This window comes from Schistocerca gregaria, chromosome 4 (assembly GCF_023897955.1).
Source record: "Schistocerca gregaria isolate iqSchGreg1 chromosome 4, iqSchGreg1.2, whole genome shotgun sequence".
Taxonomy (NCBI): Eukaryota; Metazoa; Arthropoda; class Insecta; order Orthoptera; family Acrididae; genus Schistocerca; species Schistocerca gregaria.
This window is the reverse complement of record NC_064923.1, coordinates 745,600,911-745,745,089: the sequence shown is the minus strand read 5'-3', so window position 1 is coordinate 745,745,089 and position 144,179 is coordinate 745,600,911. Positions and strand designations below refer to the sequence as shown.

The 144,179-nt window shown below is 41.4% G+C and overlaps 2 long non-coding RNA genes across 3 annotated transcripts; both read left to right on the top strand.

Annotated features, from left to right (window-relative positions):
* The first annotated feature begins 25,087 nt into the window (after positions 1-25,087).
* Positions 25,088-76,399, top strand: LOC126267449 (uncharacterized). Of its 2 annotated transcripts, XR_007549006.1 has the most exons (6): positions 25,088-25,490; positions 25,633-25,803; positions 50,835-50,992; positions 53,343-53,543; positions 56,888-57,037; positions 76,288-76,399. It is a non-coding gene; the product is annotated as an uncharacterized LOC126267449 (long non-coding RNA). The 2 variants fall into 2 exon arrangements; XR_007549005.1 differs by having other exon boundaries at positions 25,088-25,803.
* On the top strand, positions 62,263-63,224 carry LOC126267450 (uncharacterized). The gene is made up of 2 exons (XR_007549007.1): positions 62,263-62,412; positions 62,927-63,224. It is a non-coding gene; the product is annotated as an uncharacterized LOC126267450 (long non-coding RNA).
* Positions 76,400-144,179: the final 67,780 nt, after the last annotated feature.

Below are 144,179 nucleotides of genomic sequence, written 5' to 3'. Positions count from 1 at the left end.
CATGTCTGGAATATGATGTTATGACCTACATTTTCACACGAGCCTTTAGCCAGCAATCTTATGCACTGACGCACCTTAGAGTTTCAGATGGCAAAAAATTCCTCAAAATGACGTTTGCAAGCTGTTTTGCTTCCATGCCACAACGTATACAATAGTGTATTCGTGCTAATGGGCATCACACCTGATACTTATGTGATGCTGGACGTCTGCTCGGAAGGGAATACAAATTCCATAACGTAATATTCGTTATTTGATGAAAGCTTCACGAAGTTTGATAAATATCGGGCTTGTGCTTCATGGTGTACGAAGGTCGCCCAGAAAGTAATGCACCACGTTTCTCTCTCTCTCTCTCTCTCTCTCTCTCTCTCTCTCTCTTTCTTCTTCTTCCTCTCTGTCTCTCTCTCTCTGTTTTTTTTTCCTACGACAACGATGATAGGAACGCGAAACTTTAGATATGTATTATTTTAAGCTTCCCAGAAAACGCGCGTAAATTATCTGTTACCTCTGACAGATATCGTAGCTGCAGCAGTGTTTCAAAATTGCGTCTGCAAATGATGTACGCTACATGCAGCGTGTCGCCATCGAATTTCTCACTGTGGAGAAAAAAAACTGTTGGGAACATTTACTAATGTTTGTGTGCAGTTTATGGAGCATCTACAGTCGACAGAAGTACGGTTAGTCGTTGGGCAAAGAGGATGACGCCATTACGGGAAGGCGTTTCGGCAGAGCTCCAAAATCTGCAGCTTGCGGGGAAGCTGACAAGATGCAGCTAGGTAACGTGCTGATTTGTGATACCGAGAGGCGGCATCGTTAAGTCTGAAGCATATGTGAACACATTAACCAAACTCAAGAAGCGCTTCCAACGACTTCGGCATCATAACAACACACTGTACGGCTGATCCCGAGGGAGGTTCGAGTCCTCCCTCGGGCATGGGTGCGTGTGTGTTTGTTTGTCCTTAGGATAATTTAGGTTAAGTAGTGTGTGAGCTTAGGGACTGATGACCTTAGCAGTTAAGTCCCATAAGATTTCACACACACACACACACGCACATAAAAACACAGGGGATTCTTTGATTCGGCATGATAATGCTCGACCTCACACAAGGTTTAGGACTCTGCGACACATCACTAAACAGGATTTGACAGTGCTTTGAGGATGACGTAAAGATGATTAACTCCCTGAAGAAATGGCTTCGTAACCAGAACATGAAGTGGTACCGACAGGGTATACACGACCTTCTGTCTCTCTGGAGGAAGGCCATAGAACTGGAAGGAGATCACGTGAAAAAATAGAGAGTGTAGGAGAAGCATCATTCTTTCTAGTGTGCATGTTTCGTTTTGTTCAATAAATAATTGTTGGAAAAAAAGTGGCGCTTTACTTTCTATGCGACCTTCGTAGTTTTTCCTGTTTACGTCAGCGTAAGTCATCGTATCCGTTGCGATTTTCGCATAGCAATGTGGGGCGGTGATTGGTATACTGCATTTGGTCCGAATGGGGCTCGAATCCATAATCCTAGTTTAGATTTTCCGAGGTCTGCCTAAATGGATGAAAGCGAATGCTGTGGTGGTTGCGTTGTGAAGGACACCACCAATTTCCTGTTCGGTGCTTGCCTATTCCGATCTTGAGATTGGTCTTTAGTGAGAGCGCTTCCTTTCTTTTGAATGGCGTTACACACCAGTGTCTTTGCAGGCGGAGATCTCCTACCGCCAGCAGACGACCTTTGCCCTGGCCCACAGCCAGAAAGCACTCCCTAGATAAGCCGCGATACTCCCAGCGGGCACATTCGTATTATCTGTCCCGCCTTGGTATAATTATCTTTCTGTAAACGAATGACCGAGACAGCTTGGCGCTAAGACCCAAGAGTCGCCTACGAGAAGACGTGAGAGTAGAGACAGCGAAATAGTACCGATAGGCGCACAAAACGAGAACTGATAGTCGTTTCTTGACAATGATACGAGGGCGTGCTAAAACGTAATGCTTCCTAATTTTTTATGTGAAAACTCTTCAAGCTTTTTAAATAAAACAAACCTCATTAACATTCTACATTTTATTCTTTTTGTCCCTAAATTTATTTTTCCACATAGTCGCTCTGGCGACGACGAACTCATTCTCCCAACGACAGACCAGTTAGCTGATACCGTCACTGTAGAATGTTTGACTTTGTTAACAGAACCACAACCTCACCTCTGCTTGTACCGCTTCATCGTCATCAAAGTAAAGCCCTCGAAGGTGTTCTTTAACTTTTGGAAACAGATGAAAATCTAATGGTGCCAAGCCGGGAATCTGTGGCGGATGATCGATGGCAGCAAACCCGAGGCATCGGATTGTTGCAGGTGTCGCTGCGCTCGTATGTGGTCTGGCATTGTCATGCTGAAGGAAAGGGGGCTGTATGTGTGGACGAATTGTTCTGCGGTTAGAAATTCGGTTTCAACTCGCTGTTTTCCCCGCACCCACATAGTTAAGGTTACACATCGTCATGTCCAAGCCACATTTTGAAGTTCTCTACCAGCAAAGGGCTGCATATATGTAGACATGAGGAATAAAGATGAAGAACGTTAGTAATAATAACGTTCGTTTTATTTAAATATTAAGAAATTTGGATATAAAAATTTCGGAGGGATTACTTTCCAGCACTCTTTTCTAAAACTGTGAAAGAAGTTTCGCTTGCGACACAAAAAAAAAAAAAAATATAGAATCGGAGGCATCACTTTTCGGCATGCCCTTTTTGAAAGACGTTTCGCTCGGACATCTCCCCCCCCCCCCCCCCTAAAAAAAGCACTGGCTTGTTTCTAAAGCTATCCCTATCGCCATATTTGTTACAAATTCAAAATATGTCAAAGCTTAACGGATCTAAGCCCCACAGATTTCGAGTTGTATGACAACGAAGGACGTTATTTTACATGAATATCCAGAAAAGCTATAGTTAACATGAATTTCACAGTAAGATTTTAATGAAGAAATGATTGATTTTGACTAATTATATTCGTTTTGCAGAAGAGGACACTGAAAAAATTTATAGTAACCTGGAAAGTGATTTTGACAAGGACGATAAATTCGTAAGTCCCAAAGTGATTGAAAACTTTAACGTTTTTTCTGTTTAAATAGATTGTATTTTTCGAACTTTATCCTACTTTCCTTTCGTGAAATTTATGTAAAAAAATCTTTCACTTCAATGGTCTTGAGTAAGCTCTCAATTCATCATATCACTATTTTAGCGTTGTAGTTCATTCATTGGCTTGCAACACAGGCTTTCATAGGCCTCAATAGGATCTTGTAATGATTTTTGAGTATCAAAAAATTGTATCATTAGTAAGATGCTAGACTGAATTAGTCTGACATCAGTTTCTATTGCATCTAGGTGTTATGTTTTATCATATCCAACTGTTTTCTGACGTGATGTTTTGTTAAAGATCAGTAAAATAAATACAGTTCCATAGCGGTCTCAAAATGAAATATAATCGTATTTTCTTCTGAAAAATGATTTTTTCTGATTAATTGATTCAAATCTGCAAGAAAAACAGATTTTCATAAGGTTTGTTATGATTTTTTTGTTTCATTTTTATTTTTTCAATTTGTACCCATGTTTGTGCTACGCTACAGGCGCCTGAAAAACTTATTTTTTGTATCTTAAATCGATCATTAAACTCCAATCCAAAAATCAGGTGTGTTGCTGCTATACATTTCCGTAAAATTTCTTGACATGTTTGAAAATGCCATCAGATCAGGATTTCCTTTTTTCCGAAAAGACTTGTTTACGCTCATCCTACCACTTGATTGGTAACTGTTAGTCTTTTGGTTGCTCTGGTATAACTTCCCATTTGTCTACTTTGTGTCTGAAGGTCTCTCTTTCTAGAACGTTGGCTGGTCTTATGTTTGCTTATTTAGGTCCTATCGAATTTCATCTAGCCAAGGCGTGGAATTCTTAAGTGGGATTACATAATCTATTACCCTCTTCGTCTATCGATTTTCTGGTAGTTGGCTGAGATTGGCAACGAACTTCATTCGACTATTCCTAATATCCATTTAGATTGTTGTGGTTGGCAGGAGAGCCAACACCGTGTTACTAGAGGAGGCCGAAAGGCACGCGATTTGGCTCACGCAGGCTGGCGTGAGGTCTGGAACAGGACAAGGAAATTAGAATTTAGAAAAAGGGACGTAACTGGTGGAATACTTAACTTTAATCCATTAATGACGAACGTCGCTCTTGATGGTACATATTTCACAATATCAATAGTAACTGATAATGGTGCCTTGCTAGGTCGTAGCAAATGACGTAGCTGAAGGCTATGCTAAACTATCTTCTCGGCAAATGAGAACGTAAGTAGGCAGTGAACCATCGCTAGCAAAGTCGGCTGTACAACTGGGGCGAGTGCTAGGAAGTCTCTCTAGACCTGCCGTGTGGCGGCGCTCGGTCTCCAATCACTGATAGTGGCGACACGCGGGTCCGACGTATACTACCGGACCGCGGCCGATTAATGGCTACCACCTAGCAAGTGTGGTGTCTGGCGGCGAAAATCGGCGTACGGTTGTGGCATAAGGCTTCTGCCCGCCTTGAGGAGGGCCCCATGTTGACGTATGCGACGAGGTGGGGAGCCTAACAACAGGCGAGGCTATGCCACCCGCACCCTGCCATTCGGACCGCGGGGAGCTAGGAAACGCCTGAAAACCTGCTCTAGGGTGCTCGCCAACATGCAGTGTATGCGCCCGTAGAGAGACAGGAGGGGCCGAAGGGTCGACCTCCATCGGGCCGGGGCACCCGACGGGCGAAGACGACATATGGTCCGGAGCGGGCAAGAGTTCCATGTCGGAGGACAACTGGTCACGGGAAGCGATCGGCGGCGCGTGACCCAGGGAGGCGCCCGGCGGTTGCAGCGACGCGTCCACTGCGGGCGTCGCTGGCGGGAGAACAGGCGGCGGCGGCGGCGGCGGCGGCGGCGCGTCGCCATGGGGTAAAATGGAAGGCAGCGTCGGTAACACCTGGGGCTGAGGCGAGCCAGTAGATGGGTCCCCGGGGCGCTGACCGGGCAGCACCGTCGCTGAAAGCAGACGGCGAGCGGCAGATACCTTGCGACGACAGAGGCGCAGCTGATTGAGATGCCGACGCACCTCACCAGAGGCCCCCAAAACCAGATACATAGCGCGGCCGAGGCAGCGAAGAATGCGCCCTTCGAGCCAACGCCGTGAACCTCGATAGTGGCGATAGTAGACAACGTCGCCTGGAGCAAAAGCAGATGTCTGCCGCTGCACAGGAACCTGATGCGGCGGATGTAGCAAAGACATCAAGATTCGATGATGACGACCGTGGAGCAACTCAGCCGGCGAGCGACCATCTCGGGGCTGAGAGCGATACGAGGACAAAAAGAGCAATAACGCGTCCTCCCGAGAATGCGACTCTTTCAACTTCAACATTTGTGACTTGAAAGTCCTGACCAATCGTTCAGCGGCACCGTTTGACTGTGGCGAAAACGGCGCGGAAGTCAGATGTTGAATACCATTGGCCTTGCAGAATGACTGAAATTCTGCGGACATGAATTGTGGACCATTGCCGGAAACAATAGTTTGTGGAAGACCTTCAATGCAAAAGATAGCGGAAAGCGCTTGGATCATAGCAAATGACGTAGCTGAAGGCTATGCTTAAATATCTTCTCGGCAAATGAGAACGTAAGTAGATAGTGAACCATCGCTAGCAAAGTCGGCTGTACAACTGGGGCGAGTGCTAGGAAGTCTCTCTAGACCTGCCGTGTGGCGGCGCTCGGTCTGCAATCACTGATAGTGGCGACACGCGGGTCCGATTTAAAGGCTACCACCTAGCAAGTGTGTCTGGCGGTGACACCACATCGATGTTTGAAAACTTTTCTATTCTTTTAATTGATAGTATCCTCTAGCCGTCTTGGGTATGCCCTCCTCTTATAATTTTCCTGATGATTTATCTCTCTTAATTTTTTTCATGTCCTCAAGTTGTTGTTTTCTGTTAAGGGTAAGTGTTTCACTTGCTGGTTTTATGACAGTATTGTAGTGTCGAATATTGGCCCTGTTTGACATTGATTTTTTGTTGTAGAAGTTTTGAGTTAACCCTAATCCTTTTTCAATGTTTTGGAGACGACTTTGCTGTGAGATTTTTTCAATACCTTTCGGTTCGACGAATTCACCAAGGTATTTGAAGTATGAGACCTTGTTTTCATGTATGCCGTTTATGTTTATGAACAAAAGAATTCAGTTTTCTCAAATGAAATTTGTAAACCTACTTTTTCTCCACATTCTTTGAGTATTTCCAGCTGTTTAGCTGCAGTCTGCTTAGCCTCTGTTAGTATCGCCAGGTACTCCGCAAATGCAAGACATGGTAAGTAGAGGTTGTTTCTGGCAACGCCCAGTCGGATTGGCTTCCAAATTCCACGTTTCTTGAGTTCTTTCTCCCATTATTCCATAACTTCGTCTAGAACTACGTTGAACAGAGAGGAGAGAGTCCATCACCTTGTCTCACACCTGTTTGAATGTCGAAGGGTTCTAAGATCTCCCCATAAATCTTGCTTTAAATTTCGTGCCAATTAGTGTTTGATTTATGATTTCTCGTGTTTTGGTATCTAATCCCCTCTCTTATAAAATTTGGAATAGTGAGGACCTGTCTATTGAATCGTATACTTTTTTTTGAAATCTAAAAATGTGCGTACTACAGGTTCTTGTTTGAGAGCTCGCATTTTCAGCATGTTTTTGATGTTGAAAATTTGCTCCGGACATGATCTTTGCAGTCCGTTTCCTGCTTGATATTCTGCTGCTTTAGGTTGTAATTGCTGTTGTGTTCTATTCAAGAGAGAAGTTGGTAGAATTTTGTAGGTGACTGGAAATAGAGAGATCCCCCTACACTTGTTTACATCTTATTTATTACCTTTTTTATGTAGTGGATAAATCAGAGCAATCTTCCAGTCATCCGGGATTTTTTCCAGATGTTTTGGATTATTTGAGTAATTTCTCTGACTGAACTTGGGCCTAAATACTTCAGAGTTCTGCTACAATTCCGTCCTCCCCTGATGCTTTATTGCTTTTATGCTTCTTGATGTGTGCATACTTTCTTCTTGTGTTGGTGGTGACGAGTTCTGTGCTGAGACTTCTGGCTGCACTTTCGGAAATCTCTCTTTGGGTTCTGGACAATTTAAAAGCTGTGTATAATAGGTGGCTAGTAAATAGCAATTTTCTTTATTTGTCAGGGCGAATTTGCCATCTCGTTTTCAAAAGCAAAGGTTTTGTGGTGAGTACCTTTTGATCTGGTTTGCGAAGCTCTTATAAAAATCGCGAGTATTGTAGTCTCTGAAGTTTTCTTAGATTGACTGCAGTTACTCACTGACAATTTTCGTTTAATTTGTCTTAAAACCTCGGAAGTCTGTTTGCGCATATCGAAAAATTGCTTCTGTGTTTTTTTCTGATTTACTGCAATTGTAATTTTGAAATGCCTTTCTTCTTTCTTCTAGTGCGTTCTCGCTTTCTTGATTCCACCAAGGGTGTTTTGATTTTTTGTGAAGAGGGATCAGATCTTTTGCTGTTTTGATAATTTTAGTTTGAAATTTGTCCTAATCTTCTGCCTGTTCTTCTTTCCACTTTTTAGTGATTTTTGAGGCTTTGATTTTGTGTAGATCAAATTTTGGGATCAGCGGTGTTTTTCTTTTCAATTTCCTCTTGTGTGAGAATTTCGTTTTCATTCTGGTTAAATAATGATCTGAATTGATATTTGCACCTCTATGTACTTGCACATCGTGAATTTCTTTTTGATAGTCATGTGATATTGTTGCATTATCAATCTGAAATTTTTCCAAATGATGGATGGGCGATCGCCACCTTTTTCGGTTTTGAGACTTTTCCGACGTGAGGGTGACTCAATTTTTATGTTTTTTTTTGGCATAATTCAATGAGTCGTGTGCCATTTCTGTTGGTATATTTGTGTGCTGGATAGTTTCCTACTGTATTCTTGTATCTGTGTTCTCTGCCAGTTTATGCTTTGAAGTCATTGAGTAGATTTTTCACATTGTCTTTTAGAATTTTGTCCATCTCTGTTTCAAGATTTTCCCAGAATCTTTCTGTTTCTTCCCGGTTCCCGTCAGAACACCGAAGTTAAGCGCTGTCGGGAGTGGCCGGCACTTGGATGGGTGACCATCCGGGCCGCCATGTGCTGTTGCCATTTTTCGGGGTGCACTCAGCCTCGTGATGCCAATTGAGGAGCTACTCGACCGAATAGTAGCGGCTCCGGTCAAAGAAAACCATCGTAACGACCGGGAGAGCGGTGTGCTGACCACACGCCCCTCCTATCCGTATCCTAAGCTGAGGATGACGCGGCAGTCGGATGGTCGCGATGGGCCACTTGTGGCCTGACGACGGAGTGCTTTTTCCGTTTCAGGCCTTTTTTTTAGTATCACCTTTTGTTGGTGCAAGTACATTAATAAAGTTATAGTTTTTGTTTGTGTGTCTGATTCTTGGGGTCATTAGTCGATAGTTGATGGGTTTCACATCTATTACTGAGTCCAACACTTTTTGTCTACAATAAAGGCCGTTCCAAATAGTGCTGCTCCTTTGCCAATTTTCTTGTTTGTTCCACTTCTGAAGATTCTGTAATTATTGTAGTCTATCTTTTATTTATCTGTATACCGTGTTTCTTGCGAGGTGAGAATTTGAATTTTCTACTTCGTGAGTTCTGTTGTGAAATTGTGTAGTTTTCCTGCTTGAATAAGTGCCTGAATATTGAAATTGCCCACATATGCATATGTTTTTCGTGGAAGTTTACCAGAACACTCCGACTTGCTCTCTCGTATATGTGCAAGCTCCCCAGAATCCGAATGCTTAGTTGCCACTTTGGAGTAGGTGGGTTGTCCACCTGGGGTAATTTTGTCATTACTTGTACGAGTCATGTTCGCTTTTTACCAATCGTCTAGCTTTGCTAGTTGTGTAGAACCAGGGACTGTGAGTTCCTGGAGCATGTTTACAGCCGTACCTCCTGGTGAACAGACGCCGACCATACTGCTGACTTGCTCCAAGACAGACACAGCATGGAATCTGGTTGTCATTTTGGTCCGCAGGTGGTATTTTATTTCCCTCCTACCAGTCATATCTACCGAGCATTCCCCTATCCGTCACCTGGGGACGTGCCAGATCGGGGTTGACAAACCCCACATTGCATATATGGAGCAAAATGTTTTTGGTTTAGCCTGAACCAGCTGCCATTCGTTTAGCTATTCGAACATCTGTGATACTGTAGACATGTTACGGTTTATTGCGCAAGGTTTGAACAACGAACCTGAACTGGAGCCACAGATAAATTGCGCGAATCTATTAATTTTTTTCCAAAAGATTTTAATCGGGCTGAAATTAATGCTCATCCAGTAGCAACATCTGCATAAGCACCGACGGGTTTTACGTGCAAAAACATGCAAAAAAGCACTTTTTCTGGGAGGGTTTTGAAGCGCACCACTTCTGTACTTTAACCTTGAACGAATCGGTTCAAACTTCGCACGAAGGTTAGATAAATGGATAAAGTCAAAACGAAATTAGTACATCCAATAATCGTCGTCCTTTGTCGAGAAGTAGGCTTTAAAGTCGAGGTAAAAGCAGCACGTAAAATTCGTTCTTAAGTGATTTGAATGCACGGAAATTGTTTAATGTGAATCAGATAAATAAACAATTCATTATTACGATGCAGTAGAAAACTTTCTTTCAAAAACGTAACATTTTTCCGATTTTACATGTAAAAAAAACACGTTTTTCAAAAATGGCTCTGAGCACTGTGGGACTTAACATCTCAGGTCTTCAGTCCCCCAGAACTTAGAACTACTTAAACTTAAGTAACCTAAGGACATCACACACATCCATGCCTGAGGCAGGATTCGAAACTGCGACCATAGTGGTCGGACTGAAGGTCCTAGAACCGCTCGGCCACCGGCGGCCGGCAATTTTTTCGTGAGTTCTTTTAAGCGCACCACAAGTATCACATTGTGCGAATCCGGAAGTAGACAAATACGTGTAGTTAATGGTTGTCCTGTTGTTTTGTGAAAACTTTACCCGTGGTTCGAAAGACAATAAAGAAAACCCAGTACCGAATCAGTCGTTGCCCGAGTCAACAATAATCTACATCGGTTGCCAAGCTGTGGCGGCCTAATGTGAAAATTATGCACAGTAAAAGTTGGGAACCATAATGAAAAATACTCCTATAACAGTAAAAAAAATGGCGAATATGTTCTAGGCAGAGTTAGGGACGTAAAAGAAGGGAACTATCTTTCCAATTTATCTTACAGGTTCAAAGACATTTTAATCAAAACATCTTGATATATTCGCGCTTTTTTATTAGTTAACTCACCTTTCTCAGGGTAGCGAGCTCTCTTAGATGCAAGATACTAGCACACCTGAATCTTTGTAAGCTAAAGTACCTTATCCCGTGCCCAAAATCCAGAGAATTTGCCAGCCGTAATAAACATGACATGATGGCATGTGTCGTGTTATACGACATGACATCATATATCATGTTACTTTACTTGACACAATGTATTCTTTATATTACATGACATGGGTACTAATACTAACAAATAAAAAAGCGCGAACGTTTCAAGATGTTTTCATTTATATGTCTGTGAAACTGCCAGATATGCCGAAAAGCTTGTTCTTTTTTCACATCTGTAACTCTGCTCAGGACATATTCGCCTTTTTTGCGATGTAATAGAAACAATTTTCATTCTGGTATGAGAGTGTTAATGTAAAATCGCATGGACAACATCCGGTGTTTTCTCATATTAACCGAACAATACTAAGGGACCTGGTACTGGAAATAATGACCATACGTTATGTTGTTGTTGTTGTTGTGGTCTTCAGTCCTGAGACTGGTTTGATGCAGCTCTCCATGCTACTCTATCCTGTGCAAGCCTCTTCATCTCCCAGTGCCCACTGCAGCCTACATCCTTCTGAATGTGCTTAGTGTATTCATCTCTTGGCCTCCCTCTACGATTTTTACCCTCCATGCTGCCCTCCAAAACTAAATTGGTGATTTCTTGATGCCTCAGAACATGTCCTACCAACCAATCCCTTCTTCTAGTCAAGTTGGGCCACAAACTCCTCTTCTCCCCAATTCTATTCAATACCTCCTCATTAGTTATGTGATCTACCCATCTAATCTTCAGCATTCTTCTGAAACACCACATTTCGAAAACTTCTACCCTTTTCTTGTCTAAACTATTTAACGTCCACGTTTCACTTCCATACATGGCTACACTCCATTACTCCGTTATGTAAACTAATCAAAACTCGCATTAATTTTGATTACTGCTGTTTACAAGTGATTGTAAAACAAATACTTCGTAAACTGAACTTACGTATGACAATCTCAGAACTTCATGATAGTACGAGTCGCCTTGCAGTTGTTTGACTGAGCCAATATTTGAACAGGAAGGTTTTCTGTTGACTGAAAAAAGGTGAGGGGACGAATATTTAGAACGTTGACAAATAAGTATGACGCTTTTTTACATAGCCTGTTGCTGATCTGCTTGTCGCGTACTACGTGAAATTGGCGTAGTAAACTGCTATACGCCTAAAACATGTGTAAAATGAGAAAGGAATCGATATTCTGACTCGCTAGCAACCTCTGCGGATGAAACATCGCGCTGAGTCCGGTGTGACTCATATTTTTAAAGGACTGGGCCTCAAATCCAACCATCGTGATATACACGTTCTATGACTTCGGTAAATCGTGTCTGGTGAATGCAGGAATGGTTCCTTCGAGAATCCTTCTGGCAAGGTCTCCTCTCATCTTCCTCCTTCTCCGATGATATCGATGCAGGCAGTAAATTAAAATTTAACCTTAGTTCTTCCCTTCAAATAACGGAACTGCCGTTCGGATATTAAAAAAGGAAGCTGTTTGACGCTATAGAGTGCAAAGCTATTTTTTCGTTTCTGCTGTCTTGAATATCAGAATATGTCGACTGCCGCCCCCCCCCCCCCCCCCACAATAAGAGTATATTTCAATGGTAATATCTAAACAATAATCTGCTGTAAATATTACCAGTTAATACTGGTTAGGTACCCATGCGACAGCATGCGCTGCCTAATATGTTCGAAAACGTCTCGCATAAAAACGGGATTCTTCCGGGGCTCATACCTTGGGTCCTATTGGTGATGGAAAAGTAGGGTCGAGTGTTTTGTGTAGCCTTTGGGCTAGGGACCATTGGCATACCCAACAGAAGGATCGTCTTAATGTCACTGTCCTACAGTACAGCGTCAGATTTTGAATGTTGCACACTTTCTCCCGCTCAGGCAAATGGAGCAAATCTTTTTTTTTTAATTAATGTGGTCTGCTATAGGCCTTAGGGGCATATGGAGACACAGATAGTTCACGGGCAGTTCATTAGAAAATCTCAAAAAAGAATTTTTACCATTTTTTCGTACCAAAACCGCGACACTGATTCCAAGATGGATATGCACAGCTAATGACTGAAATTTTACGATATATTCCTAAAATTACAATCTCAAGTAGTTGAAATTTTTTTTGATATTTTTATCCGTTTCCGAGATACAAAGGTACAAAGTTAGTGTACTTGCACACATAAAATACGCATGTAAAATCAGGAGTGAGGCGAAAGCGTAGTCTATACAGTGACATAGCACGTAGAAATAAACTGTAAAGTGTCTGTTAGCATGAGAAGGGATCCGGGAACGCCATGTTATATTACTTAATCACATGCAAAGTTTTGTGCACCTAAAATCCCGCCTGTGGTGTAAAATTAGTTTTGGGTTATTTCAATTTCACATATGTAACCTGTCAAAATCTTATTGACCCATAAAGTTCCTTTCATATGAGTGACACGGCCTGGTGTGGCAGGGAAAAGAAGAGGCCCGCATCTCGTGGTCGTGCGGTAGCGTTCTCGCTTCCCACACCCGGGTTCCCGGGTTCGATTCCCGGCGTGGTCAGGAATTTTCTCTGCCTCGTGATGGCTGGGTGTTGTCTGATGTCCTTAGGTTACTTAGGTTTAAGTAGTTCTAAGTTGTAGGGGACTGATGACCTAAGATGTTAAGTCCTATAGTGCTCAGAGCCATTTGAACCTTTTTTTTTTTTTAAAAAAAAAGAAGGGACTCACTTGAAACATGCATCTGACGGAGCACAAAAACAGCAAGTATGCTCCTGTTCAAAAAAATTCTGAAAAATGGGCTACCATCGACCCCATTGTACCTTCCCCAGCACTTCTAAAAGTTTTCCCAAACATTTTGGTCTGTGAACATACTCACGCTTTCTTATATTCAGAGAGAAGACAGTGGCGAAGGAAAAGAGACAGAAAAGTGGTAAAGTAGAAGATAGTAGACAGAAACACGGTATAGAAAGAGCAAAGGAGACAATGGCAATGTGAGAGAAAGAGAGAGACGCAGTCGCAGCGGAACATATTTGACAGGGGACAGAACAACGCTAGGAAAAGAGTGTAGGGGGCAGTGCCAGTGAGAAAGGAATAAAGAGAAGGAGAAACTGGAAGTGGTTGAGAGCCAGCGATAATGAGACACCGAGTTTATGACAATGAAAAAGAGGAGTAGAGAAATAGTGACAGTTGGCAGCACTGGCGCAGATAGCACACTCTTGAATATTGAGCTCGTGAAGATAAGTATTAATACTACACCAAAACTAAGCTAATTAAAGTCTGTTTTACATTATCTGGGCAATGGGCTTGCTGCAGTAGAAACACCGGTTCGCGCGAGATCACCGAAGTTAAGCGCTGTTGGGCGTCGCCGGCACTTGGATGGGTGACCATCCAACTGCCATGCGCTGTTGCTATTTTTCGGGATGCACTCAGCCTTGTGATGCCAGTTGAGGAGCTACTCGACCGAATAGTAGCGGCTTCAATCAGTAATACCATCACAACGACCGGAAGAGCGATGTGCTGACCCCACGCCCCTCCTGGTCCCGGTAAGCCACTCACTGTGTGAAGACGGAGTGCTTTTACATTATAAATTGAAGATTTCACTCGTTTCAATTATTTCTCGAAAAAACAAAACATAACCCAAGGGCCGGTTTCCTACGACAGACGTAGGTTTACATACAAATTGAAGACATTTCTTCAAGTATTAAGTGAAGAATTTAGGTGGTTTTCACTACACATATATTTAGTAGTGCCGCATCTACTCGGGGAATTAAAGGTTTGAAGTTAAGTCTTTCATTTCCTTCAAGAACTCATGAAGTACATATCGAGCGTATACGATATTAGTCCTAATTTTTCGGGTATACAAGTTTTGATTTTTAACGTTGATTTAGCTGGTTTACGTTACTATATTAATAGTGTACACGTATATTAGTGTTCCACATAACTTTAGTTACTCTTGTGATATGTAGTTAATAGAATGATACTGTTTTTGCATAGATAAATTTTGTAAAAATATTGTAAACAACAATGAACGAGAAGTGTTGAAGCTGCCGTAGGAAAGTCAGTTCTGGGCTACTGCGCATGGTTACATTGGGGTGAATGTAGTGGCATGGAAATCGGGGAAGTAAATGGGTCTCTTCCATGCTATTGCAGGTTATGTTCAAGGGATAGGAAAATAGCGGAACAGGAGTGAAAAATTAGAGCCCTTGAGGCTGAACTGGATAGTGCGAGGGAGGAACTGATGAGGTTAAGGGGGAGAAGGGTGAAGACAGGTGAAAGTGGTAGCAAGGAACATGGACCACAGAAAGAGAACAGTATGACAGTTTCATCATTGGCACAAACAATAGATTTGCCATGCTACCTCAGTCACCTAAGGAAGAAGCTCAAGTAGATGTAAGAGTAGTCAGCACTCAACAACTTTCACTAGGAAAACAACAGTTGCAAAAAAAGTAGAAAGTAGGAGGAAAGTTCTGTTGTTATGTAGTAGCCATGGAAGAGGTGTGGGCCTGGTCTCGCAGGAAAAATTAGGTGACAGGTACCAGGTCACAAGTATTTTCAAGCCCAGTGCATGTCTTAGCCAACTGATAGAGGATGTTGGATCATTGTGCAAGGGTTTTACAAAGCAGAATCGTGTTGTGGTAGTGGGTGGAGCGGGAAACATTATTAATAGGGATCAGAGTTGCAATATTGAGTGTGACCTAGTAAAAATAGCATCTGCAACGAACCACACAAATGTTTGCTTAGTTTCTGCTTTCATTCGGTATGATCGGCCCCAATTGGACAGCTCTGTCAGGAGGGTCAATTTGGAGCTAGATAAGCTGCTTCGGACAGCTACTTTGTCAAACATAGATTTGCTTCTTATTGATGGTATTGGTAGGTGGGACTTCACAAGACATGGCCTGCATCTCGATAGGAAAGGTAAGGGTAAATTGGCTGGGATGATAGCAAAATCGTTAAGGGAGGCATTGAAACTCATAGGAGTGCTTTTTTAGGCTACGATCATCCTACATTGGGAGGCACTGTGCATTTTGTCTGAGATTAGCACATCTGATAATAAAATTAAAATAATTTGGAATATCGTTAAAGGGAAATAGGGCAACCAAGAGCACAGGAAGACTATTTCTGTCAAACACAATGAAAAGTTTGTTAGCAAGAAATCGGAAGTAGAAAAAAGTTTTAATAATTATTCTTAAGTGTTGTAGAGAAAATAGAATCAAGATATTCATTAGAAAATGCAAGGCAGTGTATGGAAGAGACAGGACCTACGCAATTTCATAAAAATTGAAATTCAAACCACCTCTCCTACTGAAATTAGTAAAATAATAAATTCACTCAAAAGTAAAAGCCCTCATGGAATTGATGGCATTTCCAACAGTGTACTAAAAGCTTGTTCCCAACAAACAAGTAGGATTCACAGCCACATATGTAGTAGCTCACAGAAACAGGGCATTTTTGCAGATAGACTGAAATATGCTATTGTTAAACCATTGCATAAAAAAGGGGATAGATCTGATGCTAACAACTACAGCCAAATCTCACTTCTGACAGCTTTAACCAAAATTCTTGAAGAAGTAATGTATTCAAGAGTAGCATCACATATTTGTAAAAATAAAAATGTCAGTTTGGTTTTCAGAAAGGCTTTGCAACATAAAATGCTATATATGCTTTCACTGATCAAATATTAAATGCACTGAATAACTGAACATCACCCATTTGGATATATTGTGATCTCTCAAAGGCTTTTGATTTGCGTGAGTCGTGAAATTCTTCTAGGTAATCTTAAGTATTATGGTACGAGTGGGAAATGTGCAAATGGTTTAATTCATACTTAACTGGAAGAATGCAGAAGGTTGAAATTAACAGTACTGATAGTCTGCAAAAACCAGCAAAGTCCTCTAACTGGGGAGGTGTCAAGAATGGTGTCCCACAGGGTTCAGTCTTGGGTCCCGTATTGCTCTTAATATATATTAACGACTGGCCACTCTATATTCATGAAGATGCAAAGCTAGTTAGTTTTGCTGATGATACAAGTATAGTAATCACACCCAACAAGCAAGAATCAGCTGAGTAAATTGCAAATAATGTAGTTCAGAAAATTATTAAGTAGTTCTCTGCAAATGGACTCTCACTAAATTTTGAGAAAACACAATTTATACAATTCTGTACAGTAAATGTCATAACACCATTGATTAACTGTGAACAGAAGTCTGTTGCTAAGGCGGAATACTCCAAATTTCTGGGTGTGTGTTTGATGAGGAATTGAATTGGAAGAAACACATCGATGATTGCTGAAACAGTTAGGTTCAGTTGCTTATGCTGTTACGGTTATTGAATTTTTTGGTGATAAACATATCAGTAAATTAGCCTACTATACCTGTTTTCATTCACTGCTTTCATATGGCATCATATTTTGGGGCAATTCGTCTCTAACAGAGAAAGTATTCATTGCACAAAAGCGTGCGATCGAAATAATAGTTGGAGCCCACCCAAGATCGCGTTCTAAACATTTATTTAAGCAACTTGGGATATTCACAGTACCTTCGCAATACATATATTCACTTATGAAATTTGTCATTAATAACCCATACCAATTAAAAACTAACAGCGAAGTGCATAGCTACAACACTAGAAGAAAGGATCATCTTCACTATTTTGGGTTAAATCTCACTTTGGCGCAGAAAGGGGTGAAATATGCTTCCACAAAAATCTTTGGTCATTTGTCAAATAGTACCAAAAGTCTGCCAGATAGTCAACCAACATTTAAAAGCAAATTAAAAGAATTTCTGAATGACAACTCCTTCTACTCAATAGATCAATTCGTAGGTGTGAAGTAGTAACTGTAATATATATATATATATTGTGTAAAGAAAACTTATGTTACAACTGACACATTCTACATCATTACGAAATGTCGTATTTACGATCTATGGAACACGGATTAATGTACGTACGTATGTACGAGAAGAGACAGCAGCAGTGGGAAGAAATAAATGAGATAGTAGCAGTAAGAGAGAGCAATAGGGAGGCAGTGACAGTGAGAGAAGACACTACTAGTAGGACAGAGGGAAGGAGACAGGGACAGTTAGAGAGAGAATATAATGCAATGATACAATTACAAAGTGTTTGACAGAATGAATAAGTATGTGATTGAGGATGGCCATGTGGAAGTGGGTGGATAATTGCGACTTACAGCGATGGACCAGTGGGTGTGAGCGAGTTACAGTTAGGGGTGCTTGTGGGAGTGAGATGTCAGTTGCTTGGTAAAAAGAGCACGAATATATTCGTAACCCCAATTTTTTGGTAAAATTTTTAAAGCTACTGAGGAAGGTAAAATGAGGTAGCTGGTACTCCACTTTTCCGCCAGAGTCTTTTAAAGAGGAGCGTATTCGCTCTTTTCGTGCTCCGACAGAAGCATTTTGCCGCTTGCTACAAATACCTGTTTAACTAATAACACAGTTCTACCGCAGAATCTTAAATATACACACCAACATTTTATAGTCTTATTCTTCTTATCTTCATCCTTGCCTCTTCCCGTTCCTCTACGAGGCTGGCAGTTGTTATACGGGTTTTGACAATGTCAGTAACCGTTGGTAGCTGATGCCCTTCCTAACATCACCAATCACACCCTCTCCCTACCCCTGGACGGAATCTCTGTACCCCCATCTGTCTGCGTCTAGAGAAATCTTACGTTCAGAGGTGAAAATGTTTTCTGAATGATTGTCTAACGTGTATCTTAGGCGGTACGAGGGTACCAGCCCGCTATTTGCCTAAGTGGATTTCAGAAACTTCCTGGAAACCACACCGAAGCTGACCAGGTCACCAGCCCTCGTCTTTAATCCATGCATCGACTATGCAGGCTGGTAATTTCATATTCTTGTTAGAGTCATAACGTCGGGCTGCACTTTTGCCGATATCTGCTAAATTGCGTGCTTATATTTTAGGAGAAGTAAGACGAAAGTATTCACACCATTGTTTAATGTACGATTATTCATTCCTTAAAGGCTGAACGGTTCTAGTTGGCAACTGAAAATGCTACAGTGCCTGTTTAAGTATAGTGATTGGTTTTTACCTTGCGTTCCAGTTGAGCTAGTCCACTAAAGCCGTAAGTTTCCAGAGGATTTCGAGTAGTTTTCCACAGTGATCCCCGGCTAGCGGCGCATGCGCGTATCAGTTCCTGTGGCTACCCCTCTACTCCCTGCCAGTGTAGCGCCTGGCGTTCCATCGTCAGTTGGCCGGCGCGGCTTGCGGGCAGCGTGCAGGGGCTCCCGCAGGCGCCGTGCAGCTGCAGCAACCGTCTTTTGTTTTTTTTGCAACGCGTGACACAGTGCAACGAGTACGGGAAATACTGCATCGTTTAAGGACACAAGTTCCACTTCTGTGCGTGCTTCAGTATAGTTAACTACCCAGCTCTGGCAGTGAAAGTTATTGTTAGCTAAATTCTGCGAGTTCAATAAGTAACTACCTGCTACGGAGTGGACTCTTCATAATGCTTATAAACACAAGATTTCTATACCAAGCCGCTTACAAAGTCCTCTCTTGTATGCATTCCACATATATATATATATATATATATATATATATATATATATATATATATATATATTTGTTGTTGTGGTCTTCAGTCCTGAGACTGGTTTGATGCAGCTCTCCATGCTACTCTATCCTGTGCAAGCTTCTTCATCTCCCATATATATATATATATATATATATATATATATATATATATATATATATATATATATATATATATATCAGAATACCCTGTTTCAAGTCGAAAATAAGGAGCCCCCGTGCGGTTCTAGGTGCTACAGTCTGGAGCCGAGCGACCGATACGGTCGCAGGTTCGAATCCTGCCTCGGGCATGGATGTGTGTGATGTCCTTAGATTAGTTAGGTTTAATTAGTTCTAAGTTCTAGGCGACTGATGACCTCAGAAGTTAAGTCGCATAGTGCTCGGAGCCATTTGAACCATTTTAACGAGCCCCATTAACAATCTCTGGAAGCATATTACATTAATTGTCGACGATCGTTCATTTTCCCTTATGTAACTCACGGTTTCGAGTTAATACCTAATTTTACTGTAGTCTGTTAAAATATTGGTAAAGAATTAATCGTTTGGGCTGACGTAACGAGTTTTAAAGCAAACAATATTAATTTAATCTTTCTGTAAATCTTTTCTTGGAAAGCCAAAAGCACAGTTTGATTCCGTAGACTCATTCAAAACTTAGTAACGTGTAATATAACGGTGAAACTACTATAAATGTAAATTAAAACTATAAGCTGCTTCGTATTTTTTCCAATACAGCTTGAAGGATGAAGAGGACGTAGTTAATTATTTCATACGGATTTATTTAAATGATTTTTTCATCTAATTTTTCCGAGTGAAAATTTATTCTCTCCAATTTGTTGATGTTCAGAGCATTAGAATACGGAAATGAAATATGTAATTCGTGATCTATATAGCAGCCACGAAGAACACTGTATGTCATGGTAGATTTCCACTTTTAGAAGTTCGTTTTTCCCAGTGATAAAGTAGAACGTTAGAAATATTTGCTAATCATATTATTTGAAGAGTTGCCTGCGTCTCATTGCTAGTGTAAGGCTAGAAGAACTAGGTCAGTGGAGCACACCTCATTGCATAAAGCAAATAACTCCCACTGGCAGGCGTAATTTATTGCTTTCACGAATCTCTCTCTCTCTCTCTCTCTCTCTCTCTCTCTCTCTCTCTCTCTCTGTCTCTCTCTCTCTGTTTCCGACTTGACGTCTGTGCGTGGAAACGGATAAAAATGACGCAACTGTTAACCATGACGACGAGAAGCCTTATCTGGTGATCTAACAGAGGACTGTCATCCACAGAAACTTCAGTGCACTGCGCTGTTACGAAACAGTATTGGGACGTACCTTCTTATAAATGGAAGCCACCCAGAGTGTGATTTTCATATTGAATTATGAAGCTTTCTGTTGTGGCCACAGTTACTACTGATGACTAAAAGTATACATACTTGATAAAAATTGTTCTATGTATCCATGTTGAAATCCGGTTCTAAAAGAACAACACTAAGCACAGTTGAAGCAAGACTGCTCACGTTCTAACACTTACCTGCGTACTGCTCACCAGAACTATTGCCGTGAGTCGATTCTGAAATGTTGTACTCTTTGTAAATGTCTGTTTAGGGCTCTCAGAATGAATTTGATCTCTTACAAACGTCAGATGTACCACAAGAATTAAGTGTCTTCAACAATGTATTTACTTTTGATGCTGAGCAAGTAAAAAATTTTCACATTCGAGATACCAGGTATTATGGCACACACGTTTTTTTTGTTTTTTTTTACATTTATACTTTCTGTCTGATAGGTGCATATTGAAAACCATAGATTATATTGAATCCAAGCTGGAACACACGCAATGACACTACTAAGCGAAGGGTGAAAGACGTAAGAGAAAACATTATTTGAAAGTTACAGTGCTTGGTTCTGAACGATAAAATGTCTCAATTCCCTGTTCGTCAACATTTTGAAATTAACGTGGGAATCATTTTTTGCATTAATAACAAATTTACAGTAACCAAATACCCAACATTTCGTTCCTAAAGAATTCGTCTGAGTTTGATAATAAAAAAATATTACACTGACCACGAAAAGTAGTTTGCTACTCCGCTATCTTCCTGATACAGCTATTATTTGTTGCTTGAATTTTAATTTCCACAGAATTACATGACTGCTTATGTGGAAACTGAATATGAATTATTATTATCTAGTAACAATTAAGAAAAATCATCATAACTGAAAAACGCAATTGTATGATACAGGATTAAACTGTGACCTCGGTGATACTGGCTGGCATCAAGTGTGCTATTTAGTTAGGACTGGTGTGAGTTCGGAATCTCAAAGTATGTTGTATCCATTGTCGTCATAATTACACCAGTTTGTGCAGCCTAGTTGGTTATTCACAATCCTTACGTTATGCAGCCCATAACAGAGATAATTCACAGACCTCTATTGCCAACTCCTCATTGTTACTTATGATTAAAAATAAAAATTAATATTTCCGTGTACTGTGCGTTTTACGCGTACTCTCCGGGTTTTTGCGATAGAAGTTATAGTTCATATAGGTGCTGAAACTACGTTTAGTAATATCGTGAAGACAACAGCTTTTAACTATTTCACTTGTTACTAACAACAGAAGCCTCCAGCCACTCAAGATAGTGCGAGGGCAGTGATTTCTTTAGATGTACAAGTGTTACAGGCTGTATCTTATTAGTTATCTTTATGCTAGGGACAGTATTTGTGTGTGTGTAACTATGACATGGAACGTGTCAGTTCACTTAAAAGAGTACAAGTTTACTCTCTGATTATACTCGTATATTCAAGTGGTAGGCATTCAAACAAGCTGTTTGGCTGATATGCTTTAAATTTACACTAAAATCGGCCTAGATTTAAAATTACTGCCTAAAACATGCACAAACACTACTGAAGAATTGCTGTATTGAGTAGTAAGAATTGGCAAGAGCAAAAATTGTTTTCAGTTATTTTAAAATAGGGTTTTCTTATATCAGACTTGCACTTCACTGGGAAGGAGGCAGCACATTTTTGTAACTGCACGTATTACGAGGTGACTGTTAGAATCTGTGGTCCCTCAAATAATCGTCAGAAACGGAACTGAAAATCTGTGTCATGTACTAAGGCTCTATGTTTACAATGACTGAAGTGAAGAATTTCCCCATAAGTTATTCTGAATAACATTAATGAATGGAAATATTCCCATCATTGTAGCTTTTATAATTTAACTGGAAAAAGTTACATTTAGTTAGTGAGAGGTAAGTTAGGAGATGAGGAAAAAACTTTTTAAATATCACATGAAAATTTGTTATTAGATGTACGGAATGATTGAAACTCGGTAATCTATTTAATCTATTTTAGAATACACTAACAATCATGCGTTAGGCGCTGAAAACGTTGCCATGCTGTATATGCCTGAGGTGATGTCGATACAAGGCAGTAGCTAATTTTATATAAGGAAGAAGAAATACTTGATTAAAGGGAACAAGGTAGTGGAAGCTTGTATTAGTGAACCTGAAAAATAATTATGTCTCGCAGAGGGCTGAATTTCCATTCAAATCTAAGTTTGGAAACATAGTGTATAAGTCAAACCGATTACGTACCCAAGTGACACCTAATACGATTATGTGAATCATATTTCATCTTGCTTGCAACAACTTGAAGAAATACGTACGTCAGAGGCTCGTTGATGATTTTACAACGGTCTGCTTACGTTCATTACTCAAACAAGGAGATGGCTGCTTCTTCATATTCTGTTCTGCTAATGTTGCTCGCCACGGACGAATAATGGTCAAGGGTTGTGAGGAAATTTTAGGTAACCAAGTGAATATACAGTAAAGAGTATCGTTCTGTAATGGTGAAGTCGCCTTCCAACAGTTTGCACTCCGAGGTAGTTTGATGAATATGAGGGAACAAAGCATTTACAGTCACAATGAATGAAACATTCCGGCGTTCGTCGTATTCAGAGTAACTATTGAAAATATAAATCACAGAGGCCGTTGCGTCCCGAATAATTGAGTCTGAAGTGCTGGGCCCTTCAGCAGCAGGTGGGTTACCGATGCAGTCGGATATCAAAAAGAAAATTAAGTATCTCACAAACCTACCTTCTTCCGTTTGTGTTGTTGAGAGATAGCTCACTGCCTTACAGAAAACACAGGTTCGATCTCCGATGGATGATGTAGAATAAGATCCAATTTCCTTGTGTAGATAGCTGAAGAAGACCATGAAGGATGACAAGTGTATCCCCGTTATAGAGCAAACATTAACCACCCGGATAGTGCTTTTCTGATCACATTGCATACCCCTCTTGCCCACTTGGCGGCACAGGATGAAGCTGAATTTTGTCGGAAGGCGAAAGGCCAATGACCTATGAAGATAACAGGGCCACTGAATTCTGGTTTCTAGCTTCTACATACCTTTCTAGATTTCCTTCTCTGACCATCACGCTGTGGACGGGGCATTAACCCTAACCTTTTCAGTCTTCACACTCACGTTTGAGTGACCTGGAGTCATTGGAGTGCACAGAACTAGTTTCACATGACTCTGTCGGCATAGATACTTCAGCAACAGTAAAAAAGGATGATTACGGTTTAACGTTCCATCGACTACAGCGGCTAAGAATGGGGTGAAAGCTCACATTGGGAAGGAACTCATCCACGTATTCTCAAAGAAACCATCGTGTTAAATTGTTTAGGGAAAACACAGAGGAATAAAATAAGGGGGACATTCGGCGGTTTGAAACCAACTCTTGTGATTACAATAAGTTAAACTCTGTAACTGTGATTGAGCAAGGTCGTTGGATTCCTTCAATAGCTGTAACAGTAGGCTCTATCTTTGGTTCCAGTGTCTCAGTGTGTGTGTGTGTTTCTTTGTGTACGTGTGTGTGGACGGATATTTGTTGAGAACTGGACGCTGTCGATGCTCCCAGAGATAGATGAAGCTTTTTCTAGGAACGATGCGTCAGACACCGATATCAATGACCGCTATAGAGGAAGCTGGTCCTGCAGTCTATCGCTTCTGTCTTCCCACCACTATGCTCGAGATACTTGTTTGCCAGACGAATCCGGTTCATCGCTCTCCCGCGATGCTGACGTCGCCCGTGCCTCAGTTCCTCGTTCACTCCGCTCCGTACGCCACTGCCCGCCATGAGCGACCAAAGCGCCTGGTAACAATACAAACAGCACGTGCCGCACGTGACTCAGAGCACTGACCTCCACCTCTGTTATCTGCAAGTCAAGTTTTAAAAGCAAAAACAAGTAAACAGAAATCTGGTGATTGCTTCAAAATGCGTTAGTAGTAAAATTGAGAGCAGAAAATTGCACTTGAGATCGACATTCATTTGAACAACTGTCATTATTTAGCCTTTTCGGCAAGCGAATTCCAGATAATTATGAAACCATAGCATTGACATCCAGGTCAGTGGAACAGGCTGCGAACTACTTACGGTAGTGGGGTACATATATCTTTTGTCTTATCCCTTGACTGTGTTACTGTTAGTCGTTTGCATCGCTTGTTAGTCCGATATGCAAAATTTGAGATTTAGCAGATTTTAGTCAAGGGTAATTATTAAACTGCATCATACACACACACACGCACGCACGCACACACACACACACACACACACACACACACACACACACACACACACACACACAGTCACTGGTCATACCGGACTCGAGAGTCCATTACCGCAGCAACGTATTTTAGCCATCTGTCCCTGTCTTGGGCTATTTCCTTCCATTCACCTTCAATACCTACGCTCCTCAAATCAGCCTTCACATTGTCCTCCCATCTACGCCTCGGTTTTTTCACAGGACGTTTTCCCTCTAAGTGTCCTACCAGCACTCTGCGCGCTGCCCTCCCCTCTTCCATTCGAGCTACGTGACCCGCCCATCGCAGCCAACGTGATTTCATAATACTTCCCCTCAAGACCACGTGATTTCTACAGTGGGGAATCGAAAAATTACCCCAGCGTTGGCAGGATATTGTAAATAGTGAAGGAAAATAAGTTGTTGATAACTAATGCCTCTGTTATGTCTATCTAAAAATGGCTCTGAGCACTATGGGACTCAACTGCTGTGGTCATTAGTCCCCTAGAACTTAGAACTACTTAAACCTAACTAACCTAAGGACATCACACACATCCATGCCCGAGGCAGGATTCGAACCTGCGACCGAAGCAGTCGCACGGTTCCGGACTGCGCGCCTAGAACCGCGAGACCACCGCGGCCGGCTATGTCTATCTGTTGTGTTTATTAAACTTATGGAGAAAGGCTACGAACTTATATACCAACCCAGTAAAGATAAAATACGTCTTAAATATAATGGAGTTAACGAGAAAAACTGCTTTTCCAAAGGAATGGTACGAAGACAGCTCCAAAAACACATCTGTTAGAGGAGAGAAGTTCACTGGTTTTTACCTTACGAACAAATGCTGCAAAGAGGAAAATATTTGGCCGACCGCGTTGGCCGAGCGGTTTTAGGCGCTACAGTCTGGAACAGCGCGACCGCTAAGGTCGCAGGTTCGAATCCTGCCTCGGGAATGGATGTGTGTGACGTCCTTAGGTTAGTTAGGTTTAAATAGTTATACGTTCTAGGGTACTTATGACCTCAGAAGCTGAGTCCCTTAGTTCTCAGAGCCATTTGAACCATCGTACTGGTCTGAGGCATCGTCTTGATGTGAACAAACATATTTTTCTTCCGTTAGTTTGGCAACCGGATGTAGATTAAGAAAGTACTCTACCACAATCTATACCGTCTTCCATACTGATGTTGCAAAATGTTCAACACGTATTGTTTTCTCGAAAATTTATTCCAGATAATGGTGTTTGTGAAGCCATAGATTTTCTTGTAAGATTCTGAACTTACAATACATTAGGTCAGTACTGTCTGAATTATTATAAATCAGTTAAGTTTAGATTTACGTAAAAAATATTTAACCAGTAACTTTTTAACTTCTGTAAAGTTCAAATTCCTTCATTTTTTAACACTCATTGTCCCTGTAAAGTGTTTGATTTTAGGACAGTTAAACAACTAATTAAGAGTTAAGTCGTTTCTGAAAGTATTTGTATCGAGTGTAGCCATGTATGGAAGTGAAACATGGAAGATAAATAGTTTTGACAAGAAGTGAATAGAAGCTTCTGAAATGTAGTGCTGCAGAAGAATTCTGAAGATTAGGTGGGTAGATCACATAACTAATGAAGATATATTGAATAGAATTGGGGAGGAGAGGAGTTTGTGGCATAAATTGACAAGAAGAAGGGACCGGTTGGTAGGAAATGTTCTGAGGCATCAAGGGATCATAAATTTAGCATTGGAGGGCAGCGTGGAGGGTAAAAATCGTAGAGGGAGACCAAGAGACGAATACAGTAAGCAGATTCAGGAGGATGTAGGTTGCAGTAAGTACTGGGAGATGAAGAACCTTGCACAGGATAGAGTAGCATGGAGAACTGCATCAAACCAGTCTCAGGACTGAAAACAACAACAACAACATGAGTACATTCATAACATGCTTTTTAGTGCCAATCTGAGAACATTTCATCTTTTCCCGAAGCCCTTAAAACTGAACACTTTTTCTTGTGTTACAAAATGAGTATTTGTTTCGCCTGTCATGTTAGAAAAAACTATGTAAATAATAATACTCCACTATACAATACATAAAATGACTTATTTACTGAGAGGAACTTATTTCGTTAATAACGTTAGTGCCATTGTTGTTGTTGTGGTCTTCTGTCCTGAGACTGGTTTGATGAAGCTCTCCATGCTACCCTATCCTGTGCAAGCCTCTTCATCTCCCAGTACTTACTGCAACCTACATCTAATTTTCAGCATTCTTCTGTAGCACCACATTTCGAAAGCTTCTATTCTCTTCTTGTCCAAACTATGTATCGCCCAAGTTTCACTTCCATACATGGCTACACTCCATACAAATACTTTCATAAACGACTTCCTGGCATTTAAATCTATACTCGATGTTAACAAATTTCTGCTCTTCAGAAACGTTTTCCTTGCCATTGCCAGTCTGCATTTTATATCCTCTCTACTTCGACCATCATCAGTTATTTTACTCCCAAAATAGCGAAACTCCTTTATCACTTTAAGTGTCTCATTTTGTAATCTAATTCCCTCAGCATCAGCTGACTTAATTCGACTACATTCCATTATCCTCATTTTGCTTTTGTTGATGTTCTCGTTATATCCTCCTTTTAAAGCACTGTCTATTCCGTTCAACTGCTCTTCCAAGTCCTTTGCTGTATCTGACAGAATTACAATGTCATAGGCAAACCTTAAAGTTTTTATTTCTTCTCCATGGATTTTAATACTTATACCGAATTTTGTCTTTTGTTTCCTTTAGAGCTTGCTCAATATGCAGATTGAATAACATCGGGGACAGGCTACAACCCTGTCTCACTCCCTTCCCAAACACTGCTTCCCTTTCGTGTCCCACGACTCTTATAACTGCCATCTGGTATGTGAACAAATTGTAAACAGCCTTTCGCTTCCTGTATTTTACCCCTGCAACCTTAAGAATTTGAAAGAGAGTATTCCAGTCAACATTGTCAAAAGCTTTTTCTAAGTCTACAAATGCTAGAAACGTAGGTTTGCCTTTCTTTAATCTATTTTCTAAGATAAGTCGTAGGGTCAGTATTTCCATTCGTCTGTAAATAATTCGCGTTAGTATTTTGCAGCTGTGACTTATTAAACTGATAGTTCGGTAATTTTCACATCTGTCAACACCTGCTTTCTTTGGGATTGGAATTATTATATTGTTCTTGATGTCTGAGGGTATTTCGCCTGCTTCATACATCTTGCTCACCAGATGGTAGAGTTTTGTCAGGATTGGCTCTCCAAGGCCGTCAGTAGTTCTACTCCTGGGGCCTTGTTTCGACTCAGATCTTTCAGTGCTCTGTCAAACTCTTCACGCAGTATCGTATATCCCATTTCGTCTTCATCTACATCCTCTTCCATTTCCATAATATTGTCCTCAGATACATCGCCCTTGTATAGATCCTCTATATACTCCTTCCACCTTTCTGCTTTCCCTTCTTTCCTTAGAACTGGGTTTCCATCATTCTCCAAAGGTCTCTTTAATTTTCCTGTAGGCAGTATCTATCTTAGCCCTAGTGAGATAAGCCTCTACATCTATATCTCTGTCTACATTTATACTCCGCAAGCCACCCAACGGTGTGTGGCGGAGGGCACTTTACGTGCCACTGTCATCACCTCTCTTTCCTGTTCCATTTGCATATGGTTAGCGAGAAGAACGACTGCCGGAAAGCCTCCATGCGCGCTCTGATCTCTCTAATTTTACATTCGTGACCTCCTCGGGAGGTGTAAGTAGGGAGAAACAATATATTCGATACCTCATCCAGAAACGCACCCTCTCGAAATCTGGCGAGCAAGCTTCACCACGATGCAGAGCGCCTGTCTTATTGACCACAATCTATTGGTTATGAACTGTAGATTAAAACTGAAGAAACTGCAAAAAGGTGGGATTTAAGGAGGTGGGACCTGGATAAACTGACTAAACCAGAGGATGTACAGAGTTTCAGTTTCCTGTCTCCTAACATTTGTCCTCTAGCCATCCCTGCTTAGCCATTTTGCACTTCCTGTCTCTCTCATTTTTTAGACGTTTGTATTCTTTTTTGCCAGCTTCATCTACTGCATTTTTATACACTCCTGAAAATGGAAAAAGAACACATTGACACCAGTGTGTCAGACCCACCATACTTGCTCCGGACACTGCGAGAGGGCTGTACAAGCAATGATCACACGCACGGCACAGCGGACACACCAGGAACCACGGTGTTGGACGTCGAATGGCGCTAGCTGCGCAGCATTTCTGCACCGCCGCCGTCAGTGTCAGCCAGTTTGCCGTGGCATACGCAGCTCCATCGCAGTCTTTAACACTGGTAGCATGCCGCGACAGCGTGGACGTGAACCGTATGTGCAGTTGACGGACTTTAAATGAGGGCGTATAGTGGGCATGCGGGAGGCCGCGTGGACGTACCGCCGAATTGTGAGGTCTCCACAGTACATCGATTTTGTCGCCAGTGGTCGGCGGAAGGTGCACGTGCCCGTCGACCTGGGACCGGACCGCAGCGACGCACGGATGCACGCCAAGACCGTAGGATCCTACGCAGTGCCGTAGGGGACCGCACCGCCACTTCCCAGCAAATTAGGGACACTGTTGCTCCTGGGGTATCGGCGAGGACCATTCGCAACCGTCTCCATGAAGCTGGGCTACGGTCCCGCACACCGTTAGGCCGTCTTCCGCTCACGTCCCAACATCGTGCAGCCCGCATCCAGTGGTGTCGCGACAGGCGTGAATGGAGGGACGAATGGAGACGTGTCGTCTTCAACATTGAGAGTCGCTTCTGCCTTGGTGCCAATGATGGTCGTATGCGTGTTTGGCGCCGTGCCGGTGAGCGCCACAATCAGGACTGCATACGACCGAGGCACACAGTGCCAACACCCGGCATCATGGTGTGGGGAGCGATCTCCTACACTGGCCGTACACCTCTGGTGATCGTCGAGGGGACACTGAATAGCGCACGGTACATCCAAACCGTCATCGAACCCATCGTTCTTCCATTCCTAGACCGGCAAGAGAACTTGCTGTTCCAACAGTACAATGCACGTCCGCATGTATCCCGTGCCACCCAACGTGCTCTAGAAGGTGTAAGTCAACTACCCTGACCAGCAAGATCTCCGGATTTGTCCCCCATTGAGCATGTTTGGGACTGGATGAAGCGTCGTCTCACGTGGTCTGCACGTCCAACACGAACGCTGGTCCAACTGAGGCGCCAGGTGGAAATGTCATGGCAAGCCGTTCCACAGGACTACATCCAGCATCTCTACCATGGTCTCCATGGGAGAATAGCAGTCTGCATTGCTGCGAAAGGTGGATATACACTGTACTAGTGCCGACATTGTGCATGCTCTGTTGCCTGTGTCTATGTGCCTGTGGTTCTGTCAGTGTGATCATGTGATGTATCTGATCCCAGGAATGTGTTAATAAAGTTCCCCCTTCCTGGGACAATGAATTCACGGTGTTCTTATTTCAATTTCCAGGGGTATATTTTCTCCTTTCATCAATTAAATTCTATATTTCTTCTGTTATCCAAGGATATCTACCAGACCTTGTCTTTTTACCTACTTGATCCTCTGCTGCCTTCACTACTTCATCCCTCAGAGCTTCCCATTCTTCTGCTACTGTATTTCTTTCCCCCATTCCTGTCAATTGTTCCCTTATGCTCTCCCTGAATCTCTGAACAGCCTCTGGTTCTTTCAGTTTATCCAGGTCCCACCTCCTTAAATTGCCACCTTTTTGCAGTTTCTTCAGTTTTAATCTACAGTTCATAACCAATAGATCGTGGTCAGAGCCCACATCTGCCCCTGGAAATGTCTTACAATTTAAAACCTGGTTCCTAAATCTCTGTCTTACCATTATATAATCTATCTGATACCTTCTAGTATCTCCAGGATTCTTCCATGTATATAACCTTCTTTTATGATTCTTGAACCAAGTGTTAATGATGGTTAAGTTATGCTCTGTGCAAAATTCTACCAGACGGCTTCCTCTTTCATTTCTCTCCCCCAATCCATATTCACCCACTATGTTTCCTTCTCTCCCTTTTCCTACTGTCGAATTCCAGTCACCCATGACTATTAAATATTCGTCTCCCTTCACTACCTGAATAATGTCTTTTATCTCATCATACATTTCATCAATTTCTTCATCATCTGCACATCTAGTTGGCATATAAACTTGTACTACTGTAGTAGGCATGGGCTTCGTGTCTATCTTGGCCACAATAATGCGTTCACTATGCTGTTTGTAGTAGCTTACCCGCTCTCCTATTTCTTTATTCATTATTAAACCTACTCCTGCATTCCCCTATTTGATTTTGTATTTATAACCCTGTATTCACCTGACCAAAACTCTTGTTCCTCCTGCCACCGAACTTCACTAATTCCCACTATATCTAACTTTAACCTATCCATTTCCCTTTTTAAATTTTCTAACCTACCTGCCCGATTAAGGGATCTGACATTCCACGCTCCGATCCGTAGAACGCCAGTTTTCTTTCTCCTGATAACGACGTCCTCCTGACTATTCCCCGCGCGGAGATCCAAATGGGGGACTATTTTACCTCCGGAATATTTTACCCAAGAGGACGCCATCATCATTTAACCATACAGTAAAGCTGCATGCCCTCGGGAAAATTACGGCTGTAGTTTCCCCTTGCTTTCAGCCGTTCGTAGTACCAGCACAGCAAGGCCGTTTTGGTTAGTGTTGCAAGGCCAGATCAGTCAATCATCCAGATTGTTGCCCCTGCAACTGTTGAAAAGGCTGCTGCCCCTCTTCAGGAACCACACGTTTGTCTGGCCTCTGAAAAGATACCCCTCCGTTGTGGTTGAACCTACGGTACGGCCATCTGTATCGCTGAGGCACGCAAGCCTCCCCACCAGCGGCAAGGTCCATGGTTCATGGGGGTAGGTACTCATATTACGAAGTATTTTTCATGTAGACTGACTTGTATTTTTCAGAGGACAGACTTCATCCTAGAGTGAAGTTTCCAGAGGTCTGCGAAGTACTTATGTTAGTCAAAACTAAAGATCCATCTAGAGGCCATGTCGGTCCATTCTGTACAGTTGCAATAACGTCTTCACATTGAACTCAAAACTTTGACTAGCCATAAAAAGAGGATGTGAGCAAAAACAGAAGTCAGACGCAACCAGATCACGCGTGAAAAGAGGGATCCCAACAATTTATATTTCTGATTGATTAATTTTCTTATTGACTAAGCGTCTATGTGAATAGGTGGAATATGATTGAGAAATATTGTTTTCTTTTTTTGTAATTCAGGCCTAGACAGACGTTTGTTTCGTCAACTTGATCCAGAGTGTTTGTGTGGTATTCGCCAGTTATTTATTTGTTTTCCCTATTCAAAGTACGCGACAGGAAAGTCCCACTTCTGCATCAAAAGAGATTACCTCCCCTGCAAATGAAATCGAATCGCGGTTTTTATACAGGTTCACGAATTTCCAATCACTGCTTTGATTGCCGTTTCGTATCTCTCAGGTGATTGTTTCACGATTCCGACGCAGTAACAAGATCAGTTGGATTCGCTTTAATACGCTCCATGCATTGCTAAAAAAATTGTTTTTGCGTTTAATTTCGTTCAGCAGTCTCTGTAGCCAATAGCTATTTTGCACAAATCTTCGTCATGGGTAAATTGTCCGAGCAAGTCCGCAGCTCATGGCCTCGCGGTAGCGGTCTCGCTTCCCGCGCGCGGGGACCCGATTTCGATCCCCAGCGGGGTCGGGGATTTTCTCTACCTCGTGATGACTGAGTGTTGTGTGTTCTTCATCATCACTGACTCGCAAGTCGCCGAAGTGGCGCCAGCTAAAAAGGACTTGCAATACGGCGGCCGAACTTCCCCGCATGGAGCCTCCCGGCCAACAATGCCACACGATAATTCCATTTCATTTTTTGTACGTACAAAAGTGTTATACTTCTTTCTGATTGGCCTATGGCTCCACTTATTAAATATTACTAAATCGCTAATATTCCATTATCATACGCTGAGATGGCAAAAGTCATGGAATACCTCCTAATATCATGTCGGATCTCCTTTTGCGCGGCGTAATGCAGCATGTATTGAGGATTAACGGGTCGTTGTAACCCCTGCAGAAATGCTGAGGCATGCTGCCTCAATATCTGGCCCTAATTGTGGAAGTGTTGCCGGTGCAGGATTTTTGCACCAACTGACCTTTCGATTATGTCCCATAAATGATCGATGGCACTAATGTCGGGCGATCTGGGTGGCCAAACCATTCGCTCGAATTGTACAGAATGTTCTTCCGAACAATTGAGAATAGTTGTCGCCCAGTGAAATGATGCATTGTCATCCATAAAAATTCTGTCTTGGTTGGGAACATTAAGTTCGTGAATAGCTGCAAATGGCCTCTAAGTAGCCGAACATAACCATTTCCAGTTAATGATCGGTTCAATTGAACCAGAGGACTCAGTCCATTCCCATTTTAAACACAGCCACCATCATCATGTAGCCATCACCAGCTTATACAGTGCCTTGGTATCAACCGAGTCCATGGCTTCGTGGGGTCTGCGCCACCCCTTGAACCCTCCCATCTGCACTAACCAACTGAAATCTGGACTCATCTGATCAGGCCGCGGTTTCCCCGTCATCTGTGGTCCAATCTATGTGATCACGAGCCCACGAGAGGCGCTGCAGGCGATGTTGTGCTGTTAGCAAAGGCATTCGCTTTTTACGTCTGCTGCCATAGCCCGTTAACGCCAAATTTCGCCGCACTGACTTAGTGGATACGATCGTCGTACGTCCCATATCGATTTCAGCAGTCGTTTCACGCATTGTCGCTTGTCTATTAACACAAAAAACTCTACGAAAGCGGCGCTGCTCTCGGTCGTTAAGTGAAGGCCATCGGCCACTGCGTTGACCGTGGTGAGAGGTAATGCCTGAAATTTGGTATTTTCAGCTCACTTGTGACACTGTGAATCTAGGAGTACCGAATTACCTAGGAATTTCCCCCAGTGGAATATCCCATGCGTCTAGCTCCAGCTATCAGTCTGCATTCAAAGTCTATTATTCCCGTCGTGCGACCATAATCACGTTGTAAACATTTTCGTATGAAGCACCTGAGTACAGATGAGAGCTCCGCCAAAGCATTGCGCTTTCATGCCTTGTGTACGAGACACTACCGCCATCTCTATACGTGCATATCGCTTTATCGCTTTCCCATGACTTTTGTCACCTCAGTGTATTCTAGCTTTCTTGACGTTTTGTTAAGTGGTTTTCAGACGTGCATCTTCCAAATCATCTTCTAGAGGAGTACGAGCATATTTGAAAGCTTTTCTTAACCAATCAAAATGAAAGGACAGGGTTTTTAACAAACCTTCGCCAGAATCCGGTAACTGTGCGGTTGTATGAAACAATTAGGAACGACTCTGACAAGCATCCTCTGTGATCACATGAATCCATTCATATCCATTGCCCATTCCGACGAACTTGGGCAATTCAAGCAGGACAATGCGACACCCCACACGTCCAGAATTACTACAGAGTGACTCCAAGAACACTCTTCTGAGTTTAAACACTTCCACTGGCCACCAAACGCCCCAGACATGAACATTATTGAGCATATCTGGGATGCCTTGCAACGCCGTTCAGTAGAGATCAGCACCCCTTGTACTCTTACGGATATATAGGGCAGCCCTGGAGGATTCATGGTGTCAGTTCTCTGCAGTACTGCTTCAGACGTTAATCGTGCCCATGCCAAATCGTGTTGCGACAGTTCTGCATGCAGGCGTGGGCCCAACACGATATTACGCAGGTGTGCCAGTTTCTTTGGATCTTCAGTGTAAATATCTTGTTGTTATATGATGGTTTAGTATAGAGGTCCATTTATACGTGTGTGTAATTCTGCAAGATTGTAATTAAATATATATTTCAGCAGGTCATCTGAAGATGAGCAAAGCCCGAAACGCGTAATGAATAAAAAAACAGTCATTTTAAAGCAATTTCTGTTCTTGTGATTATAATGGTCACATGTCTCTACGACATTCAGTCACGTCTACGTCCCTGAATTAAGACACAGAAAATCCACTGAACGTGAAACTTACATGAAGTTCCCTGTATTGTTACCTGTACGTGGATACCTGTTCCTGTGTATTTTAAAAGTCCTCATAAATCGATAATCACTTGTACTCTTGTGACATAAGAGTTTGCAGTTGCAGCTTATTAAGTATTTTGCAGTTAAATGCTGAGTGAAACTTCAATATTTTACTTATTTATTTTTCCATTCAAGCCGTTCGCAAGGTCGTACGGAAACGTAAAGTATTTATCGTAACAGTCGTTTGTATAAATGTTAATCTGTTTGGAAATTACAGAAAGGTTGAGTAACGCCAATATTTCCGATTTGCTGTATGACAAATATCAAACATACTTGTTTTCAGCGCTCTAGCTTTCTGGACAGGAGTGAAGTAAGAGGCGATAAATACTGTAGAACGATGAATCAGGTGTGCCTGGCGATACAGCCTTGTTTAGTTTAGGCTGAAGAAATCTTCCTGTCAGTGTGCTTACACCACACTGGGTGCGGACGTGTCTATTGACTAGAAGCAAAGATGGCCATCGGAAATCGTGAGTGAATTGCCGATTGTGTCCCTCATTTTCATGTTATCCCACATTCTTTCTTAGTAGAAGATATGATGGAACAGCCAATAAACAATAATTCCATTCAGGCCAAGTAGCTAAATACTTAACATACAGTGACTTAGTACATTATGCATTTAGCCACACGTCCATTTTAATCTTCTAACAAGAAGCCTACAGATGAAATTAGCAATGCAACCTTATTATAAAAGCAATACTTTGTAAACTTAATAACACAGTTGTTCAACTGGCCAAACAATCTGTTTCTCAGCGCTGGTAGTTATTCTTTTATACGTTTCGTTAAAATAACGTAGTGATGTGCGTTGAGAACCTGGAATGTGCAGTCATTTACTGTATAGGTTATATGATTGCCCATTTGGTTATCAAGCAACTAAGTATGATAATTCTCAAATATTTCTAATGTTCTAATACTGCCACACCACTGTAAGACTATTATATTACAGTTAAAAAATCTAACTATGTATTTGGCAGAGCAACATACTGCTCTTTTTTGTCAATAAATAGAAAAAGGAGGAAACTAAGTTAGTCAGAAGATGACTGTGGTACTGCTATATTTAATCACTTCAGCTTTAGATTTCTGGATTTAAATGAGACGTAGGTTATCAAAGGATCTTCTGTTATTTTTGATTCGAAAATGAACAATGAGAAAAGAAGATTGGTATCAGTGCATCAGATGCTACAAAGCACAAGCCCCCTGCTGAAGTCAGCTTCACGAACCATTTGACCTATTATCAGCATCATCTTAATAGATCACCAGTTTGAAGAAAGTCAGAACATGTAAAGAATATAGGGTTGTAAGCGTTCCGGGAACGATTTGTCGTGAAAACTCACGACTACTTCGCCGTTCGCAGTAGTTCTCCTTGCAACTGGAAATACCAAATGGCTCATTCGAAAAGCTACCAGTGATCATCATTTTATGATGTTTTGTCTCGTGTTCAGGACCCAATGGCAAAAGCTGCTAAAATGTAAATTATGAAACTATCTGCATGTATCTGAACGTCTTCTGCCAGAAAGCAAAATAAAGTGAACAAGTTCATTACAAACTATGGTCCTTTAGTTGCGAGCTCGCCGTACATACATTGTAGGCGGTAAATAATCATCATAAAGTGGTAGCATTAATATATTTTGTGTTCAGTTGTTTTGATTTTCATTTTGTAAAAAATTGCGAAATGATGCTTCGGTTTCCTCCACCTCTCAAGTTCCACGAAACTCTTATGTGTACGCCCCCTTCCACCCAGACTCACCGCTTGCTCTGACCCTTAGTACGCCTAGGTCATATATGTAGTTATGTCCCCAGATACAGTTCTAATCTAGGATTCTTCATGATATTGAGTTAATCTACACAAATTATAAAAAAGTGTGACTGTATATATGTTCCACATCTCCTCCTCAGCCACTGTCACTGCACCGACTTCAAGCAAACTTGGTACACGCATTATTCACCACCTGGAAAGAATAAATATGTGAGTAAGAACTACCAATCTATCAAAGGGGTGGGGGTGAAAAAATATTATAGCCCACGACGTGAGGACACCAATCTTTACGAAACATTTTCTCACTGAAACCCCCATAAAATAATTAAAGGAATAAAGTTTTTGCCTACTGCATTTTCTCTGCTTGTGCAGTAAAACTGCCACTTGAAGCATGACATTTTAATTTATTACTTCTTTATTGATTACTCTATTCACAACACATTTCACAGACAGCAGGTGTACATACCACTGGGTGCATATGCGAAATTACGTCACTACATACCACATAGTTCACGAGAAACCGCTCGGTCTAAGGCGTCTTGCCACGGAACGCGCAGCTCCTTCCGTCGGATGTTCGAGTCCTCTCTCAGGCATGGGTTTGTGTGTGTTGCCCTTAGTGTAAGATAGGTTAAGTAGTGTGTAAGCTTAGGGACCGATGGCGTCAGCAGTTTGGTCCAATAGTACTTACCACCAGGGCGAAACTCGCTAGACATACAAAAATATGTGTGAAATATGTTAAATGTGTGTGAAATGTATTTGACATCTGTGTATACAAACAAAGCCACAGGTAAAAAGCACATCCAAAATCCCTGGAATAATTTCAATTAAATTCGGCACACATGCTAGATACAATCTGGAAATAGATAGTATGAGGATAAAAACAACCAGCCTCCTACTGGGGAAAGTCTCGTAACATGGACAGAGAAGTGTGGACGAGATGGGCAGACAACGAGAGGGAACGAGGAGACTGGCGCAGATAAGAGGAGGAGGAGATGGACAGGGATAGGGGAGAGGGAATCGGAGAGGGGAGAGGAGAAAGTGGACAAAGAAAGGAAAGACGAAGAGGTGAAAATGGAAAGGGGAGTAGAGAATGGACAACGACAGGGGGAGGAGGTAATGGACAAAGAAAGGGGTGGAGGCGATGGAATTAGAGGAGGAAGGATGAGGAAATTAGAGGGGGAAGGAGGAGGATATAAACTGAGGGGAAAGGAGCAGAAGGACAGAGGAGGGAGGAGCAGATTGACAGAGAGAGGGTGAAGAGGAGATGGTGTGGGGAGAGCAGGAGGTGGACAGGTAGAGTAGGTGGTGGAGATAGAGAAAGCTGTGGAGGTGATGGACAGGGGTAGGGGGATATGGACAAGGAGAGCAGGGAGGATATGTAATTCACAGTTTAATATGAACAATTTTGTTGGTGAAATGAGTGCTGGGACTGTACGATCTATGTAGGAATCAAAGACGCTATCTCTTACAGAGAGATATGAACAATACTATCATGTCTGATTTATATATAATTTTTGTTGTTATCTGGAATGTTAATTATTCTGTCTATTGTTTTTCGGACTATTGTTATCGTTAAGATTATCTTGAAACTGCTACAGCTATATAGATATATTGTATTGTCTAAGAAGAAATGAAAGACTCATTATAGATGAGACTCGAAATTAATTCTTCTTCTACAATTACATTCTCAAAAATATCTAGAGATCCGGATGTCTGTATTGGTGTGCATATGGAGAAACGCTGGAGACTTGGCGAATGAACCTGGAATCACATGCGATTCTTTACAGACTCAAGAACTCGCAATTGAATAGCGTTAATAGCGCTTTACCAAGGTTTCATCACTCAACATATTACGCAGACCACGAGTTTAGTTAACAGTACAACATTTCAAACCCAACAATAGAAACCAAAATCTTGTCCAAATAATATTCTGACACAACATAGAACACCACAACAAATATTTTATAACAGTGGGCGACCATGATGGGAGATGACTTGAGTCTCCACAGAAACATGAACATTGTAGGGAATTGAATTTTACAATTATTGTACATATTAGTGTTAAAAGGAACTAATATTGTACTTCTTCTTTAAGTATGGTTGCTTGAGTATATTGACGGAGAGTTGTACATAATAGAAGGCTGAAGATCAAGAAATTATAACAGCAGTCTACTATACAGCATCTACGAATAGGAGGTGTACACTTTCATCTCTATCTCTGCCGACTTCTCTATGGGTATTGTAGGGAAAAATTAGTGGTAGACAGGCGCTTTAATTTTAATAGATTTGACGTAGGTAGTACGACAGTTTATTTGTGTCAACTATCTATGTGACACTATCACTATGTAAGAAATATTAGATTTGTTCTGTCGTGCTTGTTACGTAACAGGCAAACACGGTTTTGCTGCATAGTATTGTTGAGGACCCAATTTTTTATTAACTTAAGCAATATAAATTGTGTCACAAGATTTGTGTAACATGGTTAGAACAAGACAGAAAGCTAAAATTTCAGAACACAACGTACAGAATGTTCCACAGGCGGATGTGCAAGAGGGTGCTGATCTGATTACGTTACTGTTAGCGCGTATTGAACAAATGTCAAAAGAATTAAAAACAAAGTAAAGAACAGGATTGCAGAGTGGTCACCCGGCGCTAAAAACCGAATTTCAAACACAATTTCAAAACTGTCATACTGAATTAAAAACCGAATTGTAGGCAACTAAATCTGCATTGCAGTGTATGGAAGAGACAGGACCTACGCAATTTCATAAAAATTGAAATTCAAACCACCTCTCCTACTGAAATTAGTAAAATAATAAATTCACTCAAAAGTAAAAGCTCACATGGAATTGATGACATTTCCAACAGAGTACTAAAAGCTTGTTCCCAACAAATAAGTAGGATTCTCAGCCGCATATGGAGTAGCTCACTGAAGCAGGGAATTTTTCCAGATAGACTGAAATGTGCTCTTGTTAAACCATTGCATAAAAAAGGAGATCGATCTGATGCTAACAACTAGCGCCAAATCTCAGTTCTGACAGCTTTATCCAAAATTCTTGAAAAAGTAATGTATTCAAGAGTATCATCACATATTTGTAAAAAAGAAGTACTAACAAAATGTCAGTTTGGATTTCAGAAAGGTTTTTCAACAGAAAATGCTATTTATGCTTTCACTGATCAAATATTAAGTGCAACGAATAACCGAACACCACCCATTGCGATATTTTGTGATCTCAAAAGGCTTTTGATTGTGTGAATCATGAAATTTTTTCTACATAAGCTTAAGTATTGTGGTATGAGTGGGACAGTGCACAAATGGTTTAATTCATACTTAATTGGAAGAATGCAGAAGATTGAAATTAACAGTACAGACTCTCCCAAATCTGGTTTTCGTAGAAAAATTGGAACACGTGAGGCAATACTGACCCTACGACTTATGTTAGAAGCTAGATTAAGAAAAGGCAAAGTTACGTTTCTACCATTTGTAGACTTATAGAAAGCTTTTGATAATGTTGACTGGAATACTCTCTTTCAAATTATGAAAGTGGCAGCGGTAAAATACAGGGAGCGAAAGGCTATTTGCAATTTGTACACAAACCAGGTGGCAGTTTTAAGAGTCGAAGGATGTGAAAGGGAAGCAGTGTTTGGGAAGGGAGTGATACAGGGTTGTAGCCTGTCCCCGATGTTATTCAATCTGTATATTGAGCAAGCTCTAAAGGAAACAAAAGACAAAATTCGGTATAAGTATTAAAATCCATGGAGAAGAAATAAAAACTTTAAGGTTCGCCTATGACATTGTAATTCTGTCAGATACAGCAAAGGACTTGGAAGAGCAGTTGAACGGAATGGACAGTGCTTTAAAAGGAGGATATAACGAGAACATCAACAAAAGCAAAATGAGGATAATGGAATGTAGTCGAATTAAGTCAGCTGATGATGAGGGAATTAGATTACAAAATGAGACACTTAAAGTGATAAAGGAGTTTCGCTATTTTGGGAGCAAAATAACTGATGATGGTCGAAGTAGAGAGGATATAAAATGCAGACTGGCAATGGCAAGGAAAGCGTTTCTGAAGAGCAGAAATTTGTTAACATCGAGTATAGATTTAAATGCCAGGAAGTCGTTTATGAAAGTATTTGTATGGAGTGTAGCCATGAATGGAAGTGAAACATGGACGTTAAATAGTTTGGATAAGAAGAGAATAGAAGCTTTCGAAATGTGGTGTTGTAGAAGAATGCTGAAGATTAGATGGGTAGATCACATAACTAATGAGGAGGTATTGAATAGAATTGGGGAGAAGAGGAGTTTGTGGCACAGCTTGACTAGAAGAAGGGATCGGTCGGTAGGACATGTTCTGAGGCATCAAGGGATCCCCAATTCAGTATTGGAGGGTAAAAATCGTAGATGGAGACCAAGAGATGAATACACTAATCAGATTCAGATGGATGTAGGTTGTAGTAGGTACTGGGAGATGAAGCAGCTTGCACAGAATGGAGTAGCATGGAGAGCTGCATCAAACCAGTCTCAGGACTGAAGACCACAACAACAATTACGCCCCTTAAGGTAATAGCATTCAGAGTTGGAAACGAAAGCCAGCGTGAACTTGGTGTTTCTGCCAGGGAACCTCATCTAAGATGTGGAGAGCCACTGCCTGCGGCTATTGAGCGTGCAAGGTGCAGTAATCTGCAAGTTTTGGCTCATATCGGTATTAATGACGTCTGTAGTTTGGGTTCTGAGGCCATCCTCAGTGCTTATCAACAGCAGGCAGAAATGATGAAGACAGCTGGGCTCACGTGCAGGGTGCAACCAGAGCCGACAATTTTCAGCTTCGTTTCTGGAATTGATTGGGATTCTTTGGCTTGGAGTGAGTGGAGGGTGTCAACCAAAACCTCTGTCGATTCTGCGATGGTCTTGGCTGACCTGTGTTAAGGTGTGAAGAATTGTAGGACTCCACTTGATTGATCAGTGGTGCACTAAATATAGGTTGCAACTACTCAGGTGGCAGAGTGGTTGTGGAGACCATGTGGGGATTTTTTTATGCTAAGCAGTAGTTCGAGAGCCTTTTACGAACGCTCGCCAGTCGATATGCAAAGGGCAAAATCAGATCGCGTACAAGGTAGAGACACTTCGACTGTCAAACTTTTAACATTCAAATGACAGGGATTAGTGATCATGATGTCATCTTAGTAACGACGGTTACTAAAGTTAATAAATCCGTCAAGAACGCAAGGAGAGTATTCGTGCTAGAAACAGCAGATAAGCAGTTGTTAGCGTCCCACTTTGACAATGAAAGGAAATCATTTAGTTCCAATGCGACAGTTGTAGAGGAATTATGGGGAAATTTTAAACTGATAGCTAATAGTGCTCTGGAGACATCTGTGCGAAGTAGGTCAATTAAAGACGGAAAAGACCCTCCGTTGTCTAACAGTCAAATTCGGAAAGTGATGATGAAACAGAGATTCTTCCATTCTCTGGTTCGAAAACGAACGCTCAAATGTCGACCGGCAAAAATTAGTAGAAGTTCATGCATCTGTAGGAAGGGCAATGGACGAAGCCTACAACAACTTCCACCGTCATACCTTAACGAAAGATCTTGCGGAGACATGAGAAAATTCTGGTCAACGTGAAACCGTTAAGCGGGTCGAAGTCTTTTTACAAACACACCGTCGTCTGGTCGTCGCACAGACGCATGCTTGGGGACATAGAAATAAGCATAAGTAGCGTATAGAAGCAACTAAAAGCTTTGAAAACAAATAAGTCGCCAGGTCCAGATGAAATCTCATTTTGTGTTTATAGTGAGCACTCTGCGGTATTGGACCCTTACTTAGCTTGTATTTATCGTGAATCCCTGGCCCAGCGCAAGATCCCAAGAGACTGGAATAAAGCTCAGGTGACTCCTGTATATTAGAAATGTTAAAATACGGACTCGCAAAATTACAGACCAATATCGGTTTTCTACCGAATTCTTGAACACATTTTGAGTTCCAACATAATAAATTTCCTTGAGACGGAAATGCTTCTATCTACAAATCAACACGGATTTAGAAAGCATCACTCGTGCGAAACTCAGCTCTTTCTTTTCTCACATTGTATCCCAGAAACCATGTATAGAGGGCAGCACATACATTCCGTATACCTAGATTTCCGGAAAGCGTTTGACACAGTGACTCACGGCACACTGTTGACGAAGGTCCGAGCATACAGGTTCCCAGATATGTGAGTGGCTGTAAGACTTTTTTAAGTAGTAGAGCCGAGTATGTTACTCTCCATGGCGAGTGGTCCACCAGTGGCAAGGAGTACCTCAAGGAATTGTGATAGGACCACTGTTATTCTCTATATACATAAATGAACTGGCAGACATAGTGGACAGCAATCTGCTGCTGTTTGGTGATGACGCTGCAGAGCAGTGGTCTCCAAACTACGGCCCGCGGGCCGATGCCGGCACGCGAGGGCTGGTAAATCAGCCCGCGTTAGCTGGCCGGACATCCCCGGCATCCGGCCCGTCAAATACTTGAGGTGGGACCTATAATGCCAACAATTGAGTTTCGAGGCCTATCGCGACCGATACACTGCGACATTGTCGGAGCTCTACGTTTACAAAGCGGAAGGTCATGGTTAAACTTGTGGCTATCCACAACAAACAGGCAGACCATTCTCCGTATGATAGTGAAAAAAAAGAACGGTTAACAGACTAGTTTGGCGAAAACGTTAAAGTAAAAAAATTCTTTGCATTTTATTCTACTCACGAGTCTGGTGCAAGTCTTTCAAATGGACGCCACTTCGGCGACTAGCTTTAGTAATCAATCATTATGGAAGATGCTTCTTAAGGGAGGTTGCACTTTCTTTTGATTACGTTGTAAAATACACAAAGCAAGTAAATGGTATAAAATATTTTTATTTAAAGGCAATTTAAAGAAAATACAATACATGGTGTACATAATGATATTGGATATTTTAGCTGTTACTGATGTATAAGAATAATTGTAATTAATTTATGTCTTGAAATCTCACAGTGTTAGAGTATTCACGTAAAGAAACTTAACATCTTAGTGATAATTAGTGAATTTTATGTAGCTTAACTTTCCTTTCATAATTACCCCCAGTTGTGGATCAAGTTTACTGGTACAGATAATCATCAGCGGCTTCAAATGCTATAATCACTTAATTTTGATCTGTAAATACTTTTTGCATGTTTCATTTTGGAGAAAGTCTTTTCACACAAATAAGTAGTGCCAAAAACGGAAAAAAAGCCACGGACAAACTTATGTAAATCTGGAAACTGTGTGGACAGAAGACACATAAAATTCCAGTAATGTTGACTTTGAATGTTTTCTTTAAAAAAAAAAACCGCTACTTTGCAGATCAATAATTTCAAACTGAAGTTCTGTGGGTAACGCTTCTATATAGACGTGAGAGGGATTTTGAAATATCTTGATATCGTTTGAATTTGCATCGATATCTGAAAAACGTGATTCAAAATTAATTTTTAAAGCGCCCAAAGCTTCAGTTGCGAAAGGTACAGGAGACGGAATCTCGGTTTTCTGACTGAATGTTCGGCATGTATTACAATGCGTGAAGCATACTTTGTTCAACTGAGATTGAAACAAAGCAATCTTTTGTCGAGAGGACTTAACATGTGTGTACAAATCAGGCAGAAGCTGGTTTTCACCTTACAGTTTTAAATTAAGGTCATTCATATGTTTAGTTAAGTCTGTATAAAATGCTAGCTTCCTTAACAACTCACCGTTACGTAACTCAGCCAGAGGGCGATTCCTTTCGTTAAAGAAATTTCAATTACTGTTCGGATTAAAAAAAAAAAAAAAAAAAAAAAAAAAACGGTGTCAGAGCTTTACCGCAGCTAAGCCAGCGCACTGCAGTATAATATGGCAAGTCGCTTTCCTCAATATCTTCAAGAAACTCGCGGAACTTGCGATGACTGAGGGCATGGGATCTGATATAATTAACAACTGAAATAAGTGGCTTTATAATTTCTGACATATCTAAGTTTTTTCCACACAAAGACTGTTGGTGAATACTACAATGGACTACTCGTGGTTTTCAGCCACCGTCAATTTCTACAGCCTTAGAAAGGAGAGGAACAACGCCTTTATTTTTCCCCACACATGTTTTTGCCACCATCAGTTGTAATACATTTTAGTTTCTTCGACTGAAGATTGTTTTTCTGAACTGCCCTTTCAACTCCTTTAAAAATATCTTCGCCAGAGGTCGTCCCGTGAATACTGTGAACATCAAGGAGCTCTTCATACACTTTATAATTTTTGTCAATCCCTCGAATGAAAAGTAGTGCTTGAGCAGTATCTGATACATGTGTTGACTCATCCGCGGCCAAGGAGAACCAGTTTCAGTTTTTGTCACACAGTTGTGCTGATATATTTTGTGCAATGTCATCTATTCTTCGAGTCACAGTGTTTGCCGACAAACTCACGTTTTTAAATAAATTAACTTTTTCTGGACACATTTCTTCTGCTGTTGCAATAATGTTCTTAATTAATTCACCGTCGGCAAATGGCTTACACTGTTTCGCTACTAAATGAGCCACACGAAAACTAGCACGAGCTGCTGCATGTTGTTCAGCATTTACTTTCTTAAACAGCGAATGCTGGGTTTTCAGCTGGGGTTTCAGAGACTCATACATTTCTAATCGTTCGCGTCATGTAAACTTCGAGTAATTCTGAGAGTGCTTAGTCTCATAATGACGTTTTATATTGTATTTTTTGAATACTGATATTGCTTCATTGCAAATAATACGCACTGGTTTGTTGTTTGACTCCACCACGAAATATTTACATCCCCACTGCTCTTTAAAAATTCTACATTCACTGTCAACCTTTCGTTTCTTTTCCATATTTGTACAGAACTACGCAAAATATTGTAACCTGAAAATAAAATTGTGCTATTTAATACTAATAAAACTAGGGAGTAGTCTGCCTAAACAAAATTCAATGAATTTACAATTACACTGCAGTTTCACTAAAAATACAGTGAAAAAAGCTATACGTATTTTGATTTTCAGATTTTCCTTGTCTCCTCGAATTCAAACTGAAGTGTCCCACACTTCGTTGTCTCACCTACTAGTACACACTAAAAAACACTCGTGAGACACTCGCAACATAGACACTACCACGAAACAGAACTATCAAATATATGCTCTGGCGCTGCTACTCGCTACAAGACTACAGAACTAAACTTATTGTTGCGCCGCTTGAAATTACAATGCGTTGACATAGTCTACCTCTGTTTCGTCTTGCAGTAATAGTGTTGCTAAAATTCGCCAGAATTTCGGTCAGGTACGTCCACCAATCAAAATTATGTAGTTAAATAAAAATCGTAGTTCATTTCAGTGCTAGCTATTCCCACAACCTTAGATTTTTGGGATTTCATCTTTCCTTTAGCCTTACATTAAGGTAATCAAGGAGTACTATGGTGTTTTAATCCCACTATGTAGATCTTGGCCCTTATGACTTCGTGGAAAAGTCAATGTGGCCCGTGGACTAAAAAGTTTGTAGAGCCCTACTGTAGTGCATAGGAAGGTGTCGTGACTGAGTGACTGTAGAAGACTACAAGATCAGTTAGCAGAATTTCTAGTTGGTGCGGTAATGGCAGCTTGCTGTAAATGTAGAAAAATGTAAGTTATTGCAGATGAGTAGGAAAAACAATTCTGTAACTTTCGAATACAGCTTTAGTAATATGCTGCTTGACACAGTTAAATAGCTAGGCGTAATGCTGCATAGCAATATGAAATGGAATGGGCATGTCACATTGATAGTCAGGAAGGCAAATGCTCAGCTTCATTTTGAGACAAGAATTTTGGAAAAGTGTAGCTCATATATAAAGGAGATGGTGTATAGAACACTATTGCAACCCATTCTTGAGTACTGCTTGAGTGTTTGGAATCCCCACCAGGTCAGACAAAATGAAGACATTGAAGGAGTTCAGAGGTGGGCTGCTAGGTTTGTTGCCAGTAGGTTCGATTAATATGCAGGTGTTATAGAAATGCTTTGTGAACTGAAATGGCACTCCCCAGACTGAAGACAATGCATTTCATGAGGCACTAATGTTGAATGTTAGGGAACTCACATTTGAAGCTGACTGCAGGTATATTATATTGCTACCAACATATATTTCACATAAGAACCAGAAAGATAAGATGAGAGAAATTAGACTTTGATGGATGCTTATAAACAGTTGTTTTTCCCTTGCTCTATTTGCAAGTGGAACGGGAAAGGGAATGACTGCGGAGTACATATGTAGATGTAGATGTACTATTCTTCAGTGGGCTTGTTTGCTGAAATTTAATTTTTGTTGAACTCAGCTGTTGAGATGTACAATTTCACTCTATAACATACGTGCTTTGTAGATGGTGCAAATACACAATGCCCTAAAATCAAACTTTGTCAGCTATCAACTTTCAGATGGCAATGTCTCAATGATTATTTTCAGTGATTTTTGTAACACTTCAAATCTGATACTAACTCTCTTGAATGAACAATCTCAACAGTCTCCAATAACAATTGGCATGCAGAAAAAAAAACCACAGACAAAAGATAAAAATACACAAAACATAAAATTCAGAAAATTCTGCAATTCCATATGTTACATTTTGCAGAGAATTATTACAAAAGTTTCCAAAAATAGATAAATGTCTGTAATAAATTTTATGCACCCAGTATTAGGAGAAATCAGAATGGGAATAAAAAGCCATAAAATTAAAACTCAGCGGGCCCAATGTGAATGACAGTGTAGGAGTTGACAGGACATGTCAGTGGCATACATCTTTCAGTAACAATTTTAATAAATCAGTTATTCAGTTCAAATCTCATCACATAGTATTTTCACGGCAAAGACTTGTGCCTTTATTGAAGAAAGATAATATCTATGAAACATGAACTTATGACCCAGTTTCTCTTTTGCTATTATCCCCAAAGGCAACCAAAGTATTTATAAAAGATGTGTTAATGAATTTTCTGGTAAATTTAATATTCTAAGTGAAGCATAGTTTGATTTCTGAATTGTCTTTGTGGAGTTCACCAAAGTTGTACACAGTACACTTGATAAGAGTAGCTGTATTATAGGCATATACCTGTTGTTGTTGTGGTCTTCAGTCAAGAGACTGGTTTGTTACAGCTCTCCATGCTACTCGCCACCACCCCCCCCCCCCCCTCTCCCCCATGCTGCCCTCCAATACTAAATTGGTGATCCCTTGATGCCTCAGAAAATGTCCTACCAACCGATCCCTTCTTATAGTCAACTTGTGCGACAAATATCTCTTCCTCCCAATTCTATTCAAAACCACCTCATTAGTTACGTGATCTACCCATATAATCATCAGCATTCTTCTGTAGCATCACATTTCAAAATCTTCTATTCTTTCCTTTCCAAATCATTTATCATCCGTGTTTCACTTCCATGCATGGCCACACTCCATATAAATACTTTCAGAAACGACTTCCTGACACTTAAATCTATATTGGATGTTAACAAATCTCTCTCCTTCAGAAAGGCTTTCTCTACTTCGACCATCACCAGCTATTTTGCTTCCCAAATAGCAAAACTCATTTCCTACTTTAAGCGTCTCATTTCCTAACCTAATTCCCTCAGCATCACCTGACTTAATTTGACTACATTCCATTATCCTCCTTTCGCTTTTGTTGATGTTCATCTTAAATCCTCCTTTCAAGACACCATCCATTCCATTCAACTGCTCTTCCAAGTCCTTTGCTGTCTCTGACAGAATTACAATGTTATCGGCAAACCTCAAAGTTTTTATATCTTCTGCATGGATTTTTATACTTACTCCAAATTTTTCTTTTGTTTCCTTTACTGCTTGCTCAATATACAGGTTTAATAACATTGGGGAGTGGCTAAAACCCTGTCTCATTCCCTTCCCAACCACTGCGTCCCTTTCATATTCCTCGACTCTTATAACTGCCATCTGGCTTCTGTACAAATTGCAAATAGCTTTTCGCTCTCTGTGTTTTACCCCTGCCACCTTCAGAATTTGAAAGAGAGTATTCCAGTCAACATTATCAAAAGTTTTCTCTAATTCTACAAATGCGAGAAATGTAGGTTTGCCTTTCCTTAATACATCTTCTAAGGTAAGTCGTTGGGTCAGTATTGCCTCACGTCTTCCAATATTTCTACAGAATCCATACTGTTCATCTGTAAAGAATTTGCATTAGTATTTTGCAGCCGTGACTTATTAAACTGATAGTTCGGTAATTTTCATATTTGTCAACACCTGCTTTCTTTGGGATTGGAATTATATTATATTCTCCTTTAAGTCTAACGCTATTTAGCCTGTCTTATACATCTTGCTCACCAGATGGTAGAGTTTTATCAGGGCTGATTCTCCAAAGGCTGTCAGTAGTTCCAATAAAATGTTGTCTATGTCCGGGGCCTTGTTTCAACTTACGTGCTCTGTCAAACTCTTCACACAGTATCATATCCCCCATTTCATCTGCATCCTCTTCCATTTCCATAATATTGTCCTCAAGTACACCACTCTTGTATAGATCCTCTGTATACTCCTTCCACCTTTCTGCTTTCCCTTCCTTGCTTATAACTGTGTTTCCACCTGAGCTCTTGATATTCATACAAGTAGTTCTCTTTTCTACAAATGTCTCTTTAATTTTCCTGTAGGCAGAATCTATCTTACCCCTAGTGAGATATACCTCTGCATCTTTACATTTGTCCTCTACCCATAGCTGCTTAGCCATTTTGCACTTCCTGTCCATCTCATTTTTGAGATGTTTGTATTACTTTTTGCTTGCTTCATTTGCTGCATTTTTATATTTTCTCTTTTCATCAGTTAAATCCAATATTTCTCCTGTTACCCAATGATTTCTATTAGCCCTTGTCTTTTTACGTACTTGAGCCTCTGCTGCCTTCACTATTTCATCCCTCAAAGCTACAGTTCTTCTTCTACTGTATTTCTTTCCTCCATTTCTGTCAATTGTTCCCTATGCCCTTGCTGAAACTCCCTACAACCTCTGGTTCTGTCAGTTTATCCAGGTCCCATCTCCTTAAATTCCCACCTTTTTGCAGTTTCTTCAGTTTTAATCTACAGTTCATAACCAATAGGTTGTGGACAGAGTTCACATATGCCCCTGGAAATGTCTTACAATTTAAAACCTGGTTCCTAAATCTCAGTCTTATACTTACACCTGCTCAAAATAAAGCAAGTTCACTACAAAATTATTTTGATGATATTAAATGTTACAAAAAACACTGAAACTAGGTAGTTATGGCACAAATATCACAATCACTGACAAAATATCAGGCTCCTGACTGAGAGGTCACATGAAAGCACCAGTGACTTTTGCAAATGGAATAAAGTGTAATTAAGCATAAACACAAAGTTATGTGGTATTGAGCCACAGATAGGCAAAACAAAAAGATTCACACAATTATAGCTTTCAGCTATTAAGGCCTTTCTCAACAATGGACACACACACAAATACACACACACTCACGCAAATGCAACTCGCACACATGACTGCCAGAGGATAAATTTGTGAATTAAATAACAACTACCATATTTTTATACATGAGAACTGACTGCCAGCTAAAGTGAGCACACAAAAATTATATCTTAGATAATTTCATCACAGTACTATACTATTAGAGCTCTATTTTTAATGTATGACAGCCAGTGTTACACTCAGTTCATAATTATCATTTAATAATCATTGTATACCTTTGACACATTATTGATTGTAACTAGAACATTGCTGTGCATGTACAATCTAAAATGTGAAGAAACAGTGCAAAACTATTTTTTCATATTAAAATTTACCTTGTGCAAGTTGTGTATGAGCAAAGAAACATGACATAATAGGGACTAATTGAATGAGGCAGTGAAACCGTTAAGACACTTACTTCATATTCGGGAGGATGGAGTACCCACCCTTTGTGTTTCTGGTTTTCCTTGGTTTCCCTAAATCATTTCAGGCATAGCCTGGCATGGTTTATAGTCCTTCATCAGGGCCTGTCCTGTCCTCATAATCCACACTTCAGTATTCTGTGTATATCTACATTTTGTGCTATTTATTTTCACCCTACTGTCATGATTCTTCTCATATCATTGTGAAATGATCCTCTAGGAAATTAATTGAGACAGCTGAAGAAATGCAGCTTAGCTGTCTCAATTAATTTACTAGAGGATCATTTGACAATGATATGAGAATAATCTCTAGTAAGTTAATTGAGACAGAGTAGTTGATTTTTATTGCTTTGTCTCTTACAAGTAATTCATTTTTTGTCTGTCTAGGGCTACTTCACATAACGTTTACATGACTGTTAGAGAACCTATAGTTCCAGAGAAGGAAATCTGGAAACAATGCTATATCAAATGCAATCTCACTCCAGACGAGAAGGTACTTGTAAGAACACTATATGAACATGTTTTCTGCTTTAGAGTACTGGAACCTAAATCAAGCTACATAATAAGGCTGAATAGTCTAGATCTGTAGAGTAGAAGATGTGGAATGAAACAATCACAACATCTATAAACTCCGCCTTATCATTTAGACTGGACAATGGAGCAGTTGAATTTTCTGCAGCAGTATCACTATGGTACGTCTACCGTATTATACAATGTATTCATATTTATGTAATATACACTTATCTCCTTTTGTATTATGTTGACTGAGTCCAACTGACTATGCAGACAATTAAATCTTCTTTTTGCTCAACCATGTTTCTGTACATTTGGGTCATCATCAGTGAGTTATGTTCTTACTGAAGTCTTAGTATTGAGAAACACTGATTATTCTACCTGTCCTCTTAGGTGTCTTCCTCTCTTGCAGGGTGAGGCACAAAAACATGGTACATGGTTTTTAGTGAAAAGCATCGTTAAACCACTAAACTTCAAAAACTCAATGTTATGTACACATAATTTAAGCACAACCAATAGGTACTGTTTGAGCATATATAACCAGGGGATTATTAACTCTTTGTGTAATTGACTAGAGGACAAATAGATGTGTCAACCTCGGGGCTTGTGCCATACATCTTGTGGAATGGCAAAAGTAACATACTGTGAACAATAAATTTCATACACTTGTTTCCTGAAGAAATGATTGGATACCAGTAGGTAGAAATATACTTCTTAAATTCTACACCCTAACTGTGAAAAAAAAAAAAAATGTTAACTGAAAGCAGCATAGTCTTTTTTACGATCATCTTCAGATTAAAAAATTGTCTTTCATGCAAGAAAAGTCAACCAATCACTGATTACATAATGTATGCATGCAAACAATATGTTAGATGTGATAGGTCATGTCCTTCATAAAGTGAGTGACAGTTGCTCCATGTATTTTTATTTATTTATTTGCCTATCTGATGTGTTACAATTGATACAGGTTGTATATTTAAACATAGGCCTAGACATGTTGAGTGGACAATAACCATAACTTGTAGCCTCTTCCAATAAATAATATGTACTATCATATCAGACCTTTGTTTTTGGATAGATAAAAAAATCTCCTTACCAAGGGACAGTAGGAGAACACACATATGCAAAGGTATTACAATTTTCAAGCTTTTGAAGTCAGTGCCACGTTCTTCTTCTGGCAGAATGATTGAAGGGAAAGGAAGAGAGATGAATTAAAAGGACTGGTTAGGTTTAGGGAATGGGGTAGAGTTTGGGAAAGTCACCCGGAACCCCAGGTAATGGGAGACACTGTCTTCGCTTCCCATTCAATGAGTCCCCCCCTGACCTGGGGTTCCGGGTGACTTTTTTAGACTCCACCCCATTTACTAAATCTCACCAGTCCTTTTTATTCACCCCTCTTCCTTCCCTTCAACCACTCTGCCAGAAAAAGGAGTCACTGGCTTAGAAACCTTGCGGACTGTTGCCTTTTTATATGTGTGTTGTACTGCTGCCATTTGGTGAGTAGATTTTATATCTATTCAATTATTTGTATTTTCAAAAACCGATTATTTTTTGTTGATATATGAAAACTTTGTTTTTACATGTATAAAAATGACACTTATCAAGTAAATGCAAAAACTAAAACTCTCATAATACATTTACAGATAATAATAATAATGTCATGTGACTAAGGCCTCCCGTCAGGTAGATCGTACGTCGGGTGCAAGTCTTTCGATTTGACGCCACTTTGGTGACTTGCGCATGGATAGGGATGAAATGATGATGATTAGGACAACACAACACCCAGTCCCTGAGCAGAAAAAATCTTCGACCCAGCCGGGAATCAAATGCGGATTGACATTCTGTCACACTGACCACTCAGTTACCGGGGCGGACAATTTACAGATTGTATAAGTGGTTCTGGAATTAGTTCAGCTCCACCATTCTCTGAGATGGCCCTACTTTCAAATAGTGCTACTAGTGCTCCTGGTGTGTTTGAGTGAGGAATGATGAGAAGGCAGTCTGTATGGCAGCATTTCTGATTAAAAATCTTCAATCCTTAAAACTATACCGATTTTACAAAGAGAGCATAATAGATTTTTTAATTTGTTTTCAAACTTTCAGGTGTTTGTAATTTGAGTTCACTCTGGTGGCAGCTTGGAAGAGACTTTTGTACCGTACTGGTATTACAGAATACTGCTTTGATTCCTAAACAAAGAGCCATGGCATACATGCAAGTTCCTCTTGTCTCACAGTTCCAGAAAATAGATTTTTACTATTAACTAAAAATATAATTGAGGAGAAGATTAACACAAAGACAATGTAAGGATTCTAAAATTTGGAAAGACTCTATGAAGAGATGGAGCTGCCATTCACTTGATCTGCATTCTCACATAGATCATTTTATACAAAAAACATATAATAACAGAAATTCTTCTACAGAATAGCAGTTATCAAGAAGAAGCTTGTTTAGTTTGTTTTCAAATTCCTCATTGCTGTTTGTTAGATATTTTATATCACTGGGTAACTGATCAAAAACTTTTGTTACAGCATTGTACAACCCTCTTTGTGCTGAAGGCAACATTAATGTCGAGTGATTTGCCCTTCTGGTATTGTCATTATGTACATCATTATTCATTTTGAACTGTAATGGATTATTTATGACAAACTTCATGATGGAATAAATATACTGTGAAGCAGTACTGGTAATCAGAATATCCAACTCCTTAAGCAGACGTCTATAAGTTGATTGTAAGTACTACATATTATTCTTACACCACGTTTTTTTTGGCAATGAAGACTTTCTTTCTTAAAGATGAGTTACCCCTGAAAATTATTCCGTATGACATCACTGAATGAAAATATGCAAAGTATGTCAACTTCAGTACTGATTAGTCTCTCCACATGGTTTACAATGACACTAAGTGCAAATGTGACTAAACTAGGTTGTTTTGGGAGTTACAAAATGTGCTTTTTTCCAGTTTAAAATCTAATCAGTATGGACACCTAAGAATTTTGAAGTTTCCATTCTATTGATAACTTCCCCACCATGTTACATTTGCCATTAGTATAGCATCCCTAGAAATGCAGAAGTGAGTATGTTATGTCTTTTTAAAATTGAGGGTGAGGCTGCTCACAGGAAATCAGTCAATGACATTTTTAAGAACGTTGTTTATCACTTCCTCTGTTTGTGTGTGTGTGCTTGGACTGATTAAAATACTAGTGTCAACTGCAAAAGTAACTACTTCTGCTTGTTGTATAGTACGTGGAAAATTGTTTACAAATATGAGGAACTATAGTAGACCTCAGACTGAGGCTTGGGGAACTCCATACATGATTTCAGCTCAGGCAGAATGATGTCCACAGATTATATTGTATGAATTACTAAGTATAACTTTCTGCATTTTTTGGTTAGATATGACATTATCCATTGGCTGGCTATACAATCAATCCCAGAAACCCTCAATTTATCAAGGAGAATACTGTAATTAATGCAGTCAGGTACCTTAGATAGGTTGCAGAAAATGCTTGTAAAATTATGTGAGTCAACACACAAATAGCATTCTCAATAGAGCAACTCTTCTGAGATCCAAACTGTGATTTGCTAAGGTAAGATACTATTCTAGAATACATCACCTTCTCAAAAATTTTGGGAAATGATGTTGGCAGTGAAACAGCTTGGTAGTTATTGGCATCCCTCTTATCACCTATCTTAAAGAAGGGTTTAACAATGATATATTTTGGGTTCTCTGGAAAAATGCGTTGAGTTAGTGATGCATTACATATTTCAGGTAAGACTGGATTTATTACATGGAAACAAAATTTTAGTACACTATTGGAAACAACATCAAAAACAGGGGAGCTTTCAATTTTGAGATAATGTATATTTATCTAAATTTCAGAAGGAGAAGTTGGTGACACTTTCATTTGACTGAATTTTGTGAGAGTTACTTTTCCAACATACTGCTGTAATTTTTCTTTGGAACTGTTTGTCACTGTACTTTCTGCTACATTTAAGACGCGATTATTAAACAGATCTGTTAACTGTAACTCATCATGTATAGCCCTTCCATTCAGTTCAGTAGTAATGTTATTCTGTTCTGTGCATGGTTGTCGTGTGTCGCATTTCACTACATTCCATATAGCCTTACGTCTGTTGTCAGAATTACAGATTCCTGACATTATGTGCATCTTCCCTTGATTTTTAATAACCTTTCTTAGTAGTTTTGAGTATTTTTGTAGTACGCTATTATTGCAGGATCTACTTGTTCTTGCCAACAGATACATTTCCCTTTTCCTTTCACAAGGTACTTTAATCCCTTGAATGATCCATGGATTTTACATGGTTGTTTAACGTCCTTTTTGATTAGCTTATGCAGAAAGCTATTTCGAAGTAATGATATGACTTTATCGTGCGATAGATTAAATTTTATATTAGCAGCTGGTTAATTATTAATTTCATGGCAGTCACCTCTTGTAATCTGTTCTTAAAAAGATTTGTCCTGGAGTCATTATTTATTCTGATTTCCACTGAGAAGTATCCACACTGTAAGATACTATGTTCTTTATCCTAACTAACTATGCATCATAATGAGAGATAGTATTTGTCTTACTGGGTTAACTGTTGTTTTCTTGTTTTGAGTTTCAACAAAGAACACATTATCAATTATTGTCCTACTGTCTTTTTCCATCCATGTTGGAAAGTTGATTACTGAGATCAAATTGAAGTATACAAATACGGTTTCTGAATCATTTTTCTTATCAGAATGCTTTAGAAAATTTGCACTGACCTCATTACAGACTATTAACTGCTTACTGCTGTCTGGCAGATAATAAGGAATCCAGGTTCCCCATAAACACTTCAAAATTTCCCAGTTGGGAACTAAATACAATTACAATTAAAAGTGAACTGTTTTTCAGTATTATTTCATCCGAATGCACTTCTATGTGCTGATCACTAAAAACTCTACTTGTTTCAATGATTTTGTGCTTGTATTTTGTCTTAATATACTGGGTGACCATTATAGAACTATACGAAAAGAAACATAAATTATTTAAAAACTACAGTGTGCACACATTTTATTCAAAATGTAAACACCACCACAGATATTCAAATTTAGATTATGATATGTTTGATATGCCTGTCAGCATTGGTTATGATGTGTCTTAGACAAATAGTGAAATTCTGCATGTCCCACTGAGGTGTTGGAACATTGATGATGTTGATGACCTCCTGACTGGCTGTTTCCAGCTCAGTAATGCCAGTAATGCCAGTAACCCCACAAAAAGGAGACACATGTGCCCAGAAATTATGACAGCCAACTGAGGCCCATGCCAGTGGCCTCTGGATAACCCAGAGCGAGAATGCAGTCCCAAGAGTGCTGCTCCATGACATCAAACGCTCTCCTTGTTTGATGGCGTCAAGCTCCATCTTGCGTGAACCACACCTCGTCAAAAACAGGGTCACTTTGGATAATGGGGATGAAATTGTCTTCGAAAACCATCATCTACCATTCAGTAGTCACTCTGCCATCAAGCAATATCACACCAATTATTCCATGACCGGACATTGCACACCACACAGTCCTGTTGTGGGTGAAGAGACTTTTCGATCATGAAATGCCAATTCTCAGAGTCCCAGACGTAGTGGAGAGTGGGGCAAGATGGGATGGACGGCAACATGGGTTTTTCTGTAAGTGCTGCCATGGCAGATGTCGCAACCCAGCAGCGAATAGTTGAACTAGTAGGCTGTTGCTACACGAGTGCCTGACAGTGCTGGCAGCCGTTTTGAGCAAACCATTCAGATTGTTTACATAAAAACATGTTTTCATCTGTGCTGATGTAATTTTTTATCATTTTCAGATGTGAAAAGGTCAGAGAAGTAATTGTTTCCAGTACTCTTAAGTATTATCACTTTTTAGCAATAAATTAATGCATGCAATAGCTAATCAAACATATCCTTTGTGCTATAATATTAATCTAACCTAAAAATGGTCCCTGGGGACAAGATGGGGTACATAGTGGGAGGCAAGATGGGGTGCCCCACATGATGTAACACAAAGTGCAAGAAATCTAATTATATTTTTTATTTCCAGAAAATGATTCAGAGATATAAAAGGAAAACAGAGGGGTTCATGGAGTGAAGAAGCTATGAAAAATGCTGTCACTGAAGTAGTCAATGGCCAAATGGGTTATTATCAAGCAGCAATGACATTTCAGGTGCCTCAAACAACCTTGAACGTAAGGTAAAAAATTCAAATCAGAATCTAATGAAGTGGAAAAAAGTAAATCTTTTGTTGTAAAGAATCAACTGGGACCTTACAAAAGTGTATTTAGCCCTGAAGAAGAACAAAAATTAGTTATTTATATAAAGAATATGTAAAGCCACTTGTTTGGTTTGTCTATTAATGATGTAAAGTGGCTGTTACACCAGTTAGTTGTGAGAAATAAGAAGCAGCATAATTTTAACCAGATTAAAGAATCATCCGGAAAGGACTGGCTTAAGGGATTTTTGCAAAGAAACCCAGGTTTATCATTTAGGAAACCTGAGCAAACCTCCACAGCTAGAGTGATGGCTTTTAACATTTGGTTTATTAGGGGGACTATATGACCAGCACAAATTTACAGCAAATCGAATTTATAATTCCAATGAAAATGGGATTTCTACTGTTTCAAAGAACAATTCCAAGATATTGGTATAAAAAGGGAAAAAATAAGTAGGCTTGTTATCATCTGCCGAAAGAGGGAAAACTGTCTCTGTTGAATTTTGCATGAATGCAGCTGGAGGTTTTATTGTTCACCTGGAATGTGGGCAGAATGTCATGTCTCTGGTTGGATGCCAAAAGACATTTTGCGAAAATTTTCTAAATCAACCAAAGAGAAACCCATTTGCAGAGCCTGAATATAATTGATACAGCAAGGGATAATGGTGTGGTCATAATCTATTTTCCACCCCCATTGTACCCACAGGCTTCATCCTCTAGATGGTTCATTCTCTCAGCACGTACTGTGATCAAGAGCCAACCAGCTGGCTAAGATCAAATCCTGGTAAATTTGGTACAATGTTTCAGATTGTAGAGATTTTGGTAAAACTTTTCTCTGAGCTGCAACCATGCTGACTGCCATAAACGGTTGAAAAAAAAAAAAAAAAAAAAAAAAAACAGTGTCAACCAAGCCAGTCCTAAAGAACAGATGCACTTGCTGTACACCTAAGCCCTGGGTGCTCATTTTGGAATGATAATAACCCCAATTAGCACACTCCAAACAAGCAGGCTTCTGAGAACAACACCAATCAATCAAGGTCATTTGCTGTTTCACCTGAACAACTTGTCTTGATCCCTCATGTTGCAAAGAAAAACACCTGAAAAACAGCACAAAAATGGAAAAAGGGTTGTTGTTACTAGCTCCCCTTACAAAAGAGAACTTCTAGAGAGTGAAAGTGAAGTTAAGCCTGGCAGAAAGAAGGAACAAGAAGAAAAGAGTGCACCTGAGAAGAATGTTAAAAAATCCCTCTTTGTTTGTAAAGGAAAAAGTGGGAAAAATAGCAAACCAATGACAAGCTTGTCAAACAAGATTTAAAAAAAGGGGGAAATGAAGAAGAAAGTACATCAGAAGAAGATGACACTACATTCTTGTATTGTGGCTAATTCTGCTCACAGTCAACAGAAGGATGAGTGTCATGCAGCTCTTGTAAAAAGTGGGCTCACTGTTCATGTGCGGGAGAAGAGGACGAGGATGACGAGGTACATCATGACTGTGAATTTTGCTTACAGAAAGAAACTGACAACTTAATAATAATAAACTAAACCTACTACCGATTAAAGTAAAAATTATTGACAACTTTATCCTCCATTATCAAGAATTATTTCAGGTAGGCCTATTGAAATTAATATTTTGAGGAACTAATACAATTTTTTTATCATACCGTGTTTTAGCTATTGAAGTTAATGTTACAATTACTTTTTTCAGTTAGTAGCCCATTTATATAATTTCTTTGTAATACAATGCTTAAAAGATGATTTGAATTTAGTTATTGGAGTTATCTTTAGTAATTAAAGTTAATGTTTAAAGCTAATATTTTAAAGTTAATAGTTACTGAACTTTAACAACATATAATGCTTACTTAATGCATTTTCATTAGATATTAAAATAAATCTTTTATAAATTTGTAAACCTGTGTGTTTTGCCTTATACAGTATTGAGGTAACCCATCTTGACCCCACCTGCGTACCCGATCTTGCCCTCACTATAGGGCAAGATGGGGTACTTGGTAAACCTTGAAAAAAATATTTTTTTATAGTAAATACTAACATTTTTTGGTCCTAACTTTTTTATAAACTCTAATAAATACTGACGTTTAAGGTGGAATATCTGGTATTTTTATTGAGCATTTTAAAGCCTACAAAAAATTGTTAAGTGCTTAAGTACCCTGTCTTTCCCCACTCTCCCCTGCCAATTTTGCTTATTGATAAACCTATCCAAATGAATGTAGGCTTCGTTGCTAAACCAAACCATATCCACATCATAGTTCCGTTCATCAGTTCTGTGTTGGCAATATACAACTGCTATTCCATGGTCCTGTGGCTTAATGGCTGATAGATTTGAATTTTATATGGGAAGAGATGCAGGTGTTCATCAAAAATTTGTTGCAGTGTCTCTCAGTTGATTCCCACCTGTTTTTTTTTTATTTATTTATTTTATTTATTTGGTCCTGTTCATTACATATTATACAGCCAGTGTACAAGTAATGTAGGACAAGTCAATTGATGCAATTACAGTAGTATATTAACATTTATATATCATATTGCACAGACATTGGTTCTTTTTACAAGAACAATTACTTGCATGCAGTATTAAAGCCTGCATTATGCCAAAACAGTTTAAGTGATTGTTTGAAACACTAGAATAAGTGACTGCATATTTTTATGCTACTGACATATATAAGGAAGTAAATTTTCTTCATGGTCATGGTTTGAATGGATACAAGTTTTAGCTGCATTCCTTAAGAAGAGGTTTAAGTGTATGCTCAAGAGAGTGGGATAGATGGGAGTTCACATTTTCTCATAACGAAACAGATAAATTTACATTTTATCACCACAATTTCAGTTAAACTACAAGTAACAGCATCACACTTTATCTTTAACGGAGTGCTTTTCTTAGGCAGTTTCCCCCACTCTTGTCCATAATAACTCTAAGTGATCATTCATTTTATAGAAAGATTGTTCAATGAGATATAATTTTAGTTTCCTTTTGAAAACCTGTACATTATTTATTTCCTTTTTTATATTGATGGGGAGCTTATTGAAGACCTTTATACCTGACTCAGTAACTCCCCTATGTACTTTAGTGAGAGATGCAAAGCCTCGATGAAACTTTTTCACCTGTCTTGTGTCATGGTTGTGGATGTCACAATTTTTCTGAAACAGTTCTCTGTTGTTGGCTACAAATAACATCAGTGAGTATATATACTAATATATACTGATGGTAAGTATCCTGAGAGTTTTTAAGAGACCTGTGCAAGATGTCCCATTAGGGACCCCACATATTAGCCTCACTGCTCGTTTTTGTATTCTGAAGACTTTTTCAACACCTGCAGCATTTCCCAGGAAGATTATGCCATAGGAGAGAACAGAATGGAAATATGCAAAGTATGACAACAACATTATCTCTCTGTCTACTAACTGATGGAGTGCTCTTAGTGCAAAGCATGATGAGCTAAGTTTCTTGACCAGCTGATCAATTTGTTCTTTCCATCTTAGGTGACTGTCTATCTGGATATCTAGGAATTTTGTATGTGTGGTTTCATTAATTTTGTGATTGTTAACATGTATTTCAGGAGCTTTAATTTTTTTATTTTTTGTCAGAAACTGTATCATATTGGTTTTTGAAATATTTAAGGTTAGGCTATTTGCAGTGAACCATTTGTGTACTTGAGTAGAGACTGTCAAGGCTGTATCCTGTATTGTTGAGTTGGGTTCTTTTACGAGGATACTTGTATCATCTGCAAACATTACTGTTTTTCTCTGTTGTTAATTGTGATTGGTAGATTATAAATGTACACTCCTGGAACTTGAAATAAGAACACTGTGAATTCATTGTCCCAGGAAGGGGAAACTTTATTGACACATTCCTGGGGTCAGATACATCACATGATCACACTGACAGAACCACAGGCACATAGACACAGGCAACAGAGCATGCACAATGTCGGCACTGGTACAGTGTATATCCACCTTTGGCAGCAATGCAGGCTGCTATTCTCCCATGGAGATGATCATAGAGATGCTGGATGTAGTCCTGTGGAACGGCTTGCCATGCCATTTCCACCTGGCGCCTCAGTTGGACTAGCGTTCGTGCTGGACGTGCAGACCGCGTGAGACGACGCTTCATCCAGTCCCAAACATGCTCAATGGGGGACAGATCCAGAAATCTTGCTGCCCAGGGTAGTGTAGTTCAATAGTTTCTGTGGGAGCCTGTTTATTATGGTTCACTGTGTTTCCAGCTACAGAGAGAAAAATTTGTTGAAATCTGAGGCTGCAGCTTTGTGTTTATTATTGTCAGGTTTTATGTTCCTATTTGTCTCACTTTTTATGATGTGCCATATGGTTTTTATTTTATTGTTTGAATTGCTAATTCTTTGTGCATAGTGCAACTGTTTGGCCTTCTTGATTACACTTGTTAGTCTTTTACAGCAGCTTGTATGATTAATTTGCTGGGGCTGGTTTAAAAGACAGCAGGTGTCTTCTCAATGTTTTCAGGCACTTTCAGTCTTTTTGGACAACCAACATTACCAACACTGTCATCACAAACATCACCTGTTCTCTCAAACTTGCAAATAAAATTCTAGATTGTTAAGACACTTGGACCAGCTGTCTTCAGCTGAAACTCAGTCGCAAACTTACTTTAACCCACAGCTGGGCTGCTATTGCTTGCATAGCGAACTTTCACAAGTGCTATATGCTCAGGCATGCTGTACCATGACATTTTGATGTGCAAATTGCCAACAACAGCAAGAACCGTGCACATGCACATACTAATTCCCATCATGACCCACAGCAACAGTGCAGTTTGAATGCCCTTAAGCAAACTGCTCAGAAGTTATGATGATTAATTTCATGTAGTTCAATAATTGTTACCCTGTATGTAACAACTCCTTCTTTTCCCATATTAGTTGTGCATGAATAAGTTAATAGAGTGTAATCTTTTATATATAACTTATTACCTTATCTAACTTATCTAGCCAAGTGGTTATATAGTGCTCATATGGGCACAGGTTAGTTAACTTCAGTTGACAGTTTTTGTTCTTCTAGTCAGTAACAAATTAATTCAAGCCATTTCATTTAGTGTACAACAATTATCACTTATTTTTGTACTTGCAGCTCAGTTTTATACAATAAATACTGAATGGTAGTATTTTTTGTGAGATGAAGATTTAATTAAACTACTTGTATCTGCTGGTAACTGTTTTCATCCTTGTGCAGCTATAATTTACTATGACTGTAGTAATGCTTGAACCTTGTGGTCCTCATGTTTCATATTTGCTCGTGTTGACTTGGGTTTGACTGGAAGGAGCCAAATTGGTCAACCATTAGAGATGACTGGGTTAGCTTAACTTTCACAGGTGAGTGGCATTGCTGCATGTTATCAGAAAATGTTCTCTGAGTCTTTCACTGATTACAAAGATAGGTTAATGTTGATGCTATGAAATCAACAAAAGACTTGAGAAACCTAACATAATCATCGTTACAGCCAACTACATCACTCTTCAGTGATATGATGACTTCTGTAGCAATCTTGGAGGTGCGTTTTCCAAACTAGTGTCTTTTATTATTATGTAGAATTTCTGTCAGAATATATATAATGCATCTGCATTTGGTTGTTTATTTGTCAATCCAGTATTTGATGATAGTATTAAGAGATAATTACTAATCTGATGGGCACCATTTTGTGTCTCAACATTTTTGTCGCAATTGCTACCTCAGAGATCAATTTAATTTGTTATAATACTACAGATTACCTTTATTTTATGTGTTTATTTTTGTATATAACAGATTTGTTTACAGTGATGTTCATGTGAGGGGTTGTGAGAACCTAATAACTGCTGATTTATTTCTTTTTTTAAAACTCATTCGCAGGTTTAGACAGAGCAGATATAGAGAACTGGCTGTGTATGACCGCATTAATTCATCTAATATAATACAAGATCTCATGGATATAAAACCTCCTACTATCATACTTCTGTGTCTGTCATAGACTTTCATAAAATGTTGGTGATAAAAACTGAACAGTATGATATCAGAGAACTGAAAAATGGAAGGATTGCATAGTTTGTGACCAATTGCTGGCAAAGGTCAATATGATATACATACATAAAAGCAACTCAATTCAGTACTGTAACTGAAATTTTATCTGAAAGTAAAACAGTGAAGCAGAGTGTGCCTCAATGCTTGGTACTGGGACCTCTGCTGTCCCTCTTGTATATCAAAGCTTGGGCCAGAATGTAGATTCTCATAAATCATCAACTGTACTCCTCAAAGAAAACAATACAACAGCAGCACAGAATGCTATGAGTGTAGCTGCTGAACAATTTGACAACTAGGATATAAACAACACATTAACTGTCAGTGCTAAAATGAATATTTTCATGAAATTCCACAATACACAAAACACAAATTTCTCCCAGACAAATGAAACTATGTGATTCCAGAGACCTTTTCAAATCTCAAATATCTGTGATGTACATAAGCAGTAAAATTTTCATATGTCACTTCATTATGCATATACACATCCTCTCAGCCCCTTGTAACAATTAAGGAGCAACCAGTGAAAACTAACAATGAATTTAAATTTCTGGATCTGTAGGTACAATGTAATCTACAATGGAGTAAACATTTTGATCAAGTCAACAATAAAAGAAGAACTGGCTGCATTTCCCTGAGTGCTGTGAGCATGTACTTGTCAGAAAATGGTAAAAAGCTCATACTATGCACTCATAAGATTTGTAAGATGTGCTGTAATGTTCTGGGGTAATTCTTTGCACTTAGGACTTTCAAGATACAAAAGAGAGCCATGAGCATCGCTAATGCAAGCAAAACTAGACTCTCAGACTTTCAGAAAGCTGGAGCTCCTAACACTACTTTTCTTATATATTCTCAAGATGGTAAGACAAAGATGATGTAACTTACCAAACGAAAGCCTTGTTATGTTGATAGGGACACTAACAAACACAAACACACACAAACAAAATTCAAGCTTTCACAACCCGTGGTTGCTTCATCAGGAAAGAAGGAAGGAGAGCGAAAGACGAAAGGTTGTGGGTTTTAAGGGTGAGGGTAAGGAGTCATTCCAATTCTGGGAATGGAAAGACTTACCTTAGGGTAAGACTTACCTTAGAAACAGGTATACACTCGCACACACACACACACACACACACACACACACACACACACACACACACACACACACACACACACACACACATATATATCCATCTGCACATACACAGACACAAGCAAACATATGTAAAGGCAAAGAGTTTGGGCAGAGATGTCAGTCGAGGTGGAAGTACAGAGGCAAAGATGATGTTGAATGACAGGTGAGGTATGAGTGGCAGCAACTTGAAATTAGTGGAGGTTCAGGCCTGGTGGATAATGGGAAGAAAGGATATATTGAAGGGCAAGATCCCATCTCTGGAATTCTGATAGGTTGGTGTCAGTGGGAGGTATCCAGATAATCCAGACACTGTAACACTGTGCCAAGATGTGCTGCCATGCACCAAGGGATTTTTAGCCAGAGCATGATCCTCATTACCAACAAACACTGTCTGCCTGTGTCCATTCATGTGAATGGACAGTTTGTTGCTGGTCATTCCCACATAGAAAGCTTCATAGTGTTGGCAGGTCAGTTGGTAAATCAAGTGGGTAAGTGGGTGCTTTCACACGTGGCTCTGCCTTTGATCGTGTACACCTTCCAGGTTACAGGACTGGAGTAGGTGGTGCTGGGAGGGTGCATGGGACAGGTTTTACACTGGGTGTGATTACAAGGGTAGGAGCCAGAGGGTAGGGAAGGTGGTTTGGGGATTTCATAGGGATGAACCAAGAGGTTACAGAGGTTACATGGATGATGGAAAGACACTCTTCGTGGAGTGGGGAGGATTTCATGAAGGATTGATCTCATTTCAGGGCAGGATTTGAGGAAGTCGTATCCCTGCTGTAGAGCCACATTCAGAGTCGGATCCACTCCCGGAAAGTATCCTGTCACAAGTGGGGAACTTTTGAGGTTCTTCTGTGGGAGGTTCTGGGTTTGAGGGGATGAGGAAGTGGCTCTGGTTATTTGCTTCTGTACCAGGTCAGGAGGGTAGCTGCGGGATGCGAAAGCTGTTTTCAGGTTGTTGGTGTAATGGTTCAGGGATTCAGGACTGGAGCAGATTCATTTGCCACGAAGAACTAGGCTGTAGGGAAGGGACAGTTTGATATGGAATGGGTGGCAGCTGTCATAATGGAGGTACTGTTGCTTGTTGGTGGGTTTGATGTGGATGGATGTGTGAAGCTGGTCATTGGACAGATGGAGGTCAGCGTCGAGGAAAGTGGCATGGGATTTGGAGTAGGACCAGGTGAATCTGATGGAACCAAAGGAGTTGAGGTCGGAGAGGAAATTCTGGAGTTATTCTTCACTGTGAGTCCAGATCATGAAGATGTCATCAATAAATCTGTACCGAACCTTGGGTTGGCAGGCCTGGGTAACCAAGAAGGCTTCCTCTAAGTGTCCCACAAATAGGTTGGCATATGAGGGGGCCATCCTGGTACCCATGGCTGTTCCCTTTAATAGGTGGTATGTCTGGCCTTCGAAAGTGAAGAAGTTGTGAGTTAGGATGAAGCTGGCTAAGGTAATGAGGAAAGAGGTTTTAGGTAGGGGGGCAGGTGATCGGCATGAAAGGAAGTGCTCCATCGCAGCGAGGCCCTGAACATGCAGAATATTTGTGTATAAGGAAGTGGCATCAATAGTTACAAGGTTGGATTCCAGGGGTAACAGATTGGGTAAGGATTTCAGGCGTTCGAGAAAGTGGTTGGTGTCTTTGATGAAGGATGGGAGACTGCATGTAATGGGTTGAAGGTGTTGATCTATGTAGGCAGAGATACGTTCTTTGGGGGCTTGGAAACCAGTTACAATGGGGTGGCTGGGATGATTGGGTTTGTGAATTTTAGGAAGTAGGTAGAAGGTAGGGGTGCGGGTGTTGGTGGGGTCAGGAGGTTGATGGAGTCAAGTGAAAGGTTTTGTAGGTGGCCTAAGGTTCTGAGGATTCCTTGAAGCTCCGCCTGGACATCAGGAATGGGATTACCTTGGAAAACTTTGTATGTAGTGTTGTCTGAAAGCTGACGTAGTCCCTCAGCCACATACTCCTGATGATCAAGTACCACGGTCATGGAACCCATGTCCACCAGAAGAATGGCGATGGGTCGGTCAGCTTTCAGATCATGTATAACCTGGGCTTCAGCTGTGGTGATGTTAGGAATAGGATTAAGGTTTTTCAAGAAGGATTGAGGGGCAAGGCTGGAAGTGAGAAATTCTTGGAAGGTTTGGAGAGGGTGATTTTGAGGAAGAGGAGGCGGGTCCCGCTGTGACGGAGGACGGAACTGTTCCAGGCAGGGTTCAATTTGTATAGTGTCTTGGGGAGTTGGATTATTAGGAGTAGGATTAGGATTTTTTTTCTTTTTCATGGCAAAGTGATATTTCCAGCAGAGACTATGAGTGTAGGACAGTAAATCTATGACGAAGGCTGTTTGGTTGAATCTGGGAGTAGGGCCGAAGGTGAGGCCTTTGGATAGGACAGAGGTTTTGGATTGGGAGGGAGGTTTGCAGGAAAGGTTAACTACTGAATTGGGGTGTTGTGGTTCCAGATTGTGTTGATTAGAATTTTGAGGTTTTGGAGGGAGTGGAGCTGGAAGTGGGAGACTGAGTAGATGGGAGAGACTGGGTCTGTGTACAATGAGAGAAGGTTGAGGTTTGCCGGAAAGGTTGTGGAGGGTGAGTGAGTTGCCTTTCTGGAGGTGGTAAATCATGAGATTGGATAGTTTTTTGAGGTGGAGGGTGGCATACTGTTCTAATTTGCGGTTTGCCTGTAGGAGGATGCTCTGAACAGCCAGTGTGGATATGGGAGAGGAAAGACTGAGGACTTTTATTAAGGATAGGAGTTGACGAGTGTGTTCATTGGCTGAGTTGACGTGTAGGTGAAGGATTAGGCAAGTGAGGGCTATGGATTGTTCAGTTTGGATCTAGTATAGGGGCTGATGGAAAGAAGGGTTACAGCCGGAGATGGGAACTTTAAGTGTGAGGCCTTTGGGGGTAATGCCAAATGTCAGACAAGCCTGAGTAAATAAAATATGGGAGCGTAATCTGGATAGGGTGAAGGCATATTTGCGGAGGGAATGTAAATAAAACTTAATGGGGCCGTTGTGGGGATGTTGTGAGGGTGACATGGTATTAGAATGTGGAAAGTGTAACATGAGGCTGAAATTAAAATAAAAATAAAAATATATGGGGAGAGATAAAGGTGAACTAGAAAGCAACTGGAGATCTGTTGTGTAAAAAGTCAAAAAAGTGTTGGTTGAAGCTGAGCTATGTCAATTCTGTGGTGAAATTAGGTTGGTAAACAATGATGTGCACAAAGGTTAGTTGGTTGTGTTGCCTCCAAAACACGTTACAGGGTGGAGAAATTCAGGAAAATTTAGAAAAAAAACTGCGTGTAAATGTATTAAAAGGAGTGGTTTTGTGGCGGCAGATTATGAAAATGAGGTTAAGAATTGCCTGATGAAGAAATAATGGCGTTAAAACCTGTGGGAAGCGGCTAACAAATGATCGGTGATATGGGAAAAACGGAAATGGAAATAAAGCGAAAGTTGTTAGAACGAGCCGAAATGGTTGTTTAATAGATGAATGGAACAGTTTATGAACTGGGAACGGTGGATTTTATAGCAGCGGTAGTGTTGAAAGCGGAAAAAAAATTTTCGTTATGGTTTGGAAGTAAGTTACGTATTATTGAGTATATATAGCCAGGATAAAATTGTATGGTAGATTACGGTGAAAAGGAGAAGGTGAATACAAAGTGAAACTACTTGCACAAACAAAAAGAGAAAGTAAGATGACAGAAAAGATTTCAAAATGCAACAGTGACAATAACAAACATAATTGTAGTTAGGTAATAAAATGTACTTTCTAGTTAATTCAGAACAAAATTTATGTAAATAATGTGGACACAAATATGCACCAACTCCACATTAACACTTGCTCATTGACTTTAACAAATCATGTTATCACTTGGCATGATCCAAAAGTATAAAGTAAACACTGACGTTTTGGAATAAATTTTCACTAAAGTGCTAAATGGGCTAAGTCCATCAAAAATGTTTTTGTAATATTTCTACCTCTAATAACCATTTTACTGTTCAGTCTTTGCACATTTCGCTTTAAATCTGTTTGTGCACCTCAGGTTTGTATTCTGTAATACTTCTGAGATCTGTTTTCTTCTCTGAAGAAATCCTTTTGGATCTTTGACCTCATTGAACATGATCTTTTTGAAATCTCCACTTCAGCACCCTTTTTTCAACACTTTCATCTCCCATCCCTCTATTTCATGAACTGCATTTTCTTATCTGGATTACTTAAGAATAGTGATTTTAAACCACGAGGCAGATCTTATATTAACCTTAGCTTTGTAGCTGCTTACTGAAAGTCCACAAAATAATTACCTTTTATATGAACAACTTTAGATTGTTTCTTATTGGGAGCTGTGTCATGGTATTCATTACAACATCAGGAGCAAAATGCTTCCCACCTATGCTCTTTTTTCAATAACTGATGTCTCTTAGAGTTAGCAATTTTTCTGTTACTTCACTTCGCAGAGTTATTCACATTCTTTCTGCTATTTGTTGTACCATCAATGAAGACGCACAAGAGACATGTCACAAAATGACAGGAGCAAGTGGAAACATATGATCTCTATGTCCAATATAGCCAACCTGTGTAACATGTTCTGCATTCAACCCTGTTAGCATGAACAAGTGATTCACTATTCAAACAGTATCTGAAGTAAGTGACCGTTCAATATGAAAATTAGTCTACTTTGCTTATTTTCATTCACTTATGTTGTGTGGTATTATATTTTGGGGTTATCTCTTCCCATTCTGAAATGATATTTTTGGCTCAGAAATGGGCAGTTCGGGCAATAAGTGGTGTAAGTTCGTGAACCTCTTGTCAACCCCTATTCACTAGTCTGGGTGTTTTCACATTGGCCTCTCAATATACATATTCTTTACTGTTGTTTCTTGTTAACAATATCAGCTTATTCCCAAGAATAAGCAGCTTTCTTTTAGTTAATACTTGGTAGATATCCAACCTGAATCAGACTTCCTTAACTCATGTGCAGAAAGGTGTGCAATGTACTGCTGCATCCATTTTCAGTAAGCTACCACAAGAATTAAAAAATCTTAGCGGTAATGCGCTTTCAAATCGAAACTGAAGAGTTTCCTCAGTGTCACTCCTTCTATTCTGTAGAAGAGTTCCTTGAAAATTAAGCTGACTGTTGTTGCATTGTTGACTGCATTTACTTTAAATTTTGGCTTGGCTATTTTTGGGTTCATAAACATTTTATTTTTACCTGTTATTACTTTTATGTTGTAATTTCATGTACTGACATGTTCCATGATCTTCGAGATTTGGTCCTATGTAAATAAGTAAATAAATAAATAAGTAGGATCTACCTCTTATGGCCTTCCTAGCACCTACATCTCACTATGTGCAAAACCTGTTCACATACCATCTAATGATATAGATAAAACAGTTAATGCAAAACTGGCACTTAACCCTCATTGCAAAATAATCTTTCAGCTGTTAATACATTTATGCCACTGTGAGGCAAGGTAGCCAATGCCTTTGTAAAAATATTTATGGGTGCCTATGGAACCTCAATTTCTTCCACCTCTACAACTGAAGAAAACTGATGCCTGTATTCTTTCAGGGCTCCAAAAATATGGCAATCACACGGGGAGAGATTGAGACTGTATGAAGGATGTGTAAGGGCTCCCCAGAGAAACATCTGCAGCATATTTGAAACAACCTTGACAACATGTTGGAGGACATTATCCTACAGCAGAATGAAGCCATCCATTGACCCACTGCTCAGTGATTTTCTGCAAAACAGCACCATAATTAATGCATGGTATTATGTGGATACTTTGCAAAAATTTCAGCACGGTATCAAGAACATGTGTCCAGGAAAGTTGCTGGAGAATGCCTGTCCACATGTTGCCAATGTTGTTTTTCACTAAGCAGTAGACATTTCACTGGGATGCCCTTATGTATCCTCCATACAGTGCTGAACTATTCCCATATGATTGCCACATTTTTGGAGCACTGAACAAAGACATTCATGGTTATTTTTTGCTTGGATGAAGAGCTGCACACCTTGTTGCAATCATGGCTCTGTAGTGTAACAGGACATCCTCGTCTAGCATTACATTTCCTCAACAGTAGTTGTTGATACCAGTATTATTTTTCGATTTTTGGACAGGTCAATAATATCTCAACTGATTTTCTGAAAACTTTCAGATAATTTTATACACAATATGTTATATTTCAAGCTAAAATTTATGAAAAGGAATTACTTTATTTTTGATGTTACAGTCGATAAGTACTAGCTCTGAATGGACAGTTAAAATAATTTTTTTTAGAAATATTAGATATTATGAATTATTTGGTACATTTAAAATATCTATTATTAATTATGCAATCTAGTGCTGTTTACTTTGTTTATTTCTGGATTCATTTATGAAATAATAACTGAAATTAATAGAAATTCATTCATCAAAAAAAATTGTAAATCCTTTAGAATATTGTTTTTACCGCAGAGTGAAACAGTAGTATGCATGCCTCTGATGTTATCAGACATATTTTTGTATTCTGGGCAAACAATGTAACTTTGGCTTTGTTAATGTGGAAATTCAAAAGACTGTATGATATACTAAAATGTGACAAAATGTGTCTGTGTATGTGCGGATGGATATGTGTGTGTGTGTGTGTGTGTGTGTGCGAGTGTACACCTGTCCTTTTTTCCCCCTAAGGGAAGTCTTTCCGCTCCCGGGGTTGGAATGACTCCTTACCCTCTCCCTTAAAACCCACACCCTTTCATTTTTCCCTCTCCTACCTTCCTTCCTTCCTGACGAAGCAACTGCCAGTTGCGAAAGCTCGTAATTCTGTGTGTGTGTTTGTGTGTTTTGTTCATGTGCCTGTCTGCCGGCGCTTTCCCGCTTGGTAAGTCTTGGAATCTTTATTTTTAATATAACAACAAATATTCTGCAACAACAATCTTCAAATTCATTTAGATCAATTCAACCATGAGGACCTGAAATGTGAGAATTTCAGCTTTAAGAATCAGACCCCAAGACAAGAAGAACTGGAGCCAATTCTACATGGAAAGCTAAGCAAACTAGAAATTTTTTTGTAATCTACAAATGATAGAGCACTGCAATTAGTGGCCCTTTTTTGGCAGGTTTTATTTGGCAAATCTATATTTCAGAAGGTGGCAGGGGTAAAATACAGGGAGCGAAAGGCTATTTACAATTTGTACAGAAACCAGGTGGCAGTTATAAAGAGTCGAGGGGCATGAAAGGGAAGCAGAGATTGGGAAGGGAGTGAGACAGGGTTGTAACCTCTCCCCAATGCTATTCAATCTGTATATTGAGCAAGCAGTAAAGGAAACAAAACAAAAACTCGGAGTAGGCATTAAAATCCATGGAGAAGAAATAAAAACTTTGAGGTTTGCTGATGACATTGTAATTCTGTCAGAGACAGCAAAGGACTTGGAAGAGCAGTTGAACGGAATGGACAATGTCTTGAAAGGAGAATATAAGATGAACATCAACAAAAGCAAAATGAGGATAATGGAATGTAGTTGAATTAAGTCGGGTGATGCTGAGGGAATTAGATTAGGAAATGAGACACTTAAAGTAGTAAAGGAGTTTCGCTATTTGGGGAGCAAAATAACTGATGATGGTCGAAGTAGGGAGGATATAAAATATAGACTGGCAATGGCAAGAAAAGCGTTTCTGAAGAAGAGGAATTTGTTAACATCGAGTATAGATTTAAGTGTCAGGAAGTCGTTTCTGAAAATATTTGTTTGGAGTGTAGCCATGTATGGAAGTGAAACATGGACGATAACTAGTTTGGACAAGAAGAGAATAGAAGCTTTCGAAATGTGGTGCTACAGAAGAATACTGAAGATAAGGTGGATAGATCACGTAACTAATGAGGAGGTATTGAATAAGATTGGGGAGAAGAGAAGTTTGTGGCACAACTTGACTAGAAGAAGGGATCGGTTGGTAGGACATGTTTTGAGGCATCAAGGGATCACAAATTTAGCATTGGAGGGCAGTGTGGAGGGTAAAAATCGTAGAGGGAGACCGAGAGATGGGTACACTAAGCAGATTCAGAAGGATGTAGGTTGCAGTAGGTACTGGGAGATGAAGAAGCTTGCACAGGATAGAGTAGCATCGAGAGCTGTATCAAACCAGTCTCAGGACTGAAGACAACAACAACAGATTTTGGATAATGCAAAGCCATTATCAATGTATTATTTCAGAGTATCAACGCATCATGAGTGTGTGTGTGTGTGTGTGTGTGTGTGTGTGTGTGTGTGTGTGTGTGTGTGTGTGTGTGTGTGTGGGTGTGTGTGTTTGTGTGTGTATGGGTGTCTATTGTTGACGAAGGCCTTAATGGCCAAACGCTATAATTGTGCGAGTCTTTTTGTTGTGCTTATCTGCGACACAGCTTCTCCACTATAAGGTGAGTAGCAACTTTCTCTCTCATAATATTGTTACATGTCACTTCCCTGTTGTCCAGGTGTGTGTCACAGTTCTCTCAAGACTAAGATACTTCCTATTGGAAGGTAACCTGATGAATTTTTTGTAATCTTCGGTCCTATCAAAGTTTTCATAAAAGACTTTGCTTATTGTGGACAATAACTGGAATTAGGAAGAAGGGGGAAGATTACAGTAGGCTTTCACAAACACTTTGCCATGAAGTCACTGACCATCTTGCCTCGTAATGGGATATGGTGCTTATATTTGAAATAATAAACAGTTTACTTTTTTCATCTGTCTCAATCTCATTTGACTGTTTCATATATAAATCTGTTGTCATGTATTGTACACCATAATCTACCCAAAATAATTACAGGTATTAATATATTTTGACTGCCATCTGTAGCATACAGTGTAATATCAGATCACAGGGATCAGATAAATAAATATGATAACAAAACAAAAAATTAAAATCCACAAAACTCTAGTTATACAGTCTCAACAACCAATATTAGGCAAAGAATGTAGAGACCTTCTCCTTTCCCCTATGTATGAGTACTATAGAGACCATGAAGACAGACATGATTAGATTAATTACAGCACACACAGAGGCATTCAAGTAGTCATCCTACACAAGCTCAATACGCAAGTAGAGTAGGAAGAACCTTAACATATGATACCACGCTAAATTCTCCTTGCCATGCACTACTCAGATGTTTGCAGTGTATGTAAGCATATGTATGTAGTTACAATTCTGCCACACTGGCTGTCACTCATAGTATCAAAATATTCATTTATTCTGCATTTTGATTGTGTAACCTTTTAAAAGTGCTTGGCTAGTGTAGTCCATTAAATGGACATACTTATGGTACATGCAAAGCATTCATCAAGTTACTCATCAGTGAAAAGTGTGGGGGATTGGCCAGGATTTAGAAAAGAAATAAATTAGTAGGCATTACTTTATCTCAACTCTCCTACAAATTTTATAAATTAAATAAACAAATGAGGTTTTCAAAAGAAATTAGTTAGCATGTCTTGCTTTCTCACCAGTTCTCATATAAATCCTTCAAGTTGTTATACTGCCAATAGCTGTGCAACACACAGTGTGGTTTCAGTAATTGGTATGGTGCAGTTTGCCATTTCAGATGTTTGTTATTTAGTACTAACGAATAACTGAACTGGTAACCTACATCATTCCTAAAAGGTTCTCCATTTCTAAAAGTGTCTCCAGATTTATTATATTTGTAAAACGTGTATGTTCTGGAATATTTGATTTTTGTATAAATAGCAGCACTCTCTGTCCAGATCAGTTCTGTTCTGTTGATGTTTGCAACAAAGGTGCTGTAAGAGCTAAGATTACTAATGTATCCTACTTTCAGATCTGGACTTGATTTTGGTTACAACATGACAATATACAAAAATAAATAAATAAATGAAACCTTACACAAATATGATTTTAAAAACTATAAAGAAAAAGGAGCAGGCTTTTTCAGTAGTGAAATAAAAATTATCCGGAGCACTATAACAAAACAATCACATCAGAAACAATGAATTATTGACAAAATAATTTAATTGGATAGATAAAAAAATCTACTCACCAAGCAACAGCAAAACACACACATAAAAGACAATTATAACTGGCAAGCTTTCAGAGCCAGTGGCTCTTTCTTCAGGCAGAAGTATTGAAGGGGGAAGGAAGAGGTGTGAAGGATAAGAACTGAAGAGGTCTAGGAAAAGGGGCAGATTTCGGACAAGTCACCCAAAACCAATTTTTCCAGACCTCTCCAGTCCTTTTCCCTCACACTTCTTCCTTCCCCTTCAATCCTTTGGCTTGAAGAAGGAGCCACTGGCTCTGAAAGCTTGCCAATTACAATCATCTTTTATGTATGTGTTCTGCCACTGTTTGGTGAGTAGATTTTTTATCCATCCAATTAAATAAAATAATCAGATAAATGAATCTGAGTTTCCAGGTAATATCTGTGACAAAAATGATGAGACATTGAAATGGTGACAATAAGCTTCAATAATCTTTTTATAACATTGGTGTCAAATATTGGACTGATAAACAACTAAATGCAGATGCATTAGATTTATTCTGACAATCAATCTGTGTAACATCAACAGATACTAGTTTCAAGAAATGTAATCCCTAACAAGGCTACAGAAGTAATTTTTTCACTGGAAGGTGACAACTGTTCTGACTTTAAAGATTACCATGATAGGGTTCTTAGGTCATTTATTAATTTTATAGCACCAATATTAAGCTGTCTTTGTAACCACTTACTTTAGGAATGTTTTCTGATGTACATCAATATGCAGTAGCTACACTCACTTGTCAAAGTTGAGCTGGAGTGTCCATCCAGCCTTCCATTCACCATATTTAAGAAAAGTCCTAAGATATGTGACACCTCTCTGTAACTGCAAACCAATTTTGCTCATTCCAGTCAGGTCAAGAATTTTTCAGGAAATGTCCTACATAGTAGAATACTTTTTCTCATAAAAAGAATGTGTTAGGAGTAATTTACAGAGAGAGTAGGCTACATGATATTCTGACAGTGGTAGTATTTATTTATTATTTATTTTATTTATCCCTCCGTTGACAATAAATATTGTATGGATGTTGTCAAGGGTACATGTAAGCCATTTCAAAGAAATGGAACACAAACAACATATATGTAAAGAAGTACAAAATAAAAATAATACAATGAAGTTAATAATAATACAATGAAATTAATATAGCTTATATACATCCCTGCTTGTTATTTTAAATGCGTAGTCTGTTTTTCATAAGGCTTTAGTTTTGTCCTTCCTAAATGGCAAGTCCTTATATACACAACACTGCTTAAGTATATATTTACATCACACAACAGCTGTCCTTTAAGTATGTAAATGTAATGAATGATTAGGTATGAATGATTAGGCACAGATAGAGTATATTCCATTTATAAATATCAGCAGAAAAAATTATTGACCTACATAGTCATTTACAGAATAAAAACATTGTTCTACTAGAAATTTTTTAGACTCTGTTTTAAATTTGTTATCATCTTCTAACTGCCTGATGTTGACTGGCAGTGCATTGTACAGTTTTGCACCAATATGGCTCACATGCCTTTGTGTATTCGTTGTTTTTGTTTGCTGAGTATGGAGTGCTGTGCTATTATGGGTATTGTAATTCTGAAAGTCGGCATTTGTCTGAAAATCTGCAATAGGGGTCCTGACATACCATAAACATTTGTATGTGTATAGTGATGGTATAGTAAGTATTCTAAGCTTTTTGAATATGGGTTTGCAGTGTGTCTGTGGATGACTGTGGGTTATTATTCGGATGGCCCTCTTCTGCAACAAAAAAATTTGTTTTAGGCGCGCTGTTGTGGAACCCCAACATATTATTCCGTACGTGGCAAGAGATTGAAAATAGTCGAAATATGCCATTCTGGCACCTGATTTTTGACAGCTTTTTTGGAAAACATATTTCAAAATATCCCATGAAAATGGAAGAAAATGTGTTCTATGGATCATTTGTATTTGTTAGGGGTAGTACTTCTGCCCAAGCCTCATTAGTTAGCTTATTTATGAATTCAACACAGTTTTCTGTAGAAATATTTCCTTTATACATGAAGTGTGCTTTTTTTCTCTTTCAGTGGCCTTGAAGGAATTTAGAGGACAAGAGCATTGTGGTCAAATAATCCCAAATAAGTATTTGTTACTTCAACTTCTGTGCATCCTATATTTGAAAATATATTATCAATAAGACTGACTGTATTATTTGTTATTCTTGTGGGTGTGTGTATGTGTGGAAGCAAGTTGCAACTACATAACAGATTTAGGAACTGGTCTTTTAGCCTACTTTCACTCATAAGATTAATATTGAAGTCACCACACACAACTACAGTGGCTCTATCAGTGAACAGAGTGTTAAGCAATATTTCTAATTGGTTAATGTCTGCATCACCAGTAGGTTGTCTGTATATTGCTATGACTATGACTTTTCCCTGTATTTCATTCATTCAACATCCATGAAGATGAAATGTATGCTCAGTGATAAGTGTTTACCTCAGTAAAATATTATTTACCTTATGTCTTTGGGCATGGCATTTAGTTTCATCTTTTTTTAATGTATCTAATTATGAAACATCATTAATGAGCACCAGTAATACTATACTATTTTTTTAAAGCCATTAATGCTCCGACAAGTTTGAAACAGTCCTTTGGTTCCTCACATGCATACATCCTACAAATATGTAGTCTGTGTTTTCTTTTATTAATCGTCCTTTGTCTACCCCTTGACCCTTCCAGTAGTCAGAATAATAGCTGGAGGCCACCCAAGATCATGTTGCAGGCATTAATTTAAGGAACTTCGGATATTGACATCTTCAAAATACATATATTTACATATGAAATTTGTTATTAGAAACCCACCACAATTCAAGACTAATAGTAAAGTGTGTAGATGCAACTTTAAAAGAAAGGGTGATCTTCACTGTTCTGGGTTAACTCAGAGTTTGGCACAGAAAGGGGAGAATTATGCTGCTACAGAAATCTTTGATAATTCGCTAAGTAGCATTAAAAGTCTGAGAGATACCTGACCAATAAATCTTTGGTAATTTGCTAAGTAGCATTAAAAGTCTGACAGATAACTGACCAATGTTTAAAAATAAATTAAAATAATTTCTGAATGACAACTCCTTCTGCTCAGTAGATGAATTTTTAGATGTGAAATAGCATTAAAAAAGAAAAAAAAAATATATGGTGTAAAGAAAACTTATGTTAAACTGACACACTCCACATGATTATGAAATGTTGTGTTCATAATCTATAGAACAAGTATTAATCTAATATAATGTTGCTACATGCCACTATTTTGTCCAACAACAATTTAAGTAAGTCTGAATATCTTATAGTTCATCCATACGACTTATCTCTTCTGGTGAGACTCTCAGTAACATCTTACCTTTGGAACTTCTTTACGTAACATTACTTTAATGATAACATTCTTAGATGAAATTAGAGGTGGCAAAGCTAAAGCAGTAATGTTTAGCACTGTTTTCAAATGTTCCTTTACTAAGAAAGTTACACATGTAGTGCAAAAGTTTGCTTCATGCATTGAGGCAAATATCAGTGGTGCAGGTATTAGTGTCAGTGGCATTAAGAAACAGATGAAATCACAAACACTAGAGAAGGCTCTGAGGCCCAGTGGAATTCCTGTCAGATACTATACAGAATTTGCAGCTGAGTTAGCTCCCATTTTAATCACAATACACCACAGATCCCTTGAATAAAAACCTGTGCCCAGAGCCTGGAAGAAAGTGCTGGTCACATGCATCTATAACAAAGGTAGCAGAACTGCTGTAACTGGCTCCAGCAGAGATATTGAGCTATCACAGCTATTGGAGATCGAATTCTACTTGCAGCCCTCACCATCAGTGGCACTGTGATCTGCTGGCTGTCACCACAAGTGGGGCTCTTGAGAGAAGCCACATAATAGAGCTCCTGTGTCAGAATATTTTGCCCAGTAAAATATGTTCATAATTGCAGACTTCAGTAGTGGTATGAATATTTTCAAACTTGAAGTACATCAATCTGTCAGGCAATATTGACCTGGAACTCATGAAGCAGTGGCTTCTACAACAGAAGGAACAACAACAGTGACTACTGCAACAGCAGCAATAGCAATTGATCTTATTACAGCAGCAAATAACAGCACTATCCATCAGAAACAAGACACCTTTGAGATTCCCATGCCATTGTTTCTAGATGGTGTTGATGATTGCAAAATGTATTGATGGTACCTCAGCCATTATTTCTCTGCTTACAAGGTAACTGATTCAGATCAAAAATGAACTTTTTTTCTTTCTTTAATGGTCCTGATTTAGTGTACTGGTATTACCCGATAAGTTTTCCTCCACAACAGATCCTGATAGTCTGTCTTTTGCTGAACTTTGTAAAATATTGTCACATCATTAATGGTGTTCATCCTGAGTGGTCTGTTATTTTACCAGCAAGTCAGAATACAATAAGGACCTTCGGCATCTTAATCGTCACTGTGCTTTTGTGTGCTCAGAAGCAACATGTTACAAATCACAATCTGACTCCATGATTCAAGACTTGCTTCTTCAGTGTTCATCCTATAAGGAAATGCATGCACAGGCTTTATGGCATTCAGACCCTTCCCCAGACGAGGTACTTAAAATAACTCAGCCTTTCAGATTCACACAGGAAACTGACAGCTAGTTGGAGGTTCAGTCAGTAGGGTCTGCCATCTCACCAGTGTGACAGACACTTCCCATAAGTGCAGCAGTGTACTACCTGAATGCTGATTAGGGGTACGTAACTACTCACATTAATGAAACACTCTGTATTATTTACAACTAGGCAAAAGATAGCAGTTTAATATTAAACAACCAAGCAGTCTTCGAAGCCCATCAAAGATTTATCCATTCACATGTGCTGTATGGATGCATCTCACATCAAAAGTAAGTGTCCTCTATCTCATCAACAAGGTTATTCACACATATGAATATTTCTGCTCCTCATATGATATTCGGCCTCCATAGCTGAGCTTTCAGCAAGGCTGACTGTCATGTGGGGGACCCAGGTTCAATTCCTGGGAAGCCACGGATTTTTCCTTGGTTGAGAAACTGATATGAGATGAGACTAACTGAGGAGCTGCTCAACTGATCAGTAGTAGTTTGAAGGTCAAGAAACTTGACTATGACTGGAAGAGCAATGTGCTGACCACGTGCCTGTCCACATCACATCCGCCAATGTTTTTGGTCGGTTGGGCCCAGCAGCCTCTCTAGGTCCAGAATATGAAATTAACAACCTCATATGTCAAGTGTTTGTGTGAAGTCTGTATGTATTGCAAGCACACTATAGAATAATGTGTCCTGTAACATTCTCTAATATATTTGTTACTCATTTCATAAAATTTAAAATGTTTTTAATTAAACAAATTGTCCCTTTCTTGTAATAATGCTAACTCAGACTTTACTTTACATTAGGTCCTTTACAGTTTTAAGATTGTTACCCATACTCATCAACAAGTTTTTAACTCTGTTTATACTTTTTCTTGATTTCCTTTTCCTAGTTAGTATTTATTATTTTTCTTATTAAATATGATATAATACTGTGTATTGCCTACAACTGCTTGAGTTTTTCAGTGCCATTATCATTACCATCACCATCAGATATTTAACATCCATTGTTTGTATAATTCACCTTATTCTATGATGTTCCAATTATTGTTTGTTTGACACTCTCTCCCTATTCATTTTAATGGAACATATCTGAATCACCTTAGTTTTCATGATGACATAGCACACTGCTGTTTTCCTACAGAGATGAGAGAACAGTTGGAGGATTACAATAGAGCAAAAATTGATGTAGGGCAGAAAATCAGCAACAACAAGACTAAAATGAGAAGAAGAAAAGTTAAGAGTGAACTATAGAATCAGGAAATGAGATGTAAAGAAAAGGCAGTGAGACATGCAGTTTTGTGGAGAAACAATTCAAAAACATGTATAGATGTATTATGAGATTTACTAGGAGCAAGAGGAAAACTCACAAATGGATCAGAGAACAGTTTGCATTGAAAGATCAGTTTTGACTGTAATTTAAATGAAATTTAGATTGACATGACATGTGAACAGGTGAATGGATGATAGATGCACCAAGAAAGTTTGTTTCTGGTTTCCAACAGATTAAAGAACACCAGGGTGAGTACTTAATGGAAGGTCCATAGGTGACATTAGAAATTTAAATGGTGGACTTTATACAGCAGTGGATGCAAATGGCTGGTGATGATTATGGTGAGGTTGTATCAAAATAAAATAGTGATGAGAAAGCAGGTCATTTAATTTTCATTGTAACATGCCTCCATCAGTTGCTTTTTAGCTGCTTCACTTTATTTGACATTTGTGTGATTACTGCTTGCTGAAACTTATGCTACATTAAAATTGTGTGCCAGAAGAGTACTCAAATGTGAAACAATGCATTTTCTAGACAGTGCTGTGTCCAACTATGTATTCCAGGGATGACTTGCAATCCATCTTCATTGATTCAGTTCCATCCATATGCCTCACCTATCTTCCAAACTATAGAAACTCCTCTTGCATGCTTTTCTTGGTTAGCACTTTTTGGGACAAATGATGTAGTAGTGAAATGCCTCAACAATAGCCTAGGGGTTGGTTTCATAATGTACATTTCACACTGTAGCAGATTGCATCCTGTTATCAGACTTTCTGACAAGATTAAAACTGTGTGTGAGGCTGGGACTCAAACCTGAAACCTTCACTTTGCAGTCAATGGTCCTACCAGTAGTTTTGTCCAAGCATAGCTCTGATAACAAGGAATGCAAAGATGGTCACTAAATGTTGTACTGTTTGTGTTCTGAACTCTCAAACCACCTACCTCAAACACCTTACCAATTACAAATTGTCCATTGCTCATTATTTGTGTTATTGATTGTCTGATAAGTCATTTCTTTTGAGCAGAAAGATCAATGGTGGCTGCAAAAAGGAGAACATTATGGCTGCAGATGGTTTGGGGCTTCATTTCAAAATATTGTTGAGACTTGGTGAGTTATTTTCATATATAGGGTGTTCAAAAACTGAGCACTCAAACTAACAGGGACAATACAGGAGACAAATAAAATATATTTCGTAAAGCAATCATGTGTAAGAAACTCACATTGCATGAGCACTGAGCATGCACAGAGAGGATAAAATTCATTGTGTCTATTGTTGTTACACCAAATGTTAGTCTGAGATGTGACACTGAGTCAGTAAACAGTGGATAGCACTTGTGCCTGTATGACAGTTGCATTATCCACACTTAGGGGGAACTGCAATACACTCACTTTGTTTATAGTGTGACTGAAGACCATAGTGAAAGAGCCCAGTGAATGTACTGGAAATGTTTCCCTGCAGGCAAATGTCCACACTATTATACATTTACTGCAATCCACACTTGACTGGGAAATACTGACACACTGTCAGTAAGCATGGCTAATATGGGCAGACTATAGATTGCACTTTACGTAATGTTGAGGAACAAGTGCTGTTGCACTGTGAGAACAATCCAGAGGCAAGTACATGAGCAATTGCTGCTGTGCTCAGTACTTGCCATATTTTAGTTTGCGATGTGTTGCATGAACAGCTGCTTCATCCTTACTGTTCTATGACAGTACAGACCATTGGACAAGATGGCTATGCACCTTGTTTGGAATATGTATGCTGGTTTCTGCAACAGGTTAATGAACAGCCTCAATTTACTCAGAAGGCATTTACAACAGTCACACTTCACATGCCTAGTTGAATGAAAACTGACGTATTACAGTTGTACGAGGTCATCAAAGACATTTCACAGCAAACGTGGGCCAGTATTATGGATGGCTATTTATTTGGGCCTTAAATGTTACCTTCTCAATTCAGGTGACCAATGCACAGAGTATTCTTGGATGTCCACCTGCCAACATTACTGTTACCCCTTATATACCAAAAGGATTTAAGAGTTAAGGTTTAAACATGTTGGCACCCCATCACACTTTGTAGAGCTAGTCTCAGCAGTAATAACCACTACTTTTGGCAATTGGCAGATTGGCTGGGGAGGCCTTGTACACTGGCCTGCAAGATCCCTAAGCCTCATCCTCTTAAACTTTTTTCTCTTGGGTTGTATGAAAGCCAAGGTGTATCATACCCTAGTTGACTCAAATATGGAATTGGCCACAAGAATTCTTGCAGCAGCCACACAAATTCAGATCATACTATGCACTTTCCAGTGAAGACAGGACTCACCGCTACAGCAATACCAGCTCTGTGCTGAGGTTAATGGTGCCCATTTTAAACATTTGTTGTAATGTAATACTGAACAGAACAATAAAGCAATGAAAAAAATAAACACTACTTATTCTCAGTTATACACAGTAATATCTTACACACTCAGTGCTTCAACAATGTGTGTTTCTGGCACATGGTTGACTTATGAAATATAATTGTTTTCCTCTGTCTTCATCCCTGTTAGTCTGGACACTGAATTTTTGAACACCCGGTATAATATAACCTTGTCATTAGAACCTATGTATTATTTGCTGATAAGCCTTCTAATTGAACTTGATACACAATTTTAAACTTTGCAGCAAACGATAATCCTTTTAATTTGTAATTCTGAAGTGCCATATTGAACACTGTACTAACAATAAACTGTAGCTATCACTCTCTGCATACAGTTCCTGTACTCAAGAGTGATTGTTGTTATTCGTGCTCTTGTCATTATTAGATCAAATGAGTTGTATATATGTTTTATCAAAAACGTGTGTCAGTGTTTATATAGGTTCAATATAAACAAATGGATTAACTAAAATTCTATTACAGTTACTACACAAACACTATTGCTATTTATAGGGTGGAAATAAGAAATTATTTTCTAAACTTGATACAGCTTTTGCCACAATAAATGCACATACTAAAAACTGTTATATACTCATTAATGAATGAAAGTATGCAAATACACAGTATGAAAAAGTTCATAGAACTAATAAAACATACCCAGGAGTAACGGACTGGAATGCTCAGGCCATGGTAATTCTGGTTTATATGTTTGAGTCCCTATCAGGCATTCAGTTTTAACCAGTTAAGAAGTTTCATAACAGTGCACACAACTTTGAGGAATAAAAGTTTTATTTAGGGTACAACTCAGAGGCTGTAGCTAAGTCATTTCACTATTATATTCTATCTGTGGGAAATGTCAGAATTTCTGTGGTGTGTGGAACACAGGTAAGAATTGCTGGTAGAAATGAAGATGTTATTTATTTATTTAGTTTATGGCTTGTATCACATCATGAAATAAAATTTTATTTGCTTTAACAATAGATACACACATATTTAACACACATAAAGAGAATTCATAATTATATGCTAGTCAAATTTACAGTACTTACAAAAGGTCTCAGACATAAATCCAGCAGCTGAATATATTCAATTGCTGTCTTTGGTGCCACCATGAATTCCTGCCAATCACCTGGAATGGATTTTTTTGGACACACACATATGATATAGTCAGCAGTTTGTTATTCTGCACCACAGTAACAGCTGGGCTATGTTGTTAACCCCCATTTGAACAATGAGTCAGCACATCTTCTACTATTTGTCACTCTGTTGAGAGCAGACCAGATTTTGCAGTGCTCTTCAAAACCTAGTAGGCTGCATGAAATGCAGGTCATTTTAAGCTATTCTGGGGTAGCATTGTTCTACCATATTTCTGTCCATTGGTTGTTGTTACTCCGTTGTCCACCAGACATTTTGCACCTTATAGTGCTGGATGACATAGATGAATTCTGTTTGTATTGAATGTAGGAACATCTTTGTGCACAGGGTGATAAATATCAACAGCAATTTTTGTAAACTTCTGCTTGAGAGCAGATTCTCATCACAATAATGGGGGAGCTATAAGGCTGGGAATAAACAACTAGAAAGTTGGAGTGTTTCTGTATTGATCCTATAATGCTGCACATAGTCTTATTGAGCTGTGTGTCAGGAAGCCCAGTGTACAAGCTGTTGATCCACACTACTGTGCAAAATTCTGATATAAGGTTGTGGGTATCACGTGGTGTAGGACTGTAATAACACACTTTTGCATTCAAATGAAAATTTGTTTTAACACTGAACAAGGCAAATTACAAGAGAAGCTGTCGAACGTGGAATGCAGTGAGAATAAGCAAGTGAACTAAAAGTCCTGCCGGTGAAGACAGGACAGCCGGGGCTGTCGGAACTGGCTCGGAAATGGACTATGCAGGTTTTAATTGCTGCACTGAAACCGTATTCAGTCATCCATTGAGTAGTATCATGAAAGTGTTAACTCCACAGTGTAAGACGCCGTGTGGACCGGAATATGGTGGTTGCAGGGTCACCCATACAGACTCGTCTCATAGCATGATGAATTCGCACGATGCCAGGTCTTTGTGTACAAACACCAGTGGCGTGGAATGAGCGCAAGGTGGGGGTGGGCAAAGGGGGGTGACGTGTGCAGTACTCATTCAACAAGGGCCAGAAGGTCGACTGCATTGGTCGGGGGGGGTGTCCTCAACTAATTCGGCTGGCAGGACGAGGGGTTCTCCATATAAAACCTACGCCAGTGAAGCATTCATGTCTTCCTTGTGGGTGGAGCGGATGCCAAGGAAGTGCCTCAGACCAAAGCCCACGGTGGCACATGAGTGCAGCTTTAAGAGTTCTGTGCCATCGCTCAACCGAGCCATTCGTCTGCGGAGGATAGGCCATCATGTGGCATTTCGCTACTCCACACAGTTCACACAGTTGAGCGAAAAGCAGGGCCTCTAATTGTCGTCCCTGGTCTGTAGCAAGTGAAAGGGGTCACCCATGCTGATAAGAAAATGAGAGCTGTAGTCTCCGCTATAATGCCGACCATCGGAACCACTTTAACCCAGCGGGTTACATGGTCGATCATAGGAAAAATGTATTTGTACCCTCGGAAGGGGGGGGGGGGGGGGGGGAGGGCCGACCACGTAAATGTGCACGTGCTGCAGGCAGCCCTTGGGAACGTCGAACTGTCCTAAAGGCAGCTGCGCATGTCTGCCCACCTTACTACGTTGGCAAGGAACACATGTGCGTGTTCAAGAGTGGCGATCATGCTGCACGCCTGGCCAGACGAAACGTCCAGTGATTAGTATTTTCGTTGCCCGCAACCCGGCATGAGACAGATTGTGTAAGGCATTAAAGATCCTGCGCCAAAGGGCAGATTGCACCAAGGGGCAGGGGGAGCCAGTAGAAATGACGCAGAGGACAGGGGTCGACGACACTTCCAGGGTAAAAGTTTTGATGTCGAGCGAAGACTCGTCGTCCTAAACCAGTCGTTGGGTGTTCACATCTTCAGTCTGAGATCGTGCCAGTTCATCTAAGTTCAAGGCTGCGGAGATCACCGAGATGCGAGACAGATAGTCAGCTACAACGTTTTCCGCACTGCGGATGTAACAAGCGTCTGAAGAATGTTGACAAATGTAGTCCATTTGCCAGAAGGGACGCGGTGGGAGATCCTCCGCCGGGTTGCATATTGCGTCAACGAGGGGTTTATGGTACGAGTAGATAGTGAAAGGACACCCGTCCACGTTACTCCTGAAGTGTTTGACTGCCTCATAAACCGCGAGAAGCTCGCAGTCGAAGGCCGACGACTTACACTGGCTCCTGGTTTGTTTTTTTCGAAAAGAGACGGAGCGGCTGCGTGGAGTCTGCAGTGTGCTGTTGTAAGACAGCATCCACATCTGACTCGCTAGCGTTAGTAGAGATAGAAATAAGTGCCTCGGGCTCGGGATGGGTGAGAGTGACGGCTTTTAAGATGGCCACTTTCAGATTGTCGAAAGCGTTGAGCATGGACTTAGTCCAGTCCAACTTTCGCTTCCCTGTGCTATGTTTACTGGAGAGGACGTTGGTAAGGGCTGACTGGACGGAAGCAACCCGAGGGATATGGCGTCGATAAAAGTTTACCATGCCTAGAAAACGCCGGAGTTGCACTTAATCCTCAGAAAGAGGCAGTTCAAGAATGGTTTCGACATGAGAATCTGTTGGTCGGAGGCCATCGGCCGAAATCGTATGGCCAAGGAATGTAACTGATGTAGAACAGAGTTGAGATTCTTCGTGGTTGATAACCACACCATTGGCCATGAGAGCTGCACGAACTGTGTCAAGGTGAAATTTGTGTTCTTCGGTAGATGAGGAAAAGATCAGTATGTCATCCAAATAGGCAAAAGCGAAAGGCAGAGGTAGCAGTATTGAATCAATGAAATGTTGCCACGTCTGTGCACTGTTTTTCAAGCCGTAGGGCATGCAACAGTATTCAAATAGATCGAAGGGTGTTATGATGGCTGTCTTTTGAATATCCAGTGGGTGAATGGGAATTTGGTGGTATGCCTTTAAACAGTCTAAGACAGAGAAGAACTTCGAGTAATGCAGTAACTGAGTGAAACCCTGGATGTGAGGAATGGGATCGTTATTGATTATTGTCTTGGCATTAAGGGACGTGTAGTCCCCACACATGCATAGCGAGTCGTCCTTCTTAGGCAAAAGGTGGACAGGTGCAGACCAGTTGCTGTCTGCTGGTTGGGGCACGCTCGAAGCCAATAAATCCTGAACAATTTCCTTTGCTCGTAGCAATTTGCAAGCACTAAGACGTCGAGCTTTATAGCGTGTGGGTGGGCCATACATGGTGCAGATTGTGTGACGAGTGAAGGGAGGCAGGCGGAGGGGGGAAGGGGGGGGGGGGGAGAGGAGGAAGACTGGGGGCATGAGCGACGGCGGTTCGCTGACCTTGCCGAGCCGGAATGGAGTGGGTGGTGCGTCGGAAGTGGACGACGGCTGAGGGCGTGGCGCAGCAGCCCCACGATGTGAGGTATCCCACGAAGCAAGAACGTGATTCTGTGCCGGGCCGGAGTGACGTGGGAGGGGCGACGGAGGCAGACGATGACGGAGAGCATGGCGTGACAGCCACACAATGCGAGGGATCCCACAGAGCGTCCTGTACATTCAACAGCGATGGCACAGAACAGGCAGCAGGGGAAGGTAAGCTCGATCCAGGAGTGGTGCAAAATGAAGATGCAGTAGGTGGCTGATGATTCTGAAAGAAATGACTCTGCAGACAGACTGTGAATACTGCTCCTTGCATGAACCAAATCAGCAGATGCGGCAGCAATGCGTGTGCGTAATTCCTTGTTATATGGACAGATCATGTCTCGATCTGCGTGCGGACATCTGCCAAGTCAAAGAGACGTGCAGTAATACCTTCGAGCAGGGATGCGCAAGTAGAAAGCGTAGTCAAGGAGGTGGAGAGCGGAGTCGTGTCGAACTTGTTTGAGCAGGGAATGGTAGAACTGGACGTTTGGCGGAACGTTGCAGCCTGCAGGTCAGGTGAAAGATTGTAATGGTGTAGAAAGTCCAAACCAATCACAGGTTCATCTGTTGGCGACGTGGAAGGTCCAAGGAAAGGTCGTGACTGGTGATAAGGGAAGTGACATTTTGATGGAGCCAAGGACAACGATAGGAGAGTGATTTTCGGCTATCAAAGCGGGGTTAGCAGGAGAAAGCGTTGCTCACTAGCTTTGCTGGGAAAACAGTGACATTGGCGCTGGTGTCAATGAGAAAGTGCATGCCCGATGACATGCAAGCGTTGCACTGCCAGAGCAAGAGGCGCAGCATCAGAAGGTAGGTGCTGTTGACGATCATAAGGAATGTAGCACCTAAACATGCCTGCTAGAGTCATTTGGGTACGCACAAGGCAAGCGGCAGTTGTGAGCGGCGTCCCCATAGGTTGCATGGTACCAGCATAGCTGGTAAGCTTGAAGTCGAGGTGGTACAGAGTAGGCAGGGGACGCAGCTGACTTTGTCATTGCCTGAGATCGCTGGGGCTGCTGCTCGGGCGAGGTCGGCTGCTGTCGGAGATTGCAGGCACTACCTCCTGTAGGTCACCAGGCGGCAGCTCCTGGCAGACCTTTGAGCTGCTGAGTCATGCGCACTGGCCTCTGCCAGCAGGGTGTGGAACCAAAGGTGCAGGCATGCCAACTGAAGGTGATAGCAGTGTCGTACATGACAGACGGTGTCAGTGATGAACGACTGCGTAGGCCTGATCGCCATGCATAGTGGATGGAGACACCGGCATAGCTGAGAAGGTGTGCAGTCATCGAGGTGTTCATCATCGATGATGTGATGGACAGCCTCGGCTGGAGGACGAGAAAGGCGTTCGATGAGTGATGTTTTTGCCGTTAAATACTTGGACGAGGCGGGGAGTGAGAAGAGCAGATCACTGATGAAGTCTGGATGAGCATGGAAGTTGCTCACCAGGCAGACAAAACGTGCATCGTCATCCGAAATCCCATGGATATCCAGCAGATGATCCACCAATATGAACCAAGTCTTAGGCTTGTCCTTTTGCAATGCAGGCAGCTTAGGAAATCTGCCGAGTAACACATGTTGATGCAGAACAAGGAGGCGACTCTCTGTGTGAGTGGTGTAGGAAGCCACCGACTCTGGGAGTGCAGTTGCAGTGGATGATGCCTCACTTGAGGTCTGTGTTGGGCGAGGGGGAGGGGGGAATGGGGGCGGCTGCAGGCAACACACGATGTGTGATGTGGAGTGAACTGGTGCCACTGATGGCACAATGTGTCCCAACAGCAGGCCTGGAGGGGGCCATGGTGCAGGTGTAACAGCTGGTGCCATTACAACAGCAGGTGGAGGGCAGTCATGGTGCAGCCAAGGGGGGGCTGATCTGGAAACGGGCATGGATGAAACGGCCGGTGCCATTATGAGAGCAGGCGGAAGTCGAGTGTGGTGTGACCACGGAGTGATGGTGGTGAAAACCAGCGCAGTTGAGAAGACTGGTGTCGCCGAGGCAGTGTGCGGGAGGATTGCAATGACGTCAGGCATATAAGAATGTGCAACCCCATGTGACACGTGTGTGAATGTTCGAATTACAGTTCTCGAACTTCATTGGTACATCAAACCAACCTGAAGGGTACTGTTTAGCTGATGCATGAAACACTGTGTCCTTCTCTTGGTTATTGTTCACAATGTCACTAAGCAACGTGCAATGTCCTGGCAGCAGGCATTGCTGCGTAGTAACATTTGATGGTGGCCAGTCACAGTTAAGTGGCCACCGACATGATTGGGGCCAGATAATTGTTCACTTTTAACCAAATGTACATCAGGAACACTAGTAGAAACGCAAGCACAGTTAATAGGGTGCGAAGCACTGGCACATAACGACACTGGTAGATCCACTGTTGCGAGGACTATGTGGGCTGGCACATAAAGTTCATTAATGATGAAAAGCAGCACAAAATTATTCCCAAACACCCCACTATGATGCTGGGGTCACCACTGTGGGTATTATGTGGCATAAAACCAATAATAACAAAGTGGTTCAAATGGCTCTGAGCACTATGCGACTGAACTTCTGAGGTCACCAGTCGCCTAGAACCTAGAACCAATTAAACCTAACTAACCTAAGGACATTACACACATTCATGTCCGAGGCAGGATTCGAACCTGCGACCATAGTGGTCGTTCAGTTCCAGACTGTAGCGCCTAGAACTGCATGGACACTCCAGCTGGCCCATAATAACACACTTTTGCATTTGAATGAACATTTATTTTAACACTGAACAAGGCAAATGCAAGAGTAGCTGTCGAACATGGCATGCAGTGGACATGCACAAGTGAACTAAAAGTAGTCAAAGATCATTGGGTCCAAAGGAATGGTGCTAAATGCCAGAGGCGTCACAAGGTACACCAGTCCAAGAGCAGAAATTTTAATTGTTGGAATTGCGAGTTGTGTCCAGGCTCCAGGGAACTCAGCTGGATAGAACAATGTCCATTATGAAAGTCTTGATGTAATTCAAATTTTTAATCTGTCAGGAAATTTCAGAAATGCATGTGCCCCCCCCCCCTCTCTCTTTCTCTCTCTCTTTCTCTTTCTCTTTCTCTCTCTCTCTCTCACACACATGCACACACAACCCACACATTCACATTCACACACCAAAGATTCATCAGGACTCCAGTTATCAAAGTATTACTGTTGTATACTGCCCTAAGAAAGGGAGGCATTTTTCCAGTGGTGACTCTTAATTTTTAGCTGGTGACAGGACCTGTCATTTATTTAGCCTACATTATCAGCTAATTTATAAGGGGTGCAAGTACTATTTTGTACACATTAGTACATCCTGAGGTACAGCCATACATTATGTCAAAACATAGGAGCTAATAGTGCAAGAACTTTTTCACTATATTATTAAAGATATACAGCTGAAGAATGAACAATAGTTTGACTCTTTCCCCAATAAAAAAGTTTTGAATGCCTCCTGGATAGCTAAGGAGTAATTTTCTGTAACATTAAGCAGAGCAATCGCATCACTAAGGTTATTGTTTTGTCTTAGTTATGAGATACTGCTTTGAACGTTTTTTGAAACAATGTGGTGGATGGCCATGTCAGAAACATTTTTATGCCATCTCTCTGACAAAGCATCTACTAGGAGTTCTTAGTTTCAAACTGAGAGGGTATGAGATTTCCTGCTATTTTATTGGTAATAATTTCAGGAAAGTAAACAATGATTAATAGGAAAGTCCGATACTAACTTGATATATAAATGAACAAGTGTACATAGTTGTGCATTTCGGTAAAGTTTCTAGAAAAGTCATTTCAAGAGTTAGAACTATCTTTATTATGAATGAAGGTTTGTTATTGGGCATGGTTTTTTCTGGTTGTGTACTTGAGATATTTGTTGTGGACTTTGTGTGGAGATGAGAACCTGTGCTAGGTGTCCTCGCAAGTACAGCAAAGAGATTGCTGCGCCTTGTGTGCCTCCAAGAAAAATCAACTCTAATATAATATATAAGCAAATTATGTGTTTCAGCATTTCTGGAAACTCAACCACTAAGGGGCAAAATAGTGGCTGAAAGTTTGTTTGAAAGTAAATAATTACTAAAGAACTACTAGAGGATTTTTAAGGCTACATCTATGACAGACAACTGGCATTTTACTTCTTAGGCAGAAATAAAAAAAATATATGTATTTCAGTGTTTCTGGAAATTCAACCCCTAAATGAGTGCAATACGAGATGAAAAGCTTTAAGAAAATATTTTGTTATATTAAAAAATTTCAAAGCTAAATTTATGAAAATTAGTAAGTCACTTCTCGAACAATGGAAAATCTAGGATGGACTGTTAATTGTGAGAGGCTTTCTGTTGTGCCCATCTGTGACTCAGCATCTCTGCTATATGGTGAGAAGCAACTTCCTTTCACATAATTCACTTCTCGGTTAAATATAAAGAAATATTTGTAAGAGGATGAAAGAATGCAAAAGGCCTGATTAACAAAAACATTGGGCTCCAGCTACCCGAATCACTTTTAAGTCAGAAGTACATTCAGAAAAGGCCAACTGTGCCAGACACTTGTTGTCTTGTATGGGTATTGCCGACTGCAGTGCCGTATTCTGCCTGTTTACATATCTCTGTATTTGAACATGCATACTCATACCAGTTTCTTTGGCGCTTCTGTGTATATTTATTGCAGTCTGCACATTGATGTTGAGAATTTTTCAAGAAATCTTAATTTGTAATATTAGGTAGGGCAGTGAACCAGCTGGTTTTATTTTGAAATTTTTGAAAGACTTTTTACCTTGGAGAACTTTTTATTATTGACTTTAGATTATACGTTTTTATATACCGTTTGGAAATGTTTTAAGGTGCCCTCAGTTGGATGCACGACAAGTATCGAGACGACAGTAAAACTCGGCCCCTACTTTTAAGAGAATGTCTAGTGTTTCTACATAGTGTATACATACAGGTCATTAAATAATGTCAGGATTTCTGCAGTCACAGCGCCGGCAAATGTCAGCTGGCTCCGGTGTCATACTGTCAGAGATACAGCAGCACACATCTGGCTGCCCGACCATACTTGCGCTACATGCTCGGCATTTGTTCTGTCTCCCTCAGTCCATCCCCTTCCTCTTTTTCCCCTGTTTAATCTTTTTTTAAAGATTTTCTGCAGTAGAGATGGTTGCTGTGAGAGGAGGTGCTCACAGCAATTGAAAAGATGATCGATCGTCTGACTGTTCAACAGAGAGTAGAGATTGCTGCACGTTAAGACGTTTGGAATTCCGTCACCCTGGTGCATAGACAGTGGCATATTGTGAATGAAGTGACTGCGGCGCTTCCTCCAGAGACGGTAAGGAACTGTCACGGAAAATTAATGACGACAAGCTCGGGAAAAAATTCAAGAAAAACTCGTCTTCCATCCAAGTCTCGATCTGATGATGAAGATTGGCTGTGCAGGAAATGTTAGTAAACAATTCTTCGAAATTAACTCGCCAAGCAGCATGTGAAATTGGACACACAAGTTAGGCGGCATTTCAGATCCTGCATAAAGATATTGTCCTGTAGAAGAAGGTGTATTTAGATGAATGACGAACACTAATTTCACTTAACGAAGGTTTGTTCAGCACTTGCACATATAAGATTGGTTGGTTGGTTGGTTTGGGGGGAAGAGACCAAACAGCTAGGTCATTGGTCTCATCGGATTAGGGAAGGATGGAGAAGGAAGTCGGCCATGCCCTTTCAAAGGAACCATCCCGGCATTTGCCTGGAGTGATTTAGGGAAATCACGGAAAACCTAAATCAAGATGGCCGGACGCGGGATTGAACCGTCGTCCTCCCGAATGCGAGTCCAGTGAGCTAGCCACTGCGCCACCTCGCTCGGTGCACATATAAGAGCGCGGAGCGAACTGCCTCCGTTCAGAACACATACAGTATATATACAGTTACAGAACATTCCAGTACAATGATTCTTGACATTTGTGGATACTTCCAGAATGTACTCAAACCGAATACAGAAATTAAAACTGTGCAGTCCAGGTGAGATTCGACCTCATGACCCTCCCTGCAACACTTTAGAACCGTAACCACTACACCATGGTGCTACTCAGCTTCTGCTGAAACAATATAAATTACTGAATGTGAAAATCGCATCAAGCGTAGCAGCCGACACTGGAAGACTGTGATCGCAGAATGAAGTGTGGGGAGCCGATGTTGGTTTGGCATAAACGTTGGTCTCAAATGTTTGATATTCCATGTGGGAGACTTTATCAGTCAACACAATTGCCATTACTGGGCAGAACAAACAGGATCCTGGTGTACGGCGGAGAAGACGCAGTCTCGTCCAGAAGCGACCAAATGATGTGGAATGAATGACACACATGCTATGAGGCCTTTTATCCTGCACAACATAATGAATATTGAACGCTACCTGCTTGTAAATTATGTATGTTCCACTGTATCTGCATGGATTGACAGCTAAATAAGCATACGAACTCTCCAAGACTGGAGATCGTTTACAGAAGCTTAAAATTTAGTGGGGGCTTAAGTGGGAGATGTGCAACGGCCTTGCCGCAGTGGATACACCGGTTCCCGTCAGAGCACCGAAGTTAAGCGCTGTCGGGAGTGGCCGGCACTTGGATGGGTGACCATCCGAGCCGTCATGCGCTGTTGTCATTTTTCGGGTGCACGCAACCTCGTGATGCCAATTGAGGAGCTACTCGACCGAATAGTAGCGGCTCCGGTCAAAGAAAACCATCGTAACGACCCGGAGAGGGGTATGCTGACCACACGCCCCTCCTGTCCGTATCCTCAGTTGAGGATGACACGGCAGTCGGATGGTCGCGATGGGCCACTTGTGGCCTGACGACGGAGTGCCTGCCTCAATGGGAGATGCTTATAACGATTTCCACTGAAAGGGTACGGTACATGTAGAAGTGCTTGTTACTAATTCAAATCCTGCACAAACACTTCTTAAATATCCTCAGCTTAAATTTATACATTCAAGTATGTCAGCTTAAAATTACCACACGCTAGTATCTCAGTTTAAAATTACCACATGTGATTTCATTATGACTGTTGGTTACTACCAAAGAATCCTAAGTTTTACCTGTCTACCTTTACATGAATCTCTCACCAAAAAGTTTTGTTCTCGTCGATATTCTGAAAAGGGCAATAATTATTTCTGGCTACGTTTAAATATTCCACATGAATACCATTCCCATATTCTTTAGTTTCAACTTCAGGAACCAATGCCTGAGTGTCGGAACGTGGCCGTTCAACATCCCACGCTTCCTCAGAAGTAGGAGGAGGGGGGGGGGGGGGAATCCTGATCCAGTACAAAAATATTCATAATTTCATTTCAAGCCCTATCACGTGCACACCGGCCTGTTAGTGAAAATTAACGTGCATTTTTAATGTTTGTTCATGTGTTGCCAACAATCGCAATAGGTGTCGTTATTTCTGGTCAAACACACACAAATCTTACTATTGGTGAGTAAGCAACTGATACTTAAGCTATATTCGTGGATGCACGGTAGGTGTGCAGTTCGATTGTCGCTTAGGCCCAAAAGTTTGTATCCTTATTTTAGAGTCAAACACCTAGCAGATGGTTAGAAAAACCGATACGTAACATTTGATTTTACTTAGTTAACAATCCGATTACGTGTTGGGTTCGTATCTCCGTCACAGAACTTCACGTCATGCACTTCATCTTTAAATGCATGCACACTTTGTTACTTCAGAATAGAGGTATATCAGACATCTTTCGTGGTTAGTTAACAGGGACGAAAGGGTCTTGATAGAAGTCCCGGTTTATTACAACAACTGTCGTCTTTTATTTTCAAGTTTTGATTTGGTTACTGGTATTGGCAAAAACTTCGGTAATTCGTGACTCTTCATGGCTAGTCGTCAATACGATATGATCAAATTACATTACATTAGATTAATTCTTGTTTCAGAGATCATGAATACGATATTTCGTAAGGATGTGGAACGTGTCATTTTAATGAAAGATTTCTTTACATACCATGATTCAATTTCTTTACAATTTTTTACTCTCTGTCTCTCTCCCTCAACTATGAGAGTTACTGATTTATGATGCTTAGTTTGCAGTCAGTTCTGATTATTATTAGTAACTACGCTCCAGTCCCTAAACCTTGTTACAGAAATGCGAATCAGACGCATTACGTATTCCAGGCCGTAGCAGCTGCGACTTGGAGACACCAGCTATGGTCACTTTCCAGCCTGCTGTAACATCACATCGGTTCGTCTTCTTCCTGCTGGTATTGTAACTGAGATTTGACAACAAGGCAGTGTATGTTTGGCAACTCTGTGATCGACGAGTTACTTCCTGGTGTACACAGAATTAAGCCTCAATGTTCACTTGATTTTAACTGTCATTTCCATTGAATAATCTAAGTTATTATCGCTTGAGGCGTAACAAAAGATTGTAAATTTACGGTTTTCAGCCCAGGAAAGTCGTTACACGTGGAAATCGCAACTAATCTCGTCCTTCAAATAGAGGTTTACGAGTTGTAGCCACTATTGGTCTCGTGAGAGGAAGCTAAGGCACATACTACTTCGCCAGATCTGTGGTAACGTGCTGACCTGTGAAAAGGCGTCTGATACAGTTGGCAGTTCCAGTCTCACTGTGTGTAGCGTTTTTATCCCTTCCGTGAAAGAGCTACAAGCAGTCAGATCAAACATCAATAAGCAAATCGCAAGAAAATACTTTCAGCTCATAGTGCAATGGCGAAAAACTTACAATGCTGCACAAAAGGTAATACTTCTTTCCGCTGCTGACAAGCAATTTTTGGGTTTCTAGGAATACCTAACTTTATTTATGAAATGCCACATTTGCATACCTCTTGAGTATGACACAGCATACCAATTAAACACACACCCAATCAAAATCTAAGTGAGTAGTATTTTACCAGTTCGTGACGATAGAGGCACCCTGGTGTACAGATTCTCAGTTTCATTAAAACAGACTTAAGTCATAAGGTTATCGTGGGTAGTTTTATTTAATTTTTTATAATACAGTTCACAATTTTCGTAAGGTTTCCTTTAAACTTGTTAAAATAATAGTAAACATGAGAGAGAAATTAATCATCAACGACATATGTGAATTCTCTGATGTCATGCAAAATGCACATGCAATTTATTGATTACATGGATGTAGAAAACTTGTTCTGAGTTAAAGCTGTCAAACAAGGTTTGAAGAAGAATAAAATGCCACTACCAGACGACAGCTAAAGTAGAAAATACATTTCCGACGTATTTTGGCACTATGTGCTCTACCCATACATAGTACAAAAGTTCGAGATGCATCCACTGTCTGGCTGTCTATTAGACCTGAAACGAACAAAATGTCACAGACGTTAGCCCTTTTTCCACTTACGACTATTTTGGGTTGAGAAGTGAAGGAAATTATGTTACAAGTTCCATTAGATTGATAATTTTAGCAGACAGCAGAATTGCTTTTTAAAAAATATAGCAGTTAACGTACTCGAACTCGCGACATCTCATCTACTGTGCGCGACACTTACCGTTACGCCAGTAGCTGACACGTAGCTGTAACAGATCCAGAAGTTAACAACAATTCCTCCAGGATAATGCATATCGCCAGGTCAGTACTTATGAGAGACAAACAGTTATACCTTTTCTTTTGCACTGCACGACTTTTTCAACAAACCGATACCGCAATAGAGTAGCTCAAGTGGAAAGGAACACTTCCTATTTAAATTTCTGCATCATACACTGTTGGCATTTCTGTATTGGTGGCAGTTGCGTGATTTTATTTTGGTGATTACAAAATGAAATTGAATGCATGCACTTGGTAGCCGAGGCAGCTAGTTCACGGTGATTCGGTCAACCAAGTAAATGAATTTACTGAACATGCTGCAAATTGATACAGGGAGCCTGTGTGTCAGAATTCTCAGCCAGTGTGGTACAACAGCATTATGATAGAAAAATGAACCACTAAGAAGAGGAGTTGGTGGTCTGTTGGGTTGATGATAGGTTCATAAATCTATGGTGTGGGTTCGATTCCAACTTCGGTTAATGATTTTAGATATGGAGAGACAGATTCCATTCTCTTCTGGATACACCAAGTGAAGAAGATACAATGGCATTGTGGTCTGAAATTCACATTAAAAATGATATTCCTTCTCTGCCAAGAAGATGTTAGGTTTAGCCACAATAAAGTCTGGAGTGGCGACATGTAGAAACTCTATCACCAGTAACCTTTCTTATGCTAGTTATTTATTTTTAGTGACGAAACAAACGCTATGTAGGCTCACAGGACGTTTATTCCATCTTTTATCTGAGCTTCTGTATGTCGATAAAATTGGTTCTGAACTGGGAATGCAACTCAGACCGCCCTTAACGCGGAATTGGATCCCTTCGTGACAATACAGTTAGGCTACACTTTGTTGTTTGTTCAAAACTGCAGATTCCTCAACACCTCCACGTATTTCGCGTGAATTAGGTTCGAATCCTGGCCCCGCACTAATGATTTCATTATGTATTATCAAGCTCTAGCATGAGAACACCTATCTGCTGGTGGATAATAATTTCGATTTTCAATGTATTTTCATTCGTTGTCAACACTAACGACATTTGACGTTTTTGACTCGCAGTGAGACACAGAACTATTTGCGATATCACTGTAAGTTCAAGATGTTATTCCGAGCTGCTGGTGCAGAAAAATTCGGTAGCTGACGTCTCTTTGTGTTTTCCCTGATATTTGTAGGATCGTAGTATTACTTTACATCTTGAGTTATTTCAATACAGAGCAGTGTTTTCTGGTGGTGACTTGTTGGAACCATTTTCAATAGTCGAACGACTGTACCAAGGAGCGATTAGAGGACCTGCTAGGCAGCTGCGTTATGTGGGTTGCATGCGAATCAGGCGAAATGCAATTCAGGTCGTTCGGATACTTTTGAGCAAGACTGTACATTCAGCGCTATATGCGTATACTGACTGCAGAATGCGTTGAGAACAGAGTTAGTGGCAAAAAAGTTAAAAGATTTAAGGATCACGCAGAATTCGGCAGTTTTTTACGCATCTGATTGTTTATGACGTCATATCTACTGAACTATTCTGAGGTGACATATTTCATGGGATACCTTCTAATATCGTGTCGGTCCTCCTTTTGCGTGGTGTTGTGCAGCATCTCGACGTGGCATGGACTGAATAAGTCGTCGGAGGTCCTCTGCAGAAATACTGAACCATGGTACCTCTATAGCGGTCCATAGTTGCGAAAGTGTTGCTGTTGAATCGATGGGATTCCTGTCGGGCGATCTTGGTGACCAGATCAATCGCTTGAATTGTCCAGAATGTTATTCAAATCCTTTGCGAACGATTGCAGATTGGTGACAGGAGGCATCGTTGTTCGGGATAAACAAAGCCGACAGCATTATTGAGCTACGACCAACTTCCCCAGTGCCTTCTTGACAACTTGGGTCCACGGCGCCACGCTCGACCCATACCATCAGCTTTTATCAAATGAAATCAGGAATCGTCCGACCAGGCCAGGGTTTTCCATTCGCCTAAAGTCCAACCGATTTGGTGTCGAGCCAAGGAGAGGTGGTGCAGGTGATGTCGAGCTATTGGCAAAGGCACTCCCACTGGTCTCTGCTGCCACAACCCATTAACTCCAGGTTTCGTTGTACTGTCCTAACGGCTACGTTCGTCATACTTCCCGTTTGATCCCTGCGGTTATTCGACGCAGTGTTGCTTGTCTGTTAGTACTGACAACTATTCGAACGCCGCCGATCTTGGCCATTAAGTGATGACCTTAGGCCACTACCTTGTCCATGGTGAGAGGTAATGCCTCAAATCTGGTATTCTCGTCGCACTCTTCACACTGTGGATCTCTGAATATTGAATTCTCTAACTATTTGGGAAATGGAATGTCCCGCGTGTCTATCTCTAACCACTATTCCTCGTTCAGAGTCCGTTAATTCCAGTCACGCAGCCATAAACACATCGGAAACCTCTTCACGTGAACCACTTGAGTACAAATGGCAGCTCTGCCAATGCACTGCACTTTTATACCTATTGTATGCGATACTACCACCATCTGTATGTGTGCCTATCGCTGTCGCATGTGGTCAGCACACCGCCCTCCCGGCCGTATGTCAGTTTCCGAGACCGGAGCCGCTACTTCTCAATCAAGTAGCTCCTCAGTTTGCCTCACAAGGGCTGAGTGCACCCCGCTTGCCAACAGCGCTCGACAAACTGGACGGTCACCCATCCAAGTGCTAGCCCAGCCCGACAGCGCTTAACATCGGTGGTCTGACGGGAACCGGTGTTACCATTGCGACAAGGCCGTTGGCCATTATTGTAATGAAACTCATTGATACAGCTTGTTTGATTGTGTAGCGAACCGAGTATGCAGGTTTCCTAGACACTACACTATAGCCTTCCTCCAGCGTGAAACAAGGGCGTGAATGCCCTGTTGGTACCACCCCTGTCAAGGTGGTTGGAGCAGTGCTTCACTGCGTGAATCTGTCCCCCCCCCCCCCCCTCCCATCGTCCTCAAAATGTCTTCCACGAATGACATCCTTCAATGTCCCAAACAAGTGGATCAATTCCCCCCCCCCCCCCCTCCCTCCCGTCGTCCTCAAAACGTCTTCCACGAATGACATCCTTTTATTTTCCAAACAAATAGAAGTTTGAGGGGGCTACGTCAGGGGCTTTCACGTGTGACAGCTGTGGATGGTCTCGCCGACCGCTGCAAATCATGGAGCTCCTCCGAACCGCCTTCTGATGACCACACCCTCCGTGCACAGCGACTATCTGTACTTCTGTCGACAGTAGATGCTCCATAGACTTTGCACAAGCGTTTGTGAATATTCCCCACAACTTCTTTCTCTACAGAGAGAAATTCCACGACGGCACGTTGTTTGTAACGTACATCACCTACAGACGCCATTTTGCAACTGTTCTGCAGCTACACTGTCGGAAGTGATGGAAACTTGGCGTGCTAACTCAGGAGACTTGAAACAATATATACGTAACGTTTCACATTAGTAACATTATTTTCTGCTCAGTAAAACAAAATGCGGGGCATTACTTTCTTGGCAACCCGCTTACATCTATTTTTATAATAGGCCTTTGTATGCATTTTGAACTATTGTTTGAAATATTGTGTCAAAATATATTTATAAAAAAGGAACGCAACCTATATGTGCGTTGCTCTGCAAGGCCAGTATCGCTGCAAAAATAAATAAATAAATACATAGCGGATATGAGCATCTCGGCTTGCATTGCGACAGTCTCGCGCATCAAACTGGTTCGTTTAAGGGGACCACACCGTGGTTCAGGTCGAAAAACATCGATTTTCAGTTTTCATCATATTTCGATAGATTAAGGTTTTATTTAAGTACTCTGAAAAGGAGTTTGCTGAAAAAAAATTTTTTTGAGCGTTTAAAGAGCATTTTCCTACCACGTTGTAGGGAAGTAGCCTACTTACACCGTATAAAATTCACATCAGTCTTGATCAGGCGTTCCCTTAGCCGCTCCGCACCCCGGCTTTATATATAAGAACGCTGCGCGAGAGATAAAAGCACCAGTTCTCTCCAGACGCTGATTAGCGCACCACCTGTGCCGGGAGTCGCGTCGCGTCGGTCTCATTGCTATAAACAGCCTCGGATGCCGTAATAAGTTACTCGGGATACGCATAACAATGAAATCATTTTCGAGTGAAGTGTTAATTCTGGGATGACTTTAATGATAAATCTTCAGTTGTGTATGTCGTATTTTCACGTGCCGCTGAGGAACAGACATTCTACCATTGTTTAGCGAGATGTTTGATGAACATTATCATCAAATTATGGCGAGCATTCACTTAAACATTTAATTTGAACAGTTATAGTTGCATCAGCGCATTAGACTCTGAACTGCTTTGGTAGTTGGATTGTGTGGATTTTTTTTTTTTTTTTTTTTTTGGTCTGTGACTTTCAGAATATAGTGAACATTTTAGAGAGAATCGTTTTTGATTATGAATCCCAGACAATGTCTTAATTCCTCAGAGCTATAAGCTGTAGCTATAAATGTATTTCTCAGGTGAAGTGGGCACTAGGAATTCTAATTACAGGCTTCACGTTTTGCTAATCACTTTCTTATTGCCAATATTGTAGTTACAGAGCCAGTGTGGAGAACGGCACACAACAGCATAAATAGCAGGAACATTTAATAAAAATAATTCCACCCGCCGCCCCACATATGGTGCATCGGCCGGGAAAGAAACTGAGTAAAAATGAAAGTGATTTTTAAGTATTTGGATTCGGGAGTGAAATGCGACATGCAACTGAGTAATTGAACAGTGATAGTGTTACGTGTGCATGTGGACGACGCAATTGGATTAACAACGCATCTGGATTGACGGAGCTGGCACTGAGTGTAGCGGCGCTGCCGGCATCGCGAGAAGCCAGTTTCGCCTCACCGCAGCAACCGGAGCACCGCCTGCAGTTGCGGGCCACGCAAACACACAGCAGCCGTCGTAGTGCCGTCTGCAGTTCAACGCGCCGCGTCGCATCAGTAATCCTGGTACGCCGAGCCGACAACGCCATACGTCGTGCAGAAGGAACTAAGTTAAGCGAAAAGCTGTTAAAACTGTTACTAACCTGCACTAAAAGACTGTCGGCGATGGAACTGCCAGAAGAAACCGAGGTTAAAATTAAATCAGAACCTATGTCTGTTGAGGGAACTGTAAATTCAGACAACGGTTTAAGTGTAAATATGCATGAAAATAGCAGTGTTAAAGTGGAATATGAAGTATTGTCTCCTGACAGTAGTGTGAAAAGGGGCAATGATTCAATAACGGAGGCCCCTGTAGTAAAGCAGAAATCAGAAATTGTTAATTTATTGGATGATAGTTTCTCTGATAAATTAAAAATGAAACAGTATTCAGAGACGGTAGAGTTTAAAAAGGAGAGGTTAGATCAGTCTGATCAATTAGAAGTTTCATTTAGTTTTGATGATTCTGGTGTTGGAGCTAGTTTTTCGTCACTTGAGTGTGATAAAAAGCCAGTTAGTGAGCAACCCAAAGATACTGAGCCTATTGATTTAAATGTTATATTACAAGCAACAGCTGCCAGTAATTCTAAAATGACAGCTGAATTAAAGTCTGAAATAACTGAGGTCAAAAGCAGTAATGCAAAAATGTCAGCCAGTAATGCTAAAATGACAGCTGAATTAAAATCTGATATAATTGAGGTAAATAACAGGATTGTGGCCAGCCAAACTAATTTTAATAAACGATTGGAGGTAATGGACAATACCTTCAAGGCTGGTTGCAATAATTTGAAAGAGGATCTGGACAGTTTGAATTATAAAATTGATTACAATCATGAGGATATTAAGAAAAAGGTTGCTCAACAATTTTCTGAAATGTATAAAACAGTAAAATCCGAATTTGCTGAGGTTCGCAGATACTTACAAATGGAACATGCGAAGCTGGAGCACAAGTTAACAGAAAAGATCTAGGAGGAATCTGAAATGTGCTCAGACAGGTTTAAAGATGTTAATATAAAAGTAAACATATGTCAAGCAGAAGTAGACCCAATTAAAACTGATACTACTCATATTGTGCAAAGAGTAGATAATGTTGAAATGAGAGTTGAAAATATTAGTATTAACGTTGCTAACATTGAGAGTAAAGTAGCTTCAGTAACCTCTGGTAATGGTAGTATGCGACAAATTGTAGCTGCAAACGCCGCTTTTATCGGGTGTCGGCAGTTCTTGCGGTTCGATCCAGATAAAAATATCCAGCCGCTAGATTTCTGGAACGATTTTGAAGATGTGATTCCACCAACTTGGTCTGAACGAGAGAAAATCTCATTTATTAGAAGCCATTTAGTAGGTGACGCCATGCGTTGGTCAGCTGATGTTATGTTGAAGTGTAAAACATTAGCGGAACTTAAAACAGCTTTCATTCATGAGTATTGGTCTAGTAATAAGCAAAATGAAGTGTTGAGATAATTTTGGCGTGGAAAACGCTTAAATGCAGGCAAGGAATCTATTAAAGAGTTTGCTAGGTCATGGATCTCACGTTTGTCACATTTTACCGAAAAGCTAAAACCTGAAATGTTAATACTAGGTCTTGAAGCCAAACTGCCATGGTACTGGCAAACTAGAATTATGTCTGCCCCTAGAGACAATCTGGAACGTTTCATTGAATATTTGGAATGTGTAGAGCGTGTGGCTGCCAATTAGGAGCAAGCACGTAATAACAGAAATGGTAATAACACTAGTAGTAATTTTAAGAACGAGCAGAATGGCAATGTGAGCATCAGAGCAGTAAGTGTTCGTCATCCTAATAGAGGCAGGAATTGGAGAAATAATTATGAGAACCAACAATGGCATCCATATGATAGAAATTTTGTTCCGAACAAAATTATGCAGGTAAACAACAGTGCGGAAAGCAATGCTGTGCCAGTTAACTATAATGGAAATAAAGGAAACAGTAGTAGGCCGAGGCAGGAAAACTAGTTCCCATCTATGAGGACACTGGCGCTCACCAGGCGGTTATTTTTCCTAAGCCAGTAATTACAGCAATTGGTAAGACAGATCAGAATACTGAGACTGAACATGTGAATGAGGGGTCGGTATCACCTAAGGATACACCAGAAATATTAGATCACTCACAGTATTTGATAGATACCATGTTAGAGCCGCTTTCTAAGTGGGAAGAGAAAGGGAAGGCGCAGCAGTGTAACGGTAGGGAAGAGCTACAAAATATTGAATTGTCAGGTGAGGAAGCAGAAGAAATTCATCATTATGTTTACGATGAGGATGATGTGCTCTTATCTAAAGAGCCTTTGCAGGGTGTTGATACTGTACTAATAGATTTAGGACACGAGGTAAGTGAGAATGTAGAGGATAGCCTGTTGGGGGGGGGGGGGGGGGGGGCGATGAACCCAGTAGCTGTAACCAGTTGTCACTTGAGAAGGAACCCGAAGATAATAGTGAAAGTGGCTTAGCTGTAACTAGTGTTATGCCCGGTCTGGAGGCGCAGAGTCGCTTATACTACAGTAATTTGGGTCATGTTCAGCAAACTAAATGTAATGAAGTCGCGCGGTGTTTCAATTTGAAATTAATAGACCAACTGGAAAAGGCAGCTGAAAATGTAATTCAGGAAACTCCTACAAAAAAAAAAATGGTTCAAATGGATCTGAGCACTATGGGACTTAACAGCTATGGTCATCAGTCCCCTACAACTTAGAAGTACTTAAACCTAACTAACCTAAGGACATCACACAACACCCAGCCATCAAGAGGCAGAGAAAATCCCTGACCCCGCCGCGAATCGAACCCGGGAACCCGGGCGTGGGAAGCGAGAACGCTACCGCACGACCACGAGATGCGGGCAAAACCCCTACACACTTTGACTCAAATGTAATGAAGACAGATTTCGATCACTTTAGTTGGAGACAAATCCAAAAGGAACTATTAGATGAGTTTGAGGAACCACCTGTACAAACTAGAATAAGCCACCCTATAATAATAATGAATATGTTGGGTATCAATGTACGTTGTCTCTTAGACAGTGGAAGTGAGGTGAGTGCGATATCTCAGTCCTTCTTTGATGCATTACCCAGTGAAGACAAGCTTACCATAATGAGGGTATCAGGACTAAGAATAATTGGTGCTACTGGCAAGGTGTCAAAAACGGCAAAACAAGAAGCTTTGCTGCCTTTTAACACTAATGGTAATTTAATTGATCATCCCTGCTTAATTGTAAATAATCTCAGTTTTAAGGTTTTAATTGGCATAGATTTATTGTTAAAATATCAGAGTGTTGTTGACTTGGAAAGAAGCCAGTTAAAATTGGTCTTGCCGATAACCGGAGTAATTACGGTACCTTTTATTGATAAACATGTAGTAACTAATGATGAAACTTGGGAGCTGCCTATACGAGTTCTTAAAAATAGGAGGTATTGGGACGAAGGTGGTAATCTTAGTAAAAGTAAGCTATCCACAGACGAGAAGAAGTTAAAGGCTAGGGCAAATATAAGAAATAGATCATTGGAAAGGAAGAAGCGTCATGACGCAAAAGCTGTACCCACTAGTTTTGAAATAGGTCTGTTAGTCCTTGTCAAAACCAAGGTAAAATCAAAGAAAATAAATGCAGAAACAAAGAAATTAATGTTCGTATACCGAGGACCTTTCAGGATCATAGGAAAACCACATGCCAATGCATATAGGCTAGAGTACCCTAAGAGTAAAAAGCTATTAGGTCTCAGGAACGTGATCGACCGAAAGAAGTTCATAGGTAGTGAATGAATTCTGTAGGGAGGAGGTTGTTCTGTAACCTCTACACAGTGTGGCAGCTGTGCAGTCCCAGCTGTGTGAGATCTTCCTTCCTTTTCAGGTCTCACTCATTCTTCATCTTTCCTATCCACCAAAATTTCGGCTCCTTCTTTGCAATACAAAAATTTTCTGTCATGGCCATCAAGCCATGAGTTCTGTAACCATTCTATCCACCGATTAGTGAAGAAAATACCTAGTGTGACAAACCTAACAGTGACATAAACAATAGAGAAGTATGGCGTAATTAAGATACAAATATATTTGAGTAACAAGTATGTAATATTATAAGTACAAAGTTGTTGTTTTATTGGAAATAATAAACTAATGAATTCTAAGGGAGAAGGTTGTTCTGTAACCTGCACACAGTGTGGCAGCTGTGCAGTCCCAGGTGTGTGAGATCTTCCTTCCTTTTCAGGTCTCACTCATTCTTCATCTTTCCTATCCACCAATCCAGTAATTTAAAAAAAAAGATATGCAAATTCGTGTACAAGCAGGATCTGAAGTGGCAGCGAAACCTATTGTATGCTGTAGAGCTAACTAATTAATAATGAAAGAGATTGCGTAGTCTTATGAAAAATATACAGATAAGTTGTAAGAATGAACTCACCTTGTGTAGCAAAGAATGGCAGTGTAATAGAATTGAACAGTGTTTGTGGTTGAGACGTGAAGGACACGTCCTTGAAATATTTATGAGTTTGGAGCTGGCTGTTATTTGGTGTAGTGTGTGACGGGACACACCTACACGTATTGGGGTTATGCGTTGGAGGCGTGAATGCGACCATAGGTACCCTTATGTTAGATGAGACAGAGCAGCTCATGGTGTCCTATAGGTTTAAGGACTTTAGCATTACGCTCGACCGTAATTACTTAATGCACTTTAGTGGTACGAGGGTCGGTCAAAAAGTAATGCCTCCCATTTTTTTTATACTTAAAAAAATTAAGTTAAGTGAAAAATTTGAATTTGGCGCCATTCCTCAAACCTTCTTCTGCAATCCACTGCAGTAGTAACTTTCTGTGTCAACAGGTGGCAGCACAGCAGAAGTTTGTAAGATGGCCGACATCGATGTTCGTTTGAGACAGCGTTGTGTGATTGAATTCTTGAATGCAGAAGGTGAAACGCCCATACGCATTCATGAAAGACTGAAGAAGGTGTATGGTGTTGTGACAGTGGATGTCAGCACTGTTAGACGATGGGTTCGTCGTTGTAAGGAAGCTGAAGGGCAAACACCGTTGACTGACGAAAAGCGGAGCGGCAGGCCGGTGAGTGCAGTGACTCCACACAACATTCAGCAAGTTGATGACATCATTCGTGGTGACCGTCGGGTGACTGCAGATGAAGTGTGTCGCATTATTTCTCTTAGTAAAGGCAGTGTGATCACGATTATTAAACAATTGGGGTACTCAAAAGTTTGTGCACGGTGGGTTCCAAGAATGTTAACCGATCAGAATAAAGAGGCAAGGAAAACAATAGCCTCCCAACACTTGCAGCGCTTCCGTTTGGAGGGAGATGAGTATCTGAAAAAAATTGTGACCGGGGACGAAACATGGGTGCATTTTTTTGAACCCGAATCAAACAGGCAGTCAATGGAGTGGCGTCACACAAGCTCGCTGAGGAAGAAAAAATTCAAAACTGTGCGATCGGCAGGGAAAGTTATGGCAACAGTGTTCTGGGATACAGAGGGTGTGATTCTGGTTGATTTTTTGGAGCAGGGATGCACAATAAATTCTGTTCAATACGTCACAACCCTCAAAAAACTTAAAGCACGTCTTCAGCGAGTTCGCCCAACAAAATCAATGGCAGATGTTCTTCTTTTGCATGACAATGCAAGACCACACACCAGTCGTCACACCTCTGACGAGATTGTCAAAATTGGATGGGAAGTTTTGCCTCATCCCCCATACAGCCCTGACCTGGCACCATCAGACTTCCATCTGTTCGGGCCACTAAAAGAAGCTCATCGTGGGATTCATTTTGAAGATGAGGAGGCCGTCAAAACATCCGTGCGTCAATGGCTTAGGAAGCAGAGCTGTGATTTTTACCGTGCTGGGATACATGCCCTTGTTCAAAGATGGACCAAAACTGTAGAGATGGGCGGAGATTACATTGAAAAATGACAAAATGATCCTCAATGTTGTGGTTTTCAACCTATGTAATTGCATTTAAATTTCCTGACAATTAAACGTTTGTTGTTGTTGTGGTCTTCAGTCCTGAGACTGGTTTGATGCAGCTCTCCATGCTACTCTATCCTGTGCAAGCTTCTTCATCTCCCAGTACCTACTGCAACCTACATCCTTCTGAATCTGCTTAGTGTACCCATCTCTCGGTCTCCCTCTACGATTTTTACCCTCCACACTGCCCTCCAATGCTAAATTTGTGATCCCTTGATGCCTCAAAACATGTCCTACCAACCGATCCCTTCTTCTAGTCAAGTTGTGCCACAAACTTCTCTTCTCCCCAATCTTATTCAATACCTCCTCATTAGTTACGTGATCTATCCACCTTATCTTCAGTATTCTTCTGTAGCACCACATTTCGAAAGCTTCTATTCTCTTCTTGTCCAAACTAGTTATCGTCCATGTTTCACTTCCATACATGGCTACACTCCAAACAAATATTTTCAGAAATGACTTCCTGACACTTAAATCTATATTCGATGTTAACAAATTTCTCTTCTTCAGAAACGCTTTCCTTGCCATTGCCAGTCTACATTTTATATCCTCTCTACTTCGACCATCATCAGTTATTTTACTTCCTAAATAGCAAAACTCCTTTACTACTTTAAGTGTCTCATTTCCTAATCTAATTCCCTCAGCATCACCCGATTTAATTGGACTACATTCCATTATCCTCGTTTTGCTTTTGTTGATGTTCATCTTATATCCTCCTTTCAAGACACTGTCCATTCCGTTCAACTGCTCTTCCAAGTCCTTTGCCGTCTCTGACAGAATTACAATGTCATCGGCGAACCTCAAAGTTTTTACGTCGTCTCCATGAATTTTAATACCTACTCCAAATTTTTCTTTTGTTTCCTTTACTGCTTGCTCACTATACAGATTGAATAACATCGGGGAGAGGCTACAACCCTGTCTCACTCCTTTCCCAACCACTGCTTCCCTTTCATGCCCCTCGACTCTTATGACTGCCATCTGGTTTCTGTACAAATTGTAAATAGCCTTTCGCTCCCTGTATTTTACCCCTGCCACCTTCAGAATTTGGAAGAGAGTATTCCAGTCAACATTGTCAAAAGCTTTCTCTAAGTCTACAAATGCTAGAAACGTAGGTTTGCCTTTTCTTAATCTTTCTTCTAAGATAAGCCGTAAGGTCAGTATTGCCTCACGTGTTCCAACATTTCGACGGAATCCAAACTGATCCTCCCCGAGGTCCGCATCTACCAGTTTTTCCATTCGTCTGTAAAGAATTCGCGTTAGTATTTTGCAGCTGTGACTTATTAAACTGATAGTTCGGTAATTTTCACATCTGTCAGCACCTGCTTTCTTTGGGATTGGAATTATTATATTCTTCTTGAAGTCTGAGGGTATTTGGCCTGTCTCATACATCTTGCTCACCAGCTGGTAGAGTTTTGTCATGACTGGCTCTCCCAAGGCCGTCAGTAGTTCTAATGGAATGTTGTCTACTCCGGGGGCCTTGTTCCGACTCAGGTCTTTCAGTGCTCTGTCAAACTCTTCACGCAATATCGTATCACCCATTTCGTCTTCATCTACATCCTCTTCCATTTCCATAATATTGTCCTCAAGTACATCACCCTTGTATAAACCTTCTATATACTCCTTCCACCTTTCTGCCTTCCCTTCTTTGCTTAGAACTGGGTTGCCATCTGAGCTCTTGATATTCATACACGTGGTTCTCTTCTCTCCAAAGGTCTCTTTAATTTTCCTGTAGGCAGTATCTATCTTACCCCTAGTGAGATAAGCCTCTACATCTTTACATTTATCCTCTAGCCATCCCTGTTTAGCCATTTTGCACTTCCTCTCGATCTCATTTTTGAGACGTTTGTATTCCTTTTTGCCTGCTTCATTTACTGCATTTTTATATTTTCTCCTTTCATCAATTAAATTCAATATTTCTTCTGTTACCCAAGGATTTCTAGCAGCCCTCGTCTTTTTACCTACTTTATCCTCTGCTGCCTTCACTACTTCATCCCTCAGAGCTACCCATTCTTCTTCTACTGTATTTCTTTCCCCTATTCCTGTCAATTGTTCCCTTATGCTCTCCCTGAAACTCTGTACAACCTCTGGTTCTTTCAGTTTATCCAGGTCCCAAAAAAATAGGAGGCATTACTTTTTGACTGACCCTCGTAGATCGAGAGAGACTACCTGTGGTTTCAGCGTCCGATCGAGTGGAAATGGATTGCCACGTGAGCAAACTCTTCAGCTGCAATACACTATAGATATGAAATAAATGTGCTATCCTATGCGTTAAATGTTAACAGAGTGAGTGTTAAATAAGTACATACACTAGCAACATAATTGAGTAACATAACGGCAGACGTTAAACATTATTTATAGCTCAGCATAAATACACTTCGATGATGTAAGTACATAATTGCAACTGTGAAACTGACATAGCAGCAGAGGACAAAGAAGTGGATTTACTAGTCAACTAAATGTAGTGTGTTTTGAACACTCAGAACTGTACTATTATCACAAGTTACTTACATGTACAAAGAAGCTGAGAAGACAACTACTAATCAAATATACTCATACTATCTCTAAGAATAAGGTAATCGAAGATGAGTCAGCTAAGTAAATAAAATACAAATGTATCAGGAATGTACCGAGCACTGGTTCAGCGTTCTGGCCCAGAAATAAAAAAATTGAAATTAAATAGGATTTATGATTGTATGCCTTGAGCATAAATTTTCTTTAGTACCTGACTAACGGCGTTTTGAGCCATTTGTTTATCGATTTTATGACAGTTAAATAACCGCGAGAGCAAAATTGAAAAAGTTCTGTTAACTTTGTTCCAGTAACATATTGAAAGATAAAGTGTATATATCCCCATTTCATTGTGACCCACCCTGAGATATTAAGTGAACAGAGTCTGAGGCACTCTTTTTGTTTGTTCTACAGGACAAACTAGATAATGGCAGCCTGGTAGCTGCGTGAAAGCGTGGAGTGACTTGGACACAACTCACAGTGACCCCTCCCCTTTCCCCATGTAATTTAGAGTGAACATGAAGGACGCACACCATAGCAACTTCCCCTCCTCTATCCTTGTAAATGGAAGTGTAGAACGCCAGCCAAAGCGGCTACAACCACGTGTAAAAATGAAATTGTCATGATTTGTGAAATTTTGTTTCAGGTTTAGAAAAGACTGCTAAGATATAATTATCTGTTTATGTATCATGAATAACTGTGTTGCGTTCTTTGAATTTGTGTATGTAAAAATGTATTTAATGGATTTAAGATTTTCATAATTTTACATATTTTATGTGGTTGTCTGTCTAAGGCAATATGTATGCCAAAGTGTTCCATTAATTTTTCTTAAATTTTGAGTGATAATGTTGCTTAAGAGGCAGTGAACATGCCAGCAATTTAAATAATTGAAGTAGGTAATAAGTTTTCTTTTAATATTTCTATATGTTTACATTTCAATTTTAATTTCATACAAAGTTAAGCGGTACTATTGCTTCCCTTTTTGTAATTAACTTTTTTTAAATTTACATTCAAAAAAATTAAGTAGATGGTGATGTAGGGAAGCAGCCTACTCACGCCGTATAAAATTCACATGAGTCTTTCCATTGTGTGCCAGCCTAGTCCGCAGTAACTAGCTGTGACGTCATAAATGCTGCACAATACTTTAAAAATCAAGTAAATAACCTGAAACGTTTCTAGCATGTCAGGAGTAATACTAAATCAATATGTATTGAATATCAGTTCAATAACTTTAACCATTTTCGAAATTTGGACATTTTTCTGTAAAAATCAATGGCGCAACAGAAAAGAGCTAGAAAGTTAAAAATTTATATTTAGATTCCTTTTGCATAATAATTTAGTAGAAACAGTATTCTGGATCTGACAAATTAAAATTTTAGTTGAAATTCATGATTTTCTGATTTTTGTCTTAAAAATTAAGTAAGCAATATAGATTAAGTAGGCGAATAAATAAATCTAAGATGTTTAAATTTAAGTAGAAGGGAGATCCGCTATAATCATAAAGATGTGAAAAGTTTCAACTGAATAACTATAAAACTATAGCGAGAGCGTATCTCCAAAGGGCAAGTTCAGAGCTCGTCTACTGCGTGTAATGTAATTGAATTAATTCTATCGCCCAAAATATTTGAATTAGCCACATCAGACTTTTATTATGATTACTTACCAGTGTGCTGATTGCACATTTAAATTGAGAGCTTCATCGGCCATCAGCAAAGGAAGCAATGATTTATTCGATAACTTAAAGTGGTGAATTACTATCCCAGCGGCTAGAAGGGAGAGCGGATTTGATCAGGCGTTCCCTTAGCCGGTCCACACCGCGGCTTTATACACTCCTGGAAATTGAAATAAGAACATCGTGAATTCATTGTCCCAGGAAGGGGAAACTTTATTCACACATTCCTGGGGTCAGATACATCACATGATCACACTGACAGAACCACAGGCACATAGATACAGGCAACAGAGCATGCACAATGTCAGCACTAGTACAGTGCATATCCACCTTTCGCAGCAATGCAGGCTGCTATTCTCCCACGGAGACGATCGTAGAGATGCTGGATGTAGTCCTGTGGAACGGCTTGCATGCCATTTCCACCTGGCGCCTCAGTTGGACCAGCATTCGTGCTGGACGTGCAGACCGCGTGAGACGACGCTTCATCCAGTCCCAAACATGCTCAATGGGGCACAGATCCGGAGATCTTGCTGGCCAGGGTAGTTGACTTACACCTTCTAGAGCACGTTGGGTGGCACGGGATACATGCGGACGTGCATTGTCCTGTTGGAACAGCAAGTTCCCTTGCCGGTCTAGGAATGGTAGAACGATGGATTCGATGACGGTTTGGATGTACCATGCACTATTCAGTGTCCCCTCGACAATCACGAGAGGTGTACGGCCAGTTTAGGAGATCGCTCCCCACACCATGATGCCGGGTGTTGACCCTGTGTGCCTCGGTCGTATGCAGTCCTGATTGTGGTGCTCACCTGCACGGCGCCAAACACGCATACGACCATCATTGGCACCAAGGCAGAAGCGACTCTCATCGCTGAAGACGACACGTCTCCATTCGTCCCTCCATTCACGCCTGTCGCCACACCACTGGAGGCGGGCTGCACGATGTTGGGGCGTGAGCGGAAGACGGCCTAACGGTGTGCGGGACCGTAGCCCAGCTTCATTGAGACGGTTGCGAATGGTCCTCGCCGATACCCCAGGAGCAACAGTGTCCCTAATTTGCTGGGAAGGGGCGGTGCGGTCCACTACGACACTGCGTAGGATCCTACGGTCTTGGCGTGCATCCGTGCGTCGCTGCGGTCCGGTCCCAGGTCGACGGGCACGTGCACCTTCCGCCGACCACTGGCGACAACATCGATGTACTGTGGAGACCTCACGCCCCATGTGTTGAGCAATTCTGCGGTACGTCCACCCGGCCTCCCGCATGCCCACTATACGCCCTCGCTCAAAGTCCGTCAACTGCACATACGGTTCTCGTCCACACTGTCGCGGCATGCTACCAGTGTTAAAGACTGCGATGGAGCTCCGTATGCCACGGCAAACTGGCTGACACTGACGGCGGTGGTGCACAAATGCTGCGCAGCTAGCGCCATTCGACGGCCAACACCGCGGTTCATGGTGTGTCCGCTGTGCCGTGCGTGTGATCATTGCTTGTACAGCCCTCTCGCAGTGTCCGGAGCAAGTATGGTGGGTCTGACACACCGGTGTCAATGTGTTCTTTTTTCCATTTCCAGGAGTGTATATAAGTACGCTGCGCGAGAGGAAAAGGCCCCAGTTCTCTCCAGACGCTGATTAGCGCAACACCTGTGCCGGGAGTCACGTCGCGTCGGCATCATTGCTATAAACAGCCTCCGATGCCGTAATAAGTTACTCGGGATATGCGTAACGATGAAATGGTTTTCGAGTGAAGTGTTAATTCTGGGATGACTTTAATGATCTATCTTCAGTTGTGTATGTCGTATTTTCATGTGCCGCTGAGGAACAGACATTCTACCATTACTTACCGTGGCGTTTGATGAACATCATCATCAAATTATGGCGAGCATTTATTTAAACATTTAATTTGAACAGTTATAGTTGCATCAGCGCATTAAACTCTGAACTGTTCTGGTAATTGGATTGTGTGGATTTTTTTTTTTTTTAGTCTGTGACTTTCAGAATATAGTGAACATGTCTTCTGTGTATGTGCCACTCCCAATTTTCTGTCGCCGGCCGCTGTGGTCACGCGGTTCTAGGCGCGCAGTCCGGAACCGTTCGACTGCTACGGTCGCAGGTTTGAATCCTGCCTCGGGCATGGATGTGTGTGATGTCCTTAGGTTAGTTAGGTTTAAGTTGTTCTAAGTTCTAGGGGACTGATGACCACAGCAGTTGAGTCCCATAGTGCTCAGAGCCATTTGAACCATTTGAACTTTTCTGTCACCTACTTTTCTTCATGTGTTTTAGATCTTCCCCTACATTGAACGCAACGGTCGATATTCTTTTGTTTCTGCTGTTTGTAAACAATACGCTTTCAAACATCCGATTAGTTTTGTTCAAGTGTGATTGCGAGTAGTTGTAATAGAAAACTTGCAGTTATACTATGGGCAGGCAATTATGAGAAATAAAGAAAGTCTGGAGGCAATGAAGGGAGATGTTTGGGCCATATTCTTCCATAAGTCCTCTACCGATGATAAGCCATTCATGGATTATATCCATCAGGAGAAAATTCGTGGTGCAAAAACAATAGGGGTCAGGCAACTGGAGAATCTTATTCTCGCCAGCATTCTCTTCCTGCTGCTGTTATTACAGCAATTAAACCTATTTTAACAGACTTAGCTCATCGTGACCTTCTAAGGAAATGTCTGCATGGGCAGACACGAACCCAAATGAATGTTTCAACAGCATAATTTGGAACCGCCTTCCTAAAACTGTATTTGTAGGCATGCATACGATCAAACTAGGAGTTCATGATGCTGTTACTAGGTTCAATTGTGGTAATATTGTAAAGTGTTGGGTACTGAAAAAGCTGGGAATTAATCTTGGTGGAAATGTGATCACTGGGCTGCAACATTGCGATGAAATGAGGATAGCTGATGCGGACAGGTCTGCATCTAATATGGCCAAGAAATCAAGGCAAACATCCAGGAAGGTGAAAAAGGACCTGGAAGACCTACTAGAGGCCAAAGAAGGGCCATCATGTGCAGCATTACAGTTTTAATTACTGTAAGTAACAAATTTCAATCGTTTTTTCTTTAAAGTCAATTTCTCACAAACTACAATTTTCAGTACATATGTCCCATTATATCAGAAACTATCATAGATAAATGAATGAAATTTTCAGTATGTGCATAACATAAAAAGACACCTCTGGTACTGCATTCATTAATATTCCTCCATTAGGAAGTCCACAAAAAAATATTTTCTGCAGTAAAAAATTAATTTTTTGTTAATAAATTAAAAAAAAAATTCTTAAAAACTATAAAATGGATAAGGTAGATTTTAGTACAGTTGATTCTATTAGAAACATGTAACATACAGTAAAAATATTAAGGTAGTGCATCTAATAGTTTTTTTCAGAAATTGGTCAAATACTTGCCTAAATTAACGTGGGATTGATAGGCAGGGTGTGGTCCCCTTAGTGCATGTCATCTCCAACTGCTTGGCCCCAGATTTCGTCAAACTAAGTGGTGCGTCAAGGTGTTAAGTGAAGCATCTCGTATACTAGAGCTCCCTACAAATCGCTCATGTGGGGACCACAAAGGCAAGATGAGACATCATAGAACACACAGACGTATTTAAGCAACCAGCCTTCCTGCCCTCCGCGTACGATATGAACGGGAAGTGAAGCTAACATTTAGTACAATGCTAAGTAACCTGCGCCATACACTTTACAGTGGTTTGCGGAGTACGTGTATAGACACATATGTGCATACGTGGTCGCACACCACAAGTGGAGCACACGCAGCGGCTGTTTGATTGCAGCGAGCCCCGCCACGTCCCTTTGGCGTTCTCGGCTCCGCAACGCTGTGGTCCCGCAGCCGCAATATCCTGATTGTCGCTGCATTAGCCGAGGCCGCCGTGCTAAAGGGCGCGCGCGCAGGGCGGTAAACACGGTGGCGGAGGGCAGCGTATTTGCATATTATTGGCGCCGCCCTCAGGTGCTATTAGCGGGACCTGGCGACCACCGTCTGCAGAGCGGGCCGGGGAAGGGAGCACTGCGCAGGTCGCTCCTCTGTGCGGAGGAGCCGCTAGCGGAAGCCGCACACCTCCATCCCAGTCATTTCACGCGACACCGCAATGCTGCGTGCGTTTTTCTGTCGAGATCTCCCGCACTTCTGTCTTACTGCTTCAATTCTGTACACTTTTTGACGCAAACTTCTAACGAAACAGAGATTATTGCATAATACACTGGCGGAAAAAAAAACGCAGCACCAGGAAGGAGTTGTGCGACATAAACCAAATTTGGTAGGCGTGTTTCTACATTTGAAAGATGATTTCTGATCAATTTTCACGCTAGTTATTAGGACGCAAATCAGAATTTCTTTAAATACTCTTTGTAACGGACGAGAGAGTTGGTTACCTTTGGGACTGGACGCGGTGAGTTGATGTTATTCAAAAATACCTTTAAGGCGACAAACACGCCGTTATCAGTACCTTGAAACGTCTCCTTAGAACAATTTATACACGACTGTGCTTAAGCTGACACACAATATTTTTATCGCAACGCAATCTGACTTCCAAAAATCCCTACGAAAGAATGGCCCTGACTAACATTAACCTATATGTTTCACAAATCACTTACCTCACAAAAATTTTCGTTACTCGAACTACTGCAATACAGCGAGCGCCACTACTGCCAGCTAACTAAAAGATTCAAACTACGGAAGTCACTAACTACTGATAGGCACAGTTAGCAAATGAAAGATTTTAATAGAGAACAAACAATGTATTTACCTTAATAGTCATAATATATATAGCAGTTCATGACATCCAGTCTTACAAATTTAAAAACTCCGCTATCTCTCTACCCACGTCCACCACTGCTGGCGGCTCACCTCCAACTGCGCAACGCTACGTGCTGTTAGCGTCCAGCTGCCGCTGCTCAACACTACAATGGCAGACAACAATGCAAACCAGCCACAGACTGCACATGGCACAGCCAGTGATTTTTATACAGAGCGCTACATGGCGGCGTTACCAATAAAAAAACCTAAACAGCCTACTTACATAGCCCTCATGCTCCCCACAAAAAATTTACAAATTGTTTTGGGCAGTGGCCAATACAGATTTGAAAATTTTTTCATAATTACAATGACAAAGAAGTGAAATGCACACACTTATCGATACAATGTTGATAGGCACAGTTAGCAAATGAAAGACAGAGCGCTACGTGGCGGCGGCGTTACCAATAAAAAAAACCTAAACAGCCTACTTACAACCTGACTCAGTTTTAATAAGGTCTTTTAACAGGATCACAAGAAACTGGATTCTCTTCTGCAATACTGCAGAAATGTTTGGCAGGAATGTAGCCACTGTACTTGATTGCTGGGAGCAGTGATCATTAGAATATAGGTTTGCAGAAGAACGAGCTCTGAATGGCCAGGTGAGACTAACAAGACGGAAGACCACCATGCTTGGCGTACGGCTCTGGCGTATCACACTGCATCTGCAGCAGCAATTTGACCAGCTATTGACATCACAGTGACAAACTAACTGAAACTTCCTGGCGGATTAGAACTGCGTGCTAGACCGAGACTCGAACGCTGGACCTTTGCCTTTCGCAGGAAAGTGCTCTGCCAGCTGAGCTATCCAAACGCTACTGACGACCCCTCCTCACAGCTTTACCTCCGCCATTACTTCACCTCCTTGCTTCCAAACTTCACAGGAGCTCCCATGCGAACCTTGTCTTCCTGGCGTTCTCCAATGTAGTGTTATAGGCCCTCTGCTGGTCCGATTTTCGAGACAATCTGAGCAGCCGTCTTAGGTTGTCTGCAGGTCACGTTGTCGTCTGTCGTCTAGTAAAATCATCAGAAGATCAAACAAATTGCAAAACGATTCAGAAAAGATATCTGTATGGTGCGAAAATTGGCATTGGACCCTAAATAATGAAAAGTGTGAGGTCATCTACATGAGTGCTAAAAGAAATCCGTTAAACTTTTGTTCCATGATAAATCAATCAAATCTAAAGGCTGTAAATTCAAGTAAATACCTAGGAATAACAATTACGAACAACTTAAATGGGAAATAACACGTAGAAAATGTTGGGAAAGCGAACCAAACACATGGAACATGCAACAGATCTACTAAAGAGACTACCTAACACTATGCCTGTCAGTCCTCTTTTCGAGTACTCCTGCACAGTGTGGGGTCTTTAAGTGGTAGAATTAACGGAATGCTTCGACAAAGCTTAAAGAAGAACAGCAGATTTTGTATTACAGAGAAACAGTGGAGAGAATGGCACTGACATGATTTGGGGTGTACATCGTTAAAACAAAGGCTCCTTTCGTTGCGACGGAGTCTCCTCGCCAAATTTCAATGACCGACTTCCTCCTCTGAATTTTGTTGACGCCGACCTACACGGAAAAATGATCATCATAATAAAATAAGGGAAGTCAGACCTCGCAAGGAAAGATTTATTTGTTGGTTTTTTCCGTACGCTGTTCGAGATTGAAATCATAGAAAATTATTGTGAAGATGGTTCGACGAACCCTCTTCCATGTTCCTAAGTATGATTTGCAGAGTATCCATGCATATGTAGATGTAGCACTACTGGAAGAAAGGATATTGCGGAGATATGGCTTAGCCACAGCCTTGGGGATTGTTTCCAGAATGAAACTTGTGTCAAGTTTGGAAGGTAGGAGACGAGGTACTGGTGGAAGTAAAGCCTTGAGGACAGGCCGAGAATTATGCTTTGGTAGCTCAGCTGATGGGGCACTCGTCTGCGAAAGGCAAAGGTCCCGAGTTTGAGTCACGCTCTGGAACACAGTTTTAGTCTGCCAGGAAGTTTCATATTAGTGCAAAATCCACTGCAGAGTGAAATTTCGTTCTGGAAAGAATCGCCCAGGCTGTGACCTAGCCACATCTCCGCAATATCCGTTCTTCCAGGAGTGCTAGCTATGGAGGTTCGCAGGAGAGCTTCTGTGAAGTTTGAGACGTAAGAAACGAGGTAGTGGCGGAGGTACTGCAGCTGTGAAGACGGGTACTAAACCGCGCTTGGTTAGCTCAGTTGGCTGAGCACTTTCCTGTGAAAAGCAAAAATCTCGAGGTCGAGTCTCGGTCTGGCAGTTTTAACCTGCCAGGAAGTTTCATATCAGGGCACACTCTGCTGCAGAGTGGAAATTCATTCGGGACACAAGTCGGTTATTTTAAGGTCAGCTCTGAGACAGGCGCCCTGTAGCGTTCGTTCTACCGACCCCAAACCACTGCCATCTGCGACTTCACTGGTGTCAAGCGAGGGGTCGTTGTAGGATAGGTAGGACGTCTGTCGTGTTTTCTGATGAAAGCTGATTCTCCATTTTCAAATGTATTTGTGTCAGTGATCTTGAGAATCAACTGAAATCGTTAAAATTAAAGAAAGCTCTAGGGCCCAGTGACGTACTTATAGTAGTCTACAATGAAATTTCTGCTGAGTAAGCTCCTCTTTTATCTATAACTTATCGTAGATGCCTCGAATAGTAGTTGGAAGAAAGCACTGATCACACCTGTCTACAGGAAGGGTAGCAAAAGTGATTCCCGAAACTACCAAGAAATACCCATCACAACAATTCGTTGTAGAATCTTAGAACGTGTTCCGAGTGCTAACATAATGAGATATCTCAAACCTCCATGCCAACCAGCACGGATTCCGAAAACATCGATCACGCGAAACACAACTGCCACTTTTCGCACGTGACATACTGATAGCTTTGGACCGAGGCTGTCACGCCAGTATTCCTTGATTTCAGAAAATATTTGACCCAGTATCACACCTACGCTTACTGTCAAAAGTACGACCATACGTGGTATACGGTGAAATTTTTGAGTGTATTGAGGATTTTCTGGTAGGGAGGACGCAGCATGTTATCTTGGATGCAGAGTCATCGTCGTATGGAGAAGTAACTTCTTGTCTGCTCCAGTGAAGTACGTTGAGAACCTCGCTATTGCTGCGAACAATATTAACAGTAACCTCAGACTTTTTGCAGATGATACAGTTATCTATAATGAAGTTGTTATGAGCTGACGAAACGACAATCGTCCAGCCATATCTATGGCTTCTTTAATTGATAGAAGTAGACCTATGTTCGTATCACCCAAGTTCCGTTATTCAAGATGGCGACGATGACGTCATCCAAATGGCGGCCGTTACGTCATCTGATAACATCATCCAAGATGGCGGATTTTAGCTGGAAGTTTGAATTTTGGTGGGAAGTAGGTCAATTGGGCTACCTTCACTAACCTAACTCCTCCCCTCCCCCAGAAAATGTCGGGAAGTTCAAATTCCAACAGAACAATGAAACACACCTCTACAAACCTAACAAAATGAGTGGAAAAAATGTCTCTTATGCTACCGCCACGAACCTAAGTCACCTGACCACCACCTATTCCTAGGAACTGGCGCCAAGATTGAATTTTGGTGGTGTGTCTTTACTGATCTTAGAAAATAGCGGGAAAGAAAGCTCACCTCCACTAACCTAAGTCACCCGACCACCACCTCTTACTAGGGATTCGTGGGAAAAGGGATCAGCCTGCACTGGGCTGTTGGAGAGAGGAAGGAGTGTACTTTATTTATTTTGGAACAATTTATTTAGGGATGGAGTATATTTATTACACTGATAGAAAACACATGCTCTGACATGCTTGAGGTCATGCCACACAGTCTACAGACATGCAAACCACTGAAAGACTCTGTAAACATGCTTGCTAATCGTAAAAAGAAAATGGCTCTGAACACTATGGTACTTAACGTCTGAGGTCATCAGTCCCCTAGAACTTAGAACTGCTTAAACCTAACTAACCTAAGGACATCATACACATTCATGCCTGAGGCAGGATTCGAACCTGCGACCTTAACAGTCACATGGTTCCTGACGGCAGCGGCTGGAACGGTTCGGCCACCGTGGATGGCTTGCTAATCGTCAGCTGTCGAAATCATGCACCAGTCTTTATTTAAACAATTAGAGACAGCATCACCTTCCAGTATGTTCGCCAGGAGGTCCACACTCCAACTGACCTAGTTCACAGTACCACCACCAGAGGGCGCTAACCCCAGGGGCTCACTGCTCCTTGGTGAGTACATGCTTGCCGACAATGGGGCCCCAGCCCTCACAGCACCACTTCTCTTTCAGTACTGCTTGTCTCCTGTTCTTCTGTCCTTTTCCCCTCTCTTGGGGAGATGTCTCGTGCCTCCATAGGCTCTTGAAGATCATTTGCGTTGGTTTACTTGTACGTCTCTTCTCTCTTGTACTGCTCTTTCCCTGTGTTGCTCTTTCCCTACACTGCTCTTTTCCTGTATCGCTATTTCCGTGAATCGCTCCTTCCCTGCACTGCTCTTTTCCTGCACTACTCTTTCCCTATACTGCCCTTTCCCTGTCCACCTCTTTCCTCATTTTGCTCTTTCCCTGTTTCCTCCTTCACTGTTCAGTTTTCCCTGTTCCGCTCTTTCCTTGTTCCTTTCTTTCCTTGTTCTGCTCTCCTTCTCCTCCGCTGTGGCGTTTGAGGCCATCCTTCCTTTCTTACTTTCCTTCTTATCTTTTCTTCTTCTCCCTGTGTGGGCCTGACGGCCACCCACGCGTTTGACGCATAGCAGGAGACTGGGCAACAGATAATTCCCAGCCCCGGGTTGGCATGTAGGGCCCGCACGTACCCCCTGGTACCAACCAGGTCGAGGGAGGGGTGATTGCCTGAGCTGTTGCCTTCCTCCTCTGCCGATTGGTCCCTCGGTCTGTCGTTCGGGAGGTGTGACCTAAGGTATGGACAATCACCTAGGGCGGGGGGGACTCCGTTTTGGAGGGCTCCTGCTGGAAGGAGCGCACCATCAGAAATGCTGGCAGTCGTGGGGGACTTCTTCCCAATGACTGATTTTCCTTCTCTTTCTCCGAGTGTTTCACATAAAAGAAAGTGGAATGAGGCTCCTGCCTCAATGTCTCTTCCTGTTGCGCCTTGAGATCTAGTAGTCTCATGTTTAGACGAAAACGAGACTTTTTCTTCCTTAAACCCCTTTGTTATACAGAAAGGCATGGATGGCATCGCTGGCCCTGTGAAGTCATGCTCTCGTCTCTGCAATGGAACGCTGCTTTTCGAAATTGACAATGCTCTCCAGGCCCAGAAACTGCTCAAGGCCCAAACCTTCCACGAATATCCTATAAAAGTGGAGGCTCACAGGACACTTAACTCGTCCCACGGTGTTATCTACACCTGGCTGTTGGATGGCTTGATGGAGGACGAAATAACTAATTATCTATTGGATCAGGGTGTTATTGCTGTTCATAGAGTTATGAAGAAGGAAGCTACCGATTTGGTGCCCACTCGCACATTATTCCTGACTTTCGGTCGGTTAACGCTTCGTACCAAGATCAAGGCAGGCTATGAAGTCATCTCTGTGCGCCCTTACATCCCGAATACGTTGAGCTGTTACAACTGCCACCAGTTCAATCATACCAGCACAATATCTAAAAACGCGGCCAAATGTGTCACTTGTAGCAGGGATGCACAGGAGGGCGCCTGTCTACCTCCTTCTCCCCACTGCATTAATTGTCATGGAGAACGTGCTGCTTCTTCTCGTTCTTGCCCCGTCTATCAAGACGAGTGGGCTGTTCAGGAGAAGGTGCCTCTTCCTGTTGCCCAGAAACTGTTGGCAAGCCATAAAGTGATTGTCCCTTTGTCTGAAAGCTACAGCACCATGTTAGCCTTTCCCCGTCCCACAAAAAAAAAGGCTATGCAAACTTGTGACTTACAGTTCAGTTTGTTTGTGGCAAAGTAGCCTCACCTTCTAGCTGACACTCCGTCTCCCACTTCACAGGCTGTAGATTCTGCTACCCATTCTTCACCCTCACCAGCGAAGGCAGTTGCAATGCATCCAGTGAACTGTCAATTGAAAAAGGATTATTCCTGGGAAGATTTCTTGCATACCTCGAGTTCGCAGCTCTCTGGGTCTTCTGCCAATCACCAAAAGCCAAAACAATCATCCAAACGCAAACAGTCTTCCCCCTCTCCAACTCGTTGGCCCTCTTCTATTCGTCAGTCCTTTTCAACTGACTGATACCGGGGAAGCTCCGTTGATCCTGATGAGTTGATGGACCAAGATCCTCTACCTGTGGATTCCAGTGGCCATCCTCCCTCGACAGCTCGCCCTAAGTGGCCGTTGAGATGAGTCTCTTCCTCATTCTCTAGTGTTCCTAACTTTTATGGCCCTTTTACAATGGAATATCCGTGGCCTTCGGTCTAGCAGGGCAGACCTATAACTGCTCCTGCTATCGCAATGTCCGCTTGTCTCCAAGAAACCAAGCTCCGTCCTCTAGACCATTTTGCTCTCTCCCATTTTACTTCGCTCTGGATGGACCTTCCCCTTAGGGCAGGGATTCCTGCTCATGGTGGGGTCATGCTGCTTCTATGAGAAGACGTTTGTCATCATCCTATCCCCTTGCACACCCACCTGTATGCAGTTGCTGCCCGTGTTTTCCTTTCCGAATTTACCTTTTCCCTCTGCACCATTTATATCCCTTCGTCTTCTGCTGTCAATAGGGCCGAACTGATGCAGCTTGTTGCTCAGCTTCCTCCACTCTTTCTGCTGGGCAGATCTTCTTCATCATCTTAATCTTGTGTGCCTTAACACTAGCGAAACCACGTTCTCTCTGATTCCATGCACATCTATTCCCATTTAGACCTCTCGATCTGCTCTGCCCAGCTCGCTCGACATCTCGAGTGGTGTGTTCTTTCCGATACTTACTCAAGTGAGCGCTTCCCTTGTGTGACTCGCCTGTACAGTCATACCCCACCACAGCGGCCCGCTCATTGGAAATTCTCTCTTGCTGACTGGAGGCTATATTCCTCCTTGGCAGTCCTCGATGAACAGCCGTTTCCCAGCTGTGATGATCAGGTCGAGCACCTCGTGGAAGTTATTCTCTCGGCTGCCGAATCCTCCGTCCCTCGTACCACTACTTCTCCCCATCAGGTCCCGGTCCCTTGGTGGACTGTGGAATGCAGCAATACCATTCGTGCCCAACAACATGTGCTTCGTGCGTTTCCCCATCATCCTACGTTAACGAACGGTGTTCGCTACAAGCAACTACGTGCGCAGTGCTGCCGCACTATAAAGGAAAGCAAGAAAGCATTATTGGTTTCCTTCACCAGCTCGTTCAACAGTTCTACTCCGTCCTCTCTCGTTTGTGGTGGTCTACGCCGGCTTGCTGGGATTACCACTCACTCCCAAATCCCTGGTCTCACTGTGGCGGGAAATGTCACAGTACACCCTGTAGATCTTGCCAACGATTTGGGCCAGTACTTTGCATAGGTTTCAAGCTCCACCCACTACCATCCAGCCTTCCTTCCTCAGAAGCAGGCGGAGGAGGCTCTTGAAATCTTTCTCTCTTTGAAACGAGAATGCTACTCCTTTTACAATGAGGGAGCTCGAACAAGCTCTCTCCTCATCCAGGTCTTCTGCTCCTGGGCCCAATACAATCCACATCCTCATGCTACAGAATGTTCCTCCTACAGGAAAATGCTTTCTCTTCCATACCTAAAACTGTATTTGACTGACGGTGTATTTCCCATGCTTTGGTGTGAAGCTATTATTGTTCCCCCTACCTAAGCCTGGTAAAGATAAATCCCTTCCTTCCAGCTATCATCCAATCTCCCTTACCAGCAGCGTTTGTGAGGTGATGGAAAGCATGATGGCTGGTCAATTGGTGTGGTGGATGGAGTCTCACCATCTTCCCACTAATGCTTAGTGTGGGTTCCGAAAGTGCTGCTTGGCGGTTGATCACCCTGTCGACGTTCATCATCAATAATTTTCTGCAGAAGGGACAAACAGTGGCCGTTTCCCTTGATTTGGAGAAAGCCTATGATATCTGTCGGTGGACAGGCATTCTTCGTACTATGCATGCAGAGGGCCTTTGCAGTCCTCTTCCCACTTTCATTAGGGAATTTTTAACAGAGTTTTCCAGGTACGTGTGGCTTCCTCCTTATCCCACACATTTTCAGAGGAGAACAGGGTGCCTCAGGGCTCTGTACTAAGTGTCGTCCTCTTCGCCATAGCCATCAACCCCATTATGGACTGCCTTCTAGCTACCATTTCCGGTTCTCTTTTCGTTGACGACTTTGCTATTTATTGCAGCTCCTAGCGGACGTGTCTCCTGCAACGCTGTCTTCAGTGTTGTCTGCAGCATCTCTATTCATGGAGTGTCACCAATGGTTTCCGCTTTTCTACTACCAAATCCGTTTGCGTCAACTTCTGGTGGGCGTTTCTTCCACCATCCCTGCGACTGGGCTAAAATGCTCTCCTGTTCGTGGATGCGACAAAGTTCTTAGGGCTTATGTTTGATAGGAAACAGTTGGTCTCCCCACATGTCCTACCTGGCTGCACGCTGCACCCGGTCCCTAAATGTCCTTTGTGTATTGAGTGGTACCTCTTGGGGAGCTGACTGGTCTGTCCTCCTCAGCCTCTATCGATCTCTTGTCGCTCCAAGTTGGATTATAGCTGCATTGTTTCTCTTGCGCCGTCTAAATACAATACATCATTTGGGGATCCGTCTCGCCACTGGTGACTTCCCTACTAGCCCTGTTGAGAGTTTCTATGCAAAATCCAGTGAACTACCACTGTCATACCGGCGCAACACCTTATTCAGTAGGTATATGTGTCGGCTTTCTTCCATGCCAAGCCATCCAACCTTTGACTCTTTTTTTGATGACATTCTTTACCGACAGTACGAGACGTACATTTCTTCCGTACGGCCTCCTGGCATCCGCTTTCCTGATGGTGAATCCGAAGTGATGTTGATGTGGGTTCTTGGTCATGTTGATGTGGCTCGGAATGACGCTGCTGATGCTGCAGCCAAGGCCGCAGTCCATCTCGGCAAGCCTGCTTCTTACTATACTCCCTCTCAAGATATTTGTACTTTCCTCTATCGGTGTATCATGTCACTTTGGCACCACCTTTGGTGCTCCCTTCATGGGAACAAAGTCAGAGCAGTCAAACCTCTTCCAACAGCCTGGTCGACTTCCTCTCGACAGTCTCGCTGTGAAGAACTAATGTTATCTTAGTTGAGAATAGGGAACTGCCGCTTTAGTCATGGCCACTTTTGAGTGGAGACCGTGCACGCAGCTGTCCTTTCTGTAGCCACCCATTCACAGTCAGACATCACCTGAACCTCTGCCCCTATTTTAGATACTTACATCTCAGGGTCGGCCTGCCGCCCACTTTGCCAGACATTTTACCAGATGACGTGGCTCGCGTTTGTAGTTTCTTGAAAAGCAGTAATATGACAGAAGAGATTTGATTTCTACCTGGGGACTGGTGTCTTGTCGACGTCTTTTAGATACTCTTCCATAATGTCTTGATGTTTTAGATTTGTTTATTCGTCCTTTTTGTACTGGACCTCGCATTGGTTTATTACCCTCCGGGTCGCAGCATTCTATGGTCCTATACTGGGCGCTTATGACCTTAGATGTTTTTCACCCTAAAACCCCACAAAAAACCAGAGGTCTTTGTCGTCTGTTCTGTGACATAATCCACGATGGCAGCCATGACGACAGCTGATGACGCAAGTACCGCTATCCAAACAGTGTGGTTACCATGAGGTCTGGACAGCACCACCACCAAAGAGCACAGTCATCTGTTTCATGATGTAATCCAAGATAGTGGGGGGAAATGGTGGGAAAACGACTCTAGAGTCCAACTGACATAGTACACAATACTGTCATCAGAGGATGCTGTCGTCCCTCCTGTGATGTAATCCAAGATGGTAGTGTGGAGGGGGAAAATGTCACAAAAATGACTCAGCCTGCACTGGGCTGCTGGGGGGAGTGAGGAAGGAGTGCACTCTATGTTTTTTGGAATATTTTATTTAGTATCTGTAAACTACTTTTAAATAACGCTCTCGAGACACTTAAACAACTTCTAATTTTCTGAAATAATTTCATTTCAGACCTGCAGACTGCTCCTAAATAATGCAGTACACTGATGTGCAGGCATCAAATCGTAAACTGTCCAAATAACACATAGTACAGCCTACAGACCTGCTAGCAAGATAATGCAACAGACAAACAATCAATGCGCGCAAGCACCACCCTGTCCACTGGAGCGCAGAGGAGGTCAGCGGCAGCGCCTGCGAAGTGACGTGGCCATCAGCCGTCAAACAACATACAGACACCTGTTAGGGTTTTGCACACATGAGGCGGTGGCACCCTTTTCATACTTGACACCTGAGAAATTCCTATTGAAATATGTGTTCACCTAGGCACCGTTGCTGAAGCGACAAGGCGGGGTTGCATACGCTCCAGGGGCAGCGGGAGCCGTTACAGCAACGAGCCGCTGCCGGACACAGGTGAAAGTTGTTTCTGTTTTCGAGTACACAGCCAGTGTTATACTGACATTATAGAACTCCAAGGCACACTCACGCCGGTCTCATACACGAGACGCCTCTGTGCAGCACGTGTCTTCACTATTGATGACAGAGCAGCACAGGGGGCATAGTTCCTAGTGTGACATGAGAGACATGTCTAACCCTGCTTAACTGCCCACCGTAACTGATGCAACACAGCGAAGTGCGCGCACATAGCTACAAACTTTCGCAAGCGCATCTAACATGTTTCTCAATCTTATATTGATGTCACATGACTATGTAAAAAATAAGAAACGAATCGACCTTGTGGAAATTGTATAGTGTCCCAGAAATAGTTAATGCTCGCCTTCTTGATGTCTCATCTTGTATGCACGAATATTCTTGCCCTAACAGAACCTGTTCACGAAAATAATGCAGAATATCGTTGAATGCATTCTTCCTCGCGGACCTAACGTGTTACTGTGTCCATCACGTGTTACCCTTCCTGCTTTCAACATACAAACTTTTCCTCCGTTATTTAGAGGCTCCTATATCCCTGCTTAAAAGATGTTAATGACTCGAGCATTATGATTGGCTCTTATCGAACTTACCCATCGAACTACTGTTGCTGCTGGTATGGAAGCCCTTTTTCCTTCTGCAGACAAGACTTTCCACGGTTATTTTACACACATCCCCATATTGCACAGGCAATTAAACCTTACAAACTACCATACATATCGTCAAATACAGAAAGACTCTTACTCGTTTACACTGCTCTCCCACCAAGGACAGGAGCTTGAATATTAGAGCGCGAAACCGATTTCCAACCCAGCAATATATCATAGAATAGCGTGTCAATGTAGTAAACATACAATTCGTATCCTGCACAAAGCGAAGTCATCCCTTTTACATCATTTGTACACATACAGCAAAGACGGACAGTGCCGTATATACTCCTCACAACACTAGATATTTTCCCACAGCCGACGATCGCAAGTCATCCACCCCCCAATGTGCGACCAGAGAACACTGAGCAGACCGAAGTCGCTCTCAGAACTGTTCTACAAATTCGGGTTCGTTTCTCCTCGGCACAAACCCGTTACTGTTTCTGCTCCGAGCCTCCTTGCTTGCTTGCTTTTCTACACACATCTATGGACTCGGGGATTACAAGAACACACGTATTTTTGTATGGTTTGCCATAATATTACACCATTTTCGCGATACTTCTCGATAGCATGCACTAGCCAGCATCCTACCGATCGCTGGCGCAACATAATTCCCAAGATATAGACTAGAAATTATTTCTCTACAAGCCCGAAACTTAGAGTAGGTGAGGCATGCTGTAAACCACTGACTAACTGGGAAGTTGTCACGTCTGCGAAGACATTTACTTGGTAACTCGAAACAAATAAAGGAAACTGATATTTCCACTCTCTGATACCGATGTCAGCGATGTAGCAGATTCCAAAAATGGCTCTGAGCACTATGGGACTTAAACCTAACTAACCTAAGGACATCACACACATCCATACCCGAGGCAGGATTCGAACCTGCAGCCGTAGCGGTCACGCGGTTCCAGACTGAAGCGCCTAGAACCGAATGGCCACACCAGCCGGCAGCAGATTCCAATTCATCCCTGTAATTTACAAGGTCAACTAAAGTGTTTCTCATGTCTAGAGAACAGGCAAACGTGCCCTCCACACGCTAGATGCACAGACCACAATCGATCTTCCCTCAACTAAATAAAGGCGCGAAATGTGTATAAGCAGTCAACCGAACAATTTACATGGGAGGGAATAACGATCCAGTGGAAACGCACCTCCGTCGTTAATCTTCTCAAATTTCCACGCAATCACGAAAGCTATCCAACACATACTAAGTATTAGTTCGCTATTCAGGCGTCTAGAGGACAACACAGTTACTTCATCTACATTCCTACGCTCCAACAGCTATCTCCAGTCTGTCAGCTCCTACCGTTAACGGGAAACGTGAATCACCCACACACAGGTCACCGGCGCTGCAGGCCGAGTATGCACAGGTAGAATGTTTATCCTAAGAAGTTGATCACATATGTATTTGATACCTGTACTTACAACTAAATGTTCCTTTCGCGGTCGCAGTTGAACGACATTCAACAATGAGCCAAGTATCGGAAATACACTCTGTTGACAGCTGTGTCCTCTGGAAATAGAAATATCAGTACCATTCTTATGACTTTGCATACTATTCCCATACTATCACAGTACTCCACGTGAAATGCGTAGAACTCCGTAGTCATTTCCTTTGCACATGTCGGAACACAAAAACATACTTCATAAGCCTGATGCTCAACATGAACATATCACACAGCCCCTACTACTAAGTGTAATACTTCGTCAATAACTGATCGCTGGCGATACGAAATAGTACTGAGAGAAAATCAATCATGAGTGGACATGCGTCATAAGTTTTCCTTGCGTGTCCAAGAAAGAGAGACGTAATCGGCCAGCTGTTAAAAAATCTCGATCCCAACAACTACTGTATGTTACTGTCACAAGCGGTCATGGTTCTTCAGGTGCGCACAAGTATCCATGTTAAAAGCTATACTGGCTTTATAAATCGAGGTACGACATTACCTCTGAATGAGGTGGTTTTTCTATCCGGACAAATACTGAGACGGTGATCGCTGGAGTGTATATTATCAGACCAGCTGCGGGCTTACACGTAGCCCACGACGCAACCTCGTGATAAAATCGCTGAACTTTGAAAATTATTCAGCTAAGGAACATGGTACGAAATAGGTATTTGCGACGCCTTCACGCCGATAGATATTTATCCAGTATGTGTAATATATTCTCTCTCGATACCATGTCAGAGGTTCTGCTTTCTATCCACTGGGTTATAGGCGATGACTGATTGAGATGGATCACAAACAGTAGTAAATCGTATGCTTACTGAGGTCGTAAGAAATGTAAACTAGTTTCTCAGATCTCTAGTGTTTCGCTATCTGCTGAAAATAACATCCATGATTTGGAATCAGGTCTTTCCATTTGAGCACATACCTGCGTTGGATCGTGTTGACAATTCCTTTAATGATTACAACCACTACTCAATCATATTTCTGGCACTCCCATATCTCGAAACGAGTCACCATTCCCGAACCAAGCTGCTACAGTAAAGTTCCAACGTGATTTCAGTCACCCCCTACGCATCTTGCAACTGCTCCCATTTCTATAGCTTTCCGCTTGTGATCGTTCCAATTTAGGTCGGAACTGAGCAGAAGTCAGAGAGAGACATATCCACCACCTTCCGCAACCCGTGTAGAAACAGAACGACATGAGTTAGTGCAACAGGAACGTGTTTTGACCATACGCTGGAAATGCGCGCAATGTAGCCTACCTCCAAAACTAGATACAGATACTACAGTCCGAAGCAGACCCGCGTCAATTGAAATCAGTCAGCCCAACATGCTATCCTCGTTATTCTCCACCCCCCAACAGAGAAAAATTACGAATTATTAAAGTTCCACTAACGACATCCGATATAGAAGTCACCTAGGCACCGCTGCTGGTGCAGTGATACATAGCTGCAGTGCGGTCCAGCACAAATAAAGAGATTTCGCAATGCTTCCAGGATTAGCGAAGCGTGCAGCTCTCCAAGCATTCCTAACGGTATACCCCGTCCCTCACCGAATTTACACCTCAAACTGCTGCTGCTACAGCCTCCTGTGTGGCACGATCCTATTAAATATACAGGCACTGCAGAGGCCACTTCAAAGCTTGATCACCTATACTCTAGGTATGATCGTATCCCACAGTATCCTAAGTCGCCAAAGACTCTCCCTCTGGTTGTTTGAAACACTGTTTTCTAACACGCTTTTGTACAATGCCAAACATTTTGTTTTTCTGCCACGACTTCGAGACCTGTGTCAGGTTCTAAACTGACTTTAAGACGTTCTGATCCACGGCCTCTCGCAGAAAACTACACATCGCATGGTGTAAATCATGTTGTTACGACGGTTGCCATAACACGCCACACGCTGGACAATTTTAAGTAAAAGACAGTTACAACGTAAGGAAACTAGAAGAGTTTGTCTGCTTTGTGGAGAGTTTCCAAACTGATGTCTGAAAGTGATTGACGACCTCTTCATTTAAACTCATCTGTCACAGTGACAGAATAGATTATGGCTCTGCGTTCCCTTTCGACTGATTCCTCGTATTGCACTCACGTACGCTTTCACTTTTTCGGTGCTAGCAATCTCAAGAAGGTGTCAGCCATCCACAAATCTCATTCCTCATCTCAAACAAGCGCTGTCAGCCAATCATTATGTGATAACCAACAGCGCCCCAATGCACGGATGGGATGGAAAAGACACCGCCGATGTACTGTAATAATAAACATCACAGTTGATAGCTCGAACAATTTGAGCAATTTTACAGTAATTTCAACACCAGCCAATGAGATGACAGTATGTTCCCCACTTTCACTACCATATGTAAACCGCCGCATCTATACTTTGCAAGCATCATTGCGAATTGGGTAGATGGCTCCGCAGTACGTCCATTTCGGCTGGTACCGGCGGAGGTTCGAGTCCTCCCTCGGGCATGGTTGTGGGTGTTCGTCCTTAGGATAATTTAGGTTAAGTAGTGGGTAAGCTTACGGACTGATGACCTTAGCAGTTAAGTCCCATAAGATTTCACACACATTTGATCTTTTTTTTATTGAGTACATCAATTCTGTGTTAATTTTCAAACACACAAAATTATACCAGATAGCGCTCTACGTACACTACTGGCCATTAAAATTGATACACCAAGAAGAAATGCAGATGATAAACGGGTATTCATTGGACAAATATATTATAATAGAACTGACATGTGATTACATTTTCACGCAATTTGGGTGCATAGATTCTGAGAAATCAGTACCCAGAACAACCACCTCCGGCCGTAATAATGGCATTGATGCGCCTGGGCATTGAGTCAAACAGAGCTTGGATGGCGTGCACATGTACAGCTGCCCATGCAGCTTCAACACGATACCACAGTTCATCAAGTGTAGTGACTGGCGTATTGTGACGAGCCAGTTGCTCGGCCACCATTGACCACACGTTTTCAGTTGGTGAGATATCTGAGAGATGTGGAGAATGTGCTGGCCAGGGCAGCAGTCGAACATTTTCTGTATCCAGAAAGGCCCGTACAACACCTGCAACATGCGGTCGTGCATTATGCTGCTGAAATGTAGGGTTTCGCAGGGATCGAATGGCGGGTAGAGCCACGGGTTGTAACACATCTGAAATGTAACGTCCACTGTTCAAAGTGCCGTCAATGCGAACAAGAGGTGACCGAGACGTATAACCAATGGCACCCCATACCATCACGCCGGGTGATACGCGAGTATGGCGATGACGAATACACACTTCCAATGTCAGTTCAGCGCGATGTCGCCAAACACGGATGCGACAGTCATGTGCTAAAAACAGAACCTGAATTCATCCGAAAAATGACGTTTTGCCATTCATGCACCCAGTTTCGTCATTGAGTACACTATCGCAGACGCTCTTGTCTGTGATGCAGCGTCAAGGGTAACCGCAGCCATGGTCTCCGAGCTGATAGTCCATGCTGCTGCAAACGTCGTCCAACTGTTAGTGCAGATGGTTGTTATCTTGCAAACGTCCCCACCTGCTGACTCAGGGGTCGAGACGTCGCTGCACGATCCGTTAGTCATGCGGATAAGAAGCCTGTTATCTCGACTGCTAGAGATACGAGGCCGTTGGGATCCAGCACGACGTTCCGTATTACCCTCCAGAATCCACCGATTCCATATTCTGCCAACAGTCATTGGATCTCGACCAACGCGAGAAGCAATGGTGCGATATGATAAACCGCAATCGCGACAGGCTACAATCCGACCTTTATCAAAGTCAGAAACATGATGGTACGCATTTCTCCTCCTTACACGAGGCATCACAACAACGTTCCACAAGGCAACGGCGGTCAACTGCTGTTTGTGTATGGGAAATCGGTTGGAAACTTTCCTCATGTCTGCACGTTGTAGGTGTCGCCACCGCCGCCAACCTTGTTTGAATGCTCTGAAAAGCTAATAATTTGCATATCACAGCATCTTCTTTCTGTCGGTTAAATTTCGCGTCTGTAGCACGTCATCTTCGTGGTGTAGCAATTTTAATGGCCAGTAGTGTATTTCTAACACCTCAAGCACAGTGCTTAATTTACGGCCTATCACTTTGGGTATGTGAGTCACAAAGCATTCACGCTGTTTTAGGCTAAAATTAGAGAGTGAAAGACCCTTATCACACTGTCATTGACCAACCCGCCCTGCAGCACAATTACCGAATTAATCTGCAACCGATCAGAAGTATACCACTACACTGTGCATCTCGTGAATGAATAGAGCTTTCTGAGTCCTCACCCATTTAAGTGCACGAGATTTCTCGAGATGTGCTCATGTCGAGGAGCTTAGCATACCTTATCGATGTATAGTAACATGTTTAAAAGTGTCGTGATGTAATAGCAGACGGTTAAGAAGAACCAGAAACGAATGATTTTTATATGTGATGGATCTCCAGACGAATGAAGCTCGACGCATTTTTACGTAAATCAACCAAGCTATCAACTCTAAAGTATTGTTCTAGAGTCTAGCATCGGTACCTGGGAGGTGTTGGTAACAGAGAACATAAAAACACGCTCTCCTACAATGTTCTGGACTTAAAACGGGCTATAATGTTAGATCGCTTGCGTTTCCATGCGTTCTTAATATCCAATGTAATAAATATATTTCAAGCACAGGACATACATCCTTCTTCCCGGTTCCTCTACGATAAACTATGTTATCGAACCGTAAAACGAAAAAAAACTAGTTCCTTAAAACATTGTCTCTGTGTGGTACGAGTACAATACAGCTTTTTGGAGACGCATAGCGCCCACTGTTCACATCCGATCACGGTTCGGAAATTATACTATACCTGCATCAGCTCTATATAAAATGAGGACGGGCCGTGAGTGGTCTCGTGCAGCTCTGATGGTAGAGCACATGTTATGTGGCGGCATTCTGGTTCACCCAAGCCACCTGGATCTTCATTTTGTGGTGAAGCAGAAAAGCAGGAAGGTGTTTTATGGGATGGCACAACGGTGGCTGGACGTGAGTACTATGCTGTTTTCGAAGGGAATTCTCCTGACAGATATCCAGTCTATCTGTATCAGACGTACTTGCATCAACCAAATATCCATCGCAAATTCTTTCTGACGGTTTTTATTGTTAACAGTGCTATGCTCGGGCCGAATTTTATCAATATTCAAGGGACTTGCAGAAATAAGTTCTTTGTTGGTGTCTTCATCTTATGTATTTTCTCACATATTTTGCCTTTCTCTCCCCCTCTCTCTGTCTATGCTACAAGCCGTAGTCTTGACAATTTTCAGATTACCAGGAAAGGGTTGAACACACTTTCGTCTATCGGCCCAAGCTAAGTAGAATTGCTCTGTACATCGAGTAAGAGTAGGGTAGATCCTTCAGAGGACCTTCAGGAAACTGGCTATGGCTTGTAGCATACACAGAGAGAGGGGAGGGAGGATACAAATAGGATTGTCTACGACTGTACAGCCTCAACCACCATGTTCAACATTTCGCTCGACAGTTCGAGGCCGCCATGTTTGTTGCTCTTAACTTTGAAACAACACAGTACATCCAATTTTCTGCTGCAAGAAGTACAGTCTCTTCAATAAATTTAATACATCAGCAGAAGTAATTAGCCGGGGTAGAGCAAGATAAGTTTTTGGGCGTACATATAGATGAGAATCTTAATTGGAAAATTCATATTTTGGATCTCCTAAAGCGATTAGGTTCAGCAACTTTTGCAATCAGAATATTTCAAGATTTTGAGGATATAGAAATTAGTAAGCTAATATACTTCGCATACTTTCACTCGCTGATGTCATACGGAATAACGGAATTAGAATCATGTGTGAGGGTTCATAGTCGTTCATCTTGTAGGCATCTGTTTAAAAGCTTAGGAATTCTTACAACGCCCTCACAGTACACTTATTCACTAATTAAATTTGTGCTCAACAACCTAGACCAGTTTAAAACCAACAGTATCATTCATAAATATAACACAAGAAGAAAGAAAGACGTACACCATCGTTCACTGAACCTGTCTCTGGTACAGAAAGGGGTAAAATATCCTGCTATAAAACTTCTTGACAAATAAGGAAATAAAAAGTCTGACAGACAGCAGTAACAGTTTTAAAAATAAATTAAAGTCATATCTCCTTGACAACTCCTTCTATCTCATAGATCTTGCGTGGGAATAAATAGGTCTATAGTTATAGTACATGCATTTTTTGCCATTTAAAGGGAATGGTGTAGATAACAGAAATTTTAGGCTATAACACTATGTGTAACGTGTGCATTTCTTATGCACGTGACACGTTCCACATCACAACGGTTACAGTGTGATTGATCAACGGAACACATAACTAACTAACTAACTAACTAACTAACTCAGAATACAAGGAGAAGAATTCACACAGAAAATACCATAAGGTAAAGAATGTGATATTAGTTCTTTGTCTTCGTAACTGTTGTCAAAGAACTAGTGCCATATTCTTCATTCGTATTTACTTAATTACATGATAAACCTAAATAAATGTTACTGCTGGTGAGAGTAGTTTCTTGCCTGTTGCCCATGTATCAGCTCCACCCCGTAGCAGAGGTTCGGCTTCAGTATGTGTCCAGATCTTTCCGTTTTGGAGTGGACTTTCTCATAGCAGTTCTGACGGAATTCCTGAAACTACAGAGAGGCTGAAAAATGCCATTGTCAAACCCCTATTTAAGAAATGTGATTGGAGAGATGTCAAAAATTACTGACCTGTTTCACTGCTGACATCATTTCCCAAAATTTTGAGGAGGTGATGTATTCTGATTAGTGTCTCACCTTAGCAACAATAATTTTCTCAGCAAATCACAGTCTGATTTTCGAAAGAAGTGTTTCGTGACGGTTTTCTCAACTTACACCAATACCGTGGACTTACAGATCTATGTGGTATGTGTTCCCTATGTGCCTATGCTATTAGCACCAGTTTTGTGTAGTGCCACGTTGTGTGGCACCACATTCTGCAATTATCCACTGGCCGGTGTGGCCGAGCGGTTCTAGGGTCTTCAGTCTGGAACCGCTACGGTCCCAGGTTCGGATCATGCCTCGGGCATGGATGTGTGTGATGTCCTTAGGTTAGTTAGGTTTAAATAGTTCCACGTTCTAGGTGACTGATAACCTCAGATGTTAAGTCCCATAGCGCTTAGAGCCATTTGAACCATTCTGTGTCCAAAAATATTTTAGATTTTACCTGTAACAAAAAAATTATAATTATGTATCAGTTATCACACTTTTATTGGAATTGCGTAGTTATATTTGCAATTGACAATGATATGAACACACAAGCAGCCTCTAGTGTCACTAGATATCAACATCTCTAGTCACTTTCGCTGCACATCAGCTCAGCAGCGCTCTTGTATCAGTGATGTATTTTGCAACTTGTAATGCGGTACAGAAGCAGTTGGCGAACATATTGTAAGTACTGGTTTTAACTTTAACATGCCAGTGCATCTTACATATCTATCCAGTTAAGTAAGATCAGATGGCACAGTGGTCAGCATACTGAACTCGTGTTCGGGAGAACGACGGTTGATACCCGCGTCCGTCCATCGAGATTTAGGTTCTTCGTGATTTGCCTAGGTCGCTTCAGGAAACTGCTGGGGTGGTTCCTTTGAAAGAGCACGGCCAATTTCTTTCCCCATACATCCCTTATCCGAGCTTATGCTCCGTCTCTACACAGCTTGTTGTCGACGGGACGTAAAATCACTGACCTTTTCCTACTCCACAGATTATATGATAGTAACTCTGTTTACCGAAACTACTCATCGTTAATAAAGGTTTTACAAATGCGACCTAGTCTGAGAAATTGTGTTGCTCCTAGTTGAAGATAAGAGCTGTTGTCCATCGACCTTATTCATCAGACTTAGCAACGCTTGACTTCTTTCTGTTTCCCTAGACGAAAATCAAGCTGAATGGGCCAAGATTTGGTACAGTGGAGGAAATTCAACTGGAAACGCACAAGGTACATAACTATTCGCTTCCTAGGGGACTACTTTGAAAGTGATGGTGTTGGATAATATTTGGGTAAAATGTAAAACAGTGCTTTTACTTAATATACTTCTGTAACCTTGTTGAAATGTTTTGACCTGAATCGTTGTAATTTTCAGTACTTGTTATATACAAGTACATTACTGGCCATTCAAATTGCTACACCACGAAGATGACGTGCTACAGACACGAAATTTAACCGACAGAAAGAAGATGCTGTGATATGCAAATGATTAGATTTTCAGAGTATTCACTCAAGGTTGGCGCCGATGGCAACACATACAACGTGCTGACATGAGGAAAGTTTCCAACCGATTTCTCATACACAAACAGCAGTTGACCGCCGTTGCCTGGTGGAACATTGTTGTGATGCCTCGTGTAAGGAGGAGAAATGCGTACTATCATGTTTCCTACTTTGATAAAGGTCGGATTGTAGCCTATCGCGAATGCGGTTTGTCGTATCGCAACATTGCTGCTCGCGTTGGTCGAGAGCCAATGACTGTTAGTAGAATATGGAATCGGTGGGTTCAGGAGGGTAATACGGAACGTCGTGCTGGATCCCAACGGCCTCGTATCTCTAGCAGTCGAGATGACAGGCATCTTATCCGCATGGCTCTAAAGGATCATGCAGCCACGTCTCGACCCCTGAGTCAACAGATGGGGACATTTGCAAGATAGCAACCATCTACACTAACAGTTGAACGACGTTTGCAGCAGCATGGACTATCAGCTCGGAGACCATGGCTGCGGTTACCCTTGACGCAGCATCACAGACAGGAGCGTCTGCGATAGTGTGCTCAACGACGAAATTGGGTGCATGAATGGCAAAATGTCATTTTTTCGGATGAATTCAGGTTCTGTTTTTAGCACATGACGCTCGCATCCGTGTTTGGCGACATCGCGGTGAACTCACATTGGAATTGTGTATTCGTCATCGCCATATTCGGCGTGATGTTATGGGGTGCCATTGGTTACACGTCTCGGTCACCTCTTGTTCGCACTGACGGCACTTTGAACAGTGGACGTTACATTTCAGATGTGTTACGACCCGTGGCTCTACCCGCCATTCGATCCCTGTGAAACCCTACATTTCAGCAGGATAATGCACGACCTCATGTTGCAGGTGTTGTACGGGCCTTTCTGGATACAGAAAATGTTCGACTGCTGCCCTGGCCAGCATATTCTCCAGATCTCTCACCAACTGAAAACGTGTGGTCAATGGTGGCCTAGCAACTGGCTCGTCACAATACGCCAGTCACTACTCATGATGAACTGTGGTATCGTGTTGAAGCTGCATGGGCAGCTGCAACTGTACACACCATCCAAGCTCTCTTTGACTCAATGCCCAGGCCTATCAAGGCCGTTATTATGGCCAGAGGTGGTTGTTCTGGGTACTGATTTCTCAGGATCTATGTACGCAAATTGCGTGTAAATGTAATCACATGTCAGTCCTAGTATAATATATTTGTCCAATAAATACCCGTTTGTCTGTATTTATTCTTGGTGTAGCAATTTTAATGGCCAGTAGTGTATCATTGCAATGTTATTCCGTATAGCGTACAAGACCGCTGCTGTAGAACGTGCTCTAGGTTTGTAGTAGAAGACGAGTAAGGATGTCGCTGGTAGGAAACACCTTGTTGGTGGCCGGAGCAGAGGGCTGAGGGAGGGGAAGAGACGCCGTGGCCCGCGGAGGCCACGGGTCGATGCCCGGACATTAATTACAGGGCTCGCCCGACCGGCAGAGCGCGCGCCCTGGGTCGTGCCGTGCGGGCGCCGACAAGCGCTGCCGTACCGAGCAGTGGAACGGTGTGGACCACCGCAGGCAGCGGGCAGTCCGGAAACGCAAACAGGGCGGCAGGCAAACGCTGGCGCCGTCCGACTTCCGTTTCACAGGCTGTGGGACTGCGACTCGACCGTCACCACGGGACGGGACGGACGAGTTTGCCGAATGGACAGCCACTACGAGTGCGGCTCGTAATCTGTGCAAATGTAACCCGGCGCCTACCTAAGCTTTCTGTTTTATGATCTCCGCTCCTGTGCATGATATTGAAAGCTTACTGTTTGCGAGTAGTTGCGAATATTGTACGTATATGCTCTGTCACTGAAGCAGAAAACAGAACAAGGTAACGCAGTGGTAAGATGCCAGGCAGAAGTCCGGGTTACTAGCCCCCTTTCTCCATCCAGCAGTATCTAAACAAAGAGTTATAAAGAGTGTGGCTGTCATGTGACACTTATTATCATTCGAAAGCCCTGATATGATTTGTCTAACCCTGTTTTCTCTTATGTGAAATAATTTTGTACTGTAATACGTCGCAACTAGTATTAATTTGTTTCCACAACATTTTCGATATCGCAACATAACCCTCGAACACTTTTGAATCATATATCTAACCACCGACTGAGAAGCGATGACAGTCGCACGTGTGAAGGTTTCGTTGCAGGAAGCCAGGCGGCCAACATCTAATCAGTGAGCGTACTTTAGACTTGTGTTCTGCCTCATGTTATTTATTATAAGCTACATAATGAAAGATAGTTCTTCAGTAAACAAAGTCACTGCTGGCAAATGGCTCTGAGAACTATGGGACTTAACATCTACGGTCATCAGTCCCCTAGAACTTAGAACTACTTAAACCTAACTGACCTAAGGACATCACACAACACCCAGTCATCACGAGGCAGAGAAAATCTCTAACGCCGCCGGGAATCGAACCCGGGAATCTGCAGTTATTCAAGACGACCTCTTCTCCACGCTATATTAATATCAATTTATCCTGTGGTGAGATAATAATCTCTCACATGGAAATATGATATTCATATTAGTCACCTATTCGGTCGGTGTTGCTGCTTTACCAGGAAAAGAAGAAACCAGTTTCTTTCATAGTGCGAATCTCATTATTTGTTTCACTGAGCCCATACAAATTAATGAAACACGTAATTTCAAGTGTGTTGTGTATTTAAAGAACGTGTGATTGAACACTCAGTCATTTGGTGGTGTATAGTCTGGATCAGTTACATGTTGTCTTGCTGCTTTTTAGGCCTCTTTACTGACTCCGAGGCTGCACAAGTAATTTACGTTATATACCGTCTTTAGCGATTGTAATAAATACACCATGTTATATTACTTGAATGAGAGATGATAGTTTTGCAGAATATTACCAAACCATCTGCAGTTAAAGGGGTAATGTTTACCACTGCTAAGTTTCATAATCCTGGCCACTTGAAAAATAATAACATTATAATAGTAGCACAACAATTCCTAAATCAAAATTTAGTGAAGGAAGTTTTTTGAAACTCTCATGAATGTTTAGTTCTGTGTCAAACTAGTGTACAGAAAATATTTGCACAGTAAATTTTTGGATTTGGTTCGATAACTCCCCCCGCACGAAGAAAAGGACACTGCGATGGTTTTTTTAGGACGTGACGAACCGACGAAACTCTCGCTATATGCCTACAATTCTTCCTGTGTCGCGCCGCTTCCTTCCACCTCCCATCCAGTGATACTCAACACTCTGCTGTTGAACTCACCTCATCTCACCATCTACTTCTTGGTCTCCCAGTGGTCTTAAACCTTCCATCTTCCTATGACATATCGGACTACTCTGCCAGGGTCCATTCTGACAGGATGGCCTGCCCATTGTGTACATCTGGCTTCGGCGATATTCACAGCCCAGGGTTTGTAAGATTGCTTGACCAGCCCCCCCATTGGATCTGCAGATCTATCTGCGTATTGATAGGTCAAACACTATCTCCAAGATATTGCTGTATACTTTATTTTCGAGGACCGTGAACTGGTGCTCTTCTCTTTTGCTCATGCTCTTCGCCTGCGCTCCTTACAGCAGTATTGACGAGACGAGAGTGTTGTAGAGTTTCAGCATGGTTTTCCAGGTAAGGAGTTTGGAGAGTATAAGTTTTTGGAGAGAACAGGAAACTTTGTGCTCCGTAGTGTAATTTAGAATATGACTTGTCTTCTCTTGCAGTCATTTATACGAAGGCGCGCTGAGAAGTAATGTCTCAAAGTAGTTGTGTGGAAGTACGAAAAGGTTTCTGAATAAAATAAACTTCATTAACATTCTACATCTTATTGTTGCGAGCTAACGTCCCAAAGATGTTCGGGCTCACATGCGCTTCCTCTTCTTCGACATGTCTTGGATCAAACTCATCTAGGGGTTGAACCGCACGTGTTACATTACACGCCCTAATTTAGACACTTGTGACCCTTTGGTTAACCTGTCTGGCTGATGGCAAGTTGGCGAAATTGTATAAAACAAAGTTAATGTAAAAAAACATAACAACAGTAATAAAAATATCGGGAAGTAAATTAACCACCCATAAATGATGTAGGCCACACAGTTTCTATTTGGTTAGAATAAAGTTTATTCAGAGAGAAAAATAATAGTGAAAGTGGTCGTATTTGGAACTACTATTACACTCGAGCGCATATACATTTAATTCAGTTCGATCATTCACAATCTCATAGCGAAACACAAGTCCAATACTCGTCCTTGGTATTTACACGAAAAGTTAAAGAGTTCACGCCAGGCGCACGGCTGCTCACCGCTCAGAGACTAAGTCTCGCGATACCACACAACGTGGCGTTTTCTAAGTCGCGTCACTTCCTAATTGCCTAAAGACGGACCGTCCGCTTTCGAGTCTCAATGCGAACTGCACCCTTTGGTGTCCAGGTCAGAACTGTCCGCTTTCGCGTCTGCCCGTCCCCGGCAACATTTCCCGCGCGCCGTATACCCTCGCTCAACTGACAAGGGCAGTTCCCTTTCCTGAAGCCATCCATCTGATTGGCCGCAGCTTATTCTATAGTATTTTAAATTTTAACATATTTAAATAATCAAAGGTCGACCACTTCCACCTTCTAAATAGAGTAACAATAATATCCATTACATAATAAACGTTAAATTATTTGCATAAAACTAATATAATTTCCTTCTTAACTTTGAATGCCACGGCCAGTAGCCTTGCACCAATGTGCTTTCTGATAAATAAATAAAGAACGAAAGTAAGTATTATGCATTAAACTTTAGAACAAATATTCTATTACCTCATGATTCAATAAGGTGTCATACTGTCATCGTTCAGTGTGTTTTGTGTGGAGGAAACGATGATGTGATGCTTAACTGAAAATACTGCTAATCTAAATTTACTGTATCTTTTACACAAATAAAGTTACAGAGTTGATATTTACAACGTTTGTCATTTTAATTATGCGCTTCTATATGAAATGTCTATCGTTAAGATCGACTAAAGCGTTCAGATTTTAGCATTCAGGTCTTTGTTACAAACCTTGTTAATTTCACTGTGACAGTAAAGCTTAAACTATTATAGATATGATCAATATTCAGATTTTATTGCGATCACAATGACAATTTATGGAGGAAAGCAGGTTAAAATTACTGTGGCTTCATTCCATGATTACTACAGAATTAAATAGTTTCCATGAATGTTTCCCTTTATGGCCGATCTTAGGTCCGCTGTATTTAACACCGCTATGTCTACCTGGTCACAAACGCACTTCTACTGGGTTTCCCCATGACTTAGGTTCTCGTCTGTCTCACTCGCACGCTATAGCACTTAGGCCTCATTCAGCACAATAGACGCCTGTGAGTTTCCCCACCTCGTGGTGAATCTGCGCCCCTTGGTGGCACACGGTCCTGGATGACAGGGTACGTTTCACAATTCCTGTATGCTGACTCTTTCGGTCATATATTTAAATGAGAGCGCAATTCTCGTTAACTCATATTCTTTACGTCTACATATTTATTTCTGAAAATAGTCGTCCTGGCGACGAACACATTTCTCCCAAAGAGAGGCCAGTTTGTTTGTACCGTTACTGTAAGATTTTTGACTTTTTTGACTGTGCCTCAACCTCTCCTTGCACTGTTTTTACTATCAACGGGAAGTCTATGGAGGATGTTTGCTGACAACGAACCAAAGTTGCAGATGTCGCTGCGCCCGTGTATGGTCAGGTACTGTCATAGTGAAACAAAGCGTGATCCATGTGTGGACGAACTCTTCGAATTCGTGGGTTCAGTTTTTTTGAGTGATTACACCGCGCTGTTTGTCAAGCACCGTCATAGTTACGCTATGCACTGCCACGTTACGCGCTATAATTTGGACCCCTCTAGCGCCAGAGGACTGGTGCGTCAACACAGCGGGAAGGTTAACCAAGTAAAATGTATGGCAGCTAGTAGCGCAACCGATATTCAGAACAGAGTAAGAACTTCGGAGGCATTACTTTTCGACACGTCCTTGTCATCACACGAAGGTGGTTGAAGTTGGGAGTGTTCCTGAAAGTGTAGATTTCTGTACGAGGGTCATGACGGTATTCTGTAGTCATGTTTTCCCTTTGTATGATCACTTATTCTGTGTTTCCTTCATTAATTTTTGAACTTAATCTCATGATGCTTTAATTTAGCTTCTTGAGCGGAGTTCCAGTTTCACCACTGTATTTTTCCAAATAAAACTGTCATTTGCATAGACCAATATATTTGGTCGTTTGTCTGGTGTTGCCATTTGTTGCTTATTTAGTTTGTCTTTTACTCTTTCTGCGACTAAATCGATGATTTCATTTAGTTTTATTTGTTGGCTATGTGTACGTTAGTGGAAGATACAGACAGTGTTTTTTTCGTGTAATTTGCAAGCGCTGAATTTAGCAAGACCGCCAATAAAATTAAATTTCCTAAACGGCTCATGGAAAGCTAATTTATTTTGTCAAGAACATTAGTTTCATGAAGACAAACCACTAAATCCTGTCTCGATTTTCAGTTACAGCACCCTTCGAAGACAAATGAAGATAAATATGGAGACCACAGAAATCTGTCCGGCGCCAGGTCACGGGAAAAGGTTCACATGCAGCATTCCGACTATGTTTGAGCAGGTATATAACATGTTTGTACGTATACGAGAGGTAAACTGAAGAACCGTTTACGCTGCGCGCAGTGTTTGCTTGTATGCGCCAGATTGGAGTTAAGAATTTGATAATTATACACTCCTTGAAATGGAAAAAAGAACACATTGA